Source organism: Balaenoptera musculus, chromosome 18 (assembly GCF_009873245.2).
Source record: "Balaenoptera musculus isolate JJ_BM4_2016_0621 chromosome 18, mBalMus1.pri.v3, whole genome shotgun sequence".
In the NCBI taxonomy this organism is placed as follows: Eukaryota; Metazoa; Chordata; class Mammalia; order Artiodactyla; family Balaenopteridae; genus Balaenoptera; species Balaenoptera musculus.
The window spans coordinates 21,625,271-21,751,378 of NC_045802.1; the positions used below are offsets into that span (position 1 = coordinate 21,625,271).

A 126,108-nucleotide genomic window follows, 5' to 3' on the forward strand; every position below is an offset into this window, starting at 1 on the left:
AGGCCAGTTAAGAGCATGTGGCAATAATCCAGACTAGAGATGGTACAGTTCACTGCGGGCGGTCACAGTAGAGCAGAGAAGAGAGGAAGGATTTGAAATAGATTTGCAAACGAGAATCAATCCTTCCCGCCCGCGAGACGTTCACACTCTGCTGGAAAGGCAGATGTGCAAACAAACTATGTAATATAGCAAAATCGTTACTTTAACGAAAATATAGAAGGTACAGATGGAGCATAGGGTGGAACATGGAAGACGCCCCGGGGGGGATGTAGGTGCTCACAGCTGTGCTAAATCTGGGGAGTAAAAATAGGTGTTTGCTGAGTGAACTAACACTTTGCCGAGTGGGTGGTGCTTCCAGTAGGGGGCGTGGCCAGGAGCACGTGCCTGGCAGACGTCCAACCACAGGGACCTTCGCTGACCAAGGAAGGCCCCACACGCTGTGTCTGTACCACCCTGCCTGGACCTCTTCCATTGTGCTTGCCACTCTGTGTACAGAAATCTGTTCGAATGTCTGTTTCTCTCCCCACTTTGAAGCTCCTGGAAGACAGTCTATGTCCTGATTACTATAGCGATAAATATTTCTTGATGAGTAAGTAAAAGTCTTCTCTAAGGATTGCACCACTAAACACCGATGGCTCCTTCACTTTCCAGCCCTCCTCGCTGACTTCATATTGTGCAGTCATTTCAAAGGCGCTGCCTTCAGATGTGGTCTCTCCAACCAGCTCCAGGAGGGTAAAACCTCTGCCTTCTCTTTTTGTCCCTTTTCACAGGCCACCGTGTACTGATACGCATACTCAAAGGGCCACCCCGAGACCACGAATGCAATGAGTGAACAACATGCAGTAGGTAATTCCTGACTAACGGGGTCTTATTCCTTTCTCGGTTACCGGGGTGATGAAATGGTGACACTGCCTGCTGCAGAAAGCTCTCCTCTGCTGAACGCCTCCCAGCATGTCTGCTCGAAAGCTTCAGCCATCGGGGACATCGCCTCCTCACCCTTCCACAACGTTCCACCACTCCGCGCAGACCTCATCTTCAGAGGAAGAAGGTACTGAGGGAGATGAGGAGAGTTCAATGGAAGAATTTTTATTTCCTCGAGAGGAAGAGAGCCCGGAGGAAGACCAGTACCTGGAGGAGGAGGAAAATTATCTGAAAGGAAAGACGTATCTGTATGAAAAGGAGTATCTGAAGGAGGAAAAGCATCTACAGAAGAAAGAGCTGCTGGAAGGAAAAATGTTTCTGTATGAAAAGTTTCTGGAAGAGGGTGAGTATCTGGGGAGAAATGTCCCCATAGATGGTAGTTCTAGTTCATCACGATGTCCGGGAAAAAAGAACAGGCTTGAGATACAGCCAAAGCGCAAATGATCGACCCTACGCACCGTGCTGGCAGACTCATGAATCATTTCTGACCAAGTTCTACTCACAACTTCAAGAGCTGTGCCCCTTGGTTACATAGATGTGTCTGCTTTGTTAAAATTCAACAAATTGTACACTTACCACTTAAAGTCCTTTTGTCCTTTTCTATATGAATACTGTACTTCCTAAAAAGGTTTTTTGACTTGCAAAATTAAAAGTAAAAATGAGTAAAAAAAAAGAGCTGTGCCCCCAAGCACTGAGCTTACGGAGCAGACAGGGAGACCTGATGAACGGGAAGCACCTGTTCGTAAAAAACAAAATAAGACAAACAGAAAACACCCCCTAACTTGTATCTTTTCTTTTTCCTTGTTGCACAAGTAATACATGTGCATGGTGGATGTGTGAGAAACTGTATATTCGTAAAAAGAAGAAAGCAAAAATCACTCCCATCCAGAGATGATAATCGCTTTTACACTTTGGTTATGTCCTCCCCAGATACTATATAGTGCTTGCAACCTGCCCTTTCAGGTATATTTATTTCTATATTTCTGTATTATAATTACATATAAATATTACATACTTATAGGAATATCATTTCATGCTTTCAATTTTCTACAAATCATTTTAATGGCTGCATCACATTGTATTATATTTTCAAACCATACTATTTTCATTGATTTCCTATTATTGATCATTTATTGCTTCTGATTTTTTTTGTTACTTTTTAAAACAGCACTTTGATAAACACCCTTAGAGGTAAATTTTATTAATGAGCTCTAATTATTTCCTAGAATACATTTCCACAATCTGTTACTAAGTCAGCAGAGACTAGTATGCTTCCCAGAGTGCCCGTTCAGCCCCTGGAAGGCATCATCTTACCCTGCTGAAAGGTATTTAACTTTGGAGTGATTTCTCTCATCCTAGAGCTGACATTTTTCCAATACTGTTTCTGCAATTGGTGACTTTTCCTGAAGTTGGGTTTTATTATTTGGCAGTGGTCTCCTTGCGCTGTTGCTGCAAGTGGCTAATATGCATTTATTCACAGGCCCACACAGTGTCTTCCCTCGATGTTATGACTGAATGGACATATCCAACCAGGAACGGAAAGTTAAAAATCCAGGTCATCTGCATCATCTTAATGTTGACCTAGAAACAGAACTAAACTGTTTTTTCTGGATCCCATTCTGTTACCAACCGCAAGCATCTCAGGGAGCTTGAATTTTTAAATCCCAGTCTGATTGCACACTACCTACATCCTAAAAGCTGGTTGGTTTTGGCAGCTACACAGGTGTTTTACCTTTACCTCCTCTCCACCAAATCAGATGTATCATCCTACGTTCCTACTGCCCTCACAAAAGTTAGTACGTTGGAGAGCTCATTCCTCTGTTGCTGGGAAATTCTCTTTTCTGTGTGCCTCTACCACGGGCTCCCTCTCAGGTTCCTAATAACCCTGCTGTTCAAGTACCAAGTGTAATTCTAATACTGAAAAATAGCATTCAAGCCATTTCTTTTGCACAGTATGAATCAAGCATCCTTAACAGGTCCCTGCTATGTGTCGGACCTTTGTAAATATACTACCCACTAGAATAGGACAAATACAGTGCTGTCAAGTGAATGGAACTGTGTATAAAGCAAAAGCTTTGAAAATAAATGCCCTGCTGGCAAAAATTGGAGAGGCACTGAAAAACCTGTAGGGGAATACTAAAACGCCTTTGAAGGCACATGGAAGCATGTCTTAGTCTACGAAAACCCAGGGTACCAAACCAGACTGCACAAAACAGATTAAGTTAAGAAGGGGTTTACAAGAGGATCTTAAATCTTCAAAAGAATTTACATCACGATTTCTTTATGTATAATTTCTCCCCAATACCTTTATGATGTAACTTTGTTTATCTCTTGTTTTGAACCTCAGAGCCTGACAAGAGTGCTTTCCTGACTCAGATCCTCAGTAAACGCAAACTGAATCAAATTCAATTTCATTCATTTCACAAAGCCAGGCATATATATAGACACACACATGCACACACACACACCTTTTTTCTTGTTTTTTGTTTTTGTTTTCTGTTTTTTTTTTTTTTAATTTTTATTGGAGTATAGTTGATTTACAACGTTGTGTTAGTTTCAGGTGTACCACAAAGTGAATCAGTTATACATACACATATGTCCACTCTTTTTTAGATTCTTTTCCCATATAGGCCATTACAGAGTATTGAGTAGAGTTCCCTGTGCTATACAGTAGGTCCTTATTAGTTATCTATTTTATATATAGTAGTGTGCATATGTCAATCCCAATCACCCATACTTATTTTTAAAAACAGCATTATGAATTAATCGGCACCTATAAAATGAGCCCAAGAAATGACAAATGGGCTTCCATCTCGCATGCTGATGGATTAATTATTAGAGGTTAGTGGTGAAGCACTGTAATGAGAAGGGTTCTGAGACCTCGTTTGGGCTCAGCAGGAAGGTGTGCCATGATCCACCAGTGATGTCTGCCACAGGATCAGGAGAGGAGAAAGGAGCATGCACGCTATTTACTTGTCTATTTGGTGGCAGATATGAACCTGTCACAAAGAACACTTTTTTCTTCCTCTCTCAAGACCCTTGACTGCATAGGTTTGAACACCAGCTCTCTCCCACTTATTAGCTGCATGGGCTTGGGCAAGTCACTTAACCTCTCTGTGTCTTAGTTTTCTTAGCTGTAAATTAGGAATAACAGTAGCCCTACCTTATAGGGTGTTTGTGAGGATGAAAGGGGTTAAATTATGTAAAGCATTTTGAGCTATGCCAGGCATATAGCATTTTAAGACTATGTAAGTGTTAGCTATTATTGTTATTATTATTATTATATTTTATTATTTCCTTACCATTGACTTGTGAAGGGTAAATTACATCCCCTGGCCACATTTTCCTCTTTTGTGAAATGGACAGAACAAAAACACAAGAGAAGATGCAATGAACTAGGGTGTGGGAGGAATCTACGGCCCCCACCCAGCTACTCTGCAGGAAGGTCAGAGTCTCCCATTGCCCTGGACCAATCAGGGTACGTCAGACTAACAACCTCACCCCCTCTCTTCTTTAAAAGAAGAGATGATCTTCTCCATGATTTGTGAGAAAACCCAATAAAATTGGATGAGCAACTTGAATGTAAATGCGGCATCGATTGTCACTGAATAATCAATAGCCACATGTGACTGATCTCCCCGGATTTGAACTGGGAGGTTCCAAATCATTTCTGTGAAACATGGGTGTAAACCCTGTGGTGTCAGAGTCAGAAGATCCAGCACAAGGGTGGGCCTTTGGCCTTGGGCATGTCAATTACCTGCTCCAAGTTTCCCTTTCCCCACGTGAAAAAATTCCTTGTGATTGTGGCAATTAAATGAAAGAACATTCTGAAAATGCTTTGAAAGCTCTCCCACCCCATACAACTGTCAGGTGTAAAAATGCTTCTCTGATCTCACAAGGTGCAGGAAGGCTCTAGAAGGAAGAAGTACGATCTACATTTCTGTCATGCTGTCATAGAACAGGAAACCACCCCACAATGAGGCCCCTTTTTGTTTATTTAGAACCCAAGACCTTCCTAAAGATGAATTCTGCTCTGTGGCAAATAATGCCGTAGAGGTGTCACTGTATATTCATTTTAATTCGTAATATTTTTACCTAAGGGTATTTTGATACATATAATCCGCTGGATTTCATTTTCTTTCCCCTTGCTAGCTCCTCTTTGGCGGCTCCGAATGCTGTTTGGCCTAAATGCGATAATTTGGTCGCCATTTCCAGTTGAGAGGTGGTGCCCCGACGACCATTTCCAAATGGGGAACCTAGCAATTCTGTGTACTTAATAAGAAAGGTTTGAGATACACTGATAAGGCGGAGATGGGAGAGCCAGACAACCTGTCAAGCAGGAAAGTTCACAGATAGTGGCAGAGCTTCCGCATCAGGGTGCCATAAGTCGGCCACTATTGGGGGGAGAGGCTGAGCCCCGAGACCAGTCGCCCCAGCCTCCACTCTGCTCCTGTACAAACGGTATCATTTTCTGTGTGTGTCTTGCCCTGAAGGTCTGGAGCACAGCAGTGGCATAGGGTGTATAGTGTATATTTCGCAATCTGTTTCCTTCAATTTTCCAGCCACTCTTTACCCCCTGCCCCCTTCACAAATGAGGATCCTGGAGTTTGAGAGAGGTTATGTGACTTCTCCAAGGTCATGGAAAATAATCAGAGGAGCCAAGACAGGCTCCCAAGCCTTCTCTTCTTTCTCTTCTAGTCACTTCTCTTTCTTTTCTCCTTTCTTCCCTCCTTTCATCCTTTGTTTCTGCTTTCTAATAAATTACATGCATATTTTAATTTGAGAAGAGTAACAGAAAAAGAAGCAAAATCTACTTTTGTTCATTTTTTTAGTGGAAAATTTGAAAAGTAGAAAAATAACACCCAACCTACCAGCATCCAAATATAAGTAAAGCTGATTCACATTTTATCATTTTTATCCTGTTCCTCCTGCCCTCATTTTTTGCATGTTTGGCGGTTGTGGTCCTTGTTTTGTCCTGTTTTTACCACTTTAAATATGCTGTATATAAAATAAGTTTGTATTTTACTTTTGTAACTTAGTATTGTGACTTCCATATTTGCCCATATTGCTTAATTTTTATAGACCTCATTTTAATAGCCAAGTAATATTCCTCGATAATAGTCTGTCTCATGGGTAAACTATGGATAAGTGTTGAACATTCAAGTTTCAAGTTCAAATTTTCTGATCGTCATTTCTTTACTACTTCCATTGTGCCATTCTCTAGAATCGATACTCTATTTTATCCCAATTGGACCTGAAATTCTTGATGTCATATCATTCAAAGCCAACGGTCAGGTGATTAAATGACACAAATAGAGTCTTTACAAGCAACTCATGCAGCTCAGTATCAAAAAAACAAACAACCCAATCCAAAAATGGGCAGAAGACCTAAATAGACATTTCTCCAAAGAAGATATAGACTGCCAACAAACACATGAAAAATAATTTTTAAAATATTTATATCCTCTGAACCTCAGCCACGTCTCCTGTACAGATAGATGTCCGTCATCCTGTGACAGAGGGAGGCCTCTGTAATAACTCAAAAGATTAACAAAGCAAACCTAAATGTCCCAAATCCATGATTTCATGAAAATTACCTTCATAAAATTACCTACCATTTTATCAAATTTCCACCTCATAATTTCTAAAGGAAACCATTAAGAGAGACAACACTAACGAAAAGCAAAAATAGAAAAATTCTGTAAATCACGGCCTCTCCACCCCAATCCCAGCATCACATACTTAACAACAGATTTTTTAATAGAAAGAAAAAGATTCTTTTTTTTTTCCAACATTGTCTTTCTGTTCTTTTTTCCAACAGAATTCAAGGCTCGTTCATCGCAAACCCTGCCTAGTCTTAAAGCAAGGTAAAAGTTTTTGATTTTTTTTTTTCTGATAAGTCAGGTGGAGATTCATGCTTAGGGATGATGCTTCAGGAGCCTCTGCAGTCCCAGAGGAGGGAAGTGGGGGTGAGAGTGGGGTGGGCTGCAGGGAGCAGGACCCCCGAGGAAGGTGCAGTGCAGGCGGGGGTCTACTAGGAGTCTCACACAAAGGACCTCCCGATACTGCTCCCCTCTGCTGTTCAGCCACTCACAAGCTGAGGGACGGGTCCCAGGATCAGCGTCCTGGGCGCCCAGAACTACGGAGAGGAAAGGGCTGGGGACAGCTGAGTCTGGAGAGAAGGTTGAGCTGGGGAGAAATGGCCAAGGGCCCTGGGCAGCGCTCGCGGTGAAGAGATGAGTGAACACCCACAAGGAAGTTGCCGTCTTCCTCGCTCATGCATATTCCAAGCTCTAAATAATCACGCAGTGAGTATTCATGAAACTCCTGCCACAGGGCTTGGCCCACGCTAGACGGTCACTGACACAGCCGTGGACAGAAGCCTCCGTGTGCTCAGCTCTGTGGAAACCCATGTGGGGCAGGGGACACAAGACCTCTGGTTCACAGACCTCGTCCCCTACATCTGCCCCAAAGGATGACTGGGGGAAGGCGGTCATTGACCTCCACTGGTGAAGTGGGTTGACACTAGCTACAAAGAAAGCCCAAGGCCAGCTGGGTTACGTTGAGAAGCAGGAACGAGACCCCAGCTCTTCTGCGCAGGAAAGACACAGGCTACAATTTGAGGGCACAGTACTCTGCACGGGGCTCCCCCTCCACCTGCTGAGGCCAGCTCCCCACTCCCGCCCTCTACCGGCCCCTCCGTTCCACGCTTCACGCTTCCAGAGGCTCAGCACCATGTATCCGCCAGGTCCACCCCTACTAAGGCAATCCCTAAGAGGGAGTGCTTTCCCGAGGCCCCTCCACCTCAGCTACTGATACTCACAGAGGAGCAAGCAACGTGGCACTGAAGGGGCCTGATGGTGAAGTGACCCTCTGGAAGACTGTGATGGAGAACAGGGACCCTGGAGCCAGGGATCCACACCTGCCTGGTGTGTGAATCGCAGCTGCTCCACCCAGACAGCTGTGTGCCACAGGGCAGCCACTTAATCTTCTGCCTCAGTTTTCCCATCTGTAAAATGGGGACAGGAAGAGTTTCCGACTCCCGGGGCCGTGGTGAGGATTAAACGTACTAACTGACAGGGCGCACGTGGAGCAGAGGTTAGCACACGGGGCACGTGCAGTAAGGGCTGTGGATCACTGTTATCCTTCGTTCTGCTCCCACGAGCCACCACGTGGAAAACTTAGCACATGCAGAGCAAGGAGCATGATTCCTGGTCAGCTTTATTCCAAACACAAGCACCTGTCCAATCTATTATTCGTATTGCAGCTGAGTTTGTCTCCTGTTCTTTCCCGGGGCCCTGCGGGGAGCCTGGGGCCTTACCTGGGTCTGTCCCTGAGCAGTTCGGCTTGGCTCCCCCGAGTCCAGGTCTGGGCCTGGGGGTGCTCAGAGAGGCCCTGGATTTTCCTCACACAAGGCTGCTGAGAGACCAAACCCTCCACAAACCCCTTTGGGCAAGAAGTGTCCCACTCGTGTTTCTTTGCTAAGGCAGGGGGCATGGGAGGGGAGCAGATTCAGGTCAAGTGTTTCATGGGTCCCTTGTAAACGGGAAGGCCCCCTCTTCCGCATGCGTGCCCAAGGTCCCCAGGCACACGCCAGGCCCCTTCCCCGCTCTGAAGCGGCTGCAGGAGCAGGCCTGGGATCTCGGGACAGGGGCTCCTCCTTGCAACACCTCCGCGTTGCCGACGGGGCAGGGAGGTGGTGTTTGGCCACGCAGGCCAGAGCCCCAGTCCTGCTTCCCGGGTGCTGAGGCCACAGCAGAGCTCCGGCAGGCACCCCAGAAGCCCTGCCACGTCCCAGCCTGGGGCAGGCATGGCAGGGAGGGTGCCGGGCAAGTGTACATGAGCATGGAAATGACCAGAGCGGCCCTCCGTGACCTTAAGTATAATCCCTGTGTTTGTCGACAGCTTTGATTTGTCAAAGTCCATCCATGGGGACCTGCATTACCTCCTTGGGTCCCCGTGGGCACCTGGTGAGTGAGGTAGGACAGGCATTATCCCACCAGAAGGATAAGGAAAATGAGCCCGGAGGGGGGGGTCTCCTGATGTGGCCTTGAGGCCTGGAGCAGGGCAAGGATTGACACTTGCCTAAAAAGCTCACCCTTCTCCACTAGTTCTTGAGCCCTGTGGTCACTTGACCTAAGACCAGAGCATCTTGCCACTTGCCCCCAGGGCCCCTTTCTAGTGGTGCATCCTGAGAACACAGCTGCTCTGCCCCAGCCCGCAGGCTGGCACTGACCCTCCCCCGGGTCCCCCAGAAGTGGCACAAATCTGCCTGGAACTCCCACCGACGCTGAAGGGAGAACAGCTTCCCGGCGGTGCCTTCTGGCTGGAACAAGCCGCCTCCTCCTCTTTTCCTCAACTCTTCGCCCCCAGCCTCAGACTGCGGCCCCTCTGCCCCCGATCCCTGCATCAGGGAACGCTGACCCCGACAGGGAACAGGCCCGTCTCATGAAGGGCCACTGAACTTCTCATTTGCCCTCTAAGAACGACGACAGCCAACACTGCCCACTCTCGTTTTGTCCTCACCTGTGCGGACCTGGGGGCGGAGGTACAATTAGCGAAAAGGTGCGGAAAGCGAGGCACAGAGAAGTTAGGTGGCTCACCCAAGGTGACTCCACTCTAGCGCAAGAGCCAAGACTTCAGCTCGGACCACCTGACGCCGAAGTCTAGGTTCTTTCTGCCGCCACAGTCTCTGCCCACTGATAGGCCGGGCATTTCCCCTCAGGCCTGTCTCTGCCAACTGGGCCAGTTTCCACGAGCTGGCTTCAGGGCCAGAAGCCCCTCTCATCCCTCTGAATCACAGGTTCTTGCCCCAGTTAAAAGGCAGAGATCCCTGAGGAAGGACATGATGTAGGTCGGGGTGCTGGGTCACCCCTCTTGATCCTGAGCGCCCGGGTAGCAGGGCCTGCGCCTCACACCCAACGCCCTGTCATCAGGCCCCGCGGAAACCTTTCTCGAAGATGGTGGTGTGTGCAGTGAGCAGACTAGCGGGGACAGACCTCGGTGCTTGGTTTTAAGCAGCTGCTGATTTTTCCCGCTCTGCCTGAGGCAGCTCTGAGGCAGGAAGGACGACTGGAATGAGCAGGGTGGTGAGCCAGCAGGGACACAGAATGTTCTGGAAGGTTAGACTGTCCGGCACGGAGGCCTGGCCCATTGATTGGCCTTTGAAGGCACCCCCAGAGCCTGTCACTCTAAGTGAAGCTGCGGTTGGCACCCAGGATGGCACACAGGCCTATTTTCCACGGTCCACAAGCTGGTCCCTTCCGACCGGGGACAGCCACCACCAGGGACAGGCCGACGTCCGCGGGGACCGGGAAGCAGCCGCCGCCACCCCAACCTCCCCGCAGGCCACAGCTCTGGGCTCCTAACCCGGCCCCTGTCCGGAGGTGGACCGACCCCTTGCCCCCCTCTGCTGCTGGCGTCCCTCGGGTGACCACGTGCTTTGCTGTGCCTCCTCCCACCCCCTGAACCTGCCAGCAGCAGCCTTGTCCTCGGTGACACGACGCCGTCTACATCCTTGGTGAAGCGCGATGGAGAGTTCCTGGGCTTGCAGGACCAGAGCACGCAGACGGAGTGGATCTGTGAAAGCCGGCAGGGTAAGGGACCCCACATCCGGCATCCACCTCGCGGCCGGGCTCCTGGGGGCTTGGGGAGATGTGGCCTCGCGGGCGTCCCATGGATGTGGAATACGGAGGCTGGAGTGTTCTCCATCAGGCTGATGATGCACACTGCTTCCTGTGCCATCCGAACCCTGGGACCCCCCTTCCTCATCCCAGACCCCCCTCAGAGAAAGAGCATCAGCGAAGTGCTAAGACAAATACCTTCTTCGATCTTCCCCTTGTCCCTTCATTAGTTTTGCTGTTCTTGTTCTACAGGAACACAGGCCCTATTTCCCTCGGGGACACAGGCCATTTCCTTCCCAGATTACAGGCTGGTTCCCTGCGGAGAGAGGCCATCTCCGAACAATCACATGGTGAAGGGACTGGGACCCACCCCAGACTCTCCATCTCAGCGTGCAGTCAAAGCCAGCCCTGGTTCAGAACGAGCCAAGACCATCCACAGGGGGAACTTCTGTGGCCACAACTAGGAGACACTCAAGAGACAGCTGGGCAAGATTGCACTGAGGATCTTAATCCTCTGCCCAATTAAGCCCAAAGGTTCCTCGCCCTAGGATCCTGCGGAGGCAACACTGAATGGCATTTCTCGCCGTTATTAATAATTTAAACCCAGCCTTAGTGAGACTGATCCATCACAGATCCACACATGCGTTTCACATCTGTAGTCATGGCAGCGGTAAATTAGATTCCCGACCAGCACCTCACTCCCCTGGCCCCATCCGTGCCTGCTAAATTTTGTAGCTCAAATGTGGTTAAATGAAATTAGGAGTCAGAAACCCTATGAGGGAGAATGGAGCGGCAAGAGGCAGGCCCACACAAGCCAGGCGTTCCACGGTGCCGGCTGCCAGCACGTGATGAGGAGTCTTTTACAGGCTAAATCGGTTCATGTGGGATTTTTATTAGTGTGTGTGCTCCGACGGAGCCCTGAAAACAGGAACCATTTCAGAGTCAGTAAGCATGACAGCTGGAAAAAATCTGAGCATTTATCTAAATATTCATAAGCAGGATTCTGGAAGTCATTTACCGGGTAATCGCCTGTAAAGTGCCAATGCTAAGCTTGAAAGGATGTGGGAGAGGAGAAAGAGATAGGAGAAGCCTGGGGTGTGGGAAGGGCCTGTTCATACCACTATGTGCCCACCTCCAGAGAGAGACCCTCCGGAAATCACTGCTTCATTTGCCGTGTTCATTCACGATCCTTTTGGTCCCCAAGCTTAATTTACAGAGCCAGTCATGTCTGGATCTAATTTAGGTTTTAAGCGCTCTGCCTATTTGGTCTGTAGGGGCATGTTTTGTAGCTGAGTCTTTTCCAGTACTGAGTTCCTTAAAGCCAACATGTATTTAGTGTTTAGCAAAAGTCTAGCCACCCGCAGCAATACCTACTGATCAGATCCTGTGATGTTGGTGGCCTGGACCAAAGGTGTGGACAGTGTTGGAGCAACTAAAGCCAGGGTCAATGTCATAACCCCAGGCTCCTGCAGAGACATGAGGGGATAGTGGCTACAGCAGAGATCGGAACACAAGGAAGAGTAAGCAACTCCCTACAATTCGTGAAGGTTTTTCTTTTCCCTTCTGCCTATGGTTTACAATCAATCTTTTGGAGAGTGTTCATAATAATTGGACAGCGTTCATAATAATTGGACAGCATTGGCTGGCAACAGGTAACTGATTGTGTCTGGACACTGGAATGGGGCAGAGAGGCTCATCAAGAGGCTCTTCCTCTGGAAGAGTGAACAGTTGCAAGAGGAGGTAACCGGGGTGGGGGCAGGAGTGCAAGGGGAATCCAGGAAGCATGGAGCCCCAGGAAGGAGCTCAAAACCGAGGTAAGAGGGGGCAGAGGGCCCCTGCCACGAAGAAAAGCCAGTCCTGCAGCTGGAGGACAGAACACTAAGGGTTCCTGAGCATGGTGGATGCAAAGGAGAATCTGCTTTTAGCCCAGGGCAGAAGCCACCCCTCCGCTTGTTGGAGAAACACAGTGAATCAAGGCAAAAGCGATTCAAAGCGCTGACTGTGTGGGGCTGAGAGCCCCCAGGAGTGAGCGGAGGGAGAGTGTTGGCCTGCTGCTCCTCGGGGTCCAGGACTGAGCATCCCCGGCACCCGGGGCCCGTAGAGACGCAGATTCCCAGGCTTTCTTACCACGATCCCTGCCTCATCCGTAACAAGATCCCAGAGGATTCCAGGCACAGGAATGTGGAGAACCAGAGAACCTCTAGGGTAGAACAGACTTCATGGGTGCTAGGTTCCTATTTCTAAAGCGTTTTTTATTACGGGACTATTCAACTCCAGTGCGCCAGGAACAGCATTTTACATGGACTCTACAAACAGCACTTTGAACCAAATATGGAGGTATAACACCCAGATAAATAAATCCTTGAAACCTATTACTACACAGAGTGGCAGGTCTGACATGGAAGGAAGGCTAAAGGCACCGGGAATGCCTCGTGGCTCGTGTGAGGACGCAGGTGGAAGACCAGAAAGACTATTTATGGCCTCAGGTGTCTACCCAGCCAGGCACAGAGCAGGGTCATAAACAAGGTACACCAGAAATTCTAACACAGAGCATTATAACCCTGCTTGTAGAAATCCTCCAGACTTGGTGTCCCGCACACAGTAAGCGCCTATAAATATTTGTTACATCCTTGCGAAACTGCTGCTGAATCTTCATCAGACTCAAGATCAACTATGGTGATGAGAAGGTATATCCTTCTCCCAAGAGACAGTCTTGGTGGGAAAGGAGCTGTGTATAGAAATATGTACACATGGAGACACTATGTATAGAAACATGGGTGAGGATAAACAGAGAGGGGCAAGTGCTATCAGTGGAGTAGTTACTTCAAGTCACCTGGCCAGATGAGGAAGAGGGTTGGAAAGCTCCCCAAAGTGGAAAGTTGTGTTTGCACAGAGTTCCTTTCAGTGGACTCAGATTTTGAAAGATCACAGGCAGAGGTTAAAAAAGATACGATTGTTACCTACGATAAAAGTAGGAAAATGTCTCGAAGTTTGAGAAAAGTGTCAGGAGAGCTGAAGTCCAGGGTAAATGTATTCTTACCAAAAAGTAATAATAATAATACTGCAGGCAGCAACAAAAGAAGGGGGGCCCTTTTAAAATATGATTGGGGCAAAAAGTAGATCAAGGCACACAGAGCCACTGTTTAGTGCCTGTTGAGGAACGATTCAAAGAAAATCATGTTCTTCCATTGCTATTGCATTTTGACTTCTCTGTGAAAGAAGATGATCTTCAGATTGAAAAGGGTACAGCAAAATTAGGCAAGAAATAGCAGACACCAAAGATTGGTGAGACGATCAGAAAAGAATGGTAACTGCTGTGTCCTGACCGAGATAAAGTATACCCCAGAATATCTACAGAGAGAGAATAGCTTAATCATGTTTATGGTTTTTGAAGAATTGGGGAAATGAGTCTGTGACCAATCTGGGGCAAATACTGAGAGCAAAATGACCACAGGGAACCAGCATAGGATCAATAAGAACAGATCAAGTAATACTGGCTTTGAGGTCACTTTTTGACAAGGTTATTAGATCAGGGAACTGTGGAATTTGGAGGCCCGAATTCCAAAACACATTTCTTTTTCAAAGCCTTCCTCAAGTTCCTATGGACAACACAGACAAATACCAGGTAGATGCTAGTGCAAGACAATGGCATGATCGCTACTGAATAACCATCCAGAGATACTGTTTAAGGATCAGAGTCAACCCAACTTCCGGTCAGGAGCCACAGGGCTCTGTCCAGTCTGTATCCACCGACTCGGATACAGATGTAGGAGGAATATTTATATCTGTACATGACTGGCAGCTGTTGGGTGATGACAGTAATGTGATCAGATTCTAAAAGATCTTGACAGGCAGAAACACTGGATCGGGACTGGCTAGATAAAACAGAATGGTAATTTAGATTAGACCCTGCTCTTAGGCCCACAAAAACAGGATGGAGAAGGACAAGGGGGGAATGCCCTGTCTGCTGTAGATGATTTACTCAACCACAGGCTCAAGAAGTCAATGGTATGACTGGTGTGACTGCCAGAATAGTTAATATAACCAAGAATAATTGAAAGGTTACGTAGAGGGAGACGGGTTCTGCTCTAGCCTGCACGGCAGAAGCAACCCTGGGGCCGCTGTTCACTTTGGGGGATCCCACACTCCATGAGGGTTAGAGGCAGACTGGCCGGGGCTCGAGGAGAGGGTGGTGTTAGGCCAACCTGGAGACCACATCGTACAAAGAACTGCTGAAGCAAATGAGGGCGTTAAGTCTGGAAGACACGTGACTCTGAGACAGGATAACTGCCTTCAAGTATCTGATGATCTGACACACAAAACCAAGACCTGACCTCTCCATCTGCACGGAAGGGCTAGAACAGGGCCAGCTTGAGGAAAATTAGTTGAGAAATAGACATGATTCCCAACAGTCAGAGCCACTTATGGTAGGATGCGTGTCCTTAGAAGTTGGAGAGCTCCCTGGCTGTGGAGGGCTCGGGCTCAGCTGATGGGCTGGCAGCAGTGATTCTGCCCAGGTGGGGGGGCTTCTCATCGCAGACCGAGCTCAAATCCTGCCGCCCCCATGAGAGGGGAGGGGAGGGGGCAGCTCGCCTCTGCTTCCTTGCTGTTAGGAATGGAGTGTGTGTGTGTGTGTGTGTGTGTGTGTGTGTGTGTGTGTGTGTGTGTGTAGATTAAGATTGGAGGGTAGGGCTTCCCTGGTGGCGCAGTGGTTGAGAGTCTGCCTGCCAGTGCAGGGGACACGGGTTCGAGCCCTGGTCTGGGAAGATCCCACATGCCGTGGAGCAACTGGGCCCGTGAGCCACAATTACTGAGCCTGCGCGTCTGGAGCTTGTGCTCCGCAACAAGAGAGGCCGCGACAGTGAGAGGCCCGCGCACCGCGATGAAGAGTGGCCCCCGCTTGCCGCAACTAGAGAAAGCCCTCGCACAGAAACGAAGACCCAACACAGCCTCAAATTAATTAATTAATTAATTAATTTTTTAAAAAAAGGAGCAGGGATCACAAAATTCTAGAAAATATACAACATGGGTAAACAAGAACTTTACAAAAGTTCTCAAAAACCACAGTAGCCTCTCGTGGCATAACCCAGTGCATCTGTACTCGCCAGCCCCCGTGCTTCCCCGCCAGCCCCCGTTATGCACCTCTCCGGGAGCTCTTGACAACAGAACACCAGAGATGCCCACTTCCTACAGCGACAGGCGTACGCCATTATGAGTCTACACGGCCTTGAAGCCACTTGGCTCTATGGTTCCTGCAGCTCTTCCTCCTACCGAAGGAGGAATATCCCTAAGGTCTCCCCTCAACCCCAGCCATCCTCTCTGTCCTGGGACCAGAGAAGAAGGCCACAGAGGGCCCACATTTCCCAACCACTGTTCACCGCAGCCCCAGAGTAAGTCAGCAAAGCTAAGAGGAGGAGGCTGGCAGAGGGAGCATCTAATAGACGCCAGCAGTGCCCTCCAACCCGTCTTCTCCTCTGTGGATCAGCCTTGGCTGCCAAGAAAGAACCTCAGACCCTAAACGTCCAACATGAACCCACTGGAAAGTCTAAGGTTAAAACTGTTAATGGCCACCCTCTTCTGTCTTTTAACAGTACCTTTAAAATCAAAATCTCAAACAGAGGAAGAATCAACAACAATGCTAACCACCTTCAAGTCTGATTCACAAGGTATCATTTTAATTTTATAGTTTTACGATGATTTTTAATGACTCGCGGAAGCTACGAATCCATCTATGAGACGGTAAGAAGCACAGAATTAGCACGCCCTGAGCCAAAGAGAGTCCTCTTTTGACAATTTTAGATTACGGTAGCCTTCATTAAGGCCAGTGGCCAAGGCATTATTTCTAGAACTTGGTGTCAGGGGTCAAGGCTCAGGGACGAAACTTGGCCAAAGGGTAAAATGCTTTTAATTTTGAATTAAAATTGAGTTTTGAAAAGGGAGGAAATAATATTTACCGCTGGAGTTAGGAGGGAAGATAATGGATTACCAACACTCAGTTCATTCCGTGACATTTACTGTGCATCTACTGATATTTATTGTATACCTACTGTGTACTGGGCAGTAGTTTGTCCATCTTTATATGGACAAAGCCATCCTACCCTCTCAGAACTTAAAACTCGAGTGGGAAAGATGAACTATGAACAAACGGAGGGGAATCGATGTGTGCTGAGCATAAGCTTCCAGGCCTCCAACTGCTGACCATCATGGGAGCCTCTTACCCTACAATACGCAGTCTCCACCCTGGTCTCCCCAGACATTTAGGGGTTAACAGATCACCATACCACATCCTATTCATCATTTTTCCTATTTGTTTTCAGCCTTTGTTCCCACTGAAGAACCGCAAAAGGCAGGAAATGGTGAGAGTCCCACATAACCTATCCAAAGATCCCTGCTCCCCGCAGAGCAGCCGGGGCCGGGGATGGCGCCCCGGGCGGGTGGGCGCCTTGCTGGTCCAGCTGGTGCCGAGTCCTGGAGAGGACCGAGGGACATGCTGGGCACACAGTCCCTGAACCTGGATATGTTTCTCTGCCCTTAACTGAAGAAGGGAGCTAGAACAAGAAACAGAGAGAGGGTCTCGGGAGCGAGACAGAATGACTTGGGAAGTCCAGAAGTCCATCTCTCTACTCAAGCTCTGTACAGGGACGCCCACATTTAAAGAAGGTCCAGTCGGTCAGTTGCTAGGTTCCCTGGAGTCTGGGCAGCAGGGCTTGACTGGGATGCATGAGCCCCTCCAGACAGACTCATTCGATGGTAACTTGATAGGGAACGAATTAGAGCCCCTCAGATGGTACCCTTAAAGCCTGATTAAGGAGGGGATAGTTGAATTCTATGAGGGGGAAGGACAGGGGAGAAGCCTTTTGGCGGCAGAATCCCACCTGCACACATCACTCCACAAAAGCCCTGCGATTAACCAGACCCATCCTGTTAGAAACAACGTAGGGATGGTGACCTGCTTGCTGTGTCAGCATGGGGGTGGGGGAAGAGGGGAGGATCAGGGTTACCTACACAGGCGGCTTATCAAACTCCTTCCAACTCTAGACTATGAAATTTTCCTCATCTTATTTCATTTCCGGGGGTGGGGGGGGCGGTAGGGGTAGAGCGGTGCTGCTCGGACTTTAATGTGCAGAGCGATCACCCGGGCATCTCGTTAAAATGCAGATTCTGATTCCGTGGATCTGAGATTCTGCATTTCTCACAAGCTCCTGGCAGCAGCTCGGGCCGCTGATCCTGAAGCACACTGAGTGGCTTTAGAACAGATTACAGATTCGTGCCCATAGCAGCTGCCAGCCCAGCCCATCATTTATCCTTGATTCAAGGACAACAAGGCATTCACTACGTGCAGGGCGGAGGAGGAGGTGAAAACAGGACCGAGTTTCACCTGTGCGCTCTCTTCTCAGAGCCCGCCCGGGGCCAGTCGCCCACTGCTTGTCCCCTCCCTTTCCTCGTCTATAACGTGGGCATCTGCCCTGCAGGGCAACTACAGCGGACTCAAACATCTACCCCAATTCAGGAAGTACGCTTCTGGCAAGAACAAACGTTGCAGGAGAGCCACTGATTGGATGGGGGAGAATTTAGATTTGTTCTTCTTCAGCCCGGGACAGGCACACTCCACTTCAGGGAATGCTGTGTGCCCGGCGTTCACTGCATTAGCGCCGGTCCCCTGAGCCACCCTGAAGATAAGCCTTACGGTCCCCATTACACAGATGAGGGGACCAGGGTGCGAGGGGACTGAGTGACAAGCTGGGAGGGGCCCGGGTCCTGGGTAACAGGGCCGCCACTTAGGAACCTGGCCTGACACCTGCCCCCTCCCCCAGTCCCCCCATAAAGCAACCTCAGGGGAGGATAATGATCTCACTAGAACAAAGGTAGAGGTTGACAGGAATCCCCAAAGGGAAAGTTAATTAGGAATAAAGCTCATCCTTCTCCTTCCGCCCCAGTTATGGCTGTGTTACTGCGGATTTACTGGGCTCCTCTTGACACGCAGACAGTGCCTGTTGATGTTAATAAGCTTAATGATTATGTGGAACCGAATACCTCTGAACACTGCTGCTCTGTATTCGTTCAGTCCTGCCAACTCCCCTTCTTCCTCTGACAAACACCTACTTCTTTTTTTCCCTCGAATTAACTATCTATTATTCAATAAAGCTTACTAAAATACAGCACTCACAAATCATGGGGATTTGCTAAGCTATCAGGACCAGAGCCAGACTCCCCCATGTTGGGCCGGCACATCCTCAGAGACCCTTACAGGGAGGCTCTGCCACCCGGTCTCCCCAGATCCCTGTTCTACCAGTTCCTCCATCTCTCTCCAGTGACAACCAAACGGAGCTTCCTGAGGTTCTTGCCTGAATTCCCAAGGATTCTTGTGGGGTTATCCCAACAAGAAGTTTTAAAACTTCTCTAGGCCGCATCCCTGGCAGACAGTCTGGGGACACACAGTGTTTTGGAATGAGCGGAAAGGGCCCGGTGCCTTTGCCAGTTGTGAGCACCCCAGCGGGGTGGTGAGGGCCTAGCGGGTGGAACTGGCGGGAAAGAACTGTGGGGGGACTCCCACCACACAGGGGCCACCGAAAGGAGGCAGGTTTCCACCAGGAACAAGCCAAGGCTGGGGTAGTAGGTCTGCAGGCAGAGAGGCCCCTGGGCCTGGTGTCAGTACAGGCAGATGCAGCTGAGTGGGGTTCTCCATCCCTCCAGGGGCCCAAAGGAGTCAGCGTTTTCATTATTGAACCAAAGTTGGGAAGAAGTGCAAAACTAACGTGCGTGTATGGAGATCACAAAGAATGCCCCTTCTCTGCCCCCCGAGGCCCAACAGGGACACACATCAGACAGAACCGGTCGACCCAGTGCCAACCCGGTGGATTTTCAGGGCTCTCGGGATGGCCCAGCATGGAGGGGCCGGTGTCATCCTGAAGCTGAGACAAAGGCCACTGTAATTTCCCCGGGGGCCCAATTACTGTGTGGGAGCCCTTCCCCCCAGCTCTGCCTCAGGAGCCACACCTTCCCGGGAGCAGGGACTCCAGGCCCAAGTTGTAATTATCAACTCCTCCATTCGGTCTGCACCCCGTCGACACTGGAGGTTTCCAGCCCTCTCCTGGCCCAGGGTCACCAGGCTGTGGCTCACCTTGAGAACAAAGGCATCTGCTATCTCCGAGAGATTTTTTTTTTTTTTTTTAGCTCACTGGCTTGGCGATTCATCTCTTAGGCCTTGATTAGCAACTACGAACCATGTGCAATTCTGGAAATGGGCAATTTTTGACAAAACTGACAGGCGCTAGGGATATTTCTCAGGATTTCCAAGAGAAAAATCACACTCAGAATAGATCTCTCTCGGAATAAAATCTAAATTCCTTCCCACGGCCTACAAGGTCCTCGGTAAGGTGGCCCTGCCCCTCCCCATCTCCCTCCTCTCCAGGCATACCGTGCCTCTTCCAGTTTGTCAGATATGTCAACATGCTCCCACTCTCTCTCGCCTCAGGGCCTTTGCACCTCCTTTGCCCCCTGGCAGGGATGCTCTTCCCCAGCCATCTGCCTGCTCGCTCCCTTGCTTCATGCAGGACTCACTCAAAGGTCACTTTGTCAGATGAACCTTCACTGGCCACCAGAAACACACACTCACTTTCTGAAGTCCGCCACTGAAACTGACCCTTTTATTCCGATTTTATTAATATCCCCAAGTCAAATTTTAAGTGATTTGATGAATTTATTTAAAGTCTTATTGATGACATATGCATTTTTATTTAGAAGCGCAAGTGTAAATGCCATAAATCTATTTCTCTTTTTGTTTTTGTTTGTTTCTTGTTTTGGTTCCTTTTCCAAATGCCTCTCCTTTTGCTGTGCCTTCCAAAATTGAAAGCCGAGGAGTTTGCCTCTAAAGAGAGCTTTTGGGATCGTATGTTAAGTGATCCCATTGGCACACTGGAAGCCGACGACTTCGAAGCCAATGTAAGTTGATAAAAACTGGAGAACACCTGGCTCTGAATGTCAGAGCAGAGTGGCCCAGGGCCAGCCGGACACTGCCTCTTGAGCCCTGGGATTCACCGCTTCACTACACTGATAGCACAGCCGAAGTGAGCTTTTCTTAAAACAGGCCTAAGCGTAAATGACACACATTAAACCAAAGAGGGTCAGAAGAAAGCCAAGTATGGCACCACAAGGCCCTGCTTTCAGTAATATGAGTAAAAAACCCTCAAGATTGATTTTGAAGGCAGCAAAGCTAAAAACAAATCATGTAAGCTACCTAGATACCTAGATATCAAGGCAAATCGTCCTTTGCAGAAACCCTATGTAAAAATGAAGTTGGGACTTCCCTGGTGGTGCAGTGGTTAAGAATCTGCCTGCCCATGCAGGGCACACAGATTCGAGCCCTGGTCCGGGAAGATCCCACGTGCCATGGAGCAACTAAGCCCGTGAGCCACAACTACTGAGCCCACAAGCCACAACTACTGAGCCCGCATGCCTAGAGCCCGTGCTCCGCAACAAGAGAAGCCACCACAATGAGAAGCCCACGCACCGCAACTAGAGAAAGCCCACACGCAGCAGCGAAGACCCAACACAGCCAAAAAACAAAAAAACAAAAAACAAAAATGAAGTTGGATTCTGGAAAGATGGACTAAATGTAATTTTCCCACTAAGTACAGCTTAAAACCCTATACATTATATATAAAACAAACACAAGAAGCTTCTAAAAGACGGAGAGAAGAAGGCAGACTGGCTAGGGACCTTGGGACCCAAGGAACGACATGGCGGTGAGTTTCCTGAGTTTTCTTTTTGCTTCATTTACCCCTGACTGGGTGCTGGAAAAGACAGCGACCAGAAACCCCAACAAGCACAAACAAAAACCCCAGGAAAAGCCTGCTGTCTCCAACTAAAGGACCAGGCATGGGGCAGCCCAGCAGGACAGAAACTTTGGACAACAGCGTCTGCAGTGCAAACACCACCACAAAGGGTGGCGGAGCCTCTCCCCCAGATCTGAGTCCTGCTCCCACACTCTTCAGAGCGGCACAGACCAGCCCTGGAGGTTTAGTGGCCGTCCTTTCCCAGCTGTATCCAATAACCAGAGGCACCGTGGGAAGTCCCAACTGTTTGAATGAGCCTTACATCTACAGAATGTTGCATTGTCTTTACTGCACAATCTTTTTTGCCTGCCTGTACAGGCTTGTGGCTCTAATGTCCTGTGTCAACTTACCTCTAAGACTTCCAATGCATGTTGATTCAGGTTATACATCCTTTCCCCTACAACTAACAAACTTTCTCAGGACTGTAGGTATTAACTACAATCACAAGAGTGAAATCTTGTGTCCCTGGAACTCGAGATTAAGCAGATACATTTTTCTAAACTTACAAAAGAAAAGGGGGGGAAAAAACCCCTAGGCATTTATACAGTTTTGCTTTTATTTTAATTGGAAAAAATTCTCTGGTCTCAGTTCCTATTTAGCCCTAAATTCCTTACTTTCCAGACATGCTCCTATACATATTACATTAATAAGAACTGCTTTTCAAATATTGAAATACCATGTCAAAGGGAGGAAAAAAGATTACTTGAACTTTGATTCACCACACTGGATTTACTAAGACAGGAAAGTAAGCTCAGGCATTTTAGAAAGATTTTTCAGCAAGAGTTGAAATTGAAAGGAATTGTTTTAATTAGAAACAAATTATTCGGAAACCTTCGGCGCGCCTGTCAATTGAGGTTCTGCTGTGTCTGGCAGAGCTGCAGCCACAGGCAGAGGGAACATCTCCCACGGAGCTGTGCAAGGTTCTGGATGAGACCAGACGCTGGGAGGGTTCCGTGTGACAGGCAGCCTGTGCAGTGAGCCCTGGTCACAGGCACCATTCCTTGCCATCTCAGGGGCTTTGCCATCTCGGGGCTTTGCCCAGGTGACAAAGTAAAGGCAAAGAGTTGGGGGATACTTTCCCCCTGGCTGTCTATACCACTCTGCTTCCAAGGATCGGATGTTTAGGAGGATAATGAGGCAGCACCCGCAGCCCAGCTAGTGGCAATCTGCGGACAGGCAGCTGTCCAGCTCGGGAAGCACTGCTTCTTGAAGCAATGCCATAGGCGGCAGGTGTGGACGAGTGGGGCCAGAGAGCAGGACAGAAGCAATGGAGTCGATGCCACGTGGTACCTGCAGCTGGGAGGGGGAACACCACAAGCCACTGGGAGAGGCAGCTGAGGTCCTTGGATTGGGATGGGGCTATCACCCTAGACTTTGGTTACTCTGACAATTCAACCTCTTGGCTGTTTTGAGTTCCCTATACATGTCTGAATTATTGGTAGGATACACTCGTGCATCACACACCTGCTGTGCAAACCCTCTTGGTTGGAAAAACCAGAGGCTCACCCAGGAGCAGTCACAGGGCATGGGAGAACTCATCACTTGGGGGCCCAGTACCCCTACCAGGACCATGAGGATAGCGGTCCAGAGGCTGGGGAAGCAAACGGGATGAACCTCCTAGGAGGGCACATGTGCTGGAGCGGGGTAGCACAGCCTGGCTGGGACGAGACCTTCGACCAGGCTCCGCCAGCGGGTCTGCTGGCTGGTGGACCACAGCGGGAACCGTATCTTCTGGTGAACAAATCATGGAATCCAAAGGGGCTGGTGAGAGACCACTGGCCTGGGCAAGCAGGCCATCACTCCACCTCAAGGGAGGGATGGTCAACACGGAAGACCTTAGAGGCAAGGGGTAGCCGCACCAGAGCCTTAAAATCAGCCTGCCTTGAAGCACTGACTCATTCCCCCAGGAAAAGATAAACTGAAGCCTATTAAAAATTTGAAGAGTTTATCTGAGCCGGTGTGGATTCAAATCGGGCAGCACCAAACCGGAAGTGGTGAAGAGCCCTCCACCAACAGGAGCTGGGGAGAGACTTACAGGGAAAATGCAGAAGCAAAGCAAGGAAATAATTGATTGGCCGTAGCTTAAAGCCTAGCTGGCTGCTTGTGATTGGTTGTCCTCGGGTTTTGATTTCCTAACCTTGAGGCATTTACGGCCTTGGGTTTTGGTTTGCTTACCTAGGGCACCACGGCCTTAGAGCCTCCTCAGTCTGATGGCCTCCGTGTTTAATTAACTGAACACCAGCAGTGCGGAAAGGAGCATGCAGAGGCTGGGAATCAGACAAGGCAGACCTGAGACACCCCAGCTTTTCCCCAACCTAGAAAAACCAGCCAATCACGAGCTCCATTCTTGTATCTGCCCCAGGTCACATGCAACTTCGGATCTGTGGGTCTTCCACTTACGATAGGAGGCTTGTAAGTGAATGGCAGACTGTATGTTATCAGATGCAGAACAACCACCATAACAACCTCGACCTGTAGGTGAGCAGGGCAACACGACAGACCCGTGGTTCTCCTGGACAGCAGGTCAAACTTCACCTTCTACCAAAAGGGATCCAAGAAAAGAAACTCTTGTGAGGACCCACCTATGGGTCTGTCCTGATCAGCATCATGGACTTGGGATAGAATGATCAAATTTACAAAATAAAAAAGGAGCTTGCAATGTCATTACTTTGGAAGAATCTTTAAAGGCAGAATCATCCTCTACAAGAACGTGCTAGGCGCTACCCTGCTTTCCTGAAGACTGTTATCCTTCACAATGAATAAATAACCAACCACTGAGAGCTTGGCCATTCCTGGAACTCAAAAAGGCTGTTATGGTCTTAAGGCATGGAAGCACTTTTACGTTCTAGCGCCATCTCTACATTTGGAAGAAGAGGGTAATTTTATGCTCTCAAACGATTTCTTGGTATGTTACTATTTAAAAAAAATTCTTGAGGGAATTGGAGAATGAGAAGAGGGTGTGACCGTAATGGAAATAGTCTTTAGAACAAATCTTGCTAGCCACCCTACTGTTCCCATTGCTTGTCTTTTTTTTTTTTTTTTTAACATCTTTATTGAAGTATAATTGCTTTACAATGCCACTGCTTGTCTTTTTCGTATAACATGTTGCAATCTCCTCTGGCAGCTTAGGGAGTCAGCAAAGTGATAATTAACTAACTGTTCATTCCCATTTTCTGGCTATTTCATTCTGTGGTCCTTCTGCAGGTTGTGACCAGCTCCTATCAGTCAGTGTTCAGGACCATGCTCAAAGAAATGGCAGCTCGCAATGAACTGGAGGAGGATATGAACATTCCCCTGACTGGTCATCTGGAGAGTGAGACCAGAAGGAAACTGGGAATTCTGTAAGTGACTGGAGAGATGGAGCTATTGGTCAGTGGGTGCAGGTAGGCCAGTGGTAGCAGCAGGGAAAGTGTAAATTGGGTCATCAGAGAACAGAGTAAGGCCAGGGTCGGACAGGTCCCCTGAGTCAAAGAGCAGGGACAAGCCAGGCACAAGGACAAGGGTAAGATTAAGGGTCATGGGGTCAGGATGATCCAGCTGCCTGCCAAAACTCAAGAGCAAAGAAATCTATGAGCAGGGGATGTGCAGGATAGGATCAAAGGTGGGCAGTGACAGAGGTTGGAAATCCAGGGCAGGAAAAGTCTTGAAGGGACCGTGAACTTGGATGAAAGTCTGGGAAGCAAGGCTCAGACCCCTGGGCCTTTGAAGTGAGGGGACAATGGAGGATCAAGATCCTGCTCCCTGAGGGGGAAAAGCCCTGAGCTTCCCTGCCCTGGGATTCATGGCAAGAGCCCCTACTGGGAATGGGGAATGATAAGTTTATTGCAGACTGCTGCTGGCACCAAATCTTTCTAGTTGGCATGACTCCAGGTCTCAAAATGTTCCAGAACCCCATTTGTACATCCAGACTGGGGTACATGGAAGCCTGCACTTGCACTTATCCAGCTGTCAGAAACCTTGGTGAACAAGGTACCTGGTCAGACATCCAGTGGGTCTATGGCAGATTCTCCAGCAGTGGCACCAAGGAAGAGGCTGTGGTGATGGGGTGCCCTGCATAACCTCCTTGGTGAATGGAGACTCTCACAAAAATCAGGGAGAGATTGACTGCCAGCAACTTCTGCTCTGGGCTCAGTAGAGTCCTAGGGCCAGAGACCCCTAAGGCTTCTCTAGGAAAAGGGAAGGCAAAATACACAATGCAAAACACAAAGAACATCCAAGCTTTCAGATCCTTATACAGCAGCAAAAAACAAATCCCAGATAACATCCATGTAAGTTACCCTCTCTCATGTGTTACATTTCCTCCCCTTCTTTCCCATTTAAGCCTATAACAGAGGCTCATTCTAACCTAATTGCACTCAATGAATATTTCATGAGCACCTCCTGTGTTCCGGTCTGTACAGTAGTGTGTAACCCAGTCTCTACCACTGAGGAGTTAGCTAGTAAGGATTCCACTAGCTTGCAAAGGTGGGCAAAGAGCCAAGGGAGGAAACTTCCCCAAAGGGCCCTGAATGCCTCTGGCTGGATCCCCTCACTGGAATTTAACTCTTGTATACACGTGACATCCTGCTCTCAGCCAGGACAGGCTTCACCCCACCCCCTCCTCAGTCCTTACTCTTTCACAGGTGATGGTAGGCAAGGTAACTGCTTCAAGTCCATTCAAAGTGCTTGCAAATAAATAACACTTGGTACAAATGGGCTATGAAGAGCTCATTCTCCAGTTCCGCAATTGCTCCTAAAGTACCAGAGCAAATCTCTATTTTCTAACAGGCAAAACAGTCCAGCCCTTTCCAGGAAAGGGTATTTGCTTCCTAAGGTTGCATGGGGTTAAATTATTATGTTCTCTTCAAGGACTCTGAACTGAGAACTTAAAATCTGTCTTGTCAAAGGCCTTCTTCTCTGATCCAATTAAGCCTGGGAAGCTCACTCCTTCCAGCAGAGTCCCTTCCAAAAGGGCTCTGATCTGAGAACCAGGAAAGGCCGCTGCCTCAGGAGACCACCCTTATTTGGAAGTAAAACAGTCCAAGCCACTTTAATGCCAGGATGACTCCCTTTGTATATTGACATGAGAGGGGGGTTGAGGGCTTGATCATTTTGAAGAGCTGTGCCTTAATGTGGCTTTCATGATAAGTCATTTTTGAGTGAGTTTATTTGAAATTTTCCTACTAAATGCAAAGGCGTTTCAGGTGGCTCTGTCCGGTTCGCAGACAATGCTGTTTCTCTAAGCTATTTCCAAATAGCCTTCGCTGAAATATGCACAAGCCACAGAAAAAGCAAGCTGCACGAGCTTAACTCACAGAGCCAGCCCTGGCCTCGCTCCCAGGAGGACCCCCATTGAATTCATTTTGAAAGGTCTGGGGGTCAGCCCAGGTGCCCAAGTTGAAGGCCAGTTAGAGGCCAGGAGGGACGCACAGCACCATGTGCTGGCCCTTTATCCCTGAGTACAGACTGGAAGAAAGCTGGGTCCAAAAGCAGAGCCATCCGGCCAACCCTCCACCTATGAAAAGGCTGAGCAGACCCTAGCACTGTCTACTGTGTAGCATGACATAGAAACATGAACTTAGTCTCAGCTTCTAAAGATGAGTCACATTCCTTTTAGGCTGAAGAAAAATTTTGGAAAATATAAGGAAACAATCCTCTGGATTATGAAGAAACGTGAAAGTAAGAACCCTCTCCCACCTTCTACCCCGTTGCCTGGCTCTCCTGGGTGCGTCTCACTGTCTCCCACCTTCTGCCATGTCCGTAAGGGAGGGAGAAATGCTTGTTTCCTCACCTGAGCATCTACTGGGCTAGTACGGTCTCAGCTGCTGGGGATAAAATACAGAGCAAGCCAGACAAAGGATAAACCTCGAGGGGTTCATCCTTTGATTGTGCTGGGGGTGAGAGGGAGGACAGGAGGTGAAGACAGCCAAGAAATCAGGGAATCTGCACATAAAATGGTTAAAGATATGGTGGGAAGGGGATACTATGAGACCACACAAGAAGGGATCCAACCTAGATTTGCCTGGGGAGGGGGGGGTGTCCAAGAAGTCATTGACACAAAGTTTAAGAAAGAGCCCCTTTACCAGATACTGAAGGCATTTGAGGTCCAGCTGTTAAGATGTGCCAATCATGGAGGTTGCCAGTTTTTTGGGTCTAATCAAAAAAAGTTTGAGCCAAGAGCCTAAGCCATCAGGCTACTTAATTCAGAAACTCAAAACCACCATATGGAACATCTTTCAGACGACCAGATCCAACTAACGTAGAAATGGCGGCAATACCCACGGCAGACACACCTAATCAATCATGGTGCTTTTTCTTGCTGAGCCAGGACACAGCCCCAGATTCCCGCTCAAGGAAGAGCTCCTATCCCCATACCATTGTAGGCCCCTGACCTAACTCCTATGGAATAACTGCTGCGGGCCAGTTATCGGATTCAAATTAACCTTCAAAACCATGTGAAGTTGGGTAAAGAAACTTAGGCCAAGAGAATAAGTGACTTCCCTGAGATCACCCAGCCATTGTGTGGGCGTGAACCACACTCAGGCCCAAGACCCCTCAGGTCAGACCCAGGGCTCATCCCCATGACATGTTCAATGAGCAACAAAAGGTACGCGTGTCTGGGGAAGTAAAGGGTCTTCTAAGCCTGAGTCTCATGTCCCCATTGGAGTTAGAAGGCAGGAAGAAGAAGGAATTACCACCTTCAGTTTCTAGAGAGGGCAGGCCTACCTCCCACCAAGACTCACACTATGGGGTACCCCCCAAACAAGGAGGGCATTTCAGACGTTCAACAGCCAGAAACACAACAAATGCCTGTTACTATGTTATTTCTGTTCCCTTTGGGCCAAAGACACCTGTGTCTTTCATTCCTTGGCAAGGCACACAGGAGGCACTCAGTAAGTATTTTTTAAATGGATACAGGTATGTGTGAGTTTTTGCTCCTTTTGGGAAATGAAGGCCTTTCAGGATACTCTACGTCACATGCCCCGGGTAGGACTTCTAACGGGAGAGTGAAATTTGACATGACCGGATTCCCCATTTGTGCCTCACCACCACCCCTGCCCACTCCCTGCTCCTCTGAACACCTGAGGCCTACAAGGTTTGAGCTTTTTATGCAGAAAAGCAACACATTTCTAATTGATAAGAGGCATCCCCTCTGTGTTCAGGTTGTAACCAGTCCCAAAGAAATCTCCCAGCCTCCTCTGAGATACGAACTCATTTACTTCCAGGATCCAGACCACTATCTGACACCCCAGGCACACAGCCCCACGTCTCTGAACTCTCCGATTTCCAAGCCAAGGCTGGCGTCGCAGGCACATGACCTGCAGGCACACAGGTCTTCACACTTAGGGCCCTGCGCTTGCTTTTAATGCTCTGCTGTCACTGCCTTGAAATCCTTAACAATTTTAGAACAAGGATTCCTGCATTTTCATTTTGCACGGGGACCCTCAGATGATGTGGCCTCTCCTATTCAGAGACATCTCGCCTGGTGAAAAGAAGTGGGCGATCACTACACAGCTCGTGTCATGAGCCATCAGAACCCAAAGCTCCCCGTGTGGAGGACACAGGTCTGTTGCCCTCCTATGGGGCAGCAGGCTCCGTGCAGCGTCACTGCAGGGTAACCTGATGGGTCTCTGCAGGCAGCATGATCCCACTTTAAGAAAACTGAGGCTCAGAAAGGCAGCCTAAAGCCTTCCCGCTAATAAAGACAGAGCTGGATATAGAGCACAAACCAGAAAATCCATGATTTTAGCATTCCGACAGGAGAAAAACATGAGCATATTCCATGTCCTCTTTTATCACTACCAGTTCAGAAATGCTTTCTACTAATTTCTAATTGATACTCAGGAACAGCAGCTGGGCTCACATCAGCTCTTTCCCCTGGACAAACCATTTCCACTCTGGAAGCAAGCACTGGAGGAGGACTCCTCAGAGGGAGACTGAGGCCCGCTTCCAAACTTCTCACAAAGGTCTTTTATTGACTCTGCCCCTGCCCACCTCTCTCTCACTTTCCTGAGGAAAAGCTCCCCCTGTGAGCTCTAATGAGCGGCCCCTTTAGTTCCTCAGGTGCGCATAAGCGTGGTTCTCCTTCCCCACCCCCACCTCTCCATCCTCACTGACACCACCTCAGACACCTTCATCTCCCTACTGTCCCTGACTCCCATCCTCTCCTTTCTCAGTCCTTTCTTCATATTATTTCCAACAAAATCTTTTTAAAACTCTTCACTGGCCCTCCATTGCCTCCAGGAAAATCCCACATTCCCCATGTGGCTTAGAAGGCCCTCACTTTTTCCTCTCCAGACACACTGGCTTTTTGGTTATTCATCAGGGCCAGGCATCCCTGCCACAGGGCCTTTGGACGTGCTGTTCTCTGCCTAGACCACTCTTCATTCCAATACCCTTGTGATTTGCTCCCTCACTTTATTCAGGTCTCTGCTTAAATGTCACCTTCTCAGAAACAGTTTCCTTGGCTACCCTTTACAAACCAGTGCACACGGTTGCACGCACGTGTGTGTGCGCGCGCACACACACACACACACATTCACGTCATTTTCCATCCTTCTCACCTGCTTAATGTTTCTTCAGGGCACTCCTAGCCACTGGCATGTGAAGTTTTTATCTGTTCACTTGTTTAACACCATCTCCCCTACTAGAACAGGCAGCAGGGAATGTGGCATCCCCAATACCTAGGACAGTTTCTGGCACACGAGTACACAATAGATATTTACTGAGTGAGTGAATAAAGGAATGCTCTAGCCCAGCCTGCCTCTCCTGAGTCGCCTGTCATCATTAAGCCGTTCCCAGACTAGCCTTCAACCATGTCATGCTTACGCTAGGAATTCTGCCTGGCATACTAGAGAAAACTTCCACCAGGAGTGTCCTCCACCGCCAGGCCTGGATATGGTCCCTGTGAGCTCTCGCGGCACCCTCTGTGCTGGTTCGCAACTTCGGGGTTCCCCGGGTGAAATTCGAAATTAGCCCCCGTAAGCAGAGGGCAAGGAGAGACCGAAGAAAGAGGCAGTCCGCTCCAGACTTGTAGGTGGCAGGTTTAATAAGCAAGAGAACTTAACATTCGACGCTTGTCTTGGGCGGCGCCAAGACTTGCAGATTTCCACCCCCGCCCACGAGAATCTTAAAGTTTAGATGGAGGCCTTACCTGGCTTCAGGCACGTATCCCTCCAGATGGGCTCAACAGCATACTGCTCGCAAAGCTGCGTCCTTGAAAAGGGCTCGCACTGTGCGAACCACGGGCAGAACGTACATTCCAAAGACGGGGAGGGGTGGGGAGCCTTCCATTGCCCCGGCCAGCTCGCTGGTCAAGAAGCGGTCACGTTCTCTCCGAGACCTCCTCCAACACTGTGTTGGCCCCAGTGGTGGGACAACCAACCTCTCTTAACTGACCTCCCCCAAACCTAGTTGCCGAGGGAACCGGGCCCTCTTCCGGGGAAGAGCATCCTGGCTGATACCGACCGCGCCGGAAGCTTCTCCTACCGCTGCGCCCCCTGGTGGTCGGACACCTGCCAAGGATCCCTGGGAGCGGGGACTGTTCCCCGGGGGTCCTTACGGGTTTACTCCCCAAATTCAATTGTTATAAAAACGGACCAAAATGAAGATAAAAAGAAACTTTCTGTTGCTGTGAAAACTAAGTGCAATGCTTTTAAGACGACTCAATAAGAAAAGAGCTTTTAAAAAAACTGCTTTGAACAAGATGTGGACCAAACATACACAGAAGATTGGGGCATATACAGAAATTTTTTTTAAGTCTACAATTCTGCACTCAGACTATGTAGAAATTGCCAAAACTGAAAGTTATAGATAATAAATTATGAATGGGGTTTAAGCAAAAATGACCACAGAGCCCTGCACTTAAAAATGGTGTTAGTATACATTTCTGCTTTAAGTTAAAACAAGCATGTTTAAGGCATGTTTCCTTTTTTTTTAATGACTCCCCACTTTAGCCTATTTTTTCCCATTAACAGAATCAGCAGCCACACTTGTTACTGGCATGTGGATGGTGTGTCACCCCTCACATCCCCGTCTGGACCGGGTGGTCTTCACCGTGGTGTCTGCCATCTGGCACTGAGCTGGCACATCATAGGCCCCTAATAAATGTCTGTTGAATGAATAAATGAAAAAAAATGAGAGAGCTTGACGGAATATGGCCAATATCCCAAGTCCTCAGGCTCTCTTTGGTGCCCTGAGAGAAATAGATCTAAGTTTTCTTTCTCTTTTCTACCAAAGACTTATTTAACCAAAGGGCTACAGAGACCACTTTCACATTCCACTTATGTAATCTACCACCACAAGATGAGGAGTCTGAGAAAGAAGTAGTCGAACAATCTCATCGTCTTGTTCGCCGTAAGAAGATGCTAGAAATACACACAGACTGGATAAAGAGCAATATTAAGGTAAGTGTGACAGTTGGTGTTTGCACTTTGCACAGGGCTTTTTTTTTTTTTTTTTTTTTTGGCGCAGGTAAGACATATACAGACACCATCAGGGAGCTGTCAGGACCAATACACAACATGAGTACAAACAAGAAAAATATGTCCCATGTATAGAGGCACACCTGAGTGTGTGGGTCATCACAGACTGGCTAGGACTTGTACTAGGGGTTGTTGAGACACTTCTTGTAGGGCCTACGTTAAGCAATTGGGTGGGGTTGGGAGTAGAGGAAATATATATTATAATATATAGGTCCCTCCCCTAACAAATTTAAAATCTATATCGAAAAGCAATCACATAGGGACTTCCCTGGTGGCGCAGGGGTTAAGAATGCACCTGCCAATGCAGGGGACACAGGTTCGAGCCCTGGTCCGGGAAGATCCCACATGCCGCGGAGCAACTAAGCCTGTGCGCCTGCGTGCCACAACTACTGAAGCCCACGCGCCTAGAGCCCCATCCCCCACCCTCTCCTGCCCTGGAGCTTTTGTTCCTGGAGCATCTGTCTCCTAACCAATTTTAAATGTCCTTCCTGCAGCCAGGGGGAAGGTTCTCCCCAAGATCTCTAAGCAAAGGATCCTGCCTAACCCACCATTCACGTAGGCTGCCCAAAAGGCCCATGAGGAGTGGGACATTTGGTTGTTTTTTGTTTTTACAAATGGGCGATAAATTCCAAGTAGTTTGCTGAGTCAGGTAGCACTGTTTATAAGTGTGTGCTGGTGTTCAGGCAAAATCCAGCCCAGCCAGCATCTCCGCAGCAGTCAGGGAGAGATCACAGACAGACAGGAGCCAGGGAGAGCTCAGGGGCAGACAGAGAGACAGCAGTAGGGAGAACTCACAGACAGAAGGCAGCTGTCTCGTAGCCTAGGGTCCTGCCTATAAGGCACTGTTTTCTCTCTAGTAGAACTGAAGGAAGGCCAGAGATGTAGTCTCTTCTCTCTTAACTTTTAGCTCTTAACCTCATACTTTGTCCCCAAGCCAACAGTGATGAGATTTGGGCTTTTAGATGTGCTATTTGTGATATATTTCCCAGTGAGAGAAAATGTGACAACTCTACCTCTGTGTCAGAGATTTTCCTTTGCCCATGGGGTCCTTATCATTAGGAAAATGTCATTCCATGACAAGTGAATTTGACAAGAAGGAAGCATCTTGAGAAATTCTGGCTTTCAGGTGGCTTTTGAAAATAAGACCTAAAATACAAAATCCTCTCCCCTGAACAATATCTAGAAGCTTCTTACGAGCTATCGATAAGGAAGAAACCAACCACGGATGTCCTTATAAAGCACTTTTTTTTAGGTTTGAAAAAAAAGAGAGAGAGAGAGCAGTGATTTGCAGAGTAAATGTGCCAGGTGGCTGGGAGCTTAATGGCTAGAGGCAGTGTGTTTCCATGGGGGCGGGGGGGAGGGATGGGAGGCAGACCGTGGGAGTCTGGCTCCCCTCTCACTGGAGAGCCTTGTGTAGGTCAGGTAGCCTCTCTTAAACAGGGATTAATGACAGTGTCTCCTCCATTGGGTCACTGTGTCATGGAAGTAAGGTGCTGAGCGCAGTGCAGGGTAGGGACACAGCAGCTACCTCACAGCGAGATTCCTGGGCATTTAAAGGCCACACCCTGCAGGGCCCATAGCGGCTCCTCCTCAACCAGCTGCCCCTCTTTCTTTCATTGTCTCAGATTTGGGCATCCTGCTGTGAGCTCTCTTGAACAAAGGATTCTTCACCTGTTAAAAATAAGAGCTCGAAAACCACTGACCTGACATCTAGTTAGAGTAACACGGGACACAAGATGACTTCAAAAGGCGTCCTGCTACAAACACCTGGGAAATTTAGACAAAACGTAAAAAGCATCCTTTTAAACGCAGAGTGTATAAGAAAGTGCGGGAGGTAATACCAGAAATAGAAACTGGAGGGCTTCCCTGGTAGCGCAGTGGTTGAGAATCTGCCTGCCAATGCAGGGGACACGGGTTCGAGCCCTGGTCTAGGAAGATCCCACATGCCGCAGAGCAACTAGGCCCGTGAGCCACAACTACTGAGCCTGTGCGTCTGGAGCCTGTGCTCCGCAACAAGAGAGGCCGCGATAGTGAGAGGCCTGCGCACCGCGATGAAGAGTGGCCCCCGCTTAACACAACTAGAGAAAGCCCTCGCACAGAAATGAAGACCCAACACAGCCAAAAAAAATAAATTAAAAAAAAAACAAAACACCACTATCTCTCCACACCCAATAAATCTGTTATTAAAGAAGCAGACTTGATAGTAGGAATACAACTTTAATTAAAAAAAAAAAAAGAAAGAAATAGAAACTGGAAAACGAGAAGAGTGAGAGTGAGAAGAGTGTGGGTGAGGTGGGTGTGTCCTGGTGGAGGGGAGGGGTGGGAAGCAGGAGAAGAACTGTCCTGATACCCAAGGGCTTGGGTTTTAATGCCTGATGGGGACACGAGGGAGTTGGAGGACAGGCATCCTTCTCAAGCACAAGTGAAATAGCTACAATAAGTGACGACACGCTCGGCCACAAAACAAGTCACAGAAAACACTAAAGAGCTGATACCATATAGACTCTGCTCTCTTAACCCTGTGGATTTTAATTGGTAATACTAATAACATAGCCCAAAGCAACTTGTACATTTGCAAATTTTAAAACACTCTTGTAAATAACCTGTGTGTCAAAGAAGAAATCATATCGAAAATTTGAAAGGAGTCAGAACAAAATGAGAGGTAAGTATCTACACTTGGAAGAAAGAGCCAAAACAGTATTTTGAGAGAAATGTTAGAGCTTTAAATGCTTATATTAAAGAAGAGGAGGAAGAGGATTGTGAAGAAGAAGAAAGATGGAAATCGATGAGCTCAGTGGTCAATTCAAGGAATTAGAAGAAAAACAGACTCATATAGAAAACACACAGAAAGAAGACATGGGTAGAAAATAATGATAGGAACAGAAATTGATACACTAGAAAGCAAAGAAATAGAATAAGCAAACCAAAAAACTGGCTCTTTAAAAAGACTAGTAAAACAGGCAAATCTCCAGGCAAGGTTGATCCAGAAAAACAAAAAAGGAAAGGTATAAATACTATAAAGAATGAAGACAAAGACATGACTAAGAGACAGTAGAGGTTTTTTTAAAACATTATATTGGGACTTCCCTGGTGGCACAGTGGTTAAGAATCCGCCTGCCAATGCAGGGGACACGGGTTCAAGCCCTGGACCAGGAAGATCCCACATGCCGCGGAGCAACTAAGCCTGTGCGCCACAGCTACTGAGCCTGTGCTCTAGGCCCCGCACGCCACAACTACTGAGCCCACGTGCCGCAGCTACTGAAGCCCACATGCCTAGAGCCCGCGCTCCGCAACAAGAGAAGCCACCGCAATGAGAAACCTGCGCACTGCGATGAAGAGTAGCCCCCGCTCGCCGCGACTAGAGAAAGCCCGCGTGCAGCAACAAAGACCCAGCACAGCCAAAAATAAATAATGAATAAATAAATTTTTTAAAAATAAAAAATAAAATAAAATCTGCGCAAACACATGCACAGAGTGATCTATTTCAGCCTGCTCGTCACATAAACAGGTAAACCGAGGCCCTGAGAAGATTCCCACCTGGAATCCCCAGCAAGTTGGTGGTGGTTATAGGTGGGGGAGTGATGGGTGGGTGGCATGCGGGAATCAGAGCGTACGTAGACTGATCTCAAGCCTTCTAGTGACAACACCATGCTCTGATTAGGGACAATCATCCCCTGCGATCTTTTCACAGGCTTGTCTCTTCTTCCTAGGTACATCAAGGTGACGGAAAAATCATTCTCTACCCCAGTGAGACTGTCTTCCAAATTCTCTTTCCTGATGGATCAGGCCAGATATAGTATCCACTGGCGCACAGGGACACATATGATGCCTGAAAAGTCTGTGATTCGGGGCCGGGGCATGGCTTTTACTGGGGCCTGCGTCCTCCGCAGGGCTCTGCCCTCTCCAGGGGACCCCAAGGGACTACTTGTGCCTTAACCATCTCCCAGTTATCCATCAGGACACCTGGCTATGCTCATCCTCAGTATAAAAGAGGGAAAGTTCACATACATCATTCTGGAAGACAGTGAAAATATGTGTGTCCGGGCCCTTATCAACAACTCTGGCCATGCCACCTTCTATGATGAAAATGGAAACATCTGGTAAGCTTGGGTCATGAGTCTCAAACACCCCTCCCCAAGGAGAAGCAGTGTGATTAAGGTTTTGATTCCCAGTCTGCACAGCTGTCCTCTCTCTGGGTAAGCCTCTCTTTCTCTCTCTCATTCACTTATGAATTCATTCATCCGACTCACACCTGGGGAGATGGGTATCATGATGGGCCAGTAAGACAGGTCCCTGACCTCAGATGGCACACTATACTTTTTGCACCATTGCTTCCCCACCAGGAAATAGCAATCATGGACTCAAAGCTGGAGTAAGGTGGGACCCTTTTGGTTTCAGCTCTCTATATCATTTAAGAATCAAACTTCATGAGAATTACCTTAGAAAGACCCAGTGACCCTCTGTTCCAGGTGCCTCGAAGAGGAGGGTATGGTGAGTGCTTTGGAGGGGCGTGTATTGTATTTTTAAAACATAACTTCTAAATATTTCATTGTAACTAACTTAGATGTTATGTTCCCATTTCTGGTAATGGTGGGAAACCTCATCTTACCAATTCGAGGTAATTCAGTCACTTCAGAATTTTTCTCCACCTCCTTGGTGTAAGAACTCTGTCTTTTCAGGATTTCTCCCTTGCCTTCTGTTCTAAATGGTCATGGGGTGGGAAATGCATATTGTCTTGAACCAACTTTATACTTCTTGATAGTCAAAGCCAAATTTTATTTTAATTCCAAAAAAAGATTTTCATTCTCCAGACCTTGATTTTTAAGAATATTTTCTCTGCTATGAGGTTTTTCAACACCATTTCCTAGTTGACTACTTTGTTCTCAAGGGTATCTGCCCTTCCTGGAGGGCACTTTGTATAGAAATTGATGTCTGAAATACTACAAAGCTACAGTAATCAAAACAGTGTGGTACTGGCACAAAAACAGACATATGGATCAATGGAACAGAATAGAGAGCCCAGAAATAAACCCACACACCTATGGTCAATTAATCTTCAACAAAGGAGGCAAGAATATACAATGGAGAAAAGACAGTCTCTTCAGCAAGTGGTGCTGGGAAAGCTGGACAGCCTCATGTAAATCAATGAAGTTAGAACACACCTTCACACCATATACAAAAATAAATTCAAAATGGCTTAAAGACCTATATATAAGACATGACACCACAAAACTCCTAGAAGAGAACATAGGCAAAACATTCTCTGACATAAATCATAGCAATATTTTCTTAGATCAGTCTCCCAAGGCAAAAGAAATAAAAGCCAAAATAAACAAATGGGACCTAATCAAACTTATAAGCCTTTGCACAGCAAAGGAAACCATAAACAAAATGAAATGACAGCCTACAGACTGGGAGAAAATACTTGCAAATGATGTAACCGACAAGGGCTAAATATCTAAAATATACAAACAGCTCATACAACTCAATATCAAAAAAATAAACAACCCAATCAAAAGAAGAAGACTTAAATAGACATTTCTCTAAAGAAGACATGCAGATGGCCAATAGGCACATGAAAAGATGCTCGACATCACTAATTACTAGAGAAATGCAAATCAAAACTACAATGAGATATCACCTCACACCAATCAGAATGGCCATCATTAAAAAACCTACAAACAGTAAATGCTGGAGAGGGTGTGGAGAAAAGGGAACCCTCCTGCACTGTTGGTGGGAATGTACACTGGTGCAGCCACTATGGAGAACAGTATGGAGGTTCCTTAAAAAACTAAAAATAGAGCTACCGTATGACTCAGCAATCCTGCTCCTGGGCATATATCCAGAAAAGACGAAAACTCTAATCCGAAAAGAAATATGTACCCCAATGTTCATAGCAACACTGTTTACAATAGCCAAGACATGGAAGCAAACCAAGTGCCCATCAACAGATGAATGGATAAAGAAGATGTGGCATATTTATACAATAGAATATTACTCAGACATAGAAAAGAATGAAATAATTCCATCTGCAGCAACATGGATGGACCTAGAGATTATCATACCAAGTGAAGTAAGTCAGAGAAAGACAAATATTATATGATATCACTTATATATGGAATCTAAAAAATAATACAAATGAATTTATTTACAAGACAGAAACAGACAAAAAAAACAAACTTATGGTTACCAAAGGGGAAAGGGTGGGGGGAGGGACAAATTAGGAGTACTGTATTAACAGATACACACTACTATATATAAAATAGATAAACAACAAGGATTTACTGTATAGCCCAAGGAACTATATTCAGTATCTTGTAATAACCTATAATGGAAAAGAATCTGAAAAAATATATATAAAACAGAATCACTTTGCTATACACCTGAAACTAACACAATATTGTAAATCAACTCTACGTCAATTAAAAAAAATTTTTTTAAAGAAGGAAATTGATGTCTAAAAGGGGGAAGAAAGTACTGGATACAAGAAGCATCTGGAAGCGGGGACCAGAAACTCAGTCAATTATCTCCAATACCATCTGCTACATACAGTAGGGCCTCTTTTCCCTAATGACACTTAAATTTTATGGCCACAAGAGACCTAGGGAAAATCTACTTTCACATTCTTGTTGAGGAAACTTAGGTGCAGAGAAAATGATGAGTCATTCGCCCCAAGCCATATGTAAAATCACAGGCGAGCAGTTTTATGGAATTTTGCCTCAGCCTGAAGTAAAGCATTCTTTTAAATTATCAAATAAAGCTTGCGAGACAAACAACATCTTATCCCAGCGCATCGAAACCCAAGGGGAAGGATGGTGCTCAGAGCTGGGGAATGGCTGTCCCCCGCCTCGAGATTCTGATTCTGTAGGTCTGGGGCGGGGCCTGGAGATCTGCATTCTTTAAAAGCTTCCCAGGGGATTATAGGGGTTGGCTGGTGCTGGAGCCCAGGCCGGCGTGCCCACCCGTCTCCCAGGGCTGTGGCACCCACTCGGGGCTGTAAGATAAAGACAGGGGACTCCGAGGGAGCACATCCTGTCCCCTCCAGGGGGCGGCTGTCGTGTGACACCACAGACCGTTCCTGGGACTCCAGGAAAGCCTCAACTCCATGAGGAAATGGGCCCAGAGGTCCTGTCCTGGGGGAGAGCAGTGACCAGTGGTTCAACCTCTCTTCCTCTGGGCAGCCCAGCTTCCAGGCCCAGGCACTCGCCTCGTGGTCCCCTCCTGGCCCAGGAGCCCCTAACTTCTCATCTCCCGTCTCTTTCCTCGGGACCTGCAGACCTCTTGCCTTGGAAGTTTTTCGGAGACTGTGTTGACCCCTTCACAGCTCCTGATTCTCCAGAGTGGGAGACACACCTCCCTTTCTAACCCTGGGCTCCTCCTTCACGGGGAAACCGGGCAGCTTACAACCAAGAGGCTGTGGGATGTTGAAAGAGAATCGGTTCTGCTCAGAGTGGGCCCCGAAAATCTTAGCAAGGGGCCCGGGCTCACCCGCCGCCCGTCAGGGGGCCCCCACGGCAGGAGAGCCTCCACAGACGTGTCACCGTTGCTTTCTCTTGCCCTTCCTTCCTGCTGCTGGCTGGGCAGACTGAGTGGGAGAAGAGAAGCACTCCCACCCCGGCTTCCCCGGCAGGGCCCCGGGCGCTCTGCACACAGGCCGGGAGGCCCCAGGCGGCCCCTCCGCGCTCAGCTGTAAGCAGTTCATTGCCAAGGCGTTCTTTACTGCCTCTCCCAAGGGCAGCTGCATCTCTCTCTGGGTCAAGCTCCTCATCTCATTTGACTTCAACCAAAGCGGCGCCACGGATGGCATTTCAGGCATCAGAGACCAGGATGGGAGAGGGACTGTCCCTGTGTAAAGCCTCACACCCATCACACCTGAAAGTTCACACCACGGGGCACAGCGGGCTCCCCAGCCCCAAGCTGCTTCCGTCCTCGGGGGTGGCGGCACCCAAGAAAACTGCTCCCACCGCAGAAGGACTCGGCCCCTGACCGACCTCACGGTCAGAACTGCAGGCCCCTCGTCACTGGGAGAGACATCCTGTGGCAAAGGCCCTCCAAGCCATTTGGGAACATTCAGCTGCTGCACCAGGGCCCCGCCGACCCTCGTCACTGCCGGGAACCCCGCGGCTCCCCTGGTCCAGCCCCGCCTCCCCTCCTCCTTCACATCACAGGCCCTGGGAAGGATGGAGCACCAAGCTGATTGGAGGACTGACTATTTCTTGGGTGGTTTTTTGATTCCGTCTCCTCAGGGAAGGCAGAAGGCACGGCTGAAGTTTGCCGGCTGTGCGGAAACTAAGCATCACCTCCACCCTCCAGGCCCACGCTTGAGGAACCGCAGACCAGGCCTCCCTCCAGAGCTCAGGGTCCCACACAGCAAGGGCCCCAGACCTGCCTAAACTCGGGGTCCCTGGTGGTGGGTCCCGCCAGCTCCACAGTTTGGGTCTTTACATGCCCTGAGAAGAAGCCTTCAATTTCACACCATTTCTGGGTGTTCTAGACCCCAATTTCTTGAGGGAGCCTTAGCCCAGAACTGGATACCTCCAGGCTGAGACAGATCCTAACCCTGGGAAATGGGGAGGGCCTCGTGCAAAAATTCTGATGGGAGCCATTTAAAGGGTTAGAAACTAGTGGGGATCTGCTCCCCTGCAGAGTGAAAGGAGATTCCTCTTTGCCCTCCTCTCCATCAGTGATAATAAGGAGATCCTAATGTTCACCGACTTATTGCTTTGTACAGGCACTTAATCCTCACAAATACCCTATGAGTAAAGCACTGTTATTATCTGCATTTTACTGAGGCACAGAGAGGTTAAGTAACTGGCCCAAGGTCACACAGCTTGCAAGTGGCAGAGCCAGGCTATGAACCTAGAAAGTCTGGCTCCAGAGCCCAGGTTTTTAATTCATTACATGCGTCACAGCTGCTTGTCTAGGTAAAGAGAGATGTGGTTGGACAGGCTGGGGGGCCCCATGGTGAAGGGACTTAATAGTTTGCACTTGGCTCAATGGGCAGTGGGACGCAACAGGAGGACCTAGCGTTGGGGAGTGACCAGAAGAAGTTCTCCTCATTGGAAGTGAACAAGGCCGCCGTTAGTAGGCCTGAGCCGTCCTCTCCCTCCCAGCGTCCAACAAGGCCCCTGAACACCCCAGACGAGGCCTGGCAGGTGGTCTGAGTAATCCGGGCTCCCCCAAACCCTACCTTCTCCTGACTAACCCAGGTCCCAGATTCTCTTCCCTTCTGCATTTGGTTCCCGAGAGAAGTTGCTGCCCGTCAGCACCAATTCTCAAGACAGCCCTGGCGGGACTCAAAAAGCAGAAGCCAGGGCAGAGGGGTACGGTGGGCTTGAAATGCCAGGAAAGGACGGCTCGAAGGAGAGCAGGGCCTGGGCTGGAAGAGGGATGAACCCACCACCCCTCACTCACCCACAGCTGTTTACGTGGGCACCGGGCACAGTGCGGGGCAGGGTCCACCCGGGAGCCAGACAGAGGTGGACCCTTCCCTCCCGACCACAAGTTACATTTCCATTTTAGTGGGACGGACGGATGATAAGCAAGCCCAGTCGATTCTCATTGCTCAAGATAGTTCTGTTCTATAAGGTCTCCAGAACATGAACTAGCAAACCCCGAACCATTGCTCCCAGGGGAAAGATGCAAATGCACACATTTCACATAGAGTCACAAACACGCACAGAGCACTGAAGGATTTGAGTTGCCTGATGTGCACATTCCCAGCTGCTTTGCCTTCTTAATTCAGCTCTTGACGAGGGAACCAGAGGATGGAGCCAGGAGGAGCAGGGCACGTGGTTCCAGGAGCTTCAGTTCTGGGGCTGCCGGTTGGAATCTACCAGGATGGGTTGTTTCTAGTGTGTACGGTTATCTATGTGTGATATATACACACACCTATTTCCCCAGGGAGCAATGGTTCAGTATTCACTAATTCTGTGTTTGAGGCAACTTTACAGAACCCAACTACACCAAATAATGAGAATCAATGTGCATTAGTAAATTATAGGAAGGAAATTAACAAAGAGATGGAGATAGTCATATAGGGACTGAGGGGGCTTCAGGAAGGGCTTCTCTGAGGAGGTGACATTTAAGCTGGGACTTAAAGCATAAGCAACCACGCCAAGCAGGGTGGGGAGTCGTCTCCAGGCAGAGGGAACAGCACGGCAAAGCCATGAGGAGTTCAAAAGCATGCGTGACCCGGGAACTGAAAGGAGCAATCGGGCGTGAGGGGCCAGGGGCACCAGAGGAGACTGAACATGGACAGGCCAGGGCCGAAGGGCTGCGCCTAGATGGGTTCACCTCCTCGTTGGCATTTCTCCCACCTGCCAAGGCCCCATGTTGGGGGGAAAGAGCAGGGGTGGGAGGGGAGGAAGGAGGGGCGGGCTTTCATCCCTGGGAGAGGCTGTGCCCTAGCCCCCGGGGCCCAGTGCTGTGGCTGCCTGATGCCTTCTTGGTGTAGGTTGAACCTGAGCCAAAACCTGGGATACTACTTCGCCAGAGACAAGTACCAGAAGGCCTGGAACTGGTGGGATCTGAACCTGCACATCCATGCGCCCCCCGTCCAGCCCATCTCCTTGAAAATCAACCAGTACATCAAGGTACAAATAAGGAGCCAGGATAAGATCATCTTCCGCTTCAACCACAAAAAGAAGCACATTTGCTTAAACCTAGGCACCAAGTACAAGGTAAGGTCTCAACTCCCCACATCTTCTGCCAGGTGGGGAACTACGTGCACGCAGGCCACTGCTGGCTTGAACTGGTCCATGCCCAGGCCTCCAGGCCATGTTCTTCAACACTCCAACCCCTAGGGAAACGAGGCCCCCTTCCCTGACCCAATGCTTGACCATATACAAAGCAATCATTTAACTTCCGAACACTTATCATTTAACATAAGATTCGGAGCTGAGGAAACTAACGTTCTCATCCAAGCAAGACCCAGACACGCTCCAAGGGAGCCCCAGATGGATGTGGGGCTCATAGGCAGACACCGTGAGGGCCTCACTCTCCTGCTGTGCTAGGGAATCCAAGGGGAGAAGCTGGACGCCCCCAGGAGGGCACAGCCTTTGGAAGGCAGGTCACACCAGGGCCCAGAAGCTGGCCACCCTTCGGTTTGGGGTCAGGTTGGGATGTGGCCACGGGCACAGGCCAAGTGAGTGTCTTGGGGAAGCAGCAGAAAGGTTGCTGGTGGTAGGGCTGGGTTCACAGATTCGCCCTGGAGAGTGACGTTTCCAGGGAAGACTCGGTCATGGCCACAGGGTCCTAATCCTGACGCGGGGGGAGCTTGGTGCCCAGGTAGCATTAACCCTCACGAGCCGCCTGTGAATTCCCACAGTACATTACCCCGGCGATGCTGAGCAAAATGAAGAAGAAAGCAGTCCTGGAGATGGAATTCAGTTCAACGGCTCGGAAGATCCAGATCCTTCTGGGAAAAATGAGTAAGATCCTGAATATACTGACCATCTCTGACTTGGAATGCTTCATACAGGGCATCAAGATCTTGCCAACAAGACAATATGAGTTGGAGGAGGAACTCTCATCTTCCAAGCTGGGGCAGTCACCAAATTGTGCTGCTTCGGCACGTGCTGAATGTTTGGGCGAGGTGGAGGTGTCCAAAGCCCCGAGGAAACTTCCAAAGCCCTAGTTCATATCTTGTGAGAGCTAGTTTGTAATTTGGGACCTATCACAGCTCCTTGATTTGGAGGAAAAATAAAAAAGTTGTTCAGGGCAGAGAGGGGCTGACAGAGTCTGTGGCTGGGCACAGAAAAGACTTAATCATGCGCCCTGCCAGCATTAGAAGCAAATTGTTTCAGTAGACAATACATGTCAACACCTGTCCCACTTGCTTCTACTGATCACTTGAATGCAGATGTTCTTTTGTGACTTTCCCATGCTTGGGTTGACTCAGGACACAGACTATCTCAAAGCCTAGCTCTGCCCACCGTTGGCTGTGTGACCTTGGGCAAGTAGCTCTCTGCCTCAGTTTCCTCATCTGTAAAATGGGTCTAGAAATAGTAGCTTCACAAACACCCCCTCTTCCACCCCTGCCAAGACAGAGGGACGCCCAGTCAGCAAAGCAGCACCAGCCTGCAGCCAGTCCCCCAAACCAGGAGCCCAAAAGGACCCACACTTAAACTCTCTTCAATAGCTGGGCCCCTTTTGGTCACTGGTTACAGTCACCGACTCAAACAGGTAAAGCAAAATGGGAAACGTGTAATCTGGATGGAAGATGCAATGGGTCTCAGAAAGGACTGGCACGTGGGAGGCCTCCGGGAGCCAGGAGGACTTTCGTTCTCAGCTCTGCGACACTGGTCTTGTTCCAAAGACGTGTTTTCTATGCATCTCAGTTCACATGGCTTTGTCTCCTGGTCTTTCTCAAAAGATCCCAGTGGTCTCGATTGGCCTGGCTTGATCAGGAGGCCACCCTTGGTGTGATCCAGTGTGGTAAGGGAGGGTGGGGTTATGTCTTGGCTCCTAGTTGATGTCAAGCATGGAGAGGGGCAGTAGTTTCTAGAAAAGGGGGACTCAGGAGCTGGGCAATCCCCGATAGCGTGCCTTTCATATGTCCCTGGGACACTGCAAACTTCCCAGGATGGCCTCAACTGCAGCCTGAACCAAAAGAGTATAGGAAACGCCACCTTCCCGGCTCAGCCTAGCAATTAGCCCGATGATCCCGGCTGTGAACAGACAGCGCAGCCCCACCTTCGCGGCCCCGCTCTCCTGCCGATCCCACACTGCCTGCCGCCAGCCCTCACCAAAGTCCCGTCCTCACCCAAATCCCCGACAACTGCGCGCCTGGGGTGGGACCAGGGTGGTCAGGCTGGCGGTAGCGGGGTGTTGCACGGTCACTTTCCCGGTGTGACTATCACACCTTGTTGGCAAGTAGCATCATCAGCTAAAACAAGTTACTTTGTTGCCAGGTAGTGACCGCTGGGGAGCAGACCGTCACAGGCCACACAGTGCTTGGGTTGACTCAGGACACAGCCATTCTAGGGACCTTGTTAGTTTACACCTCCGCTCATGTGGGCAGAGGTCCCTTCTCTTACCAGGCCCTGGAGACAAGAAGCTCCGGAGTCGCGTCTCGCAGCAAACAAATCCTCCCGAGGCTGCGTGCATCTCAGAGCCCCGACGTTTCTCCCACGTGTGCCCTGGAAGCAGACAGCCCTGGTGGGGGTCTTGGTGCCACCACCCGCTAGCTGTGCGACCTTGGCCAAGACAGTGAGCCCCTCTGGGACTCCGTTTCCTCCTCTGGAACAGGACGGCAATCACCAACACACCTCGCAGAGTTAGAGTGAGGATGAAAGCAGGTGGCGTCAGTGAAGCGCTCAGCGTGGCGCTTCACGGATGTGGGCACTTTATTATCATCCGCCAGTGCCTCTCCCTGGTCTTTCTCCTTCCACAAAACCTGAAGACATGACTCACCCCATTAACGCAGAGATTGTCAGCAGGTGGCCTCGCAGAGGCATTGTGTTTGGTCAGCTCCCTGTTTTAAATATTCTATTGCCAACGTCAATATAGACACAGTATTTCACGTAGATTTTAGGCATTTCCAGCCTCTCTTGTAGCTGCTGCTCTGTTCGAGTGTTATCACCGGCCGGACAGAATTACCCAGCACCCAGGGACTGTTTCATAAGGCAAAGGGAGTCACCTCACAGATTGTGAAGGAAGTAGTGAAAGTAGCCAGATGACCAGGAACTATAAAAATCCAGCCCCCACCCTCTGTATTAGTTTGCTAGAGCTGCTGTAACAAAAAGGACCACACACTGGGTGGCTTACACAACAAAAATTTATCATCTCACAGTTCTGGAAGCCCAAAGTCCAAGATCAAGAGCGTGGGAAGGATGTGGCCCAGGCCTGTCTCCCAGCTTCTAGTAGTTCTTTTGTCTTTGGCAGTTTTCACATGGTGCTCTCTCTGTGTGCGTGTCTCTGTATCAAATTTCCCCTTTTTATATGGACACCAGTCATACTGGATAAGGGGCCCACCCAGCTCCAGTATCTTAACCAATTGCACCTGCAACAACAAGCTGGTTCACAAGACACTTCCTGCTTGGATACCAGGAAAACTCACTAGAGAGCAAGTGCCACCAGACACCCCTCGACACACATACGGCTGCCAGCGCAGTGTAGAAAGCAAAACCCACACCAGAAACAGAAAGAGACGCCCTTCCCCTGTGCCTTGCAGTGTAGTGCCAGCACCCTACAGAGCCTAACTTTGCACCAGCTGGCAATGGAGAAATGTTCTCAGGGTCCAGCTCCGGAATCACAAAGCAGGGCCCAAAAGGGTGGATTTGGAGCTGAGAGGCACTGTATCGATAACTGGCACGGAGAATCTTCCTCATCCCTGCCCCAGCACTCAGTGAAGCATGGAAAAATCACACACACACACACAGGAAGTCAGCTTGGCCAAGATGAGAGCAGTTGCAGTGATGCCAAGTCTAGGACACTGCCACAGCAGTGGACCGACACTTCCTGCTTTGAAAAAATAAAAACCTGCATCTGTAATGCGTCCTGTTCTCCTTCCTCTGGTCCTCCTGCTTCTGGTCTGTCCCCTGCACTCCCATTTCCTTCCAATAAAGCCCTTTCCCGCTCAAGTTAGACATGATGCCTTCTGTTGCTTACACTCAAGGACCCTGAGAGATACAGAGGATGAGTAGTAAGGAGACAAGTGTGGGCAGATGGATATGCAGGGGCCTGAACAGCCCATGTGCTTCAGGAGTTGAAAGTTTTAGCAAAGGGCAAGGAGAGTGTTAGTAAGACTAGGTTCCTGGGGACTTCCCTGGTGGTCCAGAGGCCAAGACTCCGCGCTCCCAATGCAGGGGGCCTGGGTTCGATCCCTAGTCAGGGCACTAGATCCCATATGCTGCAACTAAGAGTTCGCATGCTGCAACTAAAGATCCCGCATGCGGCAACAAAGATCCCGCGTGCCACAACTAAGACCTGATGCAGCCAAATAAATAAATAAATACATAAATAAATATTAAAAAAAAAAAAAAGACTAGGTTCTTGTAGTAAAGATACTTCAATATTCCCAGCAAGGAATATTGAAAACAAGGGTTTTGACCCAGGACAATGGCATTGGAAATAGCGGAGGGGAGGAAATAGAGGAGGGCAGGAGGGGGTAGAGAACAGGCAGGACTTGGTAGGAATGGGATGGGGAAGGGAAGGCTATGTGACTTGGGCCCAACTGGATTCTTTCAACAGATACTTACTGAGCATCTACCTCAGGCACCGTTCTAGGCACTAGGTATACAGCTGTAAACACGGCAAAGCTCCTCCCCCGGGCAGCTTACAATCCAGACTGGGGGAGGCAGAAAAAAAAACAAGTAGGGCCTTCCCTGGTGGCCAAGTGGCTAAGACTCTTCGCTGCAATGCACGGGGCCCGGGTTCGATCCCTGTCAGGGAACCAAGAGTTTGCACGCCGCAACTAACACTGGCGCAGCCAAAAAAAAAAACCAAATAAGTAAAAGACATCATTTGTTGGTATGAACACAACTAAGCCAGGTGAGGGGATAGCAAGTGCTAGGAATTGGGGGTTGCTGTATATATCACAGGGTTCTGCAACCTTGCCACCATCCACATTTTGGACTGGGTAATTACGTGTAGTGGGAGGCTGGCCTGTGCATAATGTATTTGGCTTCTAGTTGCTTCTACAACTAGAAGCCAGTAATACCACACACACACCTGTCATGACAACCAAAAATGTCTACAGACATTGCCAAAAGCGCCCTTGGTGGCAGGGGGCAGGGGTCAATCCCTTGTTGAGAACTACTGTTGTAGATCACGTTTGGGTTGTTTTGTTGTTTTATGGCCCAGCATATATCTGTCTTGGCAAATGTTCCACGTACTTGAAAAGAATGCATCTGCAGACTCTGGTCCATTCTATAAGGAGTCCACACATTATTTAAAAAGAAAAAAAAGTCATTGCCATGAAAACAAGCAAACAAAAACTTTACAAACTGTCTAAATTAAAAGAGACTAAAGAGACGTAACAACCAAGTTAACATGTATGAACCTGGAAAAGAAAAAGCTATGAAACATTTTGGGGAACAATCAAGGAAAGTGGAATATGGGCTACATAGTAGATATTACTGATTTTTTTTTCTTTTAGGTGTGATAATGGTATTAGGGTTATGTAGGAAAATGTCCTTACTGTTTGGAGATGGATGCTGAAGTATTTAGGGGTAAAATGTCATGATGCCTGCAACTTACTTCAAATAGTTCAGCAAATGAGTGTGTGTCTTAAGCAATGATAATTAAAACTCACCTGACTGGGAATTCCCTGGTGGTCCAGTGGTTAGGACTCGGTTTTACTGCCGGGGCCCAGGTTCAATTCCTGGTAGGGGAACTAAGATCCTGCAAGCCGTGTGGCTCAGCCAATCAATCAATCAATCAATCAATCAATCAATCAATCAATAATAAACTCACCGGATTAAGAAAAGTGTAAAAGAGCCCAATCTTGTAAGAAAAGTTATTTTAGAATATACATAGAAAAAAATCTGGAAGCTCTACGCCAAACATTTAACAGCAGTTTACCTTTCAAGGTTCATTTATGAAAGACTTTCACATTTTATGTTGAAATTCAAACACTACAGAAATGTCTAACAGTGAACATATTTTGATAACCAGGAAAAATGTTTTAAAAAACCCCCCAATATGTATTTATTGGATGACTATTTAATGGATGCCATGATACCAAGTTTCCAGCAGCTGTCTCCTTTCTCTGGGGGTTGGGTGCTGAGGAAGAGCAGACAAGCTAGTGGAGGAACCACCACCAGAAGAAAAGCACGCCAGAAAGGAATCGATGAAGTTCCTCTTTTCTGAGAAGTAACCTTCTCTCCACCAACACACCCCCATCCTTTAATAAATGGACACTTTTTAAAAACTAAGGTTGACTATTCTTTCTTCCCTGTAAGGTAACAGCAGAAGAGAATTTAAAGATATGGGGTTGTGAAAATACAAATTTGTTTTTTATTGTGACTTCAGTAACACTGAATTTCAGCACAACTATTTGTGCTGACAGTACTCAGGAAACTGGCAGTTTTGCAAATAAAGAAAAATTATCTGTCACCTAATGAAGCATTAAGATGCTTCAAAATGTCTTTCCACAATACTCATCTTGCCAAAAGAATCCACACAGTACAAGTAAAACCGGGGAAATCGGAATAACGTTGGTGGAGGGTAACACCGTCAATATCCTGCTTGTGACACATGTTATTGTTCTGCAAGATGACACCACTGGGAGAAATCGGGTAAAGGTACACAGGATCGCTCTGTATTATTTCTCACAACTGCATGTGAATCTACAAGCTATCGTAATAAAAATTTCAATTAAAAAAAAATTTTAAAGAATCCACACACATAACAGACCCATGAGGACAAAAAGTAGGAAGCAAAATCTTTATTTTTAAAAAATTCACATTTATTAAAACAGCAAATTCTAGCCAAATAATATAAAGCATTTTAAATTAATTATTTGAAAGTATGTACACTCTTTGTATAAGTAAACACTTGAAACTGTACAGATTTAAACAGTCATTTAGCAAACAAGTTGGATCACTATCACCTACTCAGCACTTTTGTAAGGTGTTTGTTTCAGAAATAAAAGACTCAAAACACAAGAACGAGTGCCATCAAATATTTTTATCCTTAAGAACACACTCTGCTCTGTACATCAAATTAAATCAGTCAAGTATTGTACAATAATCATGCCCTCATTTCTTTGGAAAGGCTATTTAAAAATCAAATGTACATATAATATACAAAACTGGATTGTACAGTTTATTTCATTAAACACATATTTAAAATAGTAAGTGGAAGCAAATATAATCTTCCTAATTCATTCATTTCCTGCTGAAGAATGAATATGGACCCTCTTTACCTTCTACCTTCCCAAAATATAGAGTATTAAGCTCTATCAAGCAACATCCATCACCAAGTTAAACTGAGCTGAAAAACAAGTGACCTGTTTAAAATGACAGACATCAGGATATGTAACCTATCTACACATGGCGGGAGTCTGCTTGAAGCGGATGAGAAATGCTACAGTCTCACAGAATGAGGCCTGCTGGTTACATTCCAGAACCTCTGTCAGCATTCTGTCTCTAAATTAGTGTCTGAATAACTCAAACTTCATCGTGAACCAAAGAGCAGGTTACATTTACTATAACATCAGAGGCAAAACCAATCCGATCAGGAAACAGATATTTGTAGGAAAACTCAGAGATGCGCATAATTTTTTTGATGATCCCTGCTATCGTGTGGTTGATTTTAAGGGATGGGTGGCCTTCGTCATCCTCGTCTCTGTGAGTGAAACGTATCCTGCTGTCGCAGGGTACAGATCCACAAGGCAGGCTCGCGGCACAGCCACCACGAATGTACAGGACATGAAAGTGCGCACTTCTCAAAGAACTACGGGAACGGACGGCGGCGCGCAGAAAGCTGGTTAACCCTAACCTTCGTGCACGAGACACGCTATTCAGCACGCTTCCTCTCCTCCTTTATGTGCCAGATTGAAGACGCCATAATTGGCACCTCCCCCTCACCGACACTGCCTATTGTACCATGAAGATTCTCATTAAAGATACGGCACGTATCTACCATGAGGACGCTGCAGCTACCTGCCTACTTTTGAACGCTCTGCACCTAAGCAATTCATGGAGTACAGATCCTGGGACCTTACACGAGGTCCTTGCATCTTGAAACTACCTCACATCAAACACACAGAAAGATAACACGCTGAATTCCCAGGAAAGCAGAACACGTTCTCAGAAGCACCCAATCTATCCAAACTAAACTTCAAAGTGATAGGAGAAACGTTACATTAAATAGGGTGTAGAAATAACATTTCTGGAAGTAAAAAAATAGTCACTGTGGAATGCTCAGTGGTTAAAAGGATTGCAGTGTTTCCCGCTTGCAACAAACCTTTCTCTTAGACTGCTTTCTAATTAGCTGTATTACTGTAAAGTTCTTTGCACTATTATTGTAACCTATTTTCATTGCACATTTTCTTAGAACCATTTCACTGCGTGCCCCACCATAGCTTCCTCTTAAAACCTTACACTGCTTGTGACCATTTAAATGAGGCAGTAATCAGCGCTCATAGATTATAGCTTATCTTTGGCATTTTGATGTTTCAACAGAAACACAAATCACGTCACACTTTGCTTCCACTTCATCTTCTGCGGTCAGCCCTGAGCGGCAGCCTGTGTTCTCGGGAAGCCCTCGTACAATTCCCCCGTGTCCTGCAGGCCGTGGGACTTGGCAGCCGGCTCCTGCCGGACCGGCCATTTACGCACACAGCCCGACGGGCGTGGTTATTAGAACTGACAGTAGGAGGTTCAGCTGAAAAGCAAAGAGAAAGGCCTTGTTAGTTCTGCTGTGGAATGCCATACTCAAGATAAGTTGTTTAGATCCTCAAAAAACAATGAGAGGAGATGTCTGATTTTTAAGAGACCAGTAAACACGGCTGTAAGGTATAAACTGGACCTGAGGTGCTGATTCCAGAAGCAGCCCCGGGCGCTGCACATCTTCGGGGCCTGTGGGGAGGTATCGCTGAACCTGGGCCCTCAATTCATTAAGAATCCAATCAGGAAGACAGAAAAGAACTACATACCAACACTAATGAGAGACAGAAATGGCCCTAAATAACCGACTTCACCTGCCTCTATGCAGAGTGCGTTTCCAGGAGAGTTGTAAGTAAGCTGAATTCTTTAAATGACTCTTAACTGCACAAGAATAGGCACGGCAGGTGAGCTTCACCTCATATGCTAACTCGGACCAGGAGCCCCCTGTCCCCTCTGTAAAGGAGCGCGAGACCCGGAGCCAGCCCGGGGAAAACCAGAGAAATCGCCACTGCGACAGGAGAGGATGGCAGCCTGCGCTCTGCAAATCTGTCACCCTGGCCTGGAGAGACCTGGGTCTAGATGAGCCTGGCAGTGTGCCCTTCTATATAGTAGGGTTTTGGTAATCAAAATAATCACCCCCTAATCTCGTCTATAAATGTGTACTTTCAGTGAGAGGTACACAAAATCACCTCTGTGTTTTTCCTGCCAAAAATACAAAACCTGAATCTAATCATGAGGAACAGACACACCAAACGTTCTACAAATAACTGGCCCGACAAGGTCAAGAAAGCCCAAAAAGGCTGTGGAACTGCTCCAGGTTGAAAGAAACTAAAGGGATGTGACGCCTGAAAGCAACACTTGGACTGGATCCTGGACTGGGGAAAACAATTTGAATACGGATGGGGGATTAGGTAATAGTATCAATGTTACATTTCCTGTTTTGATCCTCATGCAGCGTGTAGGGTAAGAGAATTCCTTGTTCTGGTTCCTACTCTATGAGCCTGTGGCCAAGTGACTCAGTCAGCAGTCAGTAATATCAGCTGTTGTTATTAACTAGAAAATGTTAACAGTTCTGAAAGAGGAACAAGGAGACAGTGAGCATGATGGTCTCTATTAGTGTTTTTCTTTTCTTTTTTTTTTTTTTAATTTTATTTCTGGCTGCCCTGGGTCTTCGTTGCTGCACATGGGCTTTCTCTAGTTGCGGCGAGCGGGGGGCTACTCTTCGTTGCGGTGCAACGGGCTTCTCAATTGTGGTGGCTTCTCTTGTTGCGAACACAGGCTCTAGGCGTGTGGGCTTCAGTAGTTGTGGCACGCAGGCTCAGTAGTTGTGGCTTGTGGCTCTGGAGTCCTGAAGCCCTGCCCCCCACCCCTTTGCCAGGACAAGCTTCCCCTGCAGCCTTCTCAAGTGATGGGTGTTTCTCATCACATGCCTGGAACCACTGGGCCTGGAGGCGGGGTCAGAGTCCCCCTCTGTTCCTCACTGTCATTCCAGACCATTCTCCTTCTCTCTCCCAGCACCTTCCTCACCAGCTTTTGGTTTTCATCGTATCAGACCATGCCCCGCTTCACTCCTCCATCTACGACCCCTCCGCCATCACCCAGCCCTGCACCTCCTGCAGGTCTCAGAGCACTATCACTCTTTCCTAAAACTACTCCTGCAGGACTTCTTGGTGGTTTCAACATCCAGATAGCTAACCTTCCAGGGTCCGCCTCGGCTCCTCTCCTCCAATGACCTCATCTTCCACCAACCACGTCAGCTGCTCAGGCCGCGGGCACATCCCAGCCCTGTCGTCACCTCTAACTGCAACCCCTCCACAATCCCATCGTCAAGCGGCTCACTCTTTGATTGCCGCAACCCATCTTCCCAGCTCACTTCCCTCTCACATTCCAACGCCAATGACCGTTTGACTCCACCAGGGCCTGGAACCCACGGTTCCTCCTGCCTTCTCACTCCCTTCCCTCAGCCCCCTCCTGCTCCTCGTCTGCTTGAGTTCCACGGCAATCACGACAGTCACTCCCCTCTTCAACTCTCCTGCCCTCACCCGCCCCTGCCTTGTCCCTGCCTGACAAAGCACAGCCCTGACACAACCCTCCAGCAACTCCACGTCTACACTCATGCAACTGACGATGACTGGAGAAAAAAAACATGAGACAACTATGCTGAATGCTTTTTCTTGGACTCATAACCAACCACCGAACTCAACAGAACCTTCCTCCGGAATCTTTAGCACCCCCCTCACTCTCAGTGGTGACCCTGTTTCCTGTTCCCCTCACAAACGTAAAGCAGTCAGAGGAGAGCTTCCGTGAGCTCCCATCACGCGTGCCAGCTCCCTGCACGTGCGCCCACACGCTCGGCCTTCTCTCCTCTCTCCACGCTGAACCCTGCCGGCCCCTGACAAAGGCCCCACTCTCCAACTGCCCCTGAGATCACATCCCCTCTTCTCTTCTCAAGGACATTTGCCCAGCATCCATTTTTTCCCTCTCTTTAGATCTTCCCCATGAATATACAAACATACATTTCCCCTATCTTTAAAAAAAAAAAGGAAGGAAGGATAATCGAATAACAAATAAAAATAGCTATCTAAAAGGGGAGAGAGGGAAAAGGCTGGAGGGACTGCAAAGGGAAGAAGACTTCTTCCCACAATTTACCTTGTTCCATAAATCTGACTTGGGAATCATGTAAACATTTTACATAATTAAAAACAAAATTAATCAAAATGAGGGGGAAAATCTCTAAATATTGAAATAAACTAACTACATGTCAAGTTAGTGGTATAATCACATAGAATATAATTGCTTCAAATGACTTATAAAAAAGTATCCTGACCGGGGCTTCCCTGGTGGCGCAGTGTTAAGAATCCACCTGCCAATGCGGGAGACACAGGTTCGAGACCTGGTCCGGGAAGATCCCACATTGCCGTGGAGCAACTAAGCCTGTGCGCTACAACTACTGAGCCTGTGCTCTAGAGCCGTGTGCCACAACTACTGAAGGCCCGTGCTCCTACAGGCCGTGCTCCGCAACAAGAGAAGCCACCGCAGTGAGAAGCCTGCGCACCGCCAACGAAGAGTAGTCCCCGCTCGCCACAACTAGAGAAAGCCCACACGCAGCAATGAAGACCAACGCAGCCAAAAAATAAATTAATTAATTAATTATTTTTTTTAAAAAGTATCCTGTCTACAACCCTAGTACTACAGAGAAATCATTTAAAATATGACCCATAGAGCCATACAAAGAAATTCATACAGCCATAAGAAAGAATGAAGTTCTGATACAAGCCACAACCTGAACGAACCTTACAAACGTTATGCCGAGAGGAAGAAGCCAGCCATGAAAGGCCACGTATTGCACGGTTCCATTTAATGCACTGTCCAGAACAGGCAAAGCCACAGAGACACAGGTGGATTAGTAGAAGAGGGGGGATGAAGAATCTGCTAACAGGTAGGGGTTTTCTTTGTTGGGGGGATGAAAGTGTTCTGAAATTAGATAGTGGTGACGGTTCCAGGACTTACTGAACATACTAAAAACCACTGAATTGCTTACTTTAAAAGGGTGAATTTTATGGTATCTGAATTATATCTCAATTAAAAATGACCCCATTTTCTTCTCCAGCTACCACCCCATTCTTTTCTCTCCCCGTGAAGTTAAAACTCCTCAAAAGACTTACCACCGCACTGCCTCCAGTCTCTCTCCCCGCGGGCTCCACCCACAGCAATCGGCTCTCACTAACCTTACCACTTTCCCCCAGTCTCTCTCTCTAGTCCTTACCCTACTAAACTCCTCAACTAACTAAAAACCAAGAAATAAAATACCCTCATAGCACCAACCTACTTCTACTCAATAAAAGCCTGCTGACTGAATTGAATAAATGAATGATAATAAACACAGACTGAGCTCTCTATTTAGTTTTTTTAATTTAAGGAAGAAGAGAGAAGGGCTTCCCTGGTGCGCAGTGGTTGAGAATCTGCCTGCCAATGCAGGGGACACGGTTTTGAGCCCTGGTCTGGGAAGATCCCACATGCCGCGAGCAACTAAGCCCGTGTGCCACAACACTGAGCCTGCGCGTCTGGAGCTGTGCTCCGCAACAAGAGAGGCGCGATAGTGAGAGGCCCGCGCACCGCGATGAAGAGTGGTCCCGTTCGCCGCAACTAGAGAAAGCCCTCGCACAGAACGAAGACCCAACACAGCCAAAAAATAAATAAATAAATAAATAAATTAAAAAATAGAGCATAAAGTCATCAATTAAAAAAAAAAAAAAAAAGAAGAGAGAAAACAGAAACACTTCTAACATCTATTCTAATCCCTGAAACACTTTTTTTTCCATGTAAAACCATGGGCCTCCTATCATACATATACTGCAAACAAAATTATTCAGCATCTCAATACCACTGTTTGAGTCTTCCACAAAACAGTTCATTCATCTTAAACACAGCAACCTTCAATACCAGAAAGCACTGAAAGCAACTGAAAATTCTAACGCCATCACTAAATATGTGAGAGAGCAATTCAAAGCTTGAACTCCTGCTCATTAGAATAAAAACAACGTACAATTTTTTAAAATTACAACTAAAACACAGTTACTCAAAGACATTATCTACTCAAGTAAAATAACTAAAAGGTTATAAAAGTAACAAGGATCTTCAGACTCTGGATTACCTGTTCCATAGAAGGACAAGCAATGATCTGGATATCTTCAGGGCTGAACTCTTCCTTTAACAAGACATGGAACTTCTGGAAGACTTGCTGAATATTATTCTTAGAAAGAAGAAGAGGCAATCATAGTACATGAGTCACTGAAAACATATTCGGTCTTCTTAAACATGAAGAACTAAGAAAGTTAAAATCTTAATATTTGCCAAAACAAACGGAGGAAATGTGTCTTCCAGGGCATTACAAAGACGTTCAATTTGCATTAATATTTCACATGCAAGCACTACCTGTCTAGACTTATCAGATAATACTTACTGGAAAAACTAAACTCTAGCAAGCCTTGTCCCCCGCAGAGAATAGTAACAGTCTTCTGCAGCAATTTCTTCCACAGAAGATAAGAAAGTTCCCAAACACATAAAATGCACTTTAAAAAACTCAACCAACGCCTTGGGTGAAGACGCGAGCTCAACGCGGAGCTGGAGGCTATGAGTGCGAAGTCCGCTCCGACATTTAATATCCCTCCGCTGCCGCTGCAGCAAGCCATTTACTTCCGCTACTCACCGGTAAAATGCGACACAACTCCTGTGTTCTTTCACAAGTGCTGGGCCCCACCTCATGTGAGGGGTCTGATTACTTATTTATTCATTTACTAATTTCTACTTTCAGGTAGAAATTACCCTTGTGCCGCAGGTAACCATAAGGAAATTAAGACAAAATGAGCGCTGGGGGCGAGGTCGGGGAGATATAATCAGACAGATGCACGCTTTGTTAAGTCTTTCAAGAATCACAGTGCTTTTTAAGTCAACCGTTCTAGAATAGTAGACCAACATTTCAAAACGTTTACAGGAAGAGGAAAATGGTACACAAGGCAAGAATACTCCAAGAGACCGGCCAACATTCAAAGAGATGATCACGATACTCACCCTAACTGGTTTAAACAGGATGAACTCAGTATCTTTATTGGATAGGTACAATGACATACTTCTCAATGTCAGGGGCAGCTTTGCTTTTATTGTCTTGTAGGCACTTGTCACAAGGTCACTGACTTTTGCTGGAAAGAAATTAACCTCCTTAGTATCAAAAATAAAATAGAAGAAACATTTCTATTTTAATTCAGAGGGGAATAAAAGGAGAGAAAATAGCAAAGAAGACTCTTTACTTCCCCCAAAGAATTTCTTTCACTTTTCTTATTTATCAAGTTTAATCACAAGCCCTATAAACAGTCATTAAGTATCTACTGTATACAAAATTCTAACCCCACGGGCTAAACAGCAACGAACCCCCCAACCCCACCCACCCCACCCCCACCCCACCCCCCACCCGGCATGGCTCAGGACACTCATAGGGATAGTAATATGGTGCCTTTGGAATTTGGAGATAAGACGTAAGGTAAAATAAAAGGTCATTTGCAGAGAAGCACTAGGAAGAATTACTTCATAATGAATGAGCTTATTCATTTGTAGAACTGACTCACAGTAAGAGATGCTCTCTGTCTTATGAGTGAGATCATTCAGAAAATACCCACACATATTTAATGGGAACTAAAAATCCATTTGTTACGTTCTTATATTGTATTATCAGAAAAGGAAAAGAATTCCAGAAAATTGTAACTGAAATAATTAGTAGCCCAGGTGTAGTGTCTGAAAAGAAGTACAAATGGAAAAGAAGAGTCGTAATCTTTATGAAGTATTTAAAAGAGAAAATTACCTAGAAAGCTATAAAAGAAAAGACTGATTAATAATTTCAAAGATGCTTGACCTCACTCATAATTAAAGAAATGCATATTAAAACAACTGAAATATTTCATATTGGTAAAAATTACCAAGGTTGTGAATATCCACATTTGGCAGGGCTGTGGGGAAACAGGCACCCTCATCCTCTCTTGACGGGAGTATAACCTGTTCAACCTCTTGGAAGGGATATTAGGCAATGTCTAGCAAACTGAAAATACACATACTCTTTCACTTAACATTTCTACTGCTAGAAATCTGCCTTATGGACATATTTACAAAATACCAAGATATGTGTGTTTATTAAAGAGTGTAGGAAAAACTAAAAATAATTCAAATATCTATTATAGAATTATTAAGGAAATTATGCTTTAGTGATATATTCTACGTCCATTAAATAGAATGGGTAGAGCTGGATATGCTGGTATAGAAAGGGCTCCAAGATATAGAATATGTGGTGAAAAAACAAAATAAAAGTAGGGATATTTGTAAGCAGATAGGGTAAGAGGCCCCCGAAGAAGGAGAACCAGGACTGGCTTCTTAACGTAAGAGAAGCCATTTTGGCCTAAAAACCATTTTGTGATCTCAGCCTGGCCACAATGCTTGTCCTCGAACAGGTTCTCAGTAATTGATGACCTTAAGGGAAGTGAGGGAATGCAGGAACACAGGGAAAGCAGTAAGAAACAATAGGTCGTATGAAGCAGCCCTAGTTCCTCCTCAAGGGATACAGAGACAATCTGATACACGGCTTTGAGTTCTGCAGGAACTAAGGCCCCCATTCGGGTGGAGGATGGAATGATGCTGTTGACCCCCGTGACTTCAGTTAACTAAAGCTTGGATTCTGTCAACCACTGTCCCAGTTCAGTGCTGAATTCTCCTCTCTTCAAGCCCCTTCATGAATACATGTACCCTTAGCTTAAATTTCCCCAATTCTGCCATTCGAGAGGACAATGCTTTGGGAAGGACCCCCAGTGTTCTCCTTCCTTGCTGCAAGTAATAAATCCTTCCTTCTCCCACTCTTTGCCTTGTTGTGTCTTTTGGCTCATACCCACCAAGAGGCAAAAACCCGTTTTTTCAGGTAACAATAGTATAATCTTATTTGTATAACACGTCTCAAGTCCATATATGCTAGAATACACATAATTTTGCGAAAGGCAGCCATTAATAGTGGGTTACCTTTGAGAGAACTAGTTTAGAGGTGGAGGATAGAATTCTCATTTTATACCTTTCCACAGTTCAATTTTATACCATGTTAAAAAAAATTTTTTTAATTGAGGAGGGTTGTATAAGAGCAGGGTGAGAAAGTGCCAATGCTCTCAAGAAGAAAGAACAAACAATCCAGAATTCCTTATTTTTCATTAACAGATGAAAGCTCCTTTAAGACAATTAATTCCATAGGCTCTGGTCCTATGGTCACTAACACACTTCAGGGATCACTGGTCAGTCTTCAGAGCCCAGTTTTTAGTGGAGCCCTTGTAAATAAAGTTCCTAATTCTTAAAAAGGTATATTTTTCCAGAGTAATTAACAAATTGGCATCCTACTATAACTCAATCTCGTGAGTTTAAGCATGGAATGACCCCAAGAAGGTGATCAAGTCTGCATGAACCACTAACCCTGGGTTCTAAGGGGCCCAAGATAGTTTTCTAGGACTGTCCCTGGTACTCCCACCACAAAGACTAAAAATCTTTGACATTTAAAACTGTGGGCTTCTCATATTACAGATCAAGAAAAAGCAACTCCATAGCTCCTTGAGGCTAAATGAGACGGAAGATACAACGACTAGGTAAACTGAAGTGTCACTGCGCTCCATTTGCCAGGATCTCCTCACTTAGAAAGAAACAAAATGTTTAAATGACAAAACAGCAAGCCCTGTTTCATCTAGTCCTTGTGTCGGTTTCCTTTCATCTACTCCTGTTTTACTAATGACAATTCTAGTAATACTTAAGAGCACAATACACCTAACACTGGGAGATCTATTAGGACTCCACTTGAGAAAATGGACAGCGCCTATTTTGAGCAAAGAGAATCTTCCCAAAGGGGAAAGAAATACATTAATTATGCATCAAGCCCCTAGGCTTAGCTGTACTAACTATACTTATGACAATTTGGTGGTTTCTACCTATTTTAAGAAAGATTTATTGCACCCAAGAGTTTCATTTACATTAACGTTCAAAATAAAATCAGGTCCTATTTCTAAATAAGCTCTGTAAATGAAAACCTTGAGCCAATAGCCCAATTAATCCAAAGATGATCAGAATTCCTTCTAGAATCAGTGCTGAGTTACAGCCTGACAAGCCTGTCCTGACCCTGAGGGGTCAGAACAAGTGGTTACCACCAGGCTCACTATGGTTAGAATTTCCAGTAGTTGTCAGTAAAGACTCTGGTTTTCTGTCTCTTGACAGAATACACTACTGCAATGAAGGATGCCTCTCGGTCCTTTAGTAAGATGGCAAAGATTTCAATCTCATATACAACACAAAGGGTTTAAAATAATAAAGCCAGTATAACATTCACTGTCTCCATCACAGTAAACAAAAGGCCTAAAGCATGTCACAAAGTTTATTTGCAAATAAAGCAAATCATGCAAACCTATATTGACATCATCGAAGTTCACATGACAAATTTTTGAAATAAAATCCTGCCTTCCATTCAAATACCAGTGGTAATTCTCTACGCTTACAATCTTCCTAGGAGATACATAGCGACTTCTTACAACTTCTTGTTCTACTTCAACTTCAAATTAACCTGAGGCAACTAATAAAAATAACTGAAAATTTTAGAATGCCTCAATTCTTTTTCCCAAAAGAAATAAATACCTGACAGATGCACTCTTTCATTATGGGAAACCAATCATGTTAAAACATAATCCAGTTTGGGTGCCTGTAGAACAGTCAATTTTTATGGATGCTAAACCAGAATCATTCTTTGGATCTCTCTCATTATGAGCAAAAAGCTTCCTACCAACTTGGACACAGCTCACCCATAATTAAAACACTTGATTCTTTCGGCATCTTGCCCTTCTTAGTTTCAAAGGATCTCTATCACAATATGGGCCAGGGAATGGCCAGAAGTATCAATCTAACAAAATGATTATTCTGGTTTAATGACAACTTAAAATGTCACAACATGGACCAAAAATAACCCACAAAACTAGTCATGATTTCAATGTCTAATGTTAAAGAGGGAAAAAAACACCTTCTAGCACAAAAAAATTTACATTTAGGAAAGAGTTAAGACTGGAAACATCTCCAGCACTTCTGCCAATCAATGATGGAGCCTGCCAACTCCTAATGACACCACATTCTTATATTTTTTTAACAACACTCTAAAACATTAAAGAGGATGCAACTTGCTTCAAATGTAATAAGTCCCCACATTTCTTCATATAATACTTGGAAACAGTTAGCATTCTCCTCCGTTAATTTCATACTATCAAACACAGTATTTTCACTCTAAGACAATGAAAATCAAGTGTACAGAACTACCACACTCAAAGCATTTCCATCTAAGCCATATTTTATTTTTAACTGGGTGTGTGTGTATGTATATGTATGTATGTGTGTGTGTGTATATATATATTTTTAATTCTTCCTTTCTTGTGATGCTTGTTGAAATGCAAGTCGTGTTGCTCAATTAAGAACTGTCAGCTCCAAATGAATCTTGCATTAACCTAAAACCACAGCAGGAGTAGGAAACCACTTCAGCTGTCGGAGCAGGACTATATAATGCAATTAACTGACAATCCTAAAAAAAGAAAGCCCAAACAGTAAGGAATGGCGGGTACCTGGTTGAGCCCAAGCTGCGAGAGAGAGTATACTTGGGTCCTCCCTGACTGGCCATTGTGGTGTTAGTGCTGAAACCTAGTAGTGGAGACAAAAGAAAAAAAGGTTCATTTCACTGATGACAAATTAAACTAGTACTGCTCTCAAAAGATACACCATTTGGAACGTATGAAAGCATAATGATAATCAATGTGCAGCCCTAAAAGAAAATGCATCATACCTCATAGTCCTTTACAAGCATAAAATATTTTAGCAAACTTCTTCGTGATTTCAAGGCATACACTGTTTTGCAAAAAGAAAACCATACAATGTCCTGAGGCATTCAGCCTGAACATTTCAGGGTAGGAAGACAAAAATGAAGACCAAGAGAACGTCAACACAAAACAGGCCTCTCTTTCAGTGGACTGTTAGGTTAACATTAATTACTATCATATGTTATTAGAAAAATGTCACAGCAGTTGGACAAAATTTCCTTATATACCTAGAGGGTCCTTTTCTTTGTTACAGACAGAGAGAATGCTATTAAAAAAAAAAAAAAGATTTTCAGATAGCATCAAAAAGCACATTTGACTTAGCCAGTGTCTAGGTACAAAGATTGGATGCCACCCTCTATTCACCTCTCTTTCGTTTCCTCAGCATCAGTACAGAGAAGCAAACCATACATTTAGCTTCAGACAAGAAGGTTCTTAAGAGGCAAATTACGGTGCGGCTAGGCTGTAGCTAGGGACGGTGAAGGACAGAAATGCACAAAACATCTGTAAAAAATGGACTGCTAGTGCCACGGTCCAGGCCATAACCTTGGCCTCTGCAGATAGTCTCATTAGAAAAACCTGAACACCAACTTTTTAGATTTCTCATAAAGAAGACCACACAAATATTTAGGCAAGGATGGGCACAGAATAGGATATAATGTTAACTCAGGCCTCTCCAGACCTCTCTCTATTTCTACCAAGTTCATATTCCTGGACCACTCTAGCCTTTGCTCATGTTGCCATGTATATAAATCAACCCTTTTCCACTGTCACTCAATTCCTCTCTATGTCTTTATTTTTATTGTGAGATGCAGCTTTTAAAAGTGAGTCATACATACAATTATAGGTTAGACAATGCTAAAGAAAAACATGTTCATGTTTAGTGTATATTATCCCAAATATTTCCCAACGTAAATATATAAACATACTAATGTGTCTACATTTACAAAAGTAGGAACACAGTGCCCGGAAAACTGTTTTTCTCCACTTAAATCTAAATCCTAGACATTTTTCTGTATCTAACTGTTATGCTTTAATAGTAATGGCTGCCTGTTATGCCACTGATTGTTCCAGAATTTAACCAATTTCATAACGACGTATATTGTATATACTATTTTTATACTAAAAGCAAATACAAACTTGTATACTCATCTCTATTTACTACCTACATAATATACTTATCTTTAAGTTAACCTCAAGGAGCATTTTCTTCAAAAGATTTCCCCAATTAGCCCTATCTTTTTTAAAACCCTACAGGATGAAGACAGACCCATTGTCTCATAATGACACTGCTGTATACACCTTAATGTTTACATATTTTCCATCTTGATTTCCATTAGGTTATAACTCCTTGTGAACAGAAATTAAATTTATAGGTCAAATTCTATTACACACACTATGCCGAGGAAAAAAAATTAATTTATAGTGTTGCTGAGGAAATTAATGTTCCCTTCAGAGGGAACATTAAGAATAAACTTGCAATACTTTAGCAAACTGCTTGAGAGGAATACAAGTCTGAGTTTTTAGCATAACTACTGGTCCCACCAGGGGAAACACTTTAGCTTCGCTATAAACAGGAAATTATACTTCCTTAAAATGCTTTCATTCAGATTTTTTGCAAAAGCAAAATCTTCACTTCAAATTTGTCACATTTTACTATAAATAACACTTCTTCAAGCACTGACAAAGTATGTTTATATATATAATCATCTTCTGGTCCTCATAATAACCTTAAGTAGGGGAGGGAGGGATGCAATAGCTATCTCCGCTATAGAGATTAGAAACTGAGGCTTGGAGAAGCTAAGTGACCACAACCACCCCAGTCAGGAGGTGCAGAAGGAGGTCCAGAGCTCAGCTCTCCTGCCTCGAAATGCTATGCTCTTTCTACTACACCCATGACTATTCCAAGCCCTACTTAAGAGTTTGTTCAAGCAATATTCAGTACAAAATAAAATTCTAGGATATAAAAAAAAGTACCAACAGTGTTTTAGTTTTAGAAACTAACTGACCCAAATGTTTTTGATATGAACCGCCACCCCCCAACACTTAGAGAACAGTATTACACTCCCTAGGGCCATTCAAATACTGAGAGGAAAGGTTATTTCTCAAGGAGCAAGAAACAAGGCAATAGTTCTTCTAGAACCAGTTTCTTGTTCTCAAAAATTTCATTATTTTATAAAATAAATTTTATAATTTATTATTCTCAAGAAATTTCATTAACTGTACCAAAAATCAGGAGGATGTTTTCACACACCAGACAGATTAAATGCTGTAGAAATGTTTATCTCGTGTATACAGGTCACCACTGCCAAAACTTTAGTTTCTTAGTCTGTGAAATGGAGACGTTTACTTACTCCAGGTACCAGGCATTAATGAGAATTAATGAAAACAAGCATCTCAAAAAAGAGAGCCCAAGGAAGGAGCTACATAACAAAAAAAAGCCAATTACAACAGGTGAAAGGGGACCAGAATCACACCTGGAGTCTCAGGGCTCAAAAAACAAGTCTTCTGAACACCTAGAACGTTTCTCTATACACTCTCACAGCTTGTTTTATTAGGCAAACCTATATAGATTTTAAAATCAGTCCAAACTTAGAAACAAGCTGAGGACATTTTGTTGATGAAGCTTACATCCAAATAGTAATACTGAGACCTACAAGCATACATCCAAATGAAAGATGAAAATACTGTTTCCTTTCTGCATCTATGGATACTGCTTTGCTTGTGATCATTTATCAAGGTACAAGAACTGGCTGCCTTACAATGCCAATTATAATAAAAGGGGTATAAGGTTCTGCACTTGCACATTACCTTAAAGAAAATTATTTAAGGTTTTAAATCATTTACTCTGTCTCTGCTATTCAGAATACTAGTAACATTGACCCAGTGAAACGTGAAAAATGTTTGGTCCACAGACTCTAAGAAACAATGTCTTAAATGATCACGTATATCTGTACGAACTCTAGTGCTTACAATGCCTGTGTGCGTGCTTGTGCGTGTGTGTGCATATATATCTTTACCTCTGACCCACTCTATGCCAACAGGGACAGGGGAAGAAACCTAAATTTGGAGTAAGATAACATAAGAGGGATGGCCGGGTCCTCTAAGCCATAGTATCTACTAAAGAGTCTCACTGAACAGTGAGGAGCAGTGAGGGACCAGGGTTGTAAAGGGAAAAATGAGGCAGCTGTGAATGATCCGAGTAAGGTCAACACAGAGTGAGCAGACAGAGGCGGGTGAGGGAGAACGGCTTCTCAGTGATGACCAGAGGCAGGGCCTTTCCCTCCCCAGTCCCACACTGAGAGGAGTATAAAAAGAGGTGCATGAACAGCTATACAGGGGTCCCTGCTATAGATGTGTAGCATGTCCATGGAGGGCCATTACATAATTCAGACTTGGAATACATATTTTCTACATAAATCTCTAATTTTTAAAGAATGTTTGTAGCGTCCAGAATCTTCCAAATGCCCAGAGTTATACCAGATTTACCAAATTATACTAAGGTCAACTTGGACAACTACCGTCAGTGAACTTTCATTCTCTTGACTTCTAGGAAAACTGTGCTTTTCTAGAAAACACCCTTTAATGGCAGATTTCATTATAAACCCAACTTGCTTATGTCAGAAGAGTCGTTCTGCTGCTCTGTTATTGCAAAATATTCATCTACAGTATTTCCCACCAGGATTGATGTGGGTGCTCTCCCAAAAATACTACAACCTACAAACTAGTTTTCCATGAGGACAATTTCAGTAAAAACTATGATGACTGGTTGTAACTTACAAAATATCCATACTTGCAACCATTTTTTTTTTTAATCAAAAGCTGGGAGAAAACATTTACAACCACCCCTCCTTTTATATTTCTGTGGTGGGGAAAAAAAACACACACACACATTCCAAATACTTGATGAATGGGCTAAAAGCCACTAAACAAGTAATATACCTCAATGATAATAATAGTTTAACATTTCTATATTTGCTTTTTCGGTATCATTTTCTTACTTTCAAAAACTAATATCTTCTGTCTTTATCACAGGACCCAGCAACAAGTTACCAATGTCTCCCCAGTTAAGACTTAGATAAGTAAATTTGAGAGAGAGGGCTGTCATATTTTTATTCTTTTTAATGTCCTCTAACACAAGTCTGGACAGACAGTAGAGGCTTAATAAATGAAAGTTCACTTCAAGACTTCTTAAAGATCTTTATGAGGTAAGTCCTTAGTAACAACACTTAGGTTTTTTAAAAATGATTATGTTGGAACAGGAAAGTCAAAACTGCCATGAATCTGATTTTCCCTTTGCTGGCATTTGCCAGTTGATGGATTCTAGCTAGGAGACAGAGAAATAGACAGATTATTATAAATCCATGTATCTGGTAATTAACAATGCAATGATATAAAATCTTCAATTCTCAATTACCTACACAAAATGAAAGGGAAAAATAGCATGTAAACCAAAGAGGAAAATAAATCACCCATTTAAGTAACAGGAAACCCTGATAGACCAGAACTGTGATTACTGCCATGCAGGTCCTCATCCAGGAAAAGTGAGAGTCCCGGACCACATGCAGATCCCTACAACGTGGATAAAGAGAACAGAGCTAACCAGAGGTCTGCGATAACTAACTTTGCAATATTTGCACACTTTCTCTTAAAACTGAAAATCTCTGCAAGCATACCTAAAAGTCCAAACCAAAAAGCTTCCATAATAGGAAACACGGTGATTTCTTAGACAGAATCATTAAGACATGGGTTTACTGTCTCCGTCTTTTTTTTTTTTTTAATAAATTTATTTATTTTATTTATTTATTTTTGGCTGTGTTGGGTCTTTGCTGCTGTGCACAGGCTTTCTCTAGTTGCGGCGAGCGGGGGCTACTCTTCGTTGCAGTGCGCGGGCTTCTCATTGTGGTGACTTCTCAGTGCGGAGCACGGGCTCTAGGCTGCGGGCTTCAGTAGTTGTGGCTCGCGGGCTCTAGAGCGCAGGCTCAGTAGTTGTGGGCGCACGGGCTTAGTTGCTCCGCGGCATGTGGGGATCTTTCCGGACCAGGGCTCGAACCCATGTCCCCTGCATTGGCAGGCGGATTCTTAACCACTCTGCGTCACCAGGGAAGCCCCTACTGTCTCCTTCTGCCAAGGTTTTCATAAGAGGGTAATTCAAAATGCAATCTAGGGGCTTCCCTGGTGGCGCAGTGGTTAAGAATCCGCCTGCCAATGCAGGGGACAAGGGTCGAGCCCTGGTCCGGAAAGATCCCACATGCCGCGGAGCAACTAAGCCCGTGCGCCACAAATACTGAGTTTGCGCTCTAGAGCCCACGAGCCACAACTACTGAAGCCCGCGTGCCGCAACTACTGAAGCCTGTGCGCCTAGAGCCCGTGCTCCACAAGAGAACACCCGGCAATGAGAAGCCCACGCACCTCAACGAAGAGTAGCCCCCGCTCACCACAACTAGAGAAAGCCCACACACACACTGAAGACCAACACAGCCAAAAAATAAAAAATAAATAAATAAATAAATTAAAAATGGATTTCTATTACAAAAAACAAAAACAAAAAAGAACAAAACAAAATGGCAATCTAGGGAAGAATTCACAATTACCAAATATGCACCAAGGTCTATACCTTTGTCAGGAACTCCTCCAGCTGCTCTACGAACAGCTTGGTCTGCTGCTGAATAAACTGCTCACAGGCCGATTTCAGATGACGGTCTACGTCTTTTTTAGAGTCAAGATAATGTTCTCTTATCTCAGGAGTACCCTTAAAGAGAAGATGACAATTTCCTCCTGTTTTTATGTGCCTAGAAATTATCAGACATGTAAAGAATACCGTTTATCTCCCACCACCAAGGAAACAGACTCCTTCTCACCTCCAACAAGAACTCTATCAAGGCATTGTTGCTATTCAGCCTAAAAAATCTTGGAACAGTCATAGGATTCAGGATTTTAAATGCTGCATCTGTGAAACAAAATTACTCATCCAGTGAACATGTACAGTTTCAACAAGAAGCCAAGTTACTATTTCAGTGTGTAAACATACACTAGTTCTCTACTACCACAGAGCAAGAGGGGTTTCATTTCCACCAAGTCACCTCCATGAGTGGATAAGGTTAGTGCCAACAATGGCTACAGCACTCACACATAATTATCTTCTAGAACTCAGAATTGCAAAATGACTATTAATCACAATTATTCATTTATAGAAAAAAAGAAAAAGGATAAATGGTAATCAATACCTTAAAATTTCACTGCTTTACTTTTATGATGCTAATAGGTTTTTTGAGAAAGATTCATATACTTACCCAGCTTCTTTGTTTAAGATCTGGCTGGCACAGAAATTTATTCATTTGAAGCAGAGAGAATAAACTAATGTGTCAGCCAGAAAAAAAACACCAAAAAGGACATATTTACCCCTTAACCTCCAGACTAATTAGAATCTATGCAAAGTACTAACAGGTCTCATTGATGTTCAAATGCAATAAGGTATAATGTTAGTCATGAGAGGTTAGAGGCTTAAAAGTAAAGATAGCAAGTATTATTAAGTGACAGTCAGAAAAGACCATTTCTTTGCTTTGCCTTGGCAGGCTGGAGAAAGCAAAGTATGAAATGCTTCCAACTCTGGTTTTACAAGTACACACCAGACTGTACTCCCTGCCTTGACCCTGATCTTACTGAGAAAACAAAAAACACAAAACACACCTCTCTATCAGATCCAGAGTAAAGCTTTAGTAAATGACTCTTTGTTTCTGCTGTCTTTTCTATAAGAAACCTGAACAACTGTAGGTGATCATATGGCAGGATTACATAACCTTCATAAGGTTTTAGGGAAAACATACTTTATACCAAAATTTGCCAAAATTTTAGAGTATTTCATTTTCTCACACCTCAGTGGATCTGTAGTAGAACGAAGCAGCAACAAATTATGAATTAGAAAAAATACGAAAGAAAATAGATCAGCCCTGCTTCGTCCCATTCCTTAAACAAAGTAAGGACTATCAGCGCCTGGCATTCCTCAAGGTTAAGGCACTATTTCCACACCTCACACTGAAAGGAAAGCAGGAAATCAACCAGAATGGTTGGGTGATGGAAGCTTCTGATGAGAATAAACTAAAAAATTATGCATTCTATAAAGGCAAAAGCCAGGAAATCTGGCTGCTGTTTAAAAAAAAAATTACAAAGTATATGAATAACATACAGGCTTACTATCTAAATACCACCAGAGGGCTTCCCTGGTGGCGCAGTGGTTGGGAATCCACCTGCCAACGCAGGGCACACGGGTTCGAGCCCTGGTCCGGGAAGATCCCACATGCCGCGGAGCAACTAAGCCCGTGAGCCACAACTACTGAGCCTGCGCTCAAGACCCTGCCAGCCACAACTACTGAAGCCCGCGTGCCTAGAGCCCATGCTCCGCACAAGAGAGGCCACTGCAATGAGAGCCTGCCGCACCGCAGCGAGGAGGAGCCCCCGCATGCCACAACTGGAGGAAGCCCGTGCGCAGCAACGAAGACCCAATGCAGCCAAAATAAATAATAAAATAAACAAGTTTTAAATAAATAAATACATACCACCAGAACCAAAAGGTATTCTTTGTGGTGAAAAGGAGAGTGCATTAGGAAAGAAAAGAACAAGCTGTTTTAATATGACTCATGATGAGACGACTTGGCTCTCAGGTGAGTTAAATCAAGTCCGCTATTTTATAAGCACAGTCATTAGGAAAGTAACAACCCGCTCCTCTTGGAATTCTATTATGTGGAGTTCCTCTAAACCACAGAATACAGAAAGTAATTTGAATGGCTATGAATTTTCTCAATTCCCCAGTAACATAAGCGAGAAATTCATTCATTCCATAAACAGATGGCTTAAGGTGTTAGAGCTTAATTCTCTTGGAAATGGTTAAGAAAAGACAAAGCTTAGATAAATTTGTAAGTAATCAAAAGAGATGGATATTTATGGTATATCCTTAACTGTTTAAGATCAACATCTTAGAAAGTAACTACTTTGATCTTTTAGAAATCATCACTTGTTATATCAGTCAGAACAAACCACCATGACGGATGAAGCACCTGTCCCAGATGATTCCATGTCTATTACCAACTCAAAGACCCTACCTACATGATTACTTAACAACCAGCTGATTTAATCATAATACAACTTGAGTTTATTTAAGCACCTTAAGCTTACAAAAGCACTTTAATATGTATTTTCATTTATTTTCACTCTTAATGATCTTGATACTCTGGTGAAAGCATCATGACATGTGGATTCTGCTCGTTTTACACAGGGTAGGGAAGTTAAACACACATTTAAGATCACAAGAGCCAGGAAATGATGGGCCAGGAACAGAACCTGACTCAGACTCTTAGATAAGTACTCTTCCTATTTTACCCAGCTGGCTGTCTCAGTTTCTATGAAATAACAAACCCAACTCAATGTTTAAAATCACTCCAATCAGCTGACACTCTTAAGTAGTTTATTACAGTGATTTTCATCTTTTAACTGGTTATGGTAATATGTGGCAGAGTCTAAGAGAGGTAATACTCTTTTGCAAGTTGAAATGCTCAGATATAGTTCTCTTCATAAAGAAAATACAGCAAGTTAGATTGTAATTAGGATGCTGACGGCTCAGCTTAGTACGGACAAGTAACATGCTTAGCAAGCACAGCATGCAAACAATTGCAGATGAACATAAAATAAACCTGTAACCTGTGCTGACACATTTGGACAGGTCAAACACACCCAACTGGGCCAGCCAGGACAATGAAGTACCTCTAGTTTTCTTGAGGTCCAGGGAAATTTCCTTAATGGTGAATTCAGTGTGAAATGGAGCAATTTGTTCACGAAGAATCAAAAGGTGCTTTATTAAGAAAAGTTGTCCATCAATCTGAGTCTAAATTGAAAGACAGAAAAATGGATATTATCACAGATTAAATAAAAATAGGAGCACATAAAACGCATGTTATTAATCAACATTAATCTATCTAGGTCTATGGCCCCAGCCTAACTATATGGTACCAATACTCCTTTGTTGTGCAATGAACTCTTCCCATAGTTCCATGTTAGAATTATCTGGAAAAATCTTGCTTCAAACTCTAGTAACTCTATCACCTGTTCTATTTAGTAAACCCAAGAAAGTAAATCAGACAAAAGGTTGTAAAGCAACACATTTAGAAAGAGAAGTCAAATCTATTCTAACCTGGTGCAGAAATAGAAGAAACCATGTGGTCCAATATCAGCACAGAGCAGGAATTAAAAGTTCCAAGTATGAGCACGACTCTCATCTCTCAGGGCTTCCTAGTTTCTCTCAGGAACCTGGTTTCACTATTTGGTCAAAGTGGTTTCAATATACAGAGTATCAGAAATACTCATATTTATATAAAAGTACAAAAGGAGCCTCCAAATGTAAAATGATTTGGGGTTACCATTTTGGATTATCCTGCCAGCAACAGAGCACTGACTACCTACACCCCTGAGAGTCCCTGCATTTCCTTTTACCCTCTCAGGACTCATCCACAAGAGTCTTGTGATTCAAGCTTAGTTCTCAAGCTCTGACCCAGTCCCAAAATAGTGAATAATCATAGCCCTCATTTCAGAAAAGAGTCTGTATATTAAGAAGAGCTAGGCTATGTTTGCTCCTTCCTGCTGCCACTCAAGACGGAATCTTACTTTGAAAATATTTTTAACGAAATTATACTGCATTAGGAAAAGAATAAAGTTGTCCTTCAGTAAACAATACAGGCATACCTCAGAGACATTACAGGGTTGCTTCCAGACCACCGCAATAAAGTAATTATCACAACAAGCTAGTCACATGAATTTTTTTGGTTTCCCCAGTGCATATAAAAGTTACATTTAGGGCTTCCCTGGTGGCGCAGTGGTTAAGAATCTGCCTGCCAATGCAGGGGACACAGGTTCGAGCCCTGGTCCGGGAAGATCCCACATGCTGCAGAGCAACTAAGCCTGTGCGCCACAACTACTGAGCCTGTGCTCTAGAGCCCTCGAGCCACAACTACCGAAGCCCACGCGCCTAGAGCCCGTGCTCTGCAACAAGAGAAGCCACCGCAATGAGAAGCCCGCGCACCACAACTAACAGTAGCCCCTGCTCACCGCACTAGAGAAAGCCCGCGCTCAGCAACGAACACCCAATGCAGCCAAAAATAAATAAATAAATTTATAAAAAAAAAAAAAAGTTACATTTACACCATACTGTAGTCTATTACGTGTGCAATAGCATTATGTCTAAAAAACAATGTACATACCTTAATTTTAAAATACTTTATTGCTAAAAATGCTAGCCATCTTTAGCAATAAAGTATTTTTTAAATAACCATCGTCTGAGCCTTCAACAAGTCATAATCTTTTTGCAATAGTAACATCAAAGATCACAGATCACCATAATATAATAATGAAAGTCTGAAATATTGAGAGAATTAACTAAATGTGATACAGACACACTAAATAAGCAGATGCTGTTGGAAAAATGGTGCCAATAGACTTGTGCAATGCAGGGTTGCCACAAACCTTCAATTTGTAAAGAACAAAACCAAAACCCCGCAGTATCTGTGAAGTGCAATAAAGCGAAGCACAATAGGATGAGGTGTGCCGGTATAAACTTTAAAGAGGTTATTAAAGTGACTCCTCTCTGTTCTCTCTCTCTGCCTCCCTCCCTCCTAAATAAACACATAATCAACATATAAGTACGATTTATTTGATGGAAACTCACTTTGTACTCTGGAACACAGAACATTAGGTAAGTAGGAAATGCTACACATTTTGAATGCTTGCTCTATTTTCAAAAGAACTAACAGCTCCGATGGAGAAAATGGTATAATATAGATTGAATTTACTGAAGCTGTTGTGATCCAGCTTTGTGTTAGTTTACTGATATACTAGGTACTCAATTTAAGTATGTAAGAAGAATTTCTTGCCTTAAGAAATTCTCTTAAGGCAAGAATTTCTTGCCTTAAGAATTCTGTAAGCCATTTTCATTGATCACTTTTTTAAAAGTTGAAAGGCAAAAAGCATATAAACTCAGTCATGAAAATAAATTAGCTAATTCTTACCAAATTGAGGGCTTCCTCATACATACTTAAGCACCTTATAATATGAAGGAAACCGAGTTAATAAAAGAGAATAGCCTTACAGGCAATGAGGGCAAAAGACTGAATAATCAAAAGGCTTTTCACTCCCCCCTTTAAAAAGAGGACAGTGGTACAAGAGGACATAAGCATATGAACTTTTCTTTTTCAATTAGGTCATTTTTTTCCTCTGATAATCTAAGAAATACATACTCACTGTAAAATATGTGGAAAGTAAAGAAAGTGTAAGGAAAAGAAAGAAAAAATCATCTATAAGTCACCCAAAAGCTTTCACCGTTACTTTTTTTTAACACATATGTTCATTATATAAAGTCATAGTGTATATCTGATTTGTATCCTGTGCTTTTTTTTTGCCTTAACATATTTAAGTTAAATTTTATTATTTCATTTCTTTAAATTTAATGTCTGTGTAATATTCCACTATATGGAATATACCACAATTTACTTAACCATTTCCCTAACATTAGACAAGTGTTTCCTAATTCTACCTACCATACCATAAAAAGATGTGAGAGCTCAGACTTGGAAATACTTTTTAAAGTTCAACCTGCCTGGCTATAACTTAACTTTCCATTCTCTTCTAGTCTCCCCGTCAAAATTTCATTTCAACTCTCCATTTCATGAATGGGAGCATATGGTGGTCACAAACAAAGACAGAGCTTTTCTAGGGTCCCAGATTCTTTTGTGAGGAGATTTCTGTTTTTTTGGTTTTAAATTATCTAAAGTCTTGCAGTTAGAAACCAAGCTTATAAACCTGGAAGTCCAGAAAGCTTCACAGGTTTGAAAACTCCCAGCAGCTGTGAAATTCTGGCCGGACACACCCCGGACAGCTTCCTCCCTGCAGGTGGCAACAGGTATTCTAAGTGGAGAGCGAGGCAGAGCAGCACTCTGAACCACACTTTCTGAGAAAAGTCTCAGGGGCCGTGGGAGAAGCACATGTCGACAGCCTTCAGCCCCAGATCCCTTCTTCCTGATTAAAAACTCTAAGTTACAAAATCATGGCAACTGCTTCTAGTCGCATAACCCACGGGCCACAACTGCCTGTCTTCCAAACTGACTGGTTGATTTCCTCCAAGTGAGGCCATTCAACTATTCAAAATGTCATTGCAGGGATGATTACAAAGTGCTACATTTCCTTGAAAACACTGTTTTGGTATTCGGAGGAAACAGCAGTCCAGTACCTCCCAGTTGCTAAGGCTAGAACAAGAAACCTTCATCCTATAGAATTTATAACCTAAGTATCACTTCTGGTACTTTAGCAAAGCTGGCACTCTCATATAGAGCAGTCCTTATTGAGCACTAAAATGAAGTACTAGCTTCTCTCAAAGGGCCTCAACATTAAATCATATTACAAATCCTACTGCCAAAATGGCTTTAAATTTCTGTGCCTGTAAATTAATGCTGCATCCCATAATATTACTATAGGTGATAAGATTTCATCTAACACTCCATCAAACCTTCTTTTTGCTGATAGACTCTGATGCTCCAAGTAACGACTGAATGCAGGCCGCCAAGGCTTCCTGTGATAATCCTTGGAATACTGCCCTCTGGTGAAATAAAAGAGAAACATCACCTTGCAGCACTTCAAAAACAGAAAAAAGGAAAATCGTAGGCTGTGAGTACAGCTTGCTTGCCCTCATCTGATGGATTAATTTATCACTACCAATATTCCTCCTGGAGTTTCCTATTCCCATGCAACCTTTCTAGACCAGCACATAGTTTCCTAATTTGCATCTCCCAAAACACTCATGTGACTCTTCAACAATATTTCCTGAGCACCTATTTCATGCAGCTCTGTGCTAGATGCTGGAAGTACAGTGGTAGGTTCACAAGGCAGATGTGATTCTGACCTCATGGAGGCCTCACTCCAGCATGACCTCATGTTACAGGCTGTTTTTTAAATACATAAAACCAACTTTATAACAAGGCCTCGGTAGGAATTCCCTGGCAGTCCGGTGGTTAGGACTCTGAGCTTCCACTGTAGGGGGCATGGGTTCGATCCCTGGTCAGGGAACTAAGATCCCACATGCCGCACAGCACGGCCAAAAAAAAAAGCCTCAGTAAATCCACTTCTAAAAATGTACCCCAAGTAAAATCAATACTGTATTCTAAGATTCATGCACATAGCTCTTCATCACAATATTATTTAAAACAGCAAAAAAAACCTGGAAATAAACGTTCAATGATAGGGGGCTGACAAATAAAATACTAGTACATCTAAATTATAGAACACTGTGCATGAAATCAAAGAATGCTAAATAGGAGGTGGTGAAATTCTTATAAAACATAATTAAGTAAAAACAAAATCAGGTTACAAAATAGAATGTGAAGCATGATTAATTTAATTCTGCCATTTCTGTATCTTCCTAGAGGTGTGGGATGTTCGTCTGAGCAGGGACCCCTGTCAGTTCCCTTGGAACTGATGGATGGGTAGGAGCAAAATTTTTATTATTAGGCCCCGTTCTGGGCTCTGGTCTCATACCTGACGCTTTATTCTCTTTTTGTACTGCTTCCCTATCGTCTGTTTCTCATGAGGCTACTGTATAGAGTAAGAAGAGACGAGGGCTGCCTCTTGCTAGGAAGACCGAATATGCGCAGCTTAGATTGAGGCCCTCTCTTCCTCCTGCTCAGCCTTAACGGGGTTTTCATTGGATTTGTCTCTCCTCACCTTTGACTGGTAAGATAGAGAGGGAGAAGATTTGGATGTAAGCTAGGTGAAAATGTAATGGGCAGGCCTAGGGCAGAAAGTAAAAACAGGCAGAGTAACGTCCTTGGGCCTACCTACTGTTTGGCTAAAATTCCTGTTAAGCACCTAAGAGACTTCACCAGGGTCTGTGATGACAATGGGTTCCATGTGGAATGTGGCTCCGCATTATTTCCCTTGGGATCCTGGCTCCACTGTAGGAAGTTTCTGAATCCCAACCTAACACCATCATTCAATACACCTCCTGGGGGGACCTGGGGAAGAGAAACTGCCAATGTCCAAACCCCCCTCTGGAAGAGATCTCGGCAGCTGGGCACAAGGCTGAGACATCTAACTCTGCAGAGGTGATCTGGCCTCACCCCTAAAAGTCCCAGAACTGAGCAAAAGGCACTTTCTGGTTGAATTTCAAAATCTCCAAGCACAAACTCCAGTAACGATGCAGTTTAAAATAGACACCAAGTCGTGAGCACCCTAATGAACCAATGAGTCAACTGTGCAACTTTGCTCGGGCCCGAGGACTCTGAGGTACAGGGCATCTCAGAGTGGGAGGAGATATACATGTACCCTTCTGAACCATATTCTTAAGAAACAGTGGCATCTGGACAATTAATTACATGACCATTATATTTAACCACTTCTCTCTTTATATGCTGTTTCAGTTGTAACTATCAAATTAATTTTTAAAAAGTGAATTAGGGAATTTCCTGGCAGTCCAGTGGTTAGGACTCCACGCTCTCACTGCTGTGGCCCAGGTTCTATCCCCGGTCGGGGAACTAGGATCCCACAAGCCGTGTGGCATGGCCAAAACAAACAAACAAACAAACAAAAGTGAATTAAAATCACTGATTTTTATAAACTATTTTGGTTTTAACACTGACAATAAATAAATGTAGACAAATCTGATCATTCAGGGATTGATACTCATATCATTAAACTGGAATGCTTAAAATGTTACCTAAAATAAATGCACAGTATAAGTTGGGGCTAAAAAAACTAAAAGGGTACTGCTAATTTCAGCAAATAATTAAAATTAGTCCATGGTTAGAAACATGTAATCCGACAACTACTTGTTAAGGAAGCTGATTTAAATTGAGTGCAAAACTAAATTAAAGTAGCTGCATTTAGTACTAAATGTATATTATACCTATGTGACATTGGACATAACCTTTCTGCATCTCTTTTTCTTCATCTATAAACTAAGACAGATGAATTAATCAGTAGTTTTAAGTGTATTTGTAGCCATAGACGCCTATAAGAAACAATAAAAGCTACAGGTCTTTTCCTCAGAAAGACACAAATACAAACATACAGACAAAATTTTACACACAACTTCAAGGTGTTCACAGACTACCCAAAGCCCATTAGAGCGGCGGTCCCCAACCTTTTTGGCACCAGGGACCAGTATCGTGGAAGACAGTTTTTCCACGGACGGGATCGGGGGGTTGGTGGCTCAGGCGGTAACGCGAGCGGTGGGGAGCGGTGGGGAGCGGTGGGGAGCGGTGGGGGCGGCAGGTGAAGCCTCACTTGCTGGCCCGCTCACCTCCTGCTGTGCAGCCCGCCTTCTAACAGGCCGCGGACCGGTACCAGTCCCGCTCCATGGCCCGGGGGCTGGGGACCCCTGCATCAGAGGATTCCGAGGGTCTACAGAATGCTCGGGTTAAGAATCTCTAAATTAGATTGATCGTAAAGTTATCTCTGTATCTAAAAATCTTATTATTCTCATCTAATACCAAACAAAATATATTATATCAAGATCTTAAAATTTAAATTAAAAAAAATTTTAAGTGAAAGAGCAAGCAATTTACAGTAAAGATACAAGAATTTACACACGTACATCTATACATCTGTACAATTTGGAGAGACAGACGAGAGTTCGTCGAACTGTAGGATACCACATTCCATGAAGATCTGCTGGAGAAATTGTGGTCTGTGCTCTAGGACTCAGAGATTCGACTGAACCTAAAATCCCAAATGGAGAAGAAGACATTTCACACACGGAGGTCTGTCTTATTTGCATAGCAATTATAAACTGTTAGTTCTCACTAGCTATCAATGGCTGGAGGTATCCACTTTCTCTAGCCTCGCCTTTAATCGAGAATGCCAAAGGAAACCTAAATCAGTGACAGGTGAGATTTAACACACTGAGAACACACGTGACTACACACATATGTACACTCCAGCCTCACACACTCAGCCCAAGTTGCTTTCTCCAAACTGTGATCAATAATCTTTACGGACTACACCAGCAGTATACTCATACTGCAGAATACTATGCAGCCGATAAAAAGGAGACAGATCTAGAGGTAGTCACGTGGAAACAAGCGGGAGGTGGGGGAGTGACAAGAAAACAAAGCATGTTAAGCAGGAAGATTAATCAAAGCTGGTCTGCCTGACAGCCTGCCTTCCATGTGCTGAACTCCATCACTTATAGGCCTACTTAGTATATCTAATTCCCAAGTGACCAGAGCTGACTGTCCATCCCCACCCCCCACCCCACCCAAAAGGCAGCCCCAGAAAGTGTGAGAAGGAGCACGTGGGGAATGTGCCTGAGCAGAGACACCTCTGTAACGGACGCACCATCACTCTGGTGGAGGGACCAGAGTTCACATGAGCCATGAAAGTGCAGCTGGGACCATACTTTGGGACAAGAGGGGATACTGAAATATGGACTGGGTATTAGAGCACATCAGGAAACATTACTAAATTTTTTAGTGCAATAATGGTTTATGGTTATGTGAAAGATGCCCTTTTTTTTTTTTTGGAGAGGTGCTGAAATACTCAAAGGTAGAGTGGCAATGATGTCAATAACTTACTTTAAAATGATTAGCAAAAATATATACATAATACGATAAAATGTTAAGTATTGAATCCGGGTGGTGGGCACAGGTGTTCACTGCATCATTCTGTTTATTTGAAGTTTTTTTAATAATAAAAAAAGAAAAGTAAAGCCAAGCAAAACAGAATTCCTTTTTTAAAAAAAGAGCTAGAGGGAATTCCCCTGGCAGTCCGGTGGTTAGGACTCCGTGCTTCCACTGCAGGAGGCCCAGGTCTGATCCCTGGTGGGGGGAACCAAGACCCCACAAGCCATGCGGCGTGGCCAAAAATTTTAAAAATTTAAAAACAGCTAGATCTGCATATGCTCAGAAGGAGAACTGGGGCTTGCGGAGTGGATTTATGCAGGAAAAGGCAGAGGGCAATGTTGAGGGCTGGTGCTTTCACTTCACAGTTCTGTAAGCGTAGTCGTTTTTCAAAAGCATGTTAATACTTGTGGAATTTTAAAAAGCTCTTCCATAAGGCCTTACTTTAAACTAAGATACCTACGTTATAAAAAATTTCTTAAGGAAAAAGAATAAACTGGACAAATTATATCAGAGAATACTCAGGAGGTTAAGTATCCTTCGTTTTGCTAAGAATTAGGATATCTGCGGGATTCCTCCTTCAAAAGAAAGAGCCAAAAAGGTACTCCCAAATTAAAGTTCAGTGAAATAAATGTATTTATGTAGTTCAAAGCCAGAAGTCAACTTATTTGTTCATTTTTTCACTTTCCTGAGAAGAAGAGTTAATGGTTAAAATAGCTGACTGGGGAGAGTTTTACTTACACAGCAAGTCGCCAAGTAAGGTGCCTACTGGCTGCCTCTTTTGAAGAGCCGAGCAAACCCGGTGGCAGGGCTTCTGCATCGGCTCCCGCCGTGGGCCCCCGCCACCCTCCCTCCGTGGGCCTGCCACCGCCCTCGCTTCTCCACGCAGAGAACAAGGCCCATGCGTTCTGAAGACACTCACCCTCGGCCTCCTCACGCAGTGGGCCCTCCACCAACTTGCCCTGACACCACTCCCACATGAACATCACCACTTAAAGGCCTCACTCCAGAGCAGTCTCATTTTCTCACTTCCGACACACCCCGGGACCAGGACAAGTGATGACGCTCTTTCTTTTCTTTTTTGCTCCCCTTGCCACCAGACTCAAAGCCTTGCTTCCCATCCCAAGTTCCATCTCGATTCTGAACAGCGTCGATAACCACAGGGATGACCCATAGGTTATCCTTGCCCTTCTCAGCTCCAAAGACCTTCACTTCCATCCCTGCACCCCCTACTCCAGACACAGTTTCTTATGACTTTCTTTCAGAATTACTTTCTTATTACTTTCTACAGACCTTCTTATGACTCCAAACTATTCCACCTCTTAATCATGAAAACTCAGCATCCCACCCTCTAACCACGATATCCTCACATTTCCCATTTCTCACCTCTTTACTCAAATTACTCTGCCAACCCCTCCTCCTTTGGCTTAGTCACACCCTCTCCTCTGGCGTGCTTCTGACCCCTCTGGCTGTTCTTTCCCTGTCGGCCCAGTACACCCGTCTCCCTCCAGCTGCTCCTTAATGTCAGCACCTGCTAAGATTCTCTCCCCAGGCTTCTGTTACTGTCACTCTACTTCTACTCTCTCTGTCCTGGGTGATCTCATACAAGCCCGAAGCATCAACGACTCAATCTCTACCTCTGAATCAGCTGCCTCTTTATAGCTCTAGAGCAGTGCTGTCCAAGAGGACTCCTGTGTGAATCACAAATGTGACACATTAAAACGCCACATTAAAAAAGGTAAAACTAGTGGAACTACTATGAATATATTTTATTTAATCCAATAGATCAAAAATCTCATTATTTTAACATATAATCAATATAAAAATTACTAATAAGATACTTTTTATTCTTTACTTCATACTAAGTCTTTGAAATTTATTGCGTATCTACACACAGCACATTCGGACTAGCCACATTGCACATGCTCTATGGCTACCATATTGGACAGCGTAACTCTAGATCCATTTAATACAGATCTCTCAGTTGTTCCACATGGACCTTACTCAATCTTCCTTAGCCCCCATATCTAGTGTGTCACCAAATTCTATTGATTCAAACTTCTAACTATATCCCTCATCTATACACTTCTCTCCATCCCCCCCCACCCCATCAACGCCCTGGTTCAAACCACCTTTACCTTTCAGATGGAAAAACACAGCAACATCTTAACCAGTCTCCACAGTTCTAACAACAACACCTTAATGTAATGCCAGGTATGAGTTAAAGAATAAGCTTTACTGGGGAAAGGTACAAGGCCAGGGTTGGTAAGACAGATTTGTACTCTAGTCTCTCCAGTAACTCTTCAAGAGGCTTACTAGGACCAAGATGTATATTAGGACATGGCATGGGTTCTATTTCAGAGGAGGAAATTTCAGCTCCCTATGGGTCTCTCTTCCTATAGGGCAGGCATGATAAAACGGCTTTGTCAGATGGGGAATACTGAGGCTGTCTGGCAGCCTGGATTTGGGGTGCCAACTGTTACAGAGCTGACTCAGAATAAACTGATGATGCACTAAGCTTGGGGATTTGGGGGCAGCTGGGGCTCTTTAAAGTCCATGGAGTTACAGTACCCCCGACTCCCAGTCAGTCCCACATGGAGCTGAATTTGAGTGTCACTCTTACAGCTGAGGGGTGAGGAGAAGGGGTGCCCTACGTCTCATCTAGCCTGTTGTCTAGATAACTCATCAGTTATCCAGGGTGACTCTTGGATAATTTTGTTCCTTGCGTAACAGGTACCCTAGTCCAAGCTATCCCATACGTTTCTGTCAATTTTTTACCTGAGTCCTAGGCACTCAATCAATACATTTAAAAAAATGCAAATCTAATGGTAAAATTAGGTAGAATTTCAAAGTCCATGAGATTATCACCTGACACCTATCACAATCTGGCCTGTTTTGCCTGCTCCTTCCTACAGGAACCTGTACCCAAACACAGCAAACCACCTGACATCCCCAAAGCAACTATGGTCTTCCATTCTTGTATGCCGTCCTCCATGCGATTCTATCTTAAAACAACCTTATTTCACCTGGCTCTCTCATACTCATCAACACTACAGCTTTCAGATTCCACACCTCTCACTGAATCAGCCTTCCTGCACTCAAAGTTCATCCCCCTTCACAATTCTGATGCCCTTTTCCCATGGTCCAAGAGTGCCCTGTGCCTACCTTTATCCTGTCACCCCTGAATTACGCCTGTGGCTTGCCAATCTCCCCCTGCCAAAGTGTGGGCTCCTCAAAGGCACAAGATGTTTTTCTTGCCTAAGACATGACAAGTCCTTAATAAAAGTTTATTAAATGAATGAATAAAAGCTGGAAGTTAAAACATCATAACATACCAGATTTTGTTAGATTATTAGGAGGCTCTGCTTCTTCTAACTGAACATCTGAAAACAAAGCTTCTGAAGGTGGTACCTTCTTCTGCTCATCTTTTAAACTCTGTGCAATTTGCTGTATAAAGAAATCAGAAGGAACATTAAAGTGTAGTTTTCAGCTGTGTTTAGCAATATGAACATGTTCTTTCTATAAGGTAAAAAAATATATACTAATTAATGGATAAACGAACTAATTAAGAGAACTATGCCAAAACAACACATGGAGATGAAAAAGTTAAATTGGTATAGAGTGTCTCTATTCTCATAAAGGCATACATAGCCTTCTCTGAACCACTAATTTCAGAACCATTACAAGGTATCTGCTGAAGAGAGTCAAATATACAAGGCTCAGATTAGAAGCTTAACTTTCAATTTTACATTTAGAAACAAAGTATTCATATTTAAGATTGGGTACATTCTAGATGTCAGAAATGCTTTTATCAAGGAGTTGGCAAACTCAAACTACAGGTTTTCTCTTTATGTGAGAACAGCTACAGTCTGTTATTTTTTAAGCAGATTTTTAAAAATTATCTTATGGACTGAGACTATTTAACTCTTTTTCACTACCTAAAGAATACCATCAAATATACACAGGTCACTAACTACTAAGTTGGCAATGAAAATCCTACTAATTTACATTGGTTTTAAAGGTGGAAATATACAGAAATGAAGGCCTAACACAGCGGTCCCCAACCTTTTGGCACCAGGGACGAGTTTCGTGGAAGACAGTTTTTCCACAGATGCGGGGGAGGGTGGCTCAGGCGGTAACGCGAGTGATGGGGAGTGGCAGATGAGGCTTCGCTCGCTCACCCGCCGCTCACCTCCTGCTGTGCGGCCTGGCTCCTAACAGGCCATGGATGGGTTGGGGACCCCTGGCCTAACAGACACCCACCTACTGCCAAAAAGAATAGCCAGAGAACTGTTTAGGAGACAGGCTCTGTATCAGTCAGGCCCATCCTTTCATTCTGCAAACAGAAACCAGCAAGTATAGCTAATCCCTAAATGGCACACAGATGTCACAGCCAGATCACCTTAAATCCCTGACCTTCACCAAAAGAAAAACAAAGCAAATAGATTTACTGGAAGCAGTACACTTAAAACAAGAGGTCTACACAAGAAAACACTCAGGGGATTTCCCTCGTGGCGCAGCAGTTAAGAATCCACCTGCCAATGCAGGGGACACGGGTTCGAGCCCTGGTCTGGGAAGATCCCACATGCCGCGGAGCAACTAAGCCCGTGCGCCACAGCTACTGAGCCTGCGTGCCGCAACTACTGAAGCACGCGTACCTAGAGCCCACGCTCCGCAACAAGAGAAGCCACTGCAATGAGAAGCCTGCGCACAGCAACGAAGAGTAGCCCCTGCTCACCTCAACTAGAGAAAGCCTGCGCGCAGCAACGAAGACTCAAGGCAGCCAATAAATAAATAAATAAACAAATTTTTAAAAATAATGAAAAGAAAACACTCAGGATACTGGCCATGTGTTGACTAAATAAACATACCAAATGTATCACTAAATTAAACTGGGAGGGGGTATATAGTAAACTCAATCACCTAACATCCTATCAGACAGCACTATTAAAACAGGTACTCTATCTAGAACGTAAAAACTGATACTCACAAAGGAGACAAGGAGAGGAGGGGAGGAAGGGGAGAGAGCACAACTCCCTAGATCGGGCTGAGAAACAGACCTGTTTATACCAGCCTCCCAAGAAGCTGGAGTTGCTGAAGGCCCCACCAAGAAGAAGGGGGCAGCCTCCTCCTCCACCAAGATACCTTCCTAGGGATGCAGCCCCAGCAGAGGCCATCTCCGCAGACCCCTCCTCTGTGCTCAGACCTGTGCAGGTGACCCCACAGGGAGGAGGGACATGCTCCCCAGAGCCTTGGCTTGTGCCTCAAACTCTACTGTGGCCTGGCCCACGAGCAGGTGATCAGCAGGTCTGAAATGCACTGACTGGCTGGCTTCCCAGGGTGCCGAGAACTCAGCACAGGCCAAGGCCAGGAGGATGCCTTCACCAAGTTCCTGCATTCCCCCTTCACCCTTCCCATATCCAGTCTCCACTGGTTTAACCTGGAGCAATAAACCTGATTTTGTCACTCAAAAAAATTAATAAACAAATAAAAAGAATTTCCAGGTTCTAATTCTGTTTAAGCACTAATACCCTACGCATTATTTTAACTCTGTACGGCACTCAAAGAAAATGAAGATACATACGTAACTGAAAGATGAGTGAGATATACCTAAGTCTTCAAACCATACAGTGGACACCAGCACTGTGTAATTCTGAGGAGACAACCACCAGAGTTTTTAATGGGAGAAGACGACACATGGTTATGTGACCATCAACTCTGGTGGCTTATATGTTATTAATCCTCTTCTATGCCACTTACCAAAAAAAAGAGAAATCATAGAAAGCACTAATTCTATTTAAAAATTGAGAAGACACACTTCCTGGAAAAGGACAGAAAACCGAATAGAGTGTTTATAAAATACAACTTGAAGGAAGGACAATCTAACAAATTATTTCTGTTCAGTTTTTTAAAATTTTTATTTCCTACGATTTCATGGCAAGTTTATCTTGATTTTTGCATCTTGAATGAGAATTAAAAAGAAAAATCCTATTTTCACCAGTATAAAATATCCAAAAGTTGTGTGGGGTGGGGGAAGATCAAATAAGAAGACCCTACCTCCATCATTACTAACTTATCGGGATACGCTAGATCTCCAGGAGCTGGTTTATAGCCCGCGATGTCTGTCTGAATGTAGATGTGGGTTCGGTAGACAAGTCGCTCTTGTACATCTTCCAACATCTGCTTTACTCCAGCTGCAAATGCCCCCAACTGTTCAGCTGATAAAAAAAAAAAAAGGTCAATCACCTATTCCTTCAGATTTAAAAAATACTTTCTTTAAACAAGCAAAAATATTACAAAATTGTCTAATAATAGTATAAACCACCCTTGCTTCAGGGACTGGTTGTATTCTATTTTGGTATGACTTGATGACCTTAGAAAACTTTAATAAATGTCTTCCAATTCCCTCAAATTTAAAATTGGAAAATAAACTTGCCCTTACATCTTCTTCCTGGGACTCTGTGAAATAATTTCCATTATTAATATGAATAATAATCTTAGTTTTAAAGTGCTTTGTGTTTTTTAAAAGGTATCTCACATAGCTTCATACCAATCCTGAGAGATAGCTAAAGCAGCTTATTAATTAGGTTATCACCCCCATTTTACATATAGAGTCCCACAGATATTAAATGACTTGTTAACGTTCTCACAAAGAAAAATGAATAAAAAAATAAAATGAGGGAATTCCTCAGCGGTCCAGTGGTTAGGACTCTGCGCTTTCACTGCCGAGGGCCCGAGTTCAATCCCTGGTCGGGGAACTAAGATCCCACAAGCTGCGCAGTGCGGCCAAATAAATAAATAAATAAAATGAGATATGAGTTTGTATAGAATTTCTTCATTTCTAAGATGCCATCAATGTTAAGACACACCAGTGATTCAGTATCAGCTTTCCAAGGGCTGGGGAGTTGGAGGCATTACACACTCATATAAATATTTACATTAATTTTAAAAATCATCTTTAATTCACAAGCATTAAAATGGGAGAAATGTACACCTTAGAATGAACTAAATGCAATAGAATAAGAAGCTCCGGAAGAGTAACAAACCTATAGGGTCTCTTAAGGAAAGTCAAAGTAAGGACAATAATTTCTGCAAGTAAAATGATTACCTGAAGGGTATTTTTTAAAGGTATCTAAGTTATCACTAGGAATATCATGTTTTTTATGACAATCAAACCAATTGTTAAAGCATGTATTAGATGAATAAAGTAGAGCTACTCCAGAGAATTGCTTTTCTTTATTTGTAATTTCAAAAAAGATGAATTATTACTACGTATGTATGCTAAAACAATTTCTGTTTTTTAAATTAAGACTATGCAATGCAGTCAATTACTTTATGTACTCTGGTAACAGTGTACTAGAAATACCCAACCCAAAACTGATGGACAGTTCTCTATGGATTTCAGATGCCAGAAAGAATAATAACTATAATTATTTTATTAATAATTTTGCCCAGATTTAAAAATTCTTTCCCCATTATTATTTAGTCACAGAATAAGGTGCATCTTGATTCAAAAAGAGACAAGGCATCAACCCAAGTTTTAAAACTATTGTTTATATAGGGATGGGGGGGAGGCACTAATCTTTTTCAAATTCATTGAGCCACAGATATAATTAAAAAGACCTTTGAAATGATCATTTCTACTTATTTACCATTATTCTGTACATGATCTTCAAGCACCTCATTTTTAAGAATCCCACAAAGTTCCGATAAAGTCTCTAAGTGAATAACATGAATGATCAATGGCCTGAAGACATCATACAATGACACACACAGTTTCTCCAAAAGTTCACTAAAATGAAAGAATAAAACATGGTTATCAGTAGTAATCCTTTCAGTATTTCCTAATAGTTTAAAAGTCACCCTTGATTACTTCCAGCCAAAAAAAATAATAAAAATCTACTGGAAAATAGTATGTGGGAACATTATATAATGAGAAGTGAAAGGCTGAAAGTAATTCTGTGAACTGTTTTTGCTAGAATCAATAATCAAGCTCAGAATTAATAAGCAATCCTCAACAATTAGCTGGCCCCAGCCGAATGTCAATTTATTACAACTTCTACTTATGTTAGCAATAATTTTGTATATGTCCTTTCAAAAACAATAAAAAATATTTCAGTAGACTTAATTTTCCTTTTATAACCTACACCACTATGAATCAAATGGTGACATTTTCCCCAGGAAAGATAGGTTCAAAATTCTTGAATACTTACAGACTTAGTTAAACAAAACTCAAAATATTCTGGAATATACCAAGTATTTTGACAATTTTAAACATTTGAAAAGAAAAACATTAGGTTGTCTATACTCTTTATATTGTCAACAGTACTCTTCTATATATATAGTATTTCATCAAAACTGTAAGATACATTTGTCTCTTCCCCTTTACAAGAGTCATAATCTTGGAATTTTTTAACAGTCAAAATCACCAATATGAAGAACCCAAAAGTGACCGACAGTGGGTTTGAAAGACACTTTGAGAAAAATAAGGAAAAGGATTTTAAACAGTATCTACGTTTTTAAGTGTCCCTCATTAGTTAGAATCATAGAATTTTTTAAATAGAAGGAATTATTATCCTTAGTGTAGATAAAGGGATCTAGATACCAAGAGACTTCCCTATACAGAATTCTTACTATCATAACTTATTGTCTCCATAATTATATTATAAACAATATGAAAGCATGTTGGCCTTTAAGCTGCACATTTATTTCAAAATAAATAACCACTGTCCCATCCAACAATATTCTGTTCACATACCCACAAAAGTTAAAACACTCCATAGTTAATTTTAGAATACTCCTATAATATAATAAGCCATTACAGCCATTAGCGAATTAAATCTTAAAAACAAGAGTTAGATTCCATCTACCACTTACTCTAATTTTGATGTTGGTTTTGTAAAAAATTCGTTATAAAGTTGGTGCTCATCCTGGCATACATGAACCATAAAGGCACAGCCACTGCGAATCTGCGGGAAACAAACACACACCATCTACAGTTAGAGACACACAACAACTCCAGCGTTTATGAAATAAAGTCAACATTTTATTGACAAAGAGACTATGCATACATAATTCATAAAACAACTCCCTGAAGAAAAGAAAATGGTTTTCTGCACAATGGAACTATCGATGATTTTTATTTTCTTCTTTATGCTTTCTAAGCTTTTGACAATGAAAATTACTCTTCTAGTTGAAAAGCATTTAAAAAAAGAATCTTTATGTATTTTTCTACAATCTGAATTAAAATCACACTAAACCAAAAAGCACTTCTGCAGCAAAAGCTAAGATTAATTTGTCTACATAAATCCAGAAACTTTGAAACTTCATCTTTCAAAAAACAATACTGATTTGTGACTCTTCATACCTCAAAAAATCAATCAAAATGAGAATATTTTGCCAAATTGAATGCTAATTACTAAACTAGATTTGTCATAACAGAAAGAAACATTCTGTAAGTCTGTTGATATGGGGACCAAAACTTATTTACCCAAGTATAGTTTCTAGGGTATCGTAACAGCTCAAAAGAAGGCTTAACATTAAACCACGACACGCAGAAACTCACCAAGGCACAGTGGTCTCTGTTGTTCTGGCTGGTTAACTCTGTTACAGTACAAGTAATACTAGGGCCCAAAAGGAGTTCCCGCTGATCAAGGTAACACTGGTGGATGTCATTTAGCAGTTGTTGGTATCTGACGAAAAGCAAATGAGATTGGAGTACTGTATAAACTTCTGATTTCAGATATGTAAATTAAATCCGATCTTAAATCCCAAAATAGGTTGCCAACCTCCAAAGCTATATGGTTACTGCTCATTTGCCCACATTAAATACTAGAAATATTTATGTATATAAAGAAAAAACAAATCATCATGAACTACCATAACCTTTATCTTTTAAAGACAGATTTATCTTCCACGAGCAGTGATGTTGCATCTACCTAAATGAGAAGGAAATCCTGCTATATGGGAAAAAGATGCCTTACAAACTCACCAAGTCAGGTCTGTGACCTTGCTCCCCAAACTGAGCTGTGTGCTACAAGAAAAAGCTTGTATAGCATGCAAGGTAATTGCTCAGAAAATATCAGGGACATAACAGACTTGGCAAAATAGCACTTCAAGGAAGGTAATTTGGAAACTGAAGAACCGGTGGGTACTCACTCAGGTATTTTTTCAGATCGTTGTTCTATTTGTTCAATGAGAGTCTGTGGAATAAAGAAAAGTCCATTAACTCCATCTGTTTTAGTTATATTTTCAATTGCTTTCTCATTATAATAGTAACACAAGCTCATGTTAGAAAATTTGTGAATACAAAAAAGTTGAAACATGAAAATCACCCAAAACACAAAAAAATTAATCACAGCATTTCAGAATATTTTCTTTCAGTTTTTGTATGCACACAGTTACATTTTTCTTTTTAAACAAAACTAGAATTATACTACATATTCAGCTTTGCAATCTGCTTTTTTTTTAAGATTTTTTTTTTAATTTATTTATTTAATTTCTTTTTGGCTGAGCTGGGTCTCGTTGCTGCGCGTGGGCTTTCTTCTAGCTGCGGCATGCGGGGGCTACTCTTCGTTGCGGTGCACGAGCTTCTCACTGCGGTGGCTTCTCTTGTTGCGGAGCATGGGCTCTAGGGGCACAGGCTTCAGTAGTTGTGGCACACGGGCTCTAGAGCACAGGCTCAGTAGTTGTGGCACATGGGCTTAGTTGCTCCGCGGCATGTGGGATCTTCCCAGGCCAGGGATCGAACCTGTGTCCCCTGCATTGGCAGGCGGATTCTTAATATAATTTTTTTTTTAATTTATTTATTTATTTTATTTATGGCTGTGTTGGGTCTTCGTTTCTGTGCAAGGGCTTTCTCTAGTTGCGGTGAGCGGGGGCCACTCTTCATCGCGGTGCGCGGGCCTTTCACTGTCGCGGCCTCTCTTGTTGCGGAGCACAGGCTCCAGACGCGCAGGCTCAGTAGTTGTGGCTCACGGGCCCAGTTGCTCCGCGGCACGTGGGATCTTCCCAGACCAGGGCCCGAACCCATGTCCCCCGCATTGGCAGGCAGATTCTCAACCACTGGCAGGCGGATTCTTAACCACTGCGCCACCATGGAAGCCCTAGATGTACTCTTAAGTCGACCATTCTTCTACTGTTAGACATCTAGGTTGTTTCCTAAGAATATCAGTCCAGTGGTTAAGAGCCCTGAGCCTGGAGTGAAACTAGAGTGCATGCCGACCCCCAGTAGTTGTTTGCGCCCAGGAGAGCTGGTTCACATCACTGAGATTCCACTTCTTACCTCGTAAAGCTGGTATAATAATAATACCTACTTCCCAGCCAGGGGCCCCCAACACTGGGTCAGAAAAGATAAATATTTTTCGAGACTTTTGTTCCATTCTGCTAAAATGTCTTTGAGAAAGAAATTAATTACATTCCTATCAGCACTATCACCTGTCTCACCAAATCCTCAAAACCACTGACATTACACCTTAATTTGCCAATTTCTAACTGATGAAAAAATGCCACCTAACCTTAAATTGAATGTATTCTCCACTAGAGGCTGAACATGCACTCATATTTATTAACCGTTCATATTTTCTGAGCAATCTGGTCATTTTTATATGAGATATTCATCTTTCTGACTTATAAGCTCTCTTAATATATTAAAAATATTGGGACTTCCCTGGGGGCACAGTGGTTAAGAATCCGCCTGCCAATGCAGGGAACATGGGTTCGAGCCCTGGTCCGGGAAGATCCCACATGCCGCGGAGCAACTAAGCCCATGCGCCACAACTACTGAGCCTGCGCTCTAGAAGCCCGAGCCACAACTACTGAGCCCGCGTGCTGCAACTACTGAAGCCCATGCGCCTAGAGCCCGTGCTCCACAACAAGAGAAGCCACCACAATGAGAAGCCCATGCACCGCAACGAAAAGTAGCCCTAGCTCACCACAACTAGAGAAAGCCCGTGCGCAGCAACGAAGACCCAACGCAGCAAAAAAAAAAAAAAAAAAATTAACCTTCTTACTTATCTGCTGCAAACATTCTCTCCAATTTCTGCCTTTTTTGCTGTTTAAAATTCAGAAATTTTAATTTTTATATTCTTAATCTTTTATGCTGTAATTTTTTTCCAAGAGATTTTTTGTTTTTTTGGGTCTGCATATCATTTTTGCATTTAACTCTTTAGCTCCTTAAAATGTATTCTGGTAGGGAATTCCCTGGTGGTCCAGTTAGGACTCCGCACTTTCACTGCCCAGGGCCCAGCTTCAATTCCTGGTCGGGTAACTAAGATCCTGCAAGCCGCACAGCGCAGCCAAAAAAAAAAAAAGTATTCTGATAATGTTACAAAGTGAAGAGCTTACCTTTTTCCCCCTCAAATACTTAGCAAATCTTCCCAAACAATGCAGAAAACTCCAGCCCTTCCTCTAAGATTTGAGAACTTTCTTTACATACAAATTATAGAATTTTCCATTCCAATGATCCATCAGTAAATTCTTGAATCAGTATCACTGTATTTTTCAAATTCTTCTTGCTTAGTCTTGCTTATCTACTATACCAGATGAATTTTAAGATTATCCAAAAAGAAATTCCATTGGAATTTTTCCTAAAATTACACTTAACCAATAAATTACACTAGGAGGAACTGACTTTTTTTTTTTAATAAATTTATTTATTTTATTTTTATTTATTTTATTTTTGGCTGCGTTGGGTCTTCGTTGCTGCACGCAGGCTTTTTCTGGATGCGGCGAGCGGGGGCTACTCTTCGTTGCAGTGCGCGGGCTTCTCATTGTGGTGGCTTCTTTTGTTGGGAGCACGGGCTCTAGACGCACAGGCTTCAGTACTTGTGGCACATGGGCTCAGTAGTTGTGGCTTGCGGGCTCTAGAGCACAGGTTCAGTAGTTGTGGTGCATGGGCTTAGTTGCTCCACGGCACGTGGGATCTTCCTGGACCAGGGCTCGAACCCATGTTCCCTGCATTGGCAGGCGGATTCTTAACCATTGCGCCACCAGGGAAGCCGACGAACTGACATTTTAAAAATTAAGTCTCCCCAGCCAGGAACCTATTGTGATAGGTTTACCATTTATTCAAACTTTTATGATTTTCTTTCTAGTTTTGTTATTTCCTTCATCCTTATATTTCCATTAAGTTTATTTCTAGGTAAATATTTTATGCTTTCTGTCTCTAATATAAATGAAACCCCATCATATATACTAATTGGTTACTAATGATATGTAGGAAAGCCACTGATAATTATATAATCATTTTATGTTCACCCACCACTGAGCCCTCTTATCTACACCATTTCTTTTCTAATCAAAATTTTATCATTGGGCTTCCCTGGTGGCGCAGTGGTTGAGAATCTGCCTGCCGATGCAGGGGACACGGGTTCGAGCCCTGGTCTGGGAAGATCCCACATGCCGCGGAGCAACCAGGCCCGTGTGCCACAACTGCTGAGCCTGCGCGTCTGGAGCCGTGCTCCGCAACGAGAGGCCGCGACAGTGAGAGGCCCGTGCACCGCGATGGAGAGTGGCCCCCGCTCGCCACAACTGGAGAAAGCCCTCGCACAGAAACGAAGACCCAACACAGCCAAAAATAAATAAATAAATTTTAAAAAAAAATTTTATCATTGCTAATTTGACTAACAAGCAAAAGCAACCAATCAGGCACAATCTAAACCTCAAACCATCAACTAACCACTGTATCTTCTCTAAACAAGACCAAGTTCCTACTTCAAAAAACAAAAACTCCTTTCCACTGACTTTCAAGAGGGAAACAAGGAAGAGAGTGAGGTCAGAGTCAGCAAAAGCAGACTACTCTTTCTAGTAGCTTCACAATAATAAAAAAAGATACATGTACCAGCTCCAGTCAGCTGTATCTGGGATTACACTGATTTAAAATATTGCACTGGCTCTCTACTTTTCCTGAATTAGCATGACATGCAACATCCTCTGTGAGATGGTCTTTGCCATCTTTCCTTTCTTCTTTCCTATCACACCCTACTGAAAGTCTTGTGTTCCAGTCTTAAATGAGGTCCTCCCAAAATGCAAGTCTTTTATGTCTCTACAACTTTCCCTATACATGCTGCTCTCTCTGTATAAAATATCCTTATCAATCCCCTCAAGTCTGCTATAAATCTACGTTTTTTTAAGCTCAAATATCACCTTCAACTGGAAACCTTCCCTGAGCATCACAGGAAGAGCTAGGTGTTTCCTGCTCTGTGGGCTTAAAGCACCTCAACATACACTGCTATAATGTGGAAGGACAAAGCCTACCTTTCATTCAGGTTCATTTTCCTGGTATAAACGAAGGACCTAACATACATTAGCATTTCAAAAGGGCTGGCTAAATAAATTTCATAGCATTATCTTATTTATGTCAATAGACTTACTCTGACTTTGGGGGCAGCAGCTCGAAATTTCACATAAAATAATGTGAAGGCATTGTCTACATTAGGTACAGATGAAGGATCCTAAAGAAACATGGGGGAGGATAGGGAAGGAAGATAATTAGCGAACAAATAATTATTCAGAAAATATAACACAAACCATTTCATATGGCTACTGCTTGGCCTATATACCAAACAAAAGCTTACAGAGAGGAAGATTAAACACTGTTATTGCTACAAATGAGAAATAATTATGTGGAGCTGTCATCTCTCTCTATAATTAAAATTTATGCTGTTACATGAATTTTGGTGGTAAAAAGACTGAACTCAGATTCATACTCAGTCACATTCTGAGTGTAGGACTTTGGTCAAATTACTTAACCTCTCTGAGATTCAGTGCATCCATTAAATGGTGATAACACATACGCACAAAGGTTTTACACAGCTCAATTATAAAGCACTAACACATAGTAGGTACTAGTACTTATTAGGTATTAGTTTCCTAAAATAAAATTTTGCAAAATAGAAAAATTATATAGTCTGTTATGTCAGCTAAGAGCAACGTGAATGGTAAAATGCAATACAAAAATCAGTAGTTTTGAACTAAAAGCTCAAGATATTCCATATTCTTTAGAAAGTAAGCTGAAAAAATAAATTATCTTTAAGGTTTTATTTTCTTAGGAAAGAAATGTGATCAATGACAATCTGATCTAGCTCCACTCTTATTTTCTAACCTAACACGCTGCTAATTTTCCACCTAGCATCTACTAAAACCTGTAACTGATTAATTTGTCTTTTTCCTTCTTTACTGATTATTTCTCCTGAACATAAGCTCCATGAGGGCAGGGACCTTGTTAGCTCCTTTCACTATTGTACAGTTCTTAGTACAATGCCAAGCATTTAGAAGGCATTCAATAAAAATACATTTGCTAAATACAGAAAATTAAATTATCCATCATTTGTAAAGAAAGAAATTCAAATTATCTATCATATGTAATTCTACCACTCAGACAGAACCACTTTTATTATTTTGGTGTATTTCCTCCTAATATTTTCTTTAAAAAGATAGGAAAAGAAAAAGTTTAAGTGAGAAATAGTTTGAATCTTATTTTATTATTTATCATATAGTACTGAATATTTTTCACACTGTTATATATTCTTTGAAAATAAGACTGTGACAGACATATTTAATATGTCCTATTATCAATAAAATTGCAACGCATATTTATTTAACAAAAGGTAAAAAAAAAAAAAATTGGAGTTACTAGGTACTAATCTCAGACTAACATTATGGAAAATAAATGAATTAAAAAAACAAAAACAAAAAAACACCTCACCAGTTAACTTACCCTTTTTAATAATTGACTTGTGAGGTTCTGTAGTGTGTTCACAGTATATGTCTTCATGAGGTGCAAAGCTTTAGAAAGACACTGCTTAAACTTCAGTAAATATACAGGATAATCTTTAAAACTTGGCTGTAAAGGAAAGGGAAAGATTTACAAAGATGAAGCAAACTTTTAATGAAAACCAACCTGTCCTTTATGTAAAGCTATACAGAAAGTTCAAAAGAAGATCTTACGTAGACTGTAAGCTCCTTGAAGACAAATACTATGACTGTCTTGGTCATAGCCAAATTCCCTGTGCCTGGCACAAAGCAAGGGCTCAATAAATATTTGCAGTTTTTAGCAAAATATATTTTCAGTACCCCACAGACTTCAAGGCTAATATGTGAGGCCCAACTAAGAAAAGAATAGGAGTTGGGTGAAATAAATACAGCTATAAATCCTTGGAGGGCAGAAAGAGATGGTGATTAAACCAAAGGACTTGTCCTTTTATTTCCCCCCCTAAGTAATACTTTTTGTTTCCAAGGAAGTATCTAGCAAAACAGTAAGTCAACAGTCTAAAAATCACTAGTCCTTTTAGATGGGATAAAATTGTGTCAGCCAGCCCCTTTTTCTATTCCAAGGGTTGCTGCAGCAGCTGAAAGCACTTTTTACATCACTACTGACAATGACTAAGAATTTACTATAGTTTTTCTTCAAGTATATTACAGAAAGAAATAATTCGTTTACTGCATAAGAAGTGTTATAATAGGGATGTTAAGATTTCTTTAAAACATACAGAAATACCATGACTTACATGAGATGATATGTATGTAATACAATCATCTAACTTGGCCAGCATTGGTATAAATCCTTCACTATTCACAGACAGCGTGGGAGAATTCAATTTCTTTAAAGGAAAAAAAAATTTTTACATTTTAAGGGTCACCAAATATACTCAAATGCAGCCCATGTGTAACAATACAATAAAGAAAGGACAAATTAAAAAGAATATGGATTGAATTCAGTTTACTCCTAATGACCTTTAATGCGGCTCTTCATGAATTAGCAAACACTTTATATTCCATTGCACAATGTTATATTAAAATAATACATCATGTACCTAGATTTCCCACTTTCTAGTACTTTACAACATAAATTTTCCACTTTCAAACACTGGCGATCTTCTCAAGGTTAAAAGATTAACTAGCAATTATCATGTTCAGCAGTCATACTGAAAGTAAAATATAAGTAAACATATACAAGTAGTACTAATATAAGGTAATATATAATATAAACATGATATTTAATATTTAATATAATAGATAAAATGATAAATATTAAAATACATAAAACTATATAATATATATAAAATATAAGTAAAATGACCCAATTATTTCTTATCTTGATATACAAGTAGTTAGGCAATGATTTATATTTCCCATTGCATTCCACTGTTAACTGGCTACTGGTTTTATTTCTAACTCTTTAGTAAACTATAATAATTTAGATTAATTTAATAATTTTAATAACATGATTTATATGCAGTTATTATGATTAATTTATGAGCCAGAACACAGAGAAATATAATTTACACAGAAGTCTTTATTGTGACTACCTCTTTGGGATCCAAGAATCCGTTTTGAGGACTATACTTTTCCTCAAACTAAACATGAGATTAGTTTAAGAAATATTTTTTTTACTATTATAGAAGCACAACCACAGCAAGATTTAAAATGGAATATTTCTTCTTATAACCTTCACAGCTTACAAATATTATACTATAAGAGTTAACCAACAAAGAGATTTTAATAGCAAAAATACAATTTAAGAAGAACTATTATTTAAATCATATTTGGAAATCTGAACTGGTAATGGTATGTCCATCACTCACAAATAGGAATATCTTAACAACAAGCAAACTATTAAGCTAAAATATCAGTCAAGCCAATTTATAAGGTTAAAGATTATACTCAGAATGGGAAATATAAAGTAAAGCCACTAATTCTAGAAAAAATAAAAAACAATGCTTACTGTGTTAATAGTTTCCAATTCATTAAAATAGGAAAGCTTTTGTTGAATGTTTTCAGCCAGATCAACAAGCTCCGACTTGAATTTTTTAAAAGAGAAAAATCAATTATTATGAGAACATAAGAATCAACACTCCAGTCTCAAAATTACATCAAAGAGATTTATACTAGACATACAGGTTTATATTAGATATATGATTTCAGAATAATGCCCAAAGATTTCTGCAATCATGGGCTAAAATAAGCAATGATTATTACAGTAAATTACATATGATCTTTTTATAAAATAACAAATGATTACCTTTTTAAAAACATACAAAATATACATAGATAAAATTCTGAGATAAGTATAGTAACTTAAATATTCTATCTTTAAATCACAAGTTTAAGTGCAACCTAGATCTGTTCATCTTTTCATAAACCCCACCATTAGTATAATCACTATGCCTTGTTTGAAAAGTGTCAATAGGGAATTCCCTAATGGTCCAGTGGTTAGGGCTCGGCGCTTTCAGTGCCAGGGACTGGCTTCAATCCCTGGTCGGGAGCTAAGATCCCGCAAGCCGCGCAGCGCAGCCAAAAAAAAAAAGTGTCGCAAATGTGAATATACCCTCTTCACTCTGAAACTGTACTGAGACCTAACAGCTCAAAACATACGAAAGCTTGCCCGTGCCCCTGCTGACATAAGTTTAAAAGCAGGCTGTCAAAGTAATAATTTGCATGCTTAGCACAGGGCCATACAGAGAAGTATTCAAAATATACTTGGAGAAATAAAGGAAATTAGAATTAAATTGTATTCATCTATTTAAAAATAAAATATTAAACATAGTCACTGACACTCTCTCCTACTCCAAATTACCTGTTCTTTCAGGAGCTGTTCACAGGCTTCATGCAGGGTTCCTGTCTTATTGGACACAAAAAGATACTGTTTCTGCAATGATTCCAGATGCTGAAGAGCACTGTTGACATCATTCAATATAGCATCACACTGCTCCTGAAACCCAGACAAGTAATCCCTCATCTGTCTAGAAAACAGAACCAAAAGGGGATTGGCAATAATATTTTCCCCCAATAAGCATAGACAATAAACAACAAAGTCTCGTTTTCCCCCAAATGCTTGCATTTCAGAAGGAAAGTCTGACCTATTGACAAAAGTTTATTATATTCAGAAATATAGCAAAAACTATGTCACAAACTGTTTCAATACTTAAGAAGGAAAATGATTGAAACTATGGGCAATAAAAGGAATCAGCCTTCAAGCCATAAACTGGCTTTTCACATGTAGGGCAATAAATCATGGGCTCAACTTTCAAAGACTGGGACACCAGGTCCATCCCAAGGTAACAAGAAGGTCCATCCTTCAGGTCATGTCTGCCTTTGAGAGATGGTGTGATGTCATGGAAAGAATTTTGGACTTGGAATTGGAAGACCTGAGTCCAAGTCCCAGCTCTGCCCAAGTCTCCATGACATTAGGCAAGTATTTAATAGTTCCAGGCCTCAGTTTACTCATTTGTAAAATGGGAACAATAACACCTTTCCTTATAGAGCTGCTATGAAGATTAAATGGAATCATACATCAAAGAGCCTAACACAATGCCTAGCAATAGTAGTCACTTAATTAATGTTAAATGAATACAAATGTTCAACCCACAGTCCCCAAATCAGCTAGAAGCAGTACAGTCACTTCCCCCATGCCGTCAATATACACAAACAACATAGTTCACACCCAGCCTAGCTGGCCATCGCTGAAGTCTCTTGGGTCTCTCCCTCTAAAGAAAGGCAGCAAACACCTCTTAGAGTTCCTGACAAAACTCCCACTTGATTCCAAGCCTTTCTAGACTTATCTAAAATGAACCTCTGCCCCTCCTAAACTATTAATTACAATGTGACTTTTTTTTAAATCACACAACTTCCAATACCAGTTGGAATGACCCACATCCTTTCTAGCTATTCTTAAAGAAAATGTTGCTCTTCAAGTTTTCTTTGTACCTTAATTTTGTTTAAAGGCACAGATAACGAAATGCTTAAGATGATCTAAGAATTAGGACAGCCAACAAATATAAGAGCCACATACCTATATTTAGTTCCTTCATCCTGATCCATCTGAGTTTGTAGCTTTGCAAACCATGAGAAAAACTGGAAAAATAGGGTATTATGTTGTCAACAAAACTAAAACAGACAAAATGAAAAGTGGCTACATGCTAAACAGCAAGTCAAAAGGGTAGACACTAAGTCTTACTGTTTGGGTCTCAGACATTAATAGCTTTAAGCCAGGAGATGATAATTTAATTGCATGGTCAGTGTCTACATTCCAGGAAAAGCAATGTATCTTAAAAACACGAGCCATTTTCAGAGTTAAATAAGAAAAAGTATTAACACGATAATATGTAGAAATAAAGATTTCTTCCTAAGAAGTTAATGCCTACCTGCTAGTTTGCCAAATTTGAGTAGGTAACAGAGAGCTTCGGGTAAATATTAATGTTATCTAATAATAATTGTGAGAACATAAGCTCAGAAATAATATAAAGGAGTGGTTTAGAAACATAGCTTTTGCATCAGCTAAACCTGGGTTTGAATTCTGGTCTTACCATCAAGTTGTATACTTAAAATGAGTACATTTTATTGTATGTAAATTATAACAATGTATTAGATCTTTTTTTTAATTTAAAGAGAGATATGCAAGTGCAAATTTAATCCAGAAGATCTTTTTTTTTTTTTCCAAATAGTCCAAGTAAATTCACAGACATGGTGCAAGACTATCTTCTATAATTCTCAAATGGGATTCGAAGTCAAAGGTATGCTTTATTCTCTCAAGATACTACTCTTGCCAAGTACCTTGGCTTTCGTTTTCTGAACACTGATTGTGTGCTTGGCACACACTGCATTTACATGCATTATCTAATTTAATTCTCATAAAAGTCCTATGAGATAAGTATATAATTATCTTTGTTTTACACATTAGGAAACAAGAGACCTGAGAAGATAAGTAATTTGCCTAAGCTCACAAGGATGGTAAGTGATAGAGGTGACCTTCAGATCCAGGTTAGTCTAACTCAAGAGCTAGAGCTGTTCATCACTTTGCAGCACTGCCTCTCTTGACTTAGTGCAGAGGTCCCCAACCTTTTTGGCACCAGGGCCCGGTTTCATGGAAGACAATTTTTCCATGGACCTGGTGGGGGGCAGGGGGAGATGGTTTCGGGATGATTCAAGTGCATTACATTTACTGTGCACTTTATTTCTATTACTATTACACTGTAACATATAATGCAATAATTATACAACTCACCATAATGCTGACAGGAGGCGGAGCTCAGGCGGTAACGCGAGCGATGGGGAGCAGCTGTAAATACAGATGAAGCTTCGCTCGCCCGCCGCTCACTTCCTGCTGTGCAGCCTGGTTCCTAACAGGTCACGGACCACTACCGGTCCGTGGCCCGGGGGTTGGGGACCCCTGACTTAGTGTATATGCAATTCAGCACATTTGCTTTATGTTTCACTTGGTAAATGCCTTTTTTAATTGAAGTATGGTTGATTTACAGTGTTGTGTTAGTTTCAGGTGCATGGCGAAGTGATTCAGTTTTATGTGTGTGTGTGTGTATCTGTTCTTTTTCAGATTCTTTTCCCTTATAGGTCATTACAAAATATTGAGTATAGTTCTCTGTGCTGTACGGGAGGTCCTTCCTCAGCTTTGATTCTTAAGAGGACAGAAAGATGAGACAGAGGAAGCAGCAGAAGAAACTACTGTACATTTACGTTTATAGTTGGGAATAAGCAAAAACCAAGAGATTTCACATGCTAAATATCAGAAAAATAACTATAAGCGTTCGTCTAAAGAGCATATTGAGGTTTTTAAGAAAGAAATTACCTAGCAACAAGCAGTGAGGGGTGCCGCTGGGGGGTCTGCATGTGTGCATGTGTCCATGCACATGCATGTTGGGGGACACATTAACACACATACTGGGAGGAGGTCTAAAGGGCATAAAATATCAAAACCTTAATAAATATAATAGTCTATCCAAACTTGGAATAGCATATTTTTATCTGTACTGCAAATAAAACTGGGCAACAGGTTCATTTAAAACACTTAAGAAATAACCACAACTAACACAAAATCAAAGTGTTCTAGAAAGAGACACAGCTTTGGGAAAGATCACTGGTGTTCTCCTTACTTGGTGCCAAGTAATATATCTTTCTTTCTCCAGCCCCCCCCCCAAAAAAAAGATGTTCTAGAAAGACTTTATTTTAACTACAGTTTCAAATGTTCAGAACTTTTAATTAGGACCTCTGTCTTGAGACATTTAAAACAATCAAATATCCTTAGAAATAATGCTGCCATTCACCTGCTGTGCAGTTTCAATTCTTTCTTCTTCCATTTCTAAGGAGGTGAATCCCTTCAAGAGAATGTCTTCTGTAGATTCAGGCACTATTGAAGCCTGTGCAATGGGTAGCGACTGGGATGTTAAATTGCACAAGTCTTCAATTGGGAGCTTGAAAAAAAAAGAGCCACAAAGATATTCAAATAACTCGAAAATTCTCTAAACTTAACTCAACATTGGTATTCCATCTCAGGTGTTTTGAAACAGAAAGAAATGTTTTCTGTTAAATCATCTGATGTTAACAAGTGCCATATAATACTAACACTTATAACTAGGTTCTCTCTATATTAAATGCTGGTCTCAAAATATAAACATGACACCAATATCCAACCATTTGCAAAGTATGGTTTTTGAGTTACCTTTTGAAAACTGGTGGTCAATCTGTACTAATCCACACACCTTTTCCTACTGGAACCTCCTGTGACCTAGCGCCAGTCAAAGGCAAAACCTGCGCGCTGATGAAAGTAGCCAGCCCTCTCCATTATCAACACACAAGCCTCACCTCATTCATACGAACCAACAGAAAACAAATCGTACCCAAGAATCAACTACCAACAACTATATCCCCTTCTACTATTTCTACACTGCTGCCACACTTCACCCACATCTTCTTGCTGACAAATTCTGAAATTACAACTGAAAAGAAAGAATTTCAGAATTTCCCATCAGCTTCAGAAAAGCCTCACCTTGACGCCATCAGACCTACAATACTGTCTAGTTTGCCACTACTAAAGATATTACAGGTGTTGATTTACCTAGGGTCATACAGACAAGCTGTTTTTGGACCTAAAAGAAAGGGAGTGTGAATGCTGGGGAAGGTAAAAGGGTGGAATTATTTCGTTTCAATCCCAGTTTCTGCCCTTAAGGCACGACATCTAAGGTCCAGCAATAAAGGACCTTAATCCAAGGCCTTAGGAAACTGCCTCCTGTCTATTTTTTTTTTTTTCACACACACACACACTGTATTTTATTTTTACAAGAGATAAATAGACTGACACCAAGCATTGTACATGGATGACCACAACAAAAGCAACAATGATTGCAACTCCTGTCTATTTTTCTAGACAGAAATTTCAGCTGAAGACAGTATTTTCTCTTCAAAGCTAAAATAAAGTAAGCTAGATGCAAAATGCACCATCATTAATTTAGAAATACAACCCTTTAAATATGGGGGGAGGGAATTCCCTGGCAGTCCAGTGGTTAGGAGTCAGCGCTTTCACTGACTGTGGAACCTGGCTGTGGGCCCAGGTTCGATCCCTGGTCTGGGAACTAAGATCCTGAGAGCAGTGCAGCATCAAAAAGAAAGAGAGAGGGGACTTCCCTGGTGGTGAAGTGGTTGGGAGTCCGCCTGCCGATGCTGGGGACACAGGTTTGAGCCCTGGTCCGGGAAGATCCCACATGGCGCAGAGCAACTAAGCCCATGCGCCACAACTTCTGAGCCTGCGCTCTAGAGCCCGCGAGCCACAACTACTGAGGCCGTGTGCCTGGAGCCCATGCTCTGCAGTGGGAGAGGCCAGCGCAACGAGAAGCCCGTGCACCACAATGAGAAGCCCGCGCACTGCAATGAGAAGCCCGCGCGCCGCAACTAGGGAGGGCCCGCGCACAGTAACAAAGACCCAACACAGCCAAAAATAAATAAATAAATAATAAAATAAATTTAAAAAAAAAAAGAAAGAGAGAGAGAGAAAGAGAGGGAGAGAGAGAGAAAGGAAGGAAGGAGGGGGAAGAGAGAGAGAGGAAGGGAGGGAGGGAGGAAGAAAGGAAGGAAGGAAGGAAGGGAGGAGGGAAGGAAGGGAGTTTGGTACCTGGGTTCAAGCGGGGTTGCACCTCCGGGCACGGGAGAGCACATTACAGTGCGGCCTGGTGTGAACCCTGCTCCTGCTCACGTAAGCAGCTGTGTTACAACGGGCAAATTACTTAATGCTTCCAAATCTCTATTTCTTCTCTGTAAAATAGGAATTACATTATCCGTATCATGAGGCCATTGTGAAATGAAGAAAACACAGGTGTAAGGAAACAGGCCCCTTGGACCACTGGGAAGCTGCAGACAGAAAAAAAGTGTTCAGAAAGGTCCTCAATCTGCTTTCTCCCCACAGATGAGTCTGACTCAAGAGGAGCCAGGAGGGTCCTGGATGTACGGAGATATGTCTTACTAAGGGCATCACTTGTTCAATATAAACTCTTCCTGAATGGTGACGCAATCCCTGAACAGAAAAGGACTGTTGGGCAGGAAGAATTAAGTTTCTGAAAGCTGGTGAGAATCTATCTTGACTCTAACGTGTCACCAGCAACTGTGTGCTGCCACCAGAGGTTCTGAGGACAGAGGAAGCCGAGCTGAGCTAAGCCTACCGGCTCATGCTCTGTGCAACCATTCCAGTTACCAACAACAGGCTGTCTCCTCGGAGACAATGCTACATGTATTTAGCATAATGCCTGCCATATAATAAACACAATCAACCGGAGCCGCTTCTATTTATCATATTATTATTATTCTTCCTACTTATTAGTAGTAACAAAGTAAATTTATTTCTTTTAATTTATTTATTTTTATTGAAGTATAGTTGATTTACAATGTTGTGTTAGTTTCTTGTGTACAGCAAAGTGATTCAGAAATATGTGTGTGTATATATATATATATTCTTTTTCAGATTCTTTTCCATTATAGGTTATTACAAGATATTGAATATAGTTCCCTGTGCTATACAGTAAATCCTTGTTGTTTATCTATTTTATATATAGTAGTTTGTACCTATTAATCCCAAACTCCTTATTTATCCCTCCCCCACTTTCCCCTTTGGTAACCATAAGTTTGTTTTCTATGTCTGTGACTCTGTTTCTGTTTTATAAATAAGTATTTGTACCACTTTTTAGATTCCACATATAAGTGATATCATATGATATTTCTCTTTCTCTGTCTGACTGACTTAGTATTGTAATCTCTAGGTCCATCCATGTTGCTGCAAATGGCATTATTTTATTCTTCTCATGGCTGAGTAATATTGCATTGTATATATGCCACATCTTCTTTATCTATTCATCTGTCAGTGGACACTTAGGTTTCTTCCATGTCTTGGCTATTGTAAATAGTGCTGCTCTGAACGCTGGGATGCATGTATCTTTTCAAAGTAGAGTTTTCTCCTGATACATACATGCCCAGGAGTGGGATTGTTGGATCAAATGGTAACTCTATTTTTAGTCTTTTAAGGAACCCCCATACTGTTTTGCATAGTGTCTGCACCAATTTACATTCCCATCAACAGTGTAGGAGGGTTCCCTTTTTACAGTAAGTAAATTTACAAATCAGAATCTATACTGCTTCTTGGGAACAGAATCGTCTAAGTTACCTTTACAAAATTATAGTTTATTAGTAGTAAAATTTAGTTATATATGAACAGATCATGACAAAATTCAAACACATAATTCTATCAGCACTGTTTACACAATACCTAAGGAGGAAAAGGGATACCTAGGGAGGAAAAGGGAGAGAGACATGGATCAGGTGCAGATTTGAAAAATATACCAGAAAGCACATGGAGGCTAGGCTAAAAGAATGCTAGACAGAGTGTTGCTTGCACCCTAATAAGAAAAAGACAAATAATCTACAAAATCAGGTTCTTGAAGCCATCAGAGAGTTGAGGTTCCAGAGTAACCAAGTAGCTTAAAATCTAGAAAAAGATGGGTATCTCCAGGCAGAGACAGAGTGAGAGCACGGGCTTACCGTGGCAGATTATGGAAAAATAGATGACAAATGCCACACAAGTAGGTAAGAATTAGGCTAAAATTTCTTTCAAATTACTAAATGCTAGAGGATGGGTGAGTACAGAATGCTTGGAAGTCACAGACACAAGGGGAGTTTGCACCCACTCACGTGGTCTTCACAGACCTCCACCAGGTGCTCACGAGAAAGAATGAGGACTGGTGGTGCAGGCTTAGAAGAGGAGGGGCCTGGGGAAAGTGGGGCACAAAGCCCCATCCACACCCTTCTACCCAGTGGAACAAAATCTTAAGACACTGAAAAAAGGGCAGCAAGCCCTATCAACCCTAGGGCACAGAGGAGAACACACTACAGCCGGGGAAAGGGAAAAGAAAACAACCACTACCCCTGGAGGAGAGGCAGGAAAGAACCCAAGACCCAGAACATCAGAGGTCTCCTACTGCCAGAGGAGGGCAGAGTCAGTAAGAAACTCCACCCCTGAGTCCCAGGGGCAAAAGGCCTGCCTAAGACTGAGACTGGACACTGACGACAGAAAACGCCCACCTACCACCACCAGGCTATAGAGCGCCAGCAATGCTCTCCTGTGCGAGGGACAAGAGCACAGACACCCTCTGAGACACAGGCGCACAGCACACCAAAAGCTGAGGGTTGAGAAGGAAGGTTAAGAAGACCCTGCAGCAGCCCAGCCCCAATGCTAGGCAAAAAGTAATGAAAGAGAAGTTTGAAGCCAGTGGTAAACTAAAGGCAACCAGAACAAAAACAAAACCCAAACCTAGCCCACTAACCCAAACCTCCACACTAACGACCTAACAGAGTAAGTGTATTCATTTCCAGGCATTCACGCTATTTCCCTCATTCTCAAATGTCCTGCATACAATGTACAGTATTCGACCAAAAGTTACATTAAACAGCAAGGAAAAAAACCCAGCTCATTGTCAAGAAACGAAGCACTCAACAGAGACAGACTCAAGAGATGATCTGGATATTGGAACTATAAAATAAGGAATTTAAAATAACTGCGACTAATATGTCAAAGGCTCTGGTATGAAATATAAATAAAATGAATGAACAGACGCAGAAGTTCAGCAGAAAAATAAAAACTATACATGTCCAACAGAAATGATGGAAATAACCATTACTGTAACAGATGAAAATACCTGCAATAGACTCATCGGTACACTCAACACAGCTAAGGAAAGAATCAGTGAACTTGAAGATAGGTCAATAAAAATCAGCCAAAATTAAACATAAAGAAGAAACAGAGTGGACAAATAAAAACTGAACACAACATCCAAGAACTGTGGGATGGTATCAAATGATCTAATATATGTGTAATCTGAATCTCAAAATAAGGAGAGAAAGAGAGAACAGGGTAGAAGAAATATTTAAAGAGATAACAGTTGAGAATTTTCCGAAAATAATGGAAGACACAAAGCTACAGTTCTGAGCTCAGAAAATCCCAGGCAGAATGCACATGCATGTGTGCGTGAGCACACACACACACACACACACACACACACCACCCCTAGACACATCACATTCAAACTCAGAAAGAAAATCAAAAGTCATAGAGAAAAACTTAAGGCAGTCAGAGAGAAAAAGATACATTATATACAGGGGAACAAAAATAAGAATTAAAGCAGACTTATCAGAAATCATGCAAATCAGGGGACTTCCCTGGTGGTCCAGTGGGTAAGACTCCAAGCTCCCAATGCAGGGGGCCTGGGTTCGATCCCTGGTCGGGGAACTAAATCCCACATGCATGCCGCAACTAAGAGTTCACATACCACAACCAAGAAGCCCGCATACCACAACTAAGACCTGGCACAGCCAAAATAAATAATTTTTTTTTTTTAAAGCTGCTTTTTAAAAGCTTATGAGGGAGTTCCCTGGTGGTCTAGTGGTTAGGACTCGGCGCTTTCACTGCCATGGCCTGGGTTTAATTCCTGGTCAGAGAAATGAGATCCTGCAAGCCACGCAGCGTAGCCAGAATAAAAAAAAAAAATTTTTTTAAATAAAATCTTATGAGAAGATGCCCCCATTAGGTACATTTGCCCAGCTATCTTCTTTTCTCAAAGCACCTGGAATAGAATGGCAAATCAAGAAGGCTGTGTTGCAGGGAGATCAGATCGGTGCTTTGTGACCACCTAGAGGGGTGGGATAGGGAGGGTGGGAGGGAGACGCAAGAGGGAGGGGATATGGGGATATATGTATACATATAGCTGATTCACTTTGTTATACAGCAGAAACTAACACACCATTGTAAAGCAATTATACTCCAATAAAGATGTTTAAAAAATAAAATAAAATAAAATAAATGGTAGAACTGTTAAAAAAAAAAAAGGGTGTGCTGGTGTCACAAACTTTCCTGTTCTGACTACTCTTTCACTCCTGAAGAGGAGATGCTGACCGAATGCCTCTGGCTTACTCGCACTGTCCTGGCTTCCAGATGGAGCAGACATTTACCACCAGAGAGAGAAGAGCACAGACCTAGGCTCCTGGTTGGTCCTGGATAGCTACTGTCCAGCTTACACAAATGGGGACACTAACATATTAAATACTAATTACAATAAACTATCGAGCCTTGCCTGACCAGCTGAGCAGCTCCAGGAAAAAACAAGCAAATATACCTTTCTCTCCCAAACTTTACTTCTTGCACAGTTCTGGGTTGGAGAAAATCACTTTTGTAATCAACCTAATAAATTCATTCCCTAAATGAAACCTGATGTTACCTACTCTGGAGCAAATCATTGAAGAGGTATAGATGGAGTTTCAAAACCTTCCTCCAGGCACTTAACCTCTTCTTTTCTTACCTTTGGTCTGAGTGACACCTACAGAGTACCAGCTCAGGATCATAACATTCTAATCTATTCGTTTAAGGTAATAATCATTTGGGGAGAAAAGCACATGAATAATATAATACTGGCAGGTAGCTTGCTGTGTGCACTTTATATACTTGATTTAGTTCTCATAACTCCCTGTGAGGCAAGTACTATTATAATCCCCATTTTATAAAGAAGAAAACAGGCTCAGAGAAGTTAAGTATCATGTCTAAGGCCACACAAACTTCAGGAAAACAACAACCGTAACAGTAAATTACAGGTAAATTTCAGGGTAAATTATCTCAGCATTTTATCGGGAATTACTAAACTCAGCAGAAAGAAAAAGGCCCTCACTACTAAAAAATTTGCCCTGGCTACAAGAAACCAGTCTACCTAATATTCTACTGCAAATTTTCTTATCTAACACCAAATAAAAGGGTATATAAGACTAGTTCTCCTAAATAAAAAGGAAAGCTATAAACAGCTTCATGATATTTGCTGAGACTTAGCTGGCCTCTTGCTATTCAACTAACTTGCCCAGTTCCAGTTGTCCAGGATGTAATTTATCTCCTGAAAATTGTGAAACGCTACAGAAAATCCTTTACAGGTTTTTATTTTGGTTGGACAAAATAAAAATTGAGGCATTCTTTCTCAGCGCCAGTGTTAAAAGAGTGGTAACAGGGATAAAAAATTCAGTTCCAAAGTCTTCCCACCAGACATATAAAGGAAAAAGAGGGCTGTCGAAAGCTGAAGAGCAATGAGAAATTCCCCCTCAAAGATTCCAGGATGGGTAAATAACAGGCTGGTATTTCATTCTCACAGCAGTCCAATGCCAAGGTTGCATGTACCAGAAGACCCTCACTGAACCCTTGAACTTGTCAAGCTCATCCCCTACCCAGGGCTTTGCAATGCTTTTTCCTCCAGCTGGAAGGTTATTTCTCTAGTCTTTGCAAGACCGGCTTCTTGTTTTCCATCATGAGTTCTCTCCTTAGGCGGTTACTTTCTTAGAAAGGCCTTCCCTCTTTATCTAAAAGGGCACACCTCATTCCTTGGTGTCATACCATCCTGTTTGATTTTCCTTATATCATGGACGACTGTCTGAATTTACCTTCTTTGTTCTTTTTCACATGCTCATAATCACCGTAATTATGTCAGCTCCATGAGGCTAGGGATCTTGTTTTTCTTATCTTTCCGTCCCCCCATTCCTAGCCCCAGGTAGGCACATAATATATGTTAAATGACTGCATGGGGCTAATGGTAGGTATTATGTTGCATAAATATCAAATAACGGGGTGAAAATGAAGAGATTCCATTTACTTCACTCCAAACCCTTTCCTTCATGCTCAGTGGGAATAATAATATTTTATGACCCAAGACATTAAAAACAAAATGGGTCACTTTTCTTATGGAGTACATTCACCACAGGTACTGTGATGTCGAAGCATCCTGCTTTGGTGGGAGGCCAAATCAATTATAAACAGACTGAAATATTTATAGAGCAAACAATTTCTATTGCCCAGAGCATAAAAGACTCCGATAGCCATGCCAAAACAAATTTCCAACTGCTTCCTCATTTATTTCAAACACACTTCCAGCACAGAATCCTAGAGGTGGACAGAGAAACCCAAGAAAAAACACCTGTACTTTACGGCAGAGTGTGCAACGGCGAAAAGTGGCGAGAACTTTCAAACCAAAGTTCTTAACCTCTGAAGCGTTAGGGCAGAAAAAGTTTAAGTCTCTAAACTCAGTCTGCCTTTGGACACAACCGCGTAAAAAGAATGCTTCCAACATCACAAGTAACCATCAGCACTAATAAAATAATAACCGCCTAAACCTAGCCCTCAAAACTAGAAAAAGTTTGTCAAACATCTGACTACTCATAAAATGTACTTCTTGCTATTATAACTAATTGAATTGAATCACACAAGCAGTAATAGGGATAAAATTCCAATGGCAATTAGGATTAAAAACGTTGACACTAAAACCGACAACCAGCATTATCTAATAATGTACTGACCCAGCTTTCAAATAAAAATTTTTATTGCTTTGCTATAAGTCAAATATAAATCGGATCTCCCACAACCCGCACTCGATCGAGAGCTCATTGCTCAATGTGCGATCAATGAAGCTGTCACCCGGGATCAACTTTGGTCTCCCCAAGTGCCCCTATGGAAAAAGGAAGCTGGGCTATTCATTAAAGTGGTAAACAAATACCAACAGGAGGCTGTCCTGAAGCAAAGCACTTCGGGTTCAGTGCCTTCTCCTTCCGGGAGAGAGTGGGCAGCAGGACTATGCCTCGCTGACACCAGGGACACCGGGGCAAGATGCCCAGGGCAAGGCTCCCGGACAACCGCCCCACGCCGCAGGGGGCGGGCTTGGTGCCGGCGGCCAGCAGCCGCTGGACGCCCCCGCAGCCGTCCCCACGCCGGAGGGGAGAGTCGGCGGTCCGGGACAACGTGAGGCCTGACAGCCCGGGAAGGTGAGGGGCCTCTCCCACCGGAGCCGACACTGTGATCGGAGAGGAGAGGAGAGACCCTGGACGGGTCTGCAAGGTCGGGGTCCGCCGGCGCGCCCGCGGAATAGCCCAGCCCAGCTCCCGCCCGTCACCTCACCTCGGCGGGCACGGGCAGGTCCTCGGCCGCCGCCTTCAACTCCAGCACCGAGTCCGTCTGCCGGTCGGTCAGCGGCGCCGTCGTGTCCAGTCTCCCATCCCAAAGAGCCAGCTTCTCCCGAGCGTCCCGCTCCGCCGCCGCCTCCGGCTGCAGTAGCAGCGCCGCCTCCGCCATCGCCGCCGCCCCAGCGGCCCGCAGCAGCAGCGCGGAGGTGGGAACCCCGACAGAGAGATGTCCGGGCCACTTCCGGGAGAGCCGGGGCTTCCAGCACGGCACCGGCGGCGGGGCGGGGCGGGGCGAGCCGGAATACCCTGACCCCGGAAACGCTTCCCCCCGCGTGGGCGGGACTTAGGCCAGGACCGACGTGGCTTTAAACGGGGTACAAGTATTTCCGGTTGGGATGTAGACGGAGAGGGCGAAGGATATAGGCCTTAACGGAAATAGACATGCCCCTACCAGAAGTCCCTTCCTCAACATCAATAACTTTATTGTTAATGTTGTTACTGACAACTGTGCTCAGTGACCCTGCCGGTAGGGGCCTTCGTGAGCCCCGGCATCTACTGCCTCTTTCTGCTCACAGCCTGGTAGTCTGGGTTAGGTGTGTGGACTGATTTCCGTGTTGACATGTTGCCAGTTTTCACAACTTTTCCAACATCCAATAATTCCGCTGTTAGAAACCTAATTTATGAAAACACATAAAAACTCAAAGATTTATGTATATCAGACATCATAAATAGTATCAAATAACCACCTGAACGTCCAACATTGAAGAACTGGATCAATAATTCATGGCACAGACGTGTAATTGGAATACTGTTTTGCCATTTAAATCATGTTGTAGCTTTCAGCAACAAAATAAATAATGATTGTATTGGGTCATAACCTGTAGAATAGAATAAATACCCATGAGTCCATACTGATATAAATAAATGACTGAATAAATAAATAGGGGAGAAGAGACAACTCCACCTTACTGAAGAATTCCAATCAATAAATGTAGAAAGAATGAGGGGAAAGAAATCATTAAGGATACTACAGTAATGATTATAGCAGGCAAAATCTAAGGATGGATGCTAAAATTAGTGGGTGAAAGTCTGAGGAGAAACAGAAATTTGCATGGTATCTCTCCAAGATATTTATTAATGGGGGGGAGGGGAGGGTGGCTGTTAACTTTACAGTGGAGAAACCTGGAAGACATCCCCCTTAACCAAATGAACAAGGTCAACATCATCACCATGAAACTCCTCATATGATATATCAAGAACACAATATTTCTTTTGTGATATTCTTGCCAGAAATGCAAAACCACATTCTAATTATGAGAAAACATCAAACAAATTCAAATTGATGGACATCCTACAAAACAATTCACCAGTACTCTTCAAAAGTGTCAAAGTCAAAAAAAAAAAGTGTCAAAGTCATAAAAGATGAGGAAAGACCGAGAAAATGTTACATTTTGGGGATGAGGGAGACATGACAAGTAGATGCAATGTGGGAGCCTGGATTGGATCTTGGGACAGAAAAGGGAGAACTATAGAATAAAATATAGATATCCAAATAAGGTCTACAGTTTAGACGATAGTAGTGTACCAAAGTTAATTTCCCAGTTTTGATTGTTGTACATGATATAGTTATGTAAGATGATAACATAAAGGGAAGCTGGATGAAGGGCACATCTGAATTCTGTAATACTTTTACAGCTTTTCTAAAGTCTAAAATTATCTCAAAGTCAAGAGTTAAAATCCTCATGTTGTAGAAAATATTTATCTCCTTGGAGAAATGATATAATTAAGAAGAATGAAACAGTGTATCATCCTACTGACCAAAGGAAACACTTTCAAAATATTCACAGATTGTTAGAATTACTACTAATTCTTTTTTTTTCAATGAGTTTTGCATCTAAGCATAAGGGTGTTTGTTTGTTTGTTTGAATTAGTATACCTAAAACACTTTCTCCTTTTCAGGCCAGGCTGATTCCAAAAATCTCAGAAATAAAGTTTATCCTGTTGAGTTTTGTGATAATTCTTCACCAAACATCATACTTCAATGGCCAAATATAAGCATCTTCTCTCACAAATGTGCTTCTACTGCAGATTTTCCTAAACCTATAATCATGCTACTTTCTTCTAAACATTATGTTTAATTCCTTAAAATATTTTTACCAACTGGTGATTCATGATGCTAAAGGGATGCAGTGCAGGTCATGGTACTCACAGAAAAGATTTGGGACAAGGCTGAATGTCTAATCAGCTGCTGTGAGGACAAATGAGGGGAGAGAAGGGTAGATATTCAACACAATGATGCCTGGACTATTCCTGAATTGAAGAACTGGAGCTAAGAGAGGACAGCAAAGGTCCAGCAGTCACCAGCTGGCCCTGCATGGTGAGGGAGAGACAAGAGCAATGAAACAGTAACTGCAGTGTTCGTGGGGTGTTTTCACTGCAGAACACTAGCATAGAAGTATATACATTTAAACAATGCACTGGTTGCTCAAAATACAGTGGAAAGTGTAGTATACAATATGCTGAACTCTGCTTCAGATTCTAGGGCCCTTTTCTGTATGGACAAATATTATCTAGTGTGCCCCATCCCCAGAAGAAGTACAAATTTCCTATAATGGATCCACTTTTATACTCTGTATTACAAGTCAAATTTCTTCGTGTTTCCAGCTGGTGATTAGCTTATTCCCAGAAGCACTAGATGTCATGACAAATACAACTGCAGCTTTAATTTTCTACTGTCATTTTTTTTTTGACCGCACCTCACGGCTTGCAGGATTCTCAGTTCCCCGACCAGGGATTGAACCCGGGTCACGGTGGTGAAAGCGCCAAATTCTAACCACTAGACTACCAGGGAACTAACTTCCTCTACTGTAATTTTTAACAATATTATTTATTTGATTCAAGTATTGATAAGTGTTCCCATAAAAATGTTCAAGTTGATATAGTAAACACTCATATAGCATGTATCTGTACATATGCATGTACATATAAAGCACACAGGTATTCATATCGTGTGTGCATGAAAGAGAGAGAGAGAGAAATGAGAAGACAGGATTGCATAGGCTATCTCGGGAAAAGGACAAAGATGAGGTCAGAGGAGTCTCATCCCCAAGTGATCAAAGTCCCATATCACAGTAGATGACATTTTGTTTGTAAGGTGTTATTCAGATTTCCCTTTTGATCTCTCTTTTTTTAAAATTTATTTTATTTATTTATTTATGGCTGTGTTGGGTCTTCGTTTCTGTGCGAGGGCTTTCTCTAGTTGCGGCAAGTGGGGGCCACTCTTCATCGCGGCGCGCGGGCCTCTCACTATCGCAGCCTCTCTTGTTGAGGAGCATAGGCTCTAGAGCGCAGGCTCAGTAGTTGTGGCTCACGGACCTAGTTGCTCCGCGGTATGTGGGATCTTCCCAGACCAGGGCTCGAACCCGTGTGCCCTGCATTGGCAGGCAGATTCTCAACCACTGTGCCACCAGGGAAGCCCCCTTTTGATCTCTTGATTGAAACCCTGTGAGTAAGAAGGTTATTCTCCCATTTAGATTTAAGCAAATAAAACACAGGATGATGAAGGGAGACATCAGACATTTGGGAAGGTGAAGGAAAAGACCACTTTTCTACACTCTTTCTAGAGGGAAACTTGCCAACACCTATCAAAACACAGGCTAGAGAAATTGAGTGAGAGACGATAGCTCTTTGATCCAGCAATTCTATATCTGAGAATCTATCCTGGAGAAATTCTTACATATTAAAAAAAAAAAAAAAGTAGTACATGCACAGGATAGTTTGCAATAGAGAAAAAGTGGACACCTAACCTAAAACCTAAATGTTTTTCAATGGGGAAATGGTTTAGTTCCTATTATTTATTGCTACCTAACAAACTAACCCCAAAATCATGCCCTAAATGAACCACCACTTTGTTCTTATCTTTCATAATCTTGCAGGTCAGGAATTTCTAGAGGGCACATCAGAAAAGACTCCTCCCTGCTCACCATGTCTGGAGCCACAGCTGGGGAAACACAAATGGCTGCAGGCTGGACAGCTGGGGTCTGGCTGTGCATCTCTGCATCCTCGTGAAGTCTCAGAGCTGGTCCACCGGGTCTCTCCATGTGGTCTCTCAAGTGTGAAGACCTCAGAGTATTTGGATGTGGCTCAGGGCTGGAAGAGATTGTTCCCACTTCTTCTGCCCTTGCATCAGAAGTCACAGAAGGTCATTTCTGCTGCACTCCACCAAGCGAGTCACTATAGTCAGGCCAGATTCAAGGGGAAGGATTGACTCCACTTCTTAATGGGGGGAGTAGTTAAGAATGGGCAGCATTTTTTTTTTTTAGGCTGCGCTGCCTGGATTGCACGATCTTAGTTCCCCGATGAGGGACTGAACCTGCGCCCTCAGCAGTGAAAGTACGGAGTCCCCATCGCTGGACCACCAGGGAATTCCCTAATTTGTGTTTTAATGTTCCATTAAGAATGCATAATGTTCTACAGCATATGTGCAACTATTATTGCAGACCTGTCATAAAGAAACAGAGAAAGTTTGCTTGTGGGATATATTAAAAAATATATCTTGTGAGGATAGATAATCTTGCAATGGTTTGAGGAGCCTTTCAGAAAAGGGTAGAGGAAAGGAGCTTTCCTGACAGGGATTTGTGACCATCTGCCGACATTAACATGAGCGTAAACATCACAGGAGCCTGGAAACTGAGCAACAGCTGGGCCAACTGTAGAGGAAAGAAAGGAAAGCTAGAGGCACGGAGGACTTCAGGATATTGACCAAGTGTTGGAAACCACTCCACTGGCCTCTGCTGGTATTAATTTCCCACGTGGTGCTCATTCAGCTTGCGACCCCCTGCCAGGAACCAGAAGGTTACACTTGCAGAACATGTAAGTGAATATGTACTAGCAGTAAATCTAAGATAAACAAACCCTGACACAAGGTCTGAAGTGGTTCTCTCCTCCTCCCAAAGTAGGTCCCTTCCTTCTCCTCTTGGCTGGGATGAAGGGAGGGGAGTATTTGTCACCTTTGGAGGTCTCCTCTGGGTGAAGACAGGGTTTCCAGGCTTCTGTTTTAAAAATAACAGCCTGGTATGTGAGGGGTGTTTTGTTTGTTTTTGATGAATCAAAACAACCAAAAAGCAAAAACATCTCTCTTCTCTTTCAAATTAAATAACTTTCATGATTATGTCATGGCATAATGGGCATTCACCCGGAATAACCTAGATCCTGCATTTTAAAATTTTCATTTGCAGATTTTTATCAGGTGTGGCTGGCATTTTGTTGAATCCAACCGACAGCTTTAAACAGGGGAAGAAGGAAAAAAAAATGTTTTGAACTTTCTCCTTCCTTTTTTCTCACCTCCTTACTGGGATGTGAGCTTGCTAAAGAACAAATGTGGGTGAGCCTCAGGGCCAGGGTTGCCATAGTTTCTATAGTCCTAGGTCCTGGCCTCCCTCCCCTCGCCCTTCCCCAAGTGTGAGCATTTGTGGTTGGCGGCTCCGGGCGGGCGCCAGGTGCTAGCGGGCTTGTGGCCAGCTCACCCCAACACCGCGACAGCCCCGCAGAGCCCCGGTCCTTTCCGGGCCGGAGCTGCGACTCGGGCCCTGCCTACCTGGTAACAGGCTGCTTGGGGTCACTCCCGTCCCTGCCGCAGAAGGCAGACCCCAGGCAGCCATGACCCAGCTCCCCGCTGGAGAACGCAGACAGCAGTCAGCACCCTGGCCTAGGGCCTCTTTGGTTTATTCGTTCCACAAGCGATGGCTGGGCTGAATCGTTCATATCCACGAGGCCGGCCCCAGGGTCAGCGGTCCAGGGTGCTCACCAGCCTTTGCCTGTCCCCGTGTTGTTGCTGACAACAGTGTTTAACAGCCCGGCCCCCGAGCCCAACCACCCAAGGGTGCACCCTGATTACCTTCCCCAGGTGAACACGGGCAACTAGACACTCTGTGCCTCAGTGTCCTGATGTAAAAATGTGTACTGAATAAAATAACAAAAGTACTTGCCCTTAGGATGTGTGGTGAGGATAGAATAAGATGATCTGTGTGAAAGCCCTAGAATGACACAGGGTGGGTGCTCAGTAAGGTTCAGGTACTGGAGAGGAAGAGAGTGGGGAGGAGGAGGAGGAAGTGGAGGAGAGGGAGAGGAGTTAGGAGGAGAAACTTTCGAGTCGTTTAGATTTTAATCCCTCTGGAATTCTGCAGGCTGATCTTCCAAAGTCTCTAGGACTGGAGTGCAGCTGTACCTCTGCCTGTGGGGATCTTTAAGAAACATCATCAAGCACGTTCCAAGGACAACTTCCTCAGCTGCTTTCCAACCATTTTTCTGTGCCACATCCCAGATGACTGGATCCACTGCCAGCAGCTACAGGGGTCTATTTCCACCTGGTTCTCAAGTGGGGTGGGGTTCTAGATGGAAGTTCGCTGGATTGAGAAGCCCTGATTCTGATGACACCCCACCTTCCCCAGGCCCCATAAGGAATCGCTGTCATACACCAGGGACATCCAAAGCGTGTGCCTTGTGTCTGAGCCAACATCAGTTAAGGAGGCCCCTTCCTACTCCTCCATGGGGTCAGAGCAGCTAGAAGCAGCTTCGTGGTGATCTCGACAGTCTCTAGCTAAGGTCACAGTGACTTCAGGTTTTATACCCAGAGAACAAATAGCACAGACCAGTGCCTGGCTGTGTTCCCAAATAAGGGCTCTTTGACCTTTTAAGAAGAGGATTCAGAACTGGCAGAGAATCTAAAAGATCATATAATCAAACCTTTCATTCTACAGATGAGCAAACTGAGGCATACAGAGAGGAGATGATGAGATGACCAGTTCAAAGTCCTACAGGTGGTTAAAGTTAGGACTAGAACTTAGATAACCTGACTTCTGGGGCTGGTGCTCTTTGTACTACCCCAGAGTTTTCCCAAGTTGAGTAATGCACAAAGCCCTCTGAAAAAATTGCAGATCCCCAATGTTGATGTAAATAACTATATTATGTTGCTCAAGTACAAAAAGAAAACTTGACCTAAGCTTTGTATGTTTACATTAAAATGGATTTATAAGTTACATACCACTAAAAGTATAAAACCAATATTCAAATTAACGAGATGGATGATATTGTCTTGCTGGAAAACGAAATTGCTGTTGGCAGCACGAAGATGGTGCTGACTGTTGCCACACAGCTGCTTTGGGGTTCACGCACTTACGTTACACCAGCAACACGCTCGATCCCCTGACATTCGAATCACCAGCAAGCCTTCACTCAGGCTGTGTCCCTAACACCATCTTGCCTTTAATGGGCTTGTACAAACCATTTGCATATAAATCAATCCCTGTTCTTCTTTAATAGCTTAACTAAAATAGCCTAAATATACAAATAAGGAGGGTGGTGGGGTGGAAGGTGAAATCACGTGGCAATCCTAAGACAATCATGTTGATGATTCAGAAAAAAAAGAAAAAATATATATATATAAGTATATGAAATGAAAATACATACTTAAAAAATTGTCCACAGGCTCTGGTTTTAGAAATGCCGCACACTGTATCCTGCTGCCCTAAAGGCATAGATAGATAGTGGTGAAACTTCCCTATTACCTTCTGTAAATGTCCCCAGAGCCATAACTTTGCTTCTTAAGACTTCATCTATTAATGTCTTAGCATAGGCCTGTGGGGGACTTCTCTGGTGGTCCAGTGGGTAAGACTCCGAGCTCCCAATGCAGGGGGCCTGGGTTCGATCCCTGGTCGGGGAACTAGATCCCGCATGTATGCCACAACTAAGAAGTCCGCATGCTTCAAGTAAAAGATCCCGCATGCCACAATGAAGATCCCACGTGCCGCAACTAAGACCTGGCACAGCCAAAATAAATATTTAAAAAAAGAATAGGCCTGTGGAAAAATGCCCTAAGGGACAAGAGGCAAGGGTGTTCCAGGTCAGGGATGGGAGGAGAAAGCGGAGGAGATGGAGATAGGGATCCCAAGACCTCCTTACAGTGGGTACTTCAAGTCTCACCTCGGTCAGCCCCACTCAATGACTAAAATCTGACCACTGCAAAAGACCCCTGCTAATAATGTAACATCACGAGAATAGCTGATGTTGTAGTATAAAGTACCTCTCACCTGCCCCTTACTTTAACCCAGGAAGAAGTTGGTGAATATTATTACTATTATCTTTATTTAACGAGTGAAGAACTGAATCCCAGGAAGGTTTGCGACCTGTTCAGGATAATGGTTAGTAAAGGGCAGACATGTCATCGGACCCAGGATTCCTGACAAGACTTTCTCTTTCTCCTTTACACTAATATTATGAAAGGGAGTGACATGAAGACAGACATTTAAACCCATTAGTGCTTTTCTGTAATAGGACACTTTAGCAAGCATGAGTCCTAAGGGGAGCATTACAGGCTTGAAGGAATGCCTCGAAGAGGAAAAGGCTTGAAGCTTTGGTACGTTCTGTTCTACTATAAGGCAGGAGTAGTTCAAGTGCCAAAACACTAAATCATAGCATCGATGAGGAGGGAAGATAAAACATCAGGCTTCCATGCTCCATTTCACTTCATTGCTTACAATGAAGTCACAAAATGAAATGATTTAAAAGAAAAAATTCTTATGCCACCTGCATGTCTGCAACTCCCTCCTGAATTTTCAGAGCATGTTAATTTGAAATTGCTGAATTTCTTCATGTCCAATCCTCCAACCTATTATCAGAATCACTTCTCTTGGTGTTGGTTTTTATAGCTTCATCAAGTATTTGAAGATGTTTCCCTTTTCAAATTATTTCCTTGCTTACTTACTGTATCAATTTCTCATTCACACATCAGTGAACTGTATAAATCACTTTAAATCTTGACAATTTATTTAAATAGTAGCTTGGGCTCTATTTCATAACAGAAGAATTGCTTCCTTAGATCAGACAAATGGTCCCTCAGCTTAGAATTTAGAATATTTTGAATCAAGGCATATTTTGAAGAAAGGCATAATTACCTGTCAAGATTTCAACCTCAAAAAGCTATGAACTGCATCTTTGCTAGTAAGAAAATTAAAAGAAATGGAATACAAAGCATTATTACATTATGGTGATAAAAATAAACACTGGCAACAATGGTAAAACATCTTTGGAAACATCTATCATTAACTTTATAATATTCATTTTTTTACTTCTTCTTTGGGATTCTTTCAAAAATGATAATCTTAAGTATTTTTTTAAAAAAGCTTCAGACTCTGCAGATCAGTTTACCCTCCAGATCAGGCTGAAAGCAGAACTTAACACCACATTCCCGTGCAGCAATTTCTCCATCCTTATCTTGCTTCCTTCCCTCCCTTCCTTCCTTCCTTCCCACCCTCAATAAATCAGGAGTACACACACACAAAATAAATTAAGTTAAAAAAAATAAAAAAGCTTTATGCAGAAAGCTGTTCATTATAGGCTACTAACAAACATTTGTAAACAATTTACATATAGAACTATGGTAAATTTGTTTGATGGCCTACTAAGACAGTGATTTTAAATTGTTTAAATTTTACTGGTATTTTCTGTTTTTATATATTTTTAAATGAGTATGTGTTACTTATAATGGCAGCATATGTTAATTATTCCTATATATTTTTGTTATGTTGTTGGCATGTGTATATTGTATAGCATTAGGGATCTCAAAACATAACCAATTACCCATTTATTCATTAGCTCATCCACTTATTAAAATCTTTGGTGTGTACTTACTAGGTACCATGTTGTGTGCTGGTCTGAGTCTTCAAAACTAAATAAGAACATTTCATGCCTTCAAGAAGCTTACAATCTAGTAAGACAAGCCGACAAATACTGGAAAGTATATTACGATTTGAGGTGCAGTCCCACTGGAATAAGCATAATTACATATTACAGAAAGCACAGAAGAAAAACACTGAATCCATTCTTGGAAGACCAGGGTGGGTGTCCTAGAGGAAGGGACCTCTAAGCACAGCGTTTGGCATATAGTCAATGCTCAATAAGTGTATTTTGAATGAATTGGCATCTGAAGGAAAATAGGACAAAGAAGGAGAAACCCTTTTAAGCCAGAGGGAAACAGTGTGAGCTAAGGCCTAGAAGTGAGAATATAGCACATTTTTAGGAAGTCAAAAATTTTACAATATGGCTGGAATTTGGAGTTGCAGGTGGAAAGGTGATGAGAGAGGAAGCCAAAGAAGTGAGTAGGGACGAGACCAGGAAACCCCTGGGCGCCACGCTAAGGACTCTGGCCTCTACACTGAGGAGACTGGGTAGTGAGGACACTGTCAGATTGGCTGTAGAAAGGTCCTTGATAGGATGACGTGTGTATTGACAGGCCAGACCGGAGGTGTGGACATAGAGTGGAGGCTGTTTCAGCATCTAGAAGGCCTGAACTCAGGAGTGTTCATGGAGATGGAGAAAGGAGGATGAACGGAAGAGATATTAAGATAAAATCCACAGGGCTTGAGGTTTACTTGAATTGAAATAAAACGGCCAGAGAGGGGCCAGGGTGTCTGGCAGTAAATGGAAGCGGTGCGGGGTAGACAGACAGCATCAAGCGTGAGCCGTTGCTAAAGGCGTGAGTACGGGGCTCAGGCTCCCATGGCAGGCAGTTCTACTGCATTACTACGTTGCCCTCAAACCACACCTATGGCATCACTGGGATTTCCCTATGGCCAGTGGACAGAGGAAGAAAAAACTTAGCCTGGTTTATAGATGGTTCTGGACAATATAGAGGCACCAACCAGAAGTGGACTGCTGCAGTGTGCCAGCCCCAGTTAGGAGTGTCACTGGGGGGGGAAGAAAGTCTGACCACTCAGACTTCAAACAGTACCTTTGTACTACCAGGGCTGGAAGTCTTGAATCTATGACCATGGCCAAGGTGGTGAGTCTCCATTAGCCCCCCCCCCCAGAGTTACTACATCTACGCCCTGCTCTATGCTTTTGGGTGATGGCTCCTTGAATGTGGATTGGATTACTCAGGTCTCTTTACTTTCTAGTTTCCAGTTGGGTTATTCAGTGAAAACAGCGGCAGGAAACTGGAGAGGGAGAGAGAACAGGGCATTCTTTCATGCTCTCCCTGTTTCACTGCTGTGTCCCTGGCCATAGCTGTGTCCTTCTATGATCACAGTTCCAGCCCAATGGCCCCTCCTCCACAACTGCAACTTTCACTAGGCTCCGGTGACTTGATTTCCTAGCCTTGCCTCTTAAACAACCAACGTACCAAAGAAGGCACAAGGGAAATTAGAAATACTTAGAGATAAATGAAAGTGAAACACAACTTTACAACTTAAGCAACTAGAAAAAGAAGAATGAACTAAACCCAAAGCTAGCAGAATGAAAGAAATAATAAAGATTAGAGCAGAGATAAATTAGAGAATGGAGAAAATAAATGAAACCAAAACTTGGTTCTTTGAAAAGATTAACGAAATTCACAAACCTTTAGCTAGATGAACTAAGAAAAGAAACAGAAGACTAAAATTACTAAAATCAAAAATGAAAATAGGGACATTACTACCAATTCTACAGAAATAAAAAGGATTATAAGAGACTACTATGAATAACTGTACATCAGCAAATTGGATAATCTAGATGAAATGGACAAATTCCTAGAAATAGAAAAACCTACCAAGACTAAGTCAGGAAGAAATAGAAAATCTGAATAGACCTATTACTAGTAAGGAGATTGAATCAGTAATTTAAAAATCTCCTAACGGGACTTCCCTGGTGGTCCAGTGGTTAAGAACCCACCTTCCAATGCAGGGGACGTGGGTTCAATCCCTGGTTGGGGAACTAAGTAAGATTCCACTAAACCTGTGTGCCACAACCAGAGAGAAGCCCACACGCCACAACTACTGAGTCTGTGCGCTCTGGAGCCCGCATGCCACAACTAGAGAGGACCGAGTGCCACAACTACTGAGCTTGTGTGCTCTGGAGCCAGTGCACGTCACAACTAGAGAAGCCCACGCACCGCAACTGGAGAGAAGCCCACAACAAAGAGCCAGCACACTGCAATGAAGACCCAGCGCAGCCAAAAAAAAAAAAAAAATCTCCTAACAAAGAAAAACCCTGGACCTGATGGTTTTACTGGTGAATTCTACCAAACATTTATGGAAGAACTAATACCGATCTTTCTCAAAGTTTTCCAAAAAACTGAAGAGGGAACATTTCCTAACGCATTCTATGAGGCCAGCATTACCCTGATAACAAAGCCAGACAAAGACATTACAAGAAAACTACAGACAAATATCCCTTATGAACACTGATATAAAAATCCTCAAAAAAAAACACTAGCAAAGAGAATTCAGCAGCATATTAAAAGGATTACACACTATGACCAAGTGGAATTTATTCCTGGAATGGAAGGATGGTTCAACATATAAACCCTGATCAATATAATATGCTACATCAACAGGATGAAGGAAAAAAACCCACATGATCATCTCAATTGATGAAGAAAAAGCATCTGACAAAATTCAACACTCAACAAACTAGGAATAAAGGGAAACTACCTCAACATAATAAAAGCCATAATAAATATATGAAAAACCCACAACAAACATCATACTAAATGGTGAATGACTGAAAGCTTTTCCTCTAGGATCAGGAACAAGGCAAGGATGCCCGTTTTCACCACTTCTATTCAACAGCATACTGGCAGTTCTAGTGAGAATAAATAGGCAAGAAAAAGAGATAAAAGGCATCCAAATTAGAAAGGAAGAAGTAAAATTATCTGTTTGCAGATGACATGATCTTAAATGTAGAAAACCATAAATATTCCATAAAAAATGACTATTAGAACTAAGAAATGAATTCACCAAAGTAGGAGGATACAAAATCAACACACACAAATCAGTTGCATTCCTATACAGGAACAATGAACAATCTAAAAAGAAAATTTAAAAGAATTCTATTTACAATAGCATCAAAAAGAATAAAATACTTAGGAATTCACCAAGGAGGTAAAAGACTAATACAATAAAAACATTGCTGAAAGAAATTAAAGACAACACAAATAAATGTAAACACATCCCATTTTCATGGATTGGAAGACTTAATATTATGAAAATGTCAATACTACCCAAAGAAATCTACAGATTCAATGCAATCTCTATCAAAATCACAATGATGGTTTTTGCATAAACAGAAAAACCCAACCTAAAATGCATATGGAGCCTCAAGGGACCCCAAATAGCCAAACAATCTTGAAAAAGAACAACAAAACTGCAGGATTCATACTTCCGGATTTCAAATCTTACTACAAACCTACAGCAATCAAAACAGTGTGATACTAGCATAAAGACAGACAGATAGACCTATGAAATAGAAATGAGAGCCCAGAAGTAAATTCTCACATATATGGTCAAATGTTTTTTGACAAGGGTGCTGAGACCATTCAATGGAGAAGGGACAGTCTTTTCAACAAATGGTGCTGGGGAAACTGGATATCCACACACACAAAAAAAGGAAGTTGAACCCTTATCTAATACCGTATACAAAAATTATCTCAGGGCTTCCCTGGTGGCGCAGTGGTTGAGAGTCTGCCTTCCAATGCAGGGGACACGGGTTCGGGCCCTGGTCTGGGAGGATCCCGCATGCCGTGGAGCAGCTGGGCCCGTGGTCCACAATTGCTGAGCCTGCGCGTCTGGCGCCTGTGCTCCACAGCAAGAGAGGCCGCGATGGTGAGAGGCCCGCGCACCGCGATGAAGAGTGGCCCCCACGTGCCACAACTGGAGAAGGCCCTCGCACAGAGACGAAGACCCAACACAGCCATAAAAATAGATAAATAAATAAATAAATAAGCAAAATCATTAAAAAAAAAAAATTATCTCAAAATGGACCAAGTACCTAAACATAACGCCCTACAGCAATAAAACTCTTAAAAGAAAACATAGGACAAAAACTTTGCAACACTGGATTTGGTAATGATTTCTTGGCTATGACACCAAAGGTACAGGTAACAAAAGAAAACAGACAAAATGGACTTCATGAAAATTTTTATAATGTTGTGTATCAAAAGACACTATCAAAAAGTGAAAAGGCAACCCACAGAGGGGGAGAAAACATTTGCAAATCACGTATCTCATCAGGGATTAATATCCAGAATACATAGAGAACTGCCAAAACTCAACAAAAAGACCAAACAGCCCAATTCAAAAACAAGTAAAGAAATTGGGGGGCTTCCCTGGTGGCGCAGTGGATAAGAATCTGCCTGCCAATGCAGGGGACACAGGTTCGATCCCTGGTCTGGGAAGATCCCACATGCCGCAAAGCAACTAAGCCTGTGCTCCACAACTACTGAGCTTGTGCTCTAGAGCCCGTGAGCCACAACTACCTACTGAGCCCACAGGCCACAACTACTGAAGCCCGTGGCCTAGAACCCGTGGTCCACAACAAGAGAAGCCACTGCAATGAGAAGCCCGTGCACCGCAACGAAGTCGCTAGCCCCCGCTCGCTGCAGCTAGAGAAAGCCCGCATGCAGCAACGAAGACCCAACAGAGCCAAAAATAAATCAAATAAGAATAAAAATAAATTTTAAAAAAAATAAAGAAATTGGGACTTCCCTGGTGGTCCAGGGGTTAAGAGTCCACCTTCCAATGCAGGCAGGGTATGTAGGTTTGATCCCTGGTCGGGGAACTAAGATCCCACATGCCACAGGAAAACTAAGCCCAAGTGCCACAACTACTGAGCACGTGGGCCACAACAAGAGAGCCCACACGCTCTGGAGCCCATGCGCCACAACTACAGAGAAGCCCACGTGCTGCAACGAGGAGCCCAAGCACCACAGCAGAGGATCCCGCGTGCCACAACGAAGATCCTGCCTGCCGCAACTGAGACCTGACGCAGCCAAAAAGAAAAAGAAATAAATATTTTAAAAAAGAAATGAGGGCTTCCTTGGTGGCGCAGTGGTTAAGAATCCACCTGCCAATGCAGGGGACATGGGTTTGAGCCCTGGTCCGGTAAGATCCCGCATGCTTCGAGCAACTAAGCTCGTGAGCCACAGCTGCTGAGCCTGTGCTCTAGAGCCTGCGAGCTATAGCTACTGAGCCTGCATGCCACAACTACTGAAGCCCGCGTGTCTAGAGCCCGTGCTCGGCAACAAGAGAAGCCACTACAATGAGAAGCCCGCACACCATAACGAAGAGTGACCCCTGATCACCGCAACTAGAGAAAGCCACGCACAGCAACAAAGAAACAAAGCAGCCAAAAGTAAATAAATAAATTTATTAAAAAAAAAAAAAAAGAAATGAATAGAGGGATTAATAATAAATTTTTTAAAAAAGTAAAGAACTTGAGTAGACATTTCTGCATAGAAGATATACAAATGGCCAATAAGAACAGCAAAAGATGCTCAACATCACTAATTATTAGGGAAATGCAAATCAGAACTGCAATGAGATACCACCTCACATCCAATAGGATGGTTACTATCTAATAAATAGCAAACAAGTGTTAGCAAGGATGTAGAGGAAGTGGAACCCTTATGCACCATTGGTGAGAATGTAAACTAGTACAGTCAGTGTGGAAAACAGTATGCAGCTCCTCAAAAAATTAAAACTAGAATTACCGTATGACCCGGCAATTCCACTTCTGGGTATATGATCAAAAAGACTGAAAGCAGAGTCTCAAAGAGATAGTCATACACTCATATTTATAGCAGCATTATTTACAACAGCTAAAACATGCAAACAGCCCAAGTGTCCACCGACGGATGAATGAATAAGCAAACTGTGGCATAAAGGTATAATAGAATTATTATTCAGCCTTTAAAAAAAAGGAAATTCTGCAATATGCTAAAACATGGATGAACCTTGAAGACATCCTAGAGGCTGAAAGTAGAATGGGAGTTGCCAGGGGCTGGGAGGAGGAGAGAAAACGGGGACTTATTTAATGGATATAGAGTTCAGTCCCACAAGATGAAAAGTTATGGGGATGGATGGTGGTGCACTTAATGCCACAAAACTGTACACTTAAAAATGGTTAAAATGGTAAATTTTTAAATGAATATCTTACCACAATTAAAAATAAATTAGGGGCTTCCCTGGTGGTGCAGTGGTTGAGAATCTGCCTGCCAATGCAGGGGACACGGGTTCGAGCCCTGGTCTGGGAAGATCCCACATGCCGCGGAGCAACTGGGCCCGTGAGCCACAATTACTGAGCCTGTGCGTCTGGAGCCTGTGCTCCGCAACAAGAGAGGCCGCGATAGTGAGAGGCCTGCGCAACGCGATGAAGAGTGGTCCCCGCTTGCCACAACTAGAGAAAGCCCTCACACAGAAACGAAGACCCAACACAGCAATCAATCAATCAATCAATCAATCAATAAGAACGTGAATTTCTAAAAAAAAAAAAAAAAAAAAAAAAAAGTTCTTTAAATAAGTAAGTAAGTAAGTATCAGCCTGAACTGAACACTAGCTGACAGAGATTTTGATTTGAGTGTCATAAGAGAAACTGGGTAAATAAAGCAGTCAGTAGGAAATACTGCATGCAGTGCTCTCAACCCAATTCTCAGACTCCTTGGTGACCTTACGATAACACTTACTACATAAGAATCCCAGAAGTAATGAGCAAATCTTAGTAAGTTGCTTCCATTTAACACGGCAAGTATTTTTGGTATTATCTACTCTGCGCAAATTATTATGCTAAAAAAGCACAAAGCAGTGCAGCAAA

At 43.6% G+C, this 126,108-nt stretch overlaps 2 protein-coding genes across 2 annotated transcripts; one reads left to right on the forward strand and one right to left on the reverse strand.

The window, feature by feature from the left end:
* The first annotated feature begins 951 nt into the window (after positions 1-951).
* On the forward strand, positions 952-43,480 carry ERICH6B (glutamate rich 6B). Its single transcript, XM_036832061.1, has 11 exons — positions 952-1,297; positions 9,177-9,360; positions 10,399-10,517; positions 20,398-20,486; positions 24,584-24,720; positions 26,976-27,037; positions 28,831-28,973; positions 35,553-35,638; positions 35,790-35,942; positions 42,299-42,524; positions 43,172-43,480. The coding sequence occupies exons 1-11, from the start codon at positions 952-954 to the stop codon at positions 43,478-43,480; spliced, it is 1,854 nt and encodes a 617-aa protein (XP_036687956.1).
* Positions 43,481-49,219: 5,739 nt separating this feature from the next.
* On the reverse strand, positions 49,220-110,611 carry COG3 (component of oligomeric golgi complex 3). The gene is made up of 23 exons (XM_036831483.1): positions 109,484-110,611; positions 100,299-100,445; positions 98,033-98,094; positions 96,818-96,983; positions 95,966-96,040; positions 94,749-94,841; positions 93,959-94,084; positions 92,613-92,693; positions 88,399-88,442; positions 87,806-87,932; positions 87,118-87,209; positions 85,893-86,032; positions 84,298-84,458; positions 81,576-81,687; positions 77,217-77,341; positions 74,136-74,225; positions 70,349-70,469; positions 67,453-67,541; positions 67,209-67,343; positions 61,343-61,418; positions 56,751-56,878; positions 55,834-55,932; positions 49,220-51,177 (listed from the first exon to the last, which is right to left on the reverse strand). Exons 1-23 carry the CDS (start codon positions 109,655-109,657, stop codon positions 51,124-51,126), a joined length of 2,517 nt encoding a protein of 838 aa, XP_036687378.1. The 5' UTR covers positions 109,658-110,611; the 3' UTR covers positions 49,220-51,123.
* Between the last annotated feature and the right edge of the window lie 15,497 nt (positions 110,612-126,108).

Coding starts and splice junctions, on each gene's coding strand:
- ERICH6B (XM_036832061.1), top strand. CDS start 952: ATGTCTGCTCGAAAGCTTCAGCCATCGGGGACATCGCCTCCTCACCCT. Junction 10,518..20,397: donor GATCTGTGAAAGCCGGCAGG/GTAAGGGACCCC, acceptor CAAAATTGAAAG/CCGAGGAGTTTGCCTCTAAA. Junction 35,943..42,298: donor GATGAAAATGGAAACATCTG/GTAAGCTTGGGT, acceptor TTCTTGGTGTAG/GTTGAACCTGAGCCAAAACC.
- COG3 (XM_036831483.1), bottom strand. CDS start 109,657: ATGGCGGAGGCGGCGCTGCTACTGCAGCCGGAGGCGGCGGCGGAGCGG. Junction 98,095..100,298: donor GAATTGAAACTGCACAGCAG/GTGAATGGCAGC, acceptor CTATTTTTCCAG/TTTTTCTCATGGTTTGCAAA. Junction 88,443..92,612: donor CTGCTGCCCCCAAAGTCAGA/GTAAGTCTATTG, acceptor TTTATTCCACAG/ACTCTCATTGAACAAATAGA.